The sequence below is a fragment of the Sitophilus oryzae genome, unplaced genomic scaffold (assembly GCF_002938485.1).
Source record: "Sitophilus oryzae breed Bouriz unplaced genomic scaffold, Soryzae_2.0 scaffold_1393_pilon_pilon, whole genome shotgun sequence".
NCBI classification, from domain to species: Eukaryota; Metazoa; Arthropoda; class Insecta; order Coleoptera; family Curculionidae; genus Sitophilus; species Sitophilus oryzae.
This window is the reverse complement of record NW_022146052.1, coordinates 2,442,258-2,558,768: the sequence shown is the minus strand read 5'-3', so window position 1 is coordinate 2,558,768 and position 116,511 is coordinate 2,442,258. Positions and strand designations below refer to the sequence as shown.

At 32.8% G+C, this 116,511-nt stretch overlaps 2 protein-coding genes across 2 annotated transcripts; both read right to left on the bottom strand.

Annotated features, from left to right (window-relative positions):
• Positions 1–7,701: 7,701 nt before the first annotated feature.
• Positions 7,702–76,629, bottom strand: LOC115875642 (enolase-like). Its single transcript, XM_030891154.1, has 7 exons — positions 76,373–76,629; positions 68,755–68,967; positions 58,611–58,771; positions 51,608–51,872; positions 45,598–45,801; positions 16,395–16,545; positions 7,702–7,961 (listed from the first exon to the last, which is right to left on the bottom strand). The coding sequence occupies exons 1-7, from the start codon at positions 76,602–76,604 to the stop codon at positions 7,778–7,780; spliced, it is 1,410 nt and encodes a 469-aa protein (XP_030747014.1). The 5' UTR covers positions 76,605–76,629; the 3' UTR covers positions 7,702–7,777.
• Positions 76,630–95,133: 18,504 nt separating this feature from the next.
• Positions 95,134–100,293, bottom strand: LOC115875672. Its single transcript, XM_030891203.1, has 2 exons — positions 96,667–100,293; positions 95,134–96,504 (listed from the first exon to the last, which is right to left on the bottom strand). Exons 1-2 carry the CDS (start codon positions 100,291–100,293, stop codon positions 95,134–95,136), a joined length of 4,998 nt encoding a protein of 1,665 aa, XP_030747063.1.
• Between the last annotated feature and the right edge of the window lie 16,218 nt (positions 100,294–116,511).

The window sequence follows — 116,511 nt, the reverse complement described above, 5'->3', positions numbered from 1 at the left end:
GACAATTTTTAAAATAGCCAACTTTTGTTTTTTTCGAAATATCTAGTAAGCCATGAACTTTTTCAAAAATCTGAAAGGTGCATATTTATGACCCCACAAAACTGCAATTCTTTCCCCATTTAACCGACTCCCTATCTCCAGTAGTTTACGAGATGCCCATAGAGAACATCGTAGGAAACTCACCCTGTATAATCGATAAATCGTACGAAATCTAAAAATAATCTTTGTGGACGACACCGAGGACGACACAGACGCAATGAATAAATACTCAGATAAACTTTATAGGATAATTCGCTTCAATAAAACTTTGCATCACTAAGATTTGTCTGATAGATTTGTCTTAACGGTTTATCTAACAACTAATTGGTACAATTTATTGCTCCCAATAAGTCTTTACGTGTGTATTCAGCTATTAGGACTTTTTTGGATAGATAAATCCGCCACAGAGGTATAGACATTTTTTAAGTTTTGTTAAGTTTGATCGGTCGTGTTAAGATTTGAAGCCAGCAATCTGTTTATCCTCCGGTAGTGAAATCGCAAAGATCTGCTTATGTAAAAAGTAACAATTTTGCAATTTCACTACCACTATACCTGTTTCTTCAGAATACGCATCATTCTTAACTCAAACGAGGCCAAGTATTTTCGATTTCATATTATTTATGTTAATTTTAAGAGAATAAATGAGATAATTTTAATTTGTTAGTGTTTAAGTGGTGTATGCATGTTTATACCTATAGAAGTTATAATTTTGTACAAACCTTAGTTAAACTTATCGTTGTAGTATACTACGTAACTTGTTTATAATCTAGTAACGTATTTATAATCTAGTAACAGGACTAGTAGTGGTTGTGAAATTAGTTATAAGCTATATGCGTAAAATAAGTACATAATTTTAAATATTTTTCACTGGTCCATTGTATAATTCACAATTCTGTGAAAGTATTGACATTATTTATTTGATCTCATAAGGCGGAAAGCCACTGTGAAAGTTACTTGAACCAAGTACACTTGGACGCTGCCATTTAACTGTACAGGGTGTCCCATTTTGGTTGAAATCATACGGTATCTCCGTTATTCGTGAAGATAGAAGGGTGCGGTGTGCACTAACCTGTGCCACTTTTTTGTCAAACGCAAGATGCCGTAAACAAAATTTTCATAGCCCTTTTCGTTTCTGAGCTACAGGGTCTTTTTGAAAATTTTGCAATTTGGGACACCCCCTGTATCTCTGTTATTGTTAAAGGTATTGAGACTGAGTAAAAACTGTTTATTGTAGAACTTTTTCCGTAGAATACAGTGGCGTAGTCTGTTATTCTACGTAAAGAATATTTTTAAAGATATGAACTAAAGTTATGTTTTCTTAAATGGAACACCCTGTATATTTATAAATTATATGAACTGGATTGCCATAAGTTTTTTAAAAATATATAATACTCTACATTTATTTTCAATATTTAATGCAATATTTAAAAAAATATATTAAAAGATCATATTTATTAGTAGGCCATGATTGATAATAAAAGAAACTAAATAATTCTTAAAAGTAATACTGCTATCTGTCTCTTGTTTTATTTTGAGAGCCACTAATTAATTCTTTGTATATTAGGGAAACTTAAATCTCTACCGCTATTTGTAAATCTTGGAAGCTATCGTATCGGAACTTTTAAATATTCCTTTAGCTAATTTACGTGAAATATACTTTCAACAAGATGGGGCTCCCCCTCACAGCTTAACTTACAACGAAAATATTAGAATTTTGTTAAATTATTATTTCTCAAATCAATAAATTGAAACCAATGTACCCATATGATGACCTCCCTGATTCCCGGATTTGTCCGTTCTCGATATCTGATTTTGGGGATTTTTAAAATATGAAATATATTGTGGCAACTAATACACATTGGCGTAACTACAGGGGGGCCCGAGGGTACCGGGCCCCCCATAGGTCTAGGTACAGCTGGGCACCCCCCAGAGAAATCCTGAATTGTGACTCTTGGCTATGTATTAATTTTTATTTGCTTGTGATGTAGTAAAAATGAGTTTTGTTTAGTTAATATTATTTTATTGTGTTCAAAAAATGTGTTAATTTTTATTTTTTTAGAAAATTTGTAGGTATTTAAGTAATCTACGGGAACACGGTTTGATAACCAAGTCTATGAAATTTATTGATAGAGAAATCATGTAAACGTTTTATTCAAAAAGTGTGTTTTTTAAAATTATTTTTAATTTTTAAAAAAACAAAAACCCTAGCCCCCCCCCCTGGGATCAACCGGCCCCCCCCCCAGATCCACCCCAGGATAAATTGCTAGTTACGCTAATGCTAATACAATGTCGAACACCTGGAAAATGCTTTAATAATGCAAGCTTTTAGATATTTGCAAACCCATCCGATTATAATAAATTCCGTTATAAAAAAGAGAAAAATATATTCAGAGGTTCAGTGGTAACAGTTCAAAAGTAAAATATATCAATTCCAAATAAAATTTTAATATGTGTATGTCTATTTTACTAAATACCATTTTGATTTTGTTATTTATCACGGCCTACTAATAAGAAAATGATATATTTCAAATATTGCAGTAAACAGTGAAAATAAATCTATATTTATTTTCACTAGTTATATATGTATTTCAGAAGCTCATAGCAAGGCGGATCATATGATTTATAAATATACAGGGTGTTCCATTTGAAAAAACATAACTTTAGTTCATATTTTCAAAAATATTTTTTTCGTCGAAGAACAGACTACGCCACTGTATTCTACGTAAACAGTTCTACAAGAATCAGTTTTCACCTTCTCGATATCATCCATAATAACGGAGATACGGTAAACTTGGGTAGCATATTTTGCAGAAAAAAAATAAGCAAAAAAGTTCGTATAAGCATATGTTCTAAAATGCTTAGTTTCGGAGATACAGGGTGTATACAATATTGACATCAAAATCAAATTTCTCATGTCAAAAAACTCCCAGGCACCAATTTTCATCCAAATATTGACATTACTTCATAAATTATTTCGAAAAAAGAAAAAATCGAAATAAAAATGAAATCTACACCCTGTATTTCCGAAACTAAGCATTTTAGGAAATATATTTTTACGAACATTTTTACTTATTTTGATCTGCAGAATATGCTGCCAAAGTTTCCGGAATACAGTTCGGACCACTATGTATATTATTATTATTTGCCCTTTCGAGGGCCTAATTTTTTCGGGAAACATTTTAATAAGGTACATAAGGTATAAATACATATGTAGGAACTTTTTGTTTTATTTCTATCTGTAGTCACCCACCGAAATTAGATACACAGTTTTTTGAAACCCTGTATATTTATATGTCAGCATCCGGTTGACTTGATCCAAGTACACTTCGACCGTGTCAATCAGGCTATAAAGATGAATATTTTTTAAACTTTTTTTAGTTTTAAAAATTCATTGCATTGGATTCATATGAATATATGAATCCTACTTTTGAGAGAATAGAATGATATTAGATAAAGAAATGAATAACTGATTCTTGCAATAATCTTCTGAAAATTCCATAAACAGCACAATGGCAGAAATATGTACCGTATGATCGAAAAAAAATGGCGTCCAGTTGGCTTAGAAATGACGATCGATGACATTTCCCATACAATTTTACATATAAAATGACAGCGATCTTCATTTCATAGCCATCGCTGACGCCGTTTTTATTCGATCATACGGTATTTATCGAATATTGGGTCAGGTGAATAAAGTCAAGTAAACGCTTTTACTTTAAAGTTTTTAAGTTATTACTCGTTACTCGGAAATTGAATAATAAAAGTACTTACTCATGCTCGAAAGTAAATACTCTAACTCACCTTAATACCAAGTAAATACTTAAAATTCGGTGAATAAAATAAAGTAAAGGCTCCCACTTGTAAGCAAGTTCTCGTTTTTATGTAAGGTAGGTCCGTGCCATATTTGACATATGAATTTTAAGCATAATGCCTGCTTTTATGCATGTACGTGCGATTATAGAGAACGTAAAAAAAAACCACAATGCTTGTAAAAAGTTATTACGATTCATAAGTGACAGTGTTGATTTCATAAGTGATTATTTTCTAAATAATGATGTCATAGAAAATCGAGGTGAGGCCCTAACAAATAGGATGAAAATGGAAATTTTCTTACGCTATCTCAGTGATCCGGGATTTCAGAGTGGTGTTGCTTATGATTTCGGAGTTGATCGAATGACAATTTGTAAAACAATAAGTAATGTTATGGACTCATCATCAATAGATCCCCCGACTGGATTAAATTCCCATCAAAAACTGAAGAAATAAATACTGCGACAACCAAATGGAACTCGAAATTCCAAATACCCACAGTGGTGGGTGCAATTGATTGTACCCATATTGAAATAAAAAAGCCAGTACAGTTTGGAGACGATTATGTTAATAGAAATGGCAGAACGTCAATAAACGTGCAAATGACATGTGATGCCGATGAAAAGATAACAAGGGTTTTTTTAGGGATGACTTCATGTTATTTAATAACTTTTTCAGTTGACTGACAGTTATTTCCTTTTCAGTATGTTGTATGTATTCTTTTTTTATAGCTATCCATGCTTTTTCTTTGCGTTCCACCACTTGTGGTGACATAGACTTGTCCAGGACAACTGTATTGGTTTTTATTATATTTGCTAAGACCGCTCTACTATCGCTACTCACTTTGTTTGTGCAATCATCGTCATTATCACTAGAAGCTAAAAATATTACAGGCTACGTATATATTTTGTTCTTGAGAAGAATAAAAATATCTGACAAAAGAATTTGAAGGGTTCCAAACTAATAACGATCTAACGAGTAAATACTTGCGAGTAACGTTGCGGCAACAAAAGTAAACTCTCACAAGTAAAAGCACTCTCTTATGCACATGTTGGGCGGGCAGATACTTTACTCGAGAGTAAACTCTTATAAGTATTTCCTTGTTTTTATTCACCTAACCCATTAAAACTAATTTGCGAGTTCCTCGAGTTTCGTTAGAAAAAAACACGATTAAGTCCATGTGTATCTTTATGTGTATGTTATACCGGATGGTGCATCGTCGTTGGAAACACAGGCAATCGCATGCAAATTTTTAACTGTCCAAATATTGGCTCCCCTATTCATTTTACTAAATAGAGGTTTTAAAGGTCAGCATAAGATGAATACACATGTCAAATTGAACAATTTTCGACGAGCCGATTTTAAGTAATTAAAGAGAAACTGCATCTATTTAAAAAAAATGAATACGTAATAATACAAAACCAGGCAAATGCCAACGTATCTTAAATTTTCATTCTATAATTTTGTCAAAGGTCAAATTGTATTTTCTAAATGTTAGGCTTTTGCCTCATCAGAGTTCTAATATTGATTGACAGATGAGCGACATAAAAACGCATTTTGCACTGGTTAATTTGCTGACCAAAAAAGTATAAAGTATTTTTCAAAAATTGTGTTCCGTAATAACAAAAATTCCAGATTACTGGTAGAAACAATACAACCTTTATTGAATGTGTACTTAACTAAAAAAAATATGTTATAAAAGACATAATTTTAGGAAATTTGAAGATAGTATATTCAAGATATCTTTCCCATTTTTAAAACGACCATTCTATTATCCCAAAATTACCTTCTTTATTATAAAATGTATAATATAGAATACATTTTTATATAGTAGCTAAACAAAATAATTATTATAATATACTATTACTGTTATAAATAAGCGTAATTAATTAGTTTAAGTATATGTAGATAGTTTAAGTTATTTTAAAATAATAATAAGCATTAATTCTCCACTATTGTTATACATATTTGATATGAAATTATACAGGGTGAGTCTTAAATAAGTGCAAATATTTTCAGGGCTAGTAGATCTCGATAAAAGAAACATATCGTCAGTGAAACGTGATAACCTGCTAACTGCATTTTTGATTTTAAGTAAATAATACTTTTAATACATAATTTTTAAGTAAAATTTTTAACGAAATATTGATTTTTACTGTTTCCTCCCAACAAATATTAGTGTTATCTCTTTATCATATTAACGCAGGAATATACTTGCTGCATGTGTACATATTTTTTGTGCCGTTTCTTTTCTCTCCTCTAAAATTAGGAATAATGGAGTTAGCAGTTTATCACATTTCATCGACGATATTTTCTATTTACCGTTTTTCAAGTAAGTCCAAAATAACTTAGATATTTTACTTTGAAAATTAAAAAAAAAATGATTTTTATCTATCGTGTAATGTCGATATTTTACAGCTACTCCAGTTTTTAGTATATGTTAGTATGATCCTTGTACCATATACGAGATGCACTTATCTACGACGAGATGGTATACAAAGTTTATTGATGGTAACTTTATTGGTGTATAAGACTTTCTGCCTGGGCAGCGAGTATTAACTATAAACTGTGGTCTCGGTCTACAGTTAATTTTCCCTCGATTTTTCCTCCACTTGACTTCAAAAGACACAAATCACACGTAATAACACGAATCAAAATGCATCATCTTCCAAAACCCAGGGTATTTGACATAAGTTGACACAAAATTATAACCTATAATTTGGCAAGACTCAAAAATCAACAAGCCTCAAAAATCTAAAGGCGAGTTCATACGTATCGACGTCCGTTTGTCGTTCATCGTTCCGTCAAACCAATAAAATTGAAATATGATCTGTCATTTTTGAAATATACTAATAAAACTGGTTAAAAACAACAAGAGACGACGCATGACGGATTTATATTTAAACACATCCATAATTAACTTAAAAAAATTATAAACTTTTTTTAGTCAAATAAATAGAATGGTATGGGACGCCATCTGCTTTTCTCAAAGGCTTTTCTTCTGTCATCGTCTCTCCAAATCTTACCTGAGAAAAAAAACAGCGTATACCATATTATGAAGATGTTATATATTTTACTAAAAATTAAAAAAAAAATACATTTTTTTCAAAAAAATGTTCACGAAAAAAAAATCGTGTTTCTGGGTCGAAATATACTACCCCTAAGAATATTTGCATTTATTTAAAACTCACCCTGTATTAGTTTCACAAATGATTTCCCACAAATATTAAAAATCAAAATAAATTCCAGTTCAATTATTTTTCTTGCAAATTTTAATTTAACCAAAGAACAATATAAATGTGAAAGTCTCCTTCGGTATAATAGATATGTCAATCATAATTCATAATGTCCTAAAATTGTTTTCTAATAATTCCTTCAACTAATATCTAATATGTTTAGATACATTATAGTAAATTAAAATAAATAAAAATCAAATGACAGTAATGAGCAAAAAAATATACCAGTTATTATATATATATATATATATATATATATATACCAAATAAATATAATTAATTATACCAAATAAAAAATATTATATTTATACCAAAAAATTATACCAGCATAGCTTATCAAAACAAATCAAATTTTGTAAAGTGAATTTTCTAAAATTCGTATTTTTTTTGATGTCTATGAAGTCGCGCTATTTTAATACATATGTAAGGCCTATAAATTTAATTATTAGTTCTGTATCCTTTATAGTAATTATATAAAGGGTAGCTTTATTTAGTATTAGATATACTCTACCGTGTATTTTTTAATTAAAATATTTATTAATTGAACCTATTTATATATTACTTTTTATATTTAGTTTTTGTCTACTTATAGATTGTAAAATCTGCCAATTTATTATTTTTTGTAATATGTTATTTATTTAATAAACAAATAATTTACAAACGTATTTCATTTCACTATTTCAAGATGCACGTTACAGAGGCTTCCTAAAGGCTTTACCGGCAAATCGAACATTGGGACCAAGTTCTTCTTCGATTCTTAGAATTTGATTATACTTGGCCAAACGTTCTGACCTGCAGGGTGCACCCGTTTTAATCTGACCAGTTGACAATCCGACCACCAAATCTGCTATAAAGGTATCCTCAGTTTCACCAGACCTAAAATTATTTCCAAATGAGTAAACGTATACAGTTGGTGGTGAAATATTTGTGGTTACAACAGTCAAATTAATAACTGGTCCTACACAAGACATCAAAATATTCACTTTTAAGAGCTCAAACGCACTGACGGCCAAGTCGCTGCTACCTCTATACCATTAAATCAACCTCTAATACCATTAAATCAAATGATAGAACGCGTACTATCGACCTGGCCGTTGGCTGGTCGCTGCGACCAGTAGACTGCACTAAAATATTATTTTCTGTCACTTGTTGCCGGTTTTCTTCCAAATTAATAATTTTTCAGATGAAATCCCTCAAATTTAACGCAACATTTTCTAAACGATATGGTGTTTTAGTGTAGTTTTTGCACACGTGCAGAAAAACCAAAAAAATAGTATACAGACTGGATCAAAGGGAAACTTAAATCTAGTCCCTTTTTTTCTTAAGAGTCGATTCTGGTAAAAATTCAAAACATTTTTATATGACATACTCTATTTCTGGTTGGTACGGTTAAAAAATAAAAAAATCATATTTAAAGTTTCTTTTTGATCTGCCTTGTATATCCTTTTCTTTTTTTTCCTCTACAATGTATGAAAACTATATTAATTCCCTACTGTAATTACAATTAACATTTTAAATGCATTATTTAATATCAGAACATTTAATAAACTCACGAATAGGAACTTCGCTTTTTAGTTAACTCGGATATTTTAACATTTCTGAAAACAATATTTTCTAATTGGTAGAACGTAAAAAATCGTTAGATCTGACGACCCTGCTGAAACTGGTCGTTCATCTGGACGCACTTATGTACGCAATATATCCGACCAGCCGACGGCGACGGCCAGGTCGCAACGACCAGCCAACGGCCGGGACGCTACTGCGCGTTGTATCAATTGATTTATGGTATTACGTGTGGCAACGACCAAGCTGCGACCGCTTGGACGTGGACGTTAGTGCGCGTTGTATCATTTGATTGGTGGTCGTTGGCTTGGCCGCTGGGACCTGGCCGTCAGTGTGTTCGAGCTCTAATACTACAAAACGTGCGATTTTCGAACCATGGTAGATCATAAAAAGTGTTTTTTTTTAAATAAATCTATACCGGGTGCGTCTCAACAGTGGCTCACCCCCTATAACTTTTTTATTTTTTCAGATAAAAAAACGAGAATTGGTATGTTAGTATATGACATAAATTAGGATTGACTGACGTATTCAATTGTTTTCGGTCACTTCCCGTTTCAACGGAAATGACCACAACTTTTGATTTTTATTTAGCACCCTCGGTATTTTTTTACTTTATTCGATAGAAAATAACACTCTGAATATAATGACATATCATATGTCAACTTTTTTTTTATATATGGTTTATTTGGAATTATAACTTGCGGTTCGTAACGAAAATTTGACTAGAAATACCAAGTATGTGGTATCAAATTATTCGTAAAAAAATGCTTTTTCTAAATATGCCAATGAGACACCCTTGTTCCATTTGAAAAAATCGAGATATGTTAAAAATAGGATTTGAGCATTTTCTAACTGGCCAGGACAAGACACTAAAATCATTAGATAATCAAATCTATTTTTCCAAGGCTCCTTGATTAAGAATTAGTGTTTTTAACATAGCCATGACACTCTAGATTGAATTTTAAAATACAATTTTTTATTAAGCGGGAATGTCAAAAGTTGACATAAGATATGTCATTCTATTCAGAATGTCATTTTCTATCGAATAAAGTAAAAAAATTCCGAGGGTGCCATTTAAAAATCAAAAGTTGGAGTCATTTCCGGTGAAAGAGGAAATGACCAAAAACAATTGAATACGTTAATCAATCCTAATTTATGTCATATACTAACATACCAAATCTCGGTTTTTTATCTGAAAAAATAAACAAGTTATAGGAGTGAGCCACTTTTGAGACGCACCCGGTATACAGGGTGGCTGAGCGTGCATTAGAAGTTTCTGGAGAACTACAACATCTAGCTCGGAGATTTTTTGCACATCATAATTTCACAACGGGATCTATCGATTAAAAATATTTTCAATATGGCGGCACTTCCGGAAATACCGGAAGTTGACAGCAACTTTCTTATGTTAAATGGGTGCCCCCATTTTTTATTACATACTTAAATTCTCTGTAAAATTTTATGAATTTTGATATTAAACACTCTATATCTAACATTGACCGTGTTTGAGAAAAAAATATTTATGATTTTTGAACGAAAAAAACTGCCTGTCAAAAATATGTGTATAGCCTAAACGTCAAATTTTGTGATTACCACAGCCACTGTGCCATAAAGAGAAAACATGTGGTTATCTATTTCAAAAATTGAATTGTTCGAATGTCATATAATAATGGCCGCAGCTGTCATAGAATTGAGCGATTTAAAATTTATCATAAGTCATTTTATCAAATGGAAACCCACTTTTTTTATTTCACTTGTGAAAAGGCTTTTCAATTCGTTACTTTTTGACTATACATGTTCCTATACCGAAAATAAATCGTTTTTAAGTTATTTAAGATTTAGTTTTAAAGCGTATATTTTCCTTGATTTTAACCAGTAGCCTATGACTTTAAACGTCAAGTGATTTAAAACAATAGATCTGGCCGTTTCATTTCGTATCGTATTGACGCTTTGTTCAAAAAGCAGCATCATTTCCGAGCCAACTTTGCGCTGTTTTTTTTTTCGATCATACGGAATATTATTAATAATATCAACTATTAGATATCACTAGAGATAAAGCTAAAGAGTGAAAATACGAGATATATTTTTATAAATACACTTTTTAAACTCTTAAGCAGGCAGTATTTATAATATAGGAATTTCAAATAATTCGTTTCCTGACATATGGAAATAAATTGTCTGACCGTTTGACACTTATTGTCAAATGGAAATTCCTTTGGGAAGCTAGATAAAATCAAGAAAAATATACGTTTTCAAATTAAATCGTAAATAACTTAAAAACGATTTATTTTAGGTATAGGAAAATATAGAGCTAGAAAGTAACGAATTGAAAAACCTTTTCTTTAGTAAAATAAAAAAGTGGATCTCCATTTGAAAAAAATGATTTATGATAATTTTTTAATCGCTCAATTCCATGACAGCTACCGCCATTATTATATGACATTTGAACAATTTAATTTTTGAAATAGATAGCCACATGTCTTCTCTTTATGCCATAGTGGCTGTGGTAATGACTAAGTTTGACTTTTAGGCTATACAATTTTTTTTGACAGGTAATTATTTTCATCCAAAAATTTTAAATATTTTTTTTTCTCAAAAACGGTTAATGGTAGGTATAGAGTATTTAACATCAGTATTCATAGAATTTTACAGAGAATTTAAGTATGTAATAAAAAATGGGGGCACCCATTTAAAATAAGAAGTTTGCTGTCAACTTCCGGTATTTCCGGAAGTGCCGCCATATTGAAAATATTTTTAATCGATAGATCTCGTTGTAAAACAATGATGTGCAAAAAATCTCCGATCAAGATATTGTGATTCTCTAGAAACTTCTAATGCACGCTCAGCCTGGGACACCCTGTATGCTAACGTAGTTATCGAAACACATGTCCAGTGTTAGGGTACGAACATAGTGGAGGCAGGTTTCTGCTTTCGTTGTTGCCGAACCAGCGCCGTCTCTGGGGACCTATTCTTGACCACTCGCATCTTCAAATATCGCTCGCATCTCGCATCTCCTAAAAAGCCATATAACAATACACAGATGCGTAACTTTGCGTATATGCATCACGTGTATTGTATATGGCTATTTCGGAGATGCGAGAAGGGTTCGGAAGTAGATAATTAAGAGGAAATTTACCTGATTAACTAACCTAACCTAACCTAACCTAACCATATAGACCATTCCAGAATGACGTCACTGACAGGTCGGCAAAATTTGCTGGGAGGCACACAAACCAATTAATTTTCACGTTGTCCATATGTAAACACAATAATCCAAGGTTTAAACGAACTTAAAACAGTGAAAATGCCTCATTTTTGTTGTGTTATTAAGTGTTTAATGCGTGATAATGTCTAATTTCTCCAAATCATGCTGCTTTAACCAACAGAGGAAATAATTTAAATGCATTATCTAATGTTCGAAGAGAAGTGTGGTTAAAAGCTTTGAAATGAAAGGCCCCTGTATGAAAGTGAGATTAAAAAGAAACGAATTTGTTCCAAAGACTTTATTATAACTGGTAAGTCCGTTTTGCAAAATTATCATTTATTGAGTTTAAATTAGCGAAAAATACGTTTCTGTTTTTAAGACGAATTATGTTAGGAGATAAGTCTAATTCAGTCAAAAATTGGGATATTCTTCCTGTCTTCAACTACTTCCTGTCTTCAACCCATCTTCTAGATTTGACAGAGTAAGAAAAAGATTTAAAAATGAATCAGAGGTTTGTTATTTATACTAAGATATATACAAGCGTATAAAGTATTTTTATTTTTAGCTAAAGATGTTGCTATAAAAGATGAAAATCGACCAGTGAATTTTCATAATCCTCCAATCGTTAATTAACTTTATTCAATTTAAATCGTCTGAGATAGAAGACGATAAACCCAAATACACGACAAGGATTGCACTTCTGGAAGATCAGCTGAATAAGAACGATAACCGGACTGTGTTCAGATCAAATTTCCACCAAGAATATTTTTCGTGAAGTCTCGACTGAGTATGCCTATAATACAAGAACTGTGGATTTTGAAATCCTAAGATAGCTGAGCCTCTATGAGAAGGGTCCTTGGTACATGAGTGTAAAGTTGTTTATTAGGTTGCCACTTGAAGTCAAGTTAATAGAAGTAAAGAGTAGTTTGAGACAGAAGTAAAGAGTAGTTGCACAATTGAAAAATTTGTTAATTTGATATAGAGCCATATTTCTCAGATTTCCTGTAGACAAGTCAATAAATATTGTGTGACGTCATTTCATTTTCTGTATATACTATTTTGTATTTTTACATTTGTATGTTACATTCCTTGAATTAAAGATTATTATTATTATTAACTACTAATAAATGTAATTTATTTAAATATAATACGATTTAAAAAAAATATGTGTCTATTTTTAATAGTATAAACCTTGGTTTATAAAGTTTAAATATTATAAATTATTATATATTAATTTTAAATAATATCTGAAATATCAATCCATGAGTTAAACCTGGTAGAAAAGCATAACCACTTCACATAAAATTGTTTATTATTATTTTTCTGGTGGTGACCTAGCATTATTTCAACTAGATCAATACCAGGAGACTTTGTCTTCTGTAATTCGGCCTCATAAAAATACCCCTTAATTGGTTGACCTACTGATTCTAGGATAATTAAAATTGAGGATTAAAGAAAATCAAGAATTAAAAAAATATGTCTATAACGCCACAGATTATACAGATAATCATCTTTGTATTTTCTTTATTGTTTTTCGTGGTTCCAATTTTCGGAATCGGGCACTAGTTAGGTGACTAGTTTGCGCACATGGCACGCCCACTTATGGCCTCTAAAATTGTACACAGCGCCTGACCGGCACAGTTATTAAAGAGATATCGGAAAACCGAATAGCGTCATCCAGTATTTACGCGTACCTTATCATGGTTACGATATGCGCGAGTCAATTTTTAACGCAACACCCGCTAATAACGTTACCGCCTGACGTAATATGCGGATCAATTACACCAAGCGCTCTTTCTAAATAACCTCTGATAACGTTTAAAAATTGCTTAAATGGGCATGTGCGGGTATTTGACAACCGGAGCCGGCCGGCGAGATCTTTTATTTTAGGTTACGTTTGAATTGTTTTGAATTATTGCTTTAGTTTTATTAGGTAATTTGATATTTAAGGAGCTGGGATTAGTTTTAATTAAATAAATATGGTCCAAAATATGGATTCCACCTCTTCCAATACTAAAGAACCTATAAAGAGTCTTAGGTTTACAGCAGATAACGACTTAGCCCTTCTAAGAGAATTTGTTGCTTGTTGCCCTAAACCCACTGGCAGACGTTGAACAATAAAGCACTGGAAATAAGCACTTTAGCCCTTTAGTTTTAAAATACCTAGTAAAAACAACAATTTCAAAGTTTTAAATTCAATGTTAGGTTAAGTTTAAATAGCGGACGCGACGCGATCAGAATTCTTTCCGATCCAATAACTATAAATGAAGAGAGTTAATACCACCTCACGTAAAGGAAATAACACCTGGCCTTATTAACGTCCATGCACGCTATTCGGTTTAGCGATATCTCTCTATTACGCTGTTTATTGTTATTCTACACGAGTTTATTTTTGCGCACAGGAAATTTGACTCGTTTGCACATCGTCATAAAACAATTTTCGTACCACGAATTAGGGACAAGATTTTTATCTGTATACTTATAGGATACCTAATCTGTGATAACGCTATAAAAGACTAAAATCACAAAGAAATGAATGCAAGTTAATGGTTTATATACGGTTTGTATGCCTCCCAGCGAAAATGGCGGATCTGTCAAAGTCACGTGTTCTGGAATGTTCTATTAAAACGCCGCGCCCGCCGCGCCGGCGCCGCACATAGGGGTATTTGGTCTATAAACCTGGCCAAAAGTGAAATATTTTTATTTTCATTTTTTATCTTAACTGAATACAAATCTATAAATACTAAATGTAAGCGCGTTTATTAGCTTTTTTTAAGTCGTAAGTTGACTATCAAATAAATAATATATTTCAATTATAAGTATGAATTATCTTGAGTGTATTCTGAATATTTCTAAGATTGTAAAATAGTGGAATTGTTTGTAGCGCTTTTTTTGTGCAAATTGTTTATAATAACTGTCATGATGGATACAGAGCCAGCTGGCAAGTCCTGCTTTATGCCATATTTTTATTTTGAAACGTTTCCTGCTATTCTATTTCTTTATAATGTTTTATATTTAAAAAATCAGAGGCATTTTTATAAGGTGTAAGACTATTCGGCAATATTCCGCATGGAAATTAGTATCCGTTCAATGCTTAAAGTCTCCAGCTTTGGAATATGTACAAAAATCTTGCCAATATTTGGCACTGCCAAAAAAAAACATTGATTTAAATAGATTCTTAAAGGAAATAGTATTTACCCTATAACACCCATCCTCGCTCAAATATCGTCTATAATATACAAAGTACTTTCTTGTTCTAGCATCCTCATCCAATTGCTTGGTTTTGCACAGAATGACCCTATTTGATCGGTGGAAAGGGTTTCAGAGTAAAGGAAAAAACATTGTGTAGGAAAAACAAAATAGGGTGCCATATTAGCACCCTCTCCTCTAATAATTAATATTACTAGCAAAAAAGCAAAAAAAAATCATAAAACATAATTTTGGCCAACCTTTAGTTCTTAATACCCCTGCGCGCCGTCGGCGTCGGCGCGTGCAAAAGCAGAAATAAATAAATTATCGTTCGGGTAAAAGCGAGAACGCCGATGAACGCTGGTTGACGGCGCCTACCTGCTTTCACTGCGAACTAGCCGATTTGATAACACGCTTTAATTTTTCAAGGTTATAAGCGCGAGGCGGCGCGGCGCGGCGCTACTATGTACCCATATACAGGGTGTCTCAGAAATAAGTGCAAATATTTTAACTTAACTGGTAGTATAGTTCAACCCCAGAAACACGCCTATGAGGTTTTTTTCGCGAAATTTTTTTGGAATTTTTTTTTAGTTTTTATTTAAAAAAAATAATTTCTTGTTAATATGGCAACATAGGTAGTAGATTAAATTTACAAGAAAGAAAATCCAGAAAAGATCCAGTGGTTCTCAAAATTTTAGCAAAAAATCACTTTTTTTGGAAATTTTCACAGTAAAATCACTCCGTTATTTTGGACTTATTTGAAAAAGATAAAGAGAAAATATGTTTCTATTATCGAGATCTACCACCTCTTAAAATACTTGCACTTATTTCTGGGACACCCTGTTATACGCAAAGTTGCGAACGATGTCAAGAATAGGTACCCAGATCCTCGCCGACTACCGGTAAGCGGCAAACCTGCTTGCACTGTGTTCGCACACTTACAGTCATTTCTTTTATTGTGATGAACTAGTGGTACATTTTGCTGAGTAAACTTTCTATTATACAGGATGGTCCGAACTGTATTCCGAAAACTTTGGCAGCATATTCTGCAGGTATAAATAAGTAAAAAAGTTCGTCTAAATGTTTGTCCTAAAATGCTTAGTTTCGGAGATACAGGGTGTAGAAGTTTCATTTTTATTTCGATTTTTTCTAAATAATTTCTTAAGTATCGTGAATATTTGGATGAAAATTCGTATCTGGTATTTTTTGGCATGAGAAATTTGATTTTGATGTGAATATGGCTTCTACTTATAGAGGGCGCCACCTCCATATTTTTATGAATTGATTTTTAATTTTTTATACTTGTTGAATGATTCTGCGTGTTAGCAAAGATACTTTTTTTATTTACTGACCTGTGTGAAACCATAGTACCCCAGCCATTCTGTTTCGCTAATAAATGGGCTCGTATAGCTTCGGTAACAGTCCCGATTTGATTCACTTTTAATAGCAAACAGTTGGAAGAGTTTTTGTCAATAGCCATCTGTATTCGCTTAGGATTAGTAACTAAAATAAATATATAGGTAATGTAGACATAATTATTACTTTTTAGGGTTCCGTATCCAAAGGGTAAAAACGGGAACCCTATTACTAAGCCCGCGGTTACATTGGTCCGTGCGTTTCTTATACGTGCGAGCTCTGATGGAATTTACTCGTACGACTATTTTATTTTAGTGGTTACATTAGATGCGCGTTCATGGTGTCCTTTGTGTTGAGTTTGTCAAAACAATCGCCACTATTCTGATGCTGTGTGAGGATATAATGTAAAAATAACTACTCATGAAAAGAAGAAAATGTTGGGATTTACATATATGCAAGAAGAGGAGAAGAAAATGAATATGTAAAACATTTCGTGAATTAAAACAGCAACCGGTAAAATTTTTTTAATATTTTAGGATGTCTCCATCAACATTAATATATCCCAAATAAAATTAAACCTAGTATTCAAAAATATTCAAATTTTTCGGGAATGTATTGAGATCAGAGAAGAAAAATTTGAACGCTCGGACGTGTGCGTATTAAAAAACAGATCAGTTTATTTTCATCCGACCACCGAAAATTGACGTACAGCTGGTTCCAATAAAATTGAATACGATTTAAAACATATTTTTATTATTTCGAGCAGTATATTTTATGATACCAGTCCCCCATTTCTCTACTCATGCTGACGTTCTGAAAAATTTATTTGCCACTTTGTGAAAAGCAAAGTTGTTTTTTACGTCACAATAACCTTAACATGTCAATATACTTGACACATAAATATACACTGCCCAAATATTCGAAAAAAATGTGTAAAGAGTCGTATTCATTTTTTTTGGAACCAGCTGTACGTGCACAGACGCGCAAACTCCGATGCAATGTAACCGCCTGCGTAGATAGCATTTGTTTGTTTTTTGCTGCGTGCACGTCCGTGCACGTGCGACCAAATAACGTCCGTCCGTCTGTCACAATGGTCTATCTTATCAACCGTTATAGCTAGACAGTTGAAATTTTTACAGATAATGTATCTATGTTGCCGCTATAAGAACAAATACTAAAAACAGAATTAAATAAATGTACAAATAAAAAAGTACTTTCACTAAACATTATCTTTTAAGTAAGAATTTTACGTAGAATCTTTCAAGTCCTCGATGGGCGCGTGGTTTAAAGCGTTAGGACTTTACTCTGCTATGACGTTGGAGCCGTAGTAAGGCAGGTTCGAATCCTAGTCAAGGCGACTTTTTTTTAATCGTTATTTTTTAATTTTTACATATTTTTACATATTTATTTTTACTTTTTACATATTTATTATTGATTAATACAATTTTTAGTAATGTGTTTCTTCATTTTTTGTTAAATTACTTATACGCGCATTCAAAATGTCAGCTAAATCGGAATAAAAATTAGAATAATATAGTGTCTAATGTTGTATAGATAATGAATGGTACGGAACCCTTCGTGCGCGAGTCCGACTCGCACTTGATTTTTTGATGAATTTTTCTTATATTTTTCTCGTAACAAGATATTTGAAAAACAAAATAAAAAAAACATCGAGATTTCTTTCAAATTTTAAAACCCTTCGCTTTATACATTGAATGTCTTAGGAATTAATCTGCTGTTATTTTTATTCATGTGTTAGGGACGGAAGCGTCATGTCACAGTTTTGAAAAACTTGGAAAAGCGGTGGAAGGCTAGCCAGTGCACCAAAAGCAAATTTTACAAAAATAACCATGGTTATCAAAGACACTGTTTTCAGTATGGAAGACTCGAAAATTCTGGAACGCGATCCAAGCAAAAGTTGAAGAATTAATATCTGTCACTAGCACCAATGAACTTTTATTTGCCACTCAAATAAGTTTGAGAAAACAAGGAAGACGAAATGCCGCAAAATTAATTGAAGACATTGTTTCATCACCATCACCCTCTACCTCCGCTGGAAGCAGTAAAAAATCAATAATATCAAGCCAATGATAGCATCAGAAGCATTAGCATTAATTGTCAATACAAGAAGTAGCAAGTCAACGTATTTGTCATATAGAAAAGCTGCCAAAGAGTGCTCTTCCAATATATATCCATCATGGCAATGATGATGCTCGTATTAGCAGAACACGTGTCACATAATTTAGTTTTAATATACTATAATTCTCTATGAGACCGAGATTTTGAGTCTTTTTTCCTCTTCTCTTTTAATGAACATACTGACTCGACCTAAAATAAAACCAGCCACTTCTTGCGTCTACCCAACTTTATATTTTATCCACGACACTTTATTAAATAATTAATAATATAAAATCTCGTCTTAAGTAGAATATTGATTTATTAATCAATATTCTACTTCCTAGCTAAAGGAATATGGTGCCCATATTTGTAATAGAGTGAAATATAACAGCTGATAACAGTGAATTATGATAAATCACACTTTGCATTTACTTTACATTGTTGCTATGCCAACGTGACACTCACAACATCCCGATGCGCGGCGTGGATGATTTGATGTTTTTCTTATCTTTTCTTTTTATTAATTTTGACGTTTAAAAGTGTCAAATGTTAAGTAGGTAGTGATTATTAAGTGGCATATCGTCGGTGACCTGGCAATAGCTCCTATGTCATTTAACCTAAATTTTACAGGAGACAAAAAAAATGCAATAAATCTATGAATTGCTTGATTTTTAATTATTTTTCAGTCATAGATATGTAATTAAGTGTGCTGAATTTGATTTTTTATGTAAATTTTAACAATATTTTGCTCTTATTGTTTAAAATTCGATAGGAGATATTGTTTTCGTCCAGACTTTTTTACATTTAGGAGAAGTTGGTATATCCGATATCCAGCGTGTAAACAAACATAGCGCGACATACTTGTAGTTTCTCCTTTCTATCATTTAGATAGTATGAGTAAGTGCCTAATCTTCTTGACTGCTCTTTAGTCCTTTTAAAAGTTGGGGTTTTTAATTCATGTGACGCTACAAAGGTCTTGCGCTGATCCCAGTTAAGACTCCAGAATTTTTCGAATATTTCCTGTCGGCAATTATCTGTAAAATCCTTACAATACCTCACTTTAGATTTTAGGCATTTGCTTGAGCTACACGTCTCCTTCAACAATCTTGCTTTTCTTGGTTGATTTTGCTTGATCTTTTCTCCTTTCTTTTTCTTAAATCCTAAATAAGCCTTGCCTTGCATTCTCAGCCTTTTATTTTTGTTTCTTATCCATTCGTTTTTTTCTGATTTTATCTGTCGTTTTCTTTCGCTGTTTATATTATTATTGTTCATGCTTTCTTCTGATTTTCAGTCCCTTTCTCGGCCTCTTCAGAGCTGGCGTCTGTATCATCTTCATGGTTATCTTCGGTAGTACTGGTATCTGAAAGCTCTGGACTGACACTGGCACTTAAATATTGATGAGTTTCACGGACGAATTCATCATCATCAATGGTACCTGAGGGCTTCTGACTATTACTTGCGACAGCTAAATGATTATGGGTTGCAAATACTTCTTCTTCATCACTGGTACTGGTACACTCATAAGGAACAAGACATGGTTTAATTTTTGCACTTTTTACTTCCAATGAAGTTGTTTGGTTATTTGTATCACAATTGTTGCTGTTTGTACTATTTGGTATAGTGTTTATCGAGCAGTATTCTATATTACAGCTTTCAGTCTGATTACCATTCAAATAATTTTGTAAATCAAAATTATCATTTTCAGTCAAGGAAAGAGAAGCATCTTCTGGTAAAAATATTACAGGAAGATTTTTTATATCCAATATATTATTATCTAGGGGTAAAAAAGGTAACCTAACATAACAGTTCTCGGTATCAATCTTCTCTTTTTCTGCACTGCTTGCATTTTCGTAGTTTTCGGCATCAATCTTCTGTTTTTCTGTACTTCTTGCATTTTCAATTTCATCTTCATGGTTCATAAGATTTTGTGTTCGTGTCAAAGGTAAGATGTGTAATGTTCTTTTAGACATTATGCATTCTGGATACTTCAAAGCAACACCAATCCGTTATCTAAAAAGTGAAATCACATGACAAAATACTAACCAAATAAATTTTAAGGATTACTTCTCTCGTCTTAATTCCCACCAATTTTGTTTAAAACAAACGCGCAATTTTGAATTACAAATGGTTTCTAGATGGAAAAACTGTATGACAGCACCTGTCAGCAGTTTTTTTCGAGTATACCCGCGGCAAAACTTGATAGCTGCTGTCACCAAAACTTACAATTCCTTTGATAACAAGTAATGAGACAATCAGGATCAGGTCTAATATTATGTATCACTAACGTTTCCTGTAATATTCACGTTATCAAACAGGTCACGTGTGATCGAGTACCAGTGGTCATTCGATCACAGGTGACCAGTTCGATAACGTGAACATTACAGGAAACATTAGTAATAGTATAATGGGTATAGGTAGTATGTTTTGTAATCACAGGTAAGTACAGGTTCAAAAATACTTGTCTTTGACTCGGATTTTTGTTGCCACCAGCACTCATGCATCTTGTTTAAATATTACTTAGCAACGTATTTTGTTTTTGTTTTTTTTTCGCAAAAATTAGATGCCCTTATGACTTACATAAAAAACTTATATAGAAATAACTTTGTACATATAAGCAAAAGTCTTAAAACAAGTCATATATTTTAATGATGTTTTAAGACATCCGGTATAGTATGCATACTTACAAATTTATAAAAATAGGTAATTAGTTCATGAAATAGCCAAAGACTACTATAAAACTTACTAAAACTTAGATAAAACTAGTCGCAATTTCTCCTATCTTAAATTTTAAGTGAGTACGGTTCCGATGCAAATTCTCCTATCTGAAAAAAAAAAAATTAAAATAAGTTTTTATTATTCAATAACAAAAGTAACGAGTTATATTCTATAACAATATTTCTAAAAAGTTGCTATTGTATTACTTTAAAAAACTTACCAAGTTCTACATTTTTTCACAAAAAAACACAAGCGGTTCACACACATGCGTTACTCTTATGGCGACACAATGTAAACTGACAAGAGAGGACGTGTTGCATCTACTTTTTTGAGGTGTTTCAGGTGGGACAATTTTCAACAAGAGTTTTAAGCTGTTTAGAATTTTTTTATAGTTAGGATATTTTACAGGATGACGCGCGATAAGTTACTTATCAATATTCCACATTTGTCTCATTTTGGCCAAAAATGGCAGATAGGAGATATTGCCAGGTCACTGACGATCTCAAGAACTCGTTTAAATTAAAAAAATTAATTATGAGAGTGATAATGAGCCCTGTACACCACCAGAGATAGCAGAGGCGGCCAAATTAACAAGTCTTGGATTGCTACCACAAAAGTCTAAGGATCATTACATGTTTGCCTATAAAAACTTTCTAGACTGGAGGATTGTTAAAGGCATAAATTCGTTTTCCGAATCCGTGTTATTAGTATATTTAGTTGCCATTGTAACGGAACAAAAATCAACCTCCTGATTGACTAAAGAATGTTGGTACGATATTTTATTGCAAAGAACTTGAAATAATATCAGTGAAATTCAAATACATATATAACTTTAAATAAAACACAAATTACCAACTTTAGTTACACAAAACAACAAAAAGTCAGCCACTGGTGGTGGTACGATCTATCATTTTTCAACAAATTTATTTTACTAAAGGTGGTAGAAAAAAGTACTAATATACAGGTATGTCGAAAAAACATATCTGATAATAAACTTCCCAAATATTTGAAAATAGAATGGTTCGAGATTACTGCGACTTTCGATGCATAGCAACTGATGATATTGACGTTTTTATTATCTTTTAGTTAATTTTGACGTTTGAAATTGCCAAATTTTAAGTAGGTAGTGACATCTTCCCCTAAAACATGAGTACAATAATTAATAGTAAGATTAACATTAAAAATACAAATTCAAACACTCCTCATTATTATTATAATGGCCGTAGACAAAGTATAGTATTCAACTCGCAATTTATAGCCATTATTCACTTTTATAGGGCTAGCATAAATTGCTCGTTCAATAATATACTATTTTAAAACACTTTAAAAATATATCACGTAGATATTTCTTGATTGATTTCTATTATTGATTTTGTTGATACGCTCCTTCCTTAGCTGTTTTATTCAATGATATCCTCTGAAACTAGCTTCTCAAAAATCATCAGCTGACAACAAAAAATCGTTGTAGAAACTACCTTTAGGCCAGTGAAATAAGATTTATTAGAGGGTCACTTGGAAAAAAATGTTGCAAAGCTAGTTATTAATTTGATCGGTTCATTTGACGTGAACGAGAAGTTTCCTAGGTTTGCACGGTTGCTCGACCGCCACTCAACCCAGTGTAACGACTTTTCTGTCATTACCTAAACAGAAAGAAAAAAGTATCCGTTGCTCAGTGTTAGAGGAGAGCTGGGTTCGTAGGTAAGGCTTCTGGCTTGCGGTGACTTTCTAATGTTAAATATTAAAATAAAAAATGATAATATTTAGGCTGCAAAGATTTTAATATTGATGTTAAGTATTTGTATAGATATGGTTAAAGGCAGTAAAAAGGGCGCCACTTACTTTGTTTATGAAAGAGGTAAAGTAAGAAACCAAAATGAAAAATATTTTATTACAAAATAGCTAGAATAAAGTAATCAACAGCAATAAGGGTCTATTATGTTCATCAAGAATAAAAGTCAGAGATAACTATCCTACATTAAACATTTATTTAAAAAACGAATACAAGTAGGTACCAGTTAGTTTCAATGATCCCGATAAAACTGTAAGCTATTTTAAATAAATTTGAATTTAGTAACTGTATTCTTTTTGTCAAGTGTTACCTGAACAAGCTCAATCTGTATCAAGGAAGTCTTTGCTGCAGACTCTGCGATAAAGATCCTGAAACAGCGGAGCACATAATATGTCACTGCGAGGCTCTTGATCGCAAGCGACAATTTTTATTTGGGTAAGCTAGGCTAGAACCGGAGGAACTATGCTCCCATCCTATCAAGGACCTGCATAAGTTAGTGCAGGGTACAGGGATAGGAGAATGGGTGCAGATATAGAAAGGGGATAAACACAATAGGCCTCACAGGTCGCAGTGTTTCCGGCAGAGGACGGCCCCTTATTGTGAAAAAAAACTGTATTCTTCGAACTATGCTACTTAATATAAAAATAGGTGAAATTTATGTATGTATCAATACGATGATGTTTCGAAACATGTCGTGTACAAAAACCTTCAAGAATGAATACGTGTTAATGAATTTTCTCTGAAAATAATAAGTCTTTAATAATATCATTGATTTGCTGTGTAAAGTTAATAGACATATTTTTTAATACATTAAATTATATTAAAGTAATAAAAAATATGTTTATTAACTTTAAACAGTAAGTCAGTGATACTTATAAAACTATTTTTTTAAAAATTTCCCCTTTTTTAAGGCCCGCCCCTCCAATTCCCCTCAATTTAGCTAGTAATGCCAGGCGACACCAGGTGGCTCTGTTTCCATTTTTTAACATGAAGTTAGCATTTCTTTAATGTACCTATTCTCTGGCTAAATATTTAAATTTAATTTTACTACACAAGAAATAAAAACGCTACACCAGGAGGCCCAAAAGATGGTAAAATCTTTGAACAGCCTCTACACTATCCCCGAAATGTATTACGAAATATTTCTGGAAATAGTACGATAAGCCCGTGTTATAAAAATTAATTCGTACGTTTCCTGAAATAGATCGAGACCCGCCGTGATTGGTTTGTTTTTTATTGTTAAACCAGATGAACAATAAAAAACAAACAACCAATCACGGCGCGTCTCGATCAATTTCAGAAAACGTGGGAACTAATTTTTATAACACGGGCTTATAATTTATCGTACTATTTTGTAAAATAGCACGAAACAATCAAGTGACGTGAATGTTACAGGAAACGTTAGTGATACATAATATTAGACCTGATCCTGATTGTCTCCTTACTTGTTATCAAAGGAATTGTAAGTTTTGGTGACAGCAGCTGTCAAGTTTTGCCGCGGGTATACTCGAAAAAACAAACGTTGTGGAGGCTTCAGAAAAATAAGTAAACATGGAAAAACTGATATGAAAACAGTTATTCCTCGAAGGTTACAAGAATATTTAATTTTAATCAATCAAAATAGTTTTAATCGTTGTCTAATATTATTAATTACAATATAGTAAAAAAATATAACTGACTGTGACTGACCATTTATCGGCTTATAATCCACATAGGCCAGTAGTAAGCGAGGTATAAATAGGGTATTACCTCCGAATTCTTGACACCCGCACCCATTGACGTGAAATTTTAACAGTGAATAGAGATATACCTATGTAAGAAACAAAAAATACATAGTAGCTATGTGTGCTTTCATCCTGGGGGTAAGTACCACCCCTTCTCGGGGGTGAAAAATAAATCACCCATTTAAATAGAAAAAATCAAAGGAATTAATTCTAAGCAAAAAATGTTCTATAATATTTTTCCAGAAAATTAATATTTTCCGAATTATTTAGGATTGAAAATGTTGATTTTTCATCTAAAAACTGCATATTTTTCTGCAATTTTTTTATAAGTAACTCGAAAACCTTGCGTTTTATCGCAAAACGCATATAAAGCTAAAATGAAGCTTTTGGAATCGATTCATTTTTTGTTGATTACCGTAGATGTAATAATCCTAGATCATATATACTTACGTGGATAAATCAACGCCATAAGTTTAGCATTAAAAAATATGTCTCCAACATCACGACATGCTATTTTCAAACCTTCTTTATTGCACTTATGAAACGTTCAATAGCTTTGTCTTTCTCGGGGACATTACCTTGCGCATGCGCATTAAAAGTTGCACGTATTTCCAAAATAATCACAATTTTATACGGTTTGGAAAATACAAATTATACATTGTTATGGAAACCAACTTTTCATTGTCATCATATTGTCTAAAGTGAGAGGGCTTGTGGAATAGGGCATTTCGTAGACAAGTTTAATTTGTCACCGCGCTTCCCAGACGCGCATAGCGTTTAGGCGGTCAAAAAAGGAAGTTTTCAATTTTGCAAGTTAATCATTTGACAGGATTAATTAGATTGTCAGTAGCTTTTTCTATTTCTTAGCTCTAGAAGGAGATAACTAAAATCTGTTGATAATCGGAGTAATAAATTGTTTTTAACTGAATGTGCCCGTTCTTTTAGCTTGCCAGAAGAGAAGATTATTGTCATTATTGATTATTTCAGATTCCACGATTATTCGGCATTTTTGTAATTTTTGTTTTGTGGTTGAGATCCAGACAAAACGTTTCCTTTAAAGGTTTTTTAAGGTAATTATTTTAACATACCTAATACCTAATAGTATTAGTGAGGGCATATAATAATCGTAAACTGCTAATTTACATAAGCATAATCGATAGGGATAAATCCGATTGTAAAAGTAAAACATCACATTCTTTTCTGATACCTATGGAACGACTAAGTATTATACCTGATATTATTACCAGTAATACAAATTATTTTCTTCAACTGATAGGTTCTTGTTATAAAATAAAGACTATCAAAAACATTGAGTACCTACGGGATACCTACTGATACTCTAGGCGAGCTCCAAACCGTGCAACCCTGTTCACTCCCAACCAAGTTAGATAAAAAAGATATTGAAGATTGCAGCCTTGAGTTGGAGTATGGCAAGGAGTATGGAATTAAATAAATTATTATGTTCCTACACAGTATTTTATTTATACGTTTTAATGCTTTAAAGTCTAATAATAAATTTTCGTTGTCAAGAAAATAATCTAAAAAAACTACGAAGATTTCTTATTATAAACTTGAAAAATTAAGTTTCTGTTCAAATATACAAATTTTAAATTGTTGGCGCCAGTATATAGGTATGAATGCAACCTACTATATCGATAATGCGCTCATAGTTCGGGTTAGACGCCAAAGGCCGCGCCACTAACACAATCTTCAAAAATTAACGTTGATCGGTCTCTCTCACTTTAGTTATTAGTGTTCTCTCTGGTCATAATCTTATTTCTATTGTGTAACGACGCTTGTTTTTTTGCGTTTTTTAATTTAAAAATTCTAATAATTACTCTTTTATCGACCACTTTTATTAGCCAAGGATGCAAGTGTGTTCAGTGAGAAGTTAATTTTAAGTTTGTGCAATTATATTTCTATTTTTTTTTTGGGACTTTCTAAATAATTATAAAAATGACGAGAAAGTGTTTAGTGTATGAAATTCTAATATAAAGGTCCCCGAATTATCTTTTCATAGGCAAGTAAAGTATTCAATTGTTATTTTATTTATATTAAACCACATGGGCATACTTTCTGGTTAGATTACCTAGGAATATTGATATTCGTAGGGAGTGGCTAAATGTATTTTTTATATAATTTAATGTTTGTGAGAGTAAACATTCAATTTATTGTTCAAATATAGGCATTTTACAAATTAAATTTTTTTCGTCATACTATATTGTTATATTATTATAACATAAGCAAAATCAGAATGGAAAAGATGCATATAACGTCCGCCGGACGTTATCATAACGGCCGGCGGCCGTTAAGTTTCTAAGGTAATCGTAACGTCTGTCACCTGCAACAATGACTATTTATTGTCAGTTGGACTTTTCAAATATGATCTATGGTAATAATAGCCAAGGTATCACTCTGTAAAGGTGATTTTTTATTTTTCGAAAACTTAATTGCAGCCTCTTACCGTAAAATAATGGCGACAGAACACATTTTTCAAAGAAAATGAATATAACCGTTTTTAAAGTGCATGAACAGACCTTTTAAATGCTTTTTAAAAAAGTTTGTAGCTCAAAAACTCGAGTTATGATAAAAATGCAATGGTCCCTCATTTTTTTCCCAAAAAATGAGGCACAAAACAAAATCTATGACTAAAATCATAAAAATAAAAACTATCAATTTGTAGGAAATTACACGAGCTGAAAGTTAACCTTTATAAAAAATGTCTATACCTATGTGGCGGATTCATCTCTCTAAAAAAATCCTATATGGGTATTTCGACAAAAAAAATATAGTTCTAACCGTCGCGTCGCAACCGTTGACCAACGGTTTTTGCAGACGTATCTGTTATAAAAAAAAACAGTGTTCTCGAATAGTTGCATTTAAAAATTTTAAATAGTTTTTTTTAATTCTTTGTATTTTTTGCTTCCGACGACAGAAAGAGATAAACTTTCCGAAACATTAAGCATTTTTTTGTTCGTTGGGCAAATTTGTTTATCTGTAAACCTAACTGCTGACAAATGGTTTCCGTTGGATTAACGCCCAGCAGTGTTTACAAAAAATAACTATTTTATTTTGTAGATTTTCTTGCAGTGACGAAAAACCCATAAATGATTTTTTTAGAGAGATGAATCCGCCACATAGGTACAGCGCGACAGCCATTGTTTATAACAATTGGTTTTTATATTATATAAAAACCGCTGTTATGTTTTAACAGTAGGATTACGGGACGTCGTTGCAGCCATCCTAAACCGATTTGAATAAATCTATACTCATTCAGAGACAGATAATCTAATTCTCTTTAATTTACATAATACTGAAATATTCGCAACACACACAATTATTAAAGCAAGACCTGTTGAATAGCACGAACATCCTGAAAAAATAAAAATCTCAAGATGCGTATCCTTTTTAAATTACATGTTTTCTTGTTTTTTAATTGTATTTGTTAGCTAATTGACTCAATTATATAGTATATTAGTTTAATTTGTTGTATGAATGTTTTAGTGTTTATTTTGACATTGTAATTTATAAAAAAAAATTTAGATAATAAAAACTTTTGAAGATGCCCCGAAATTAAGGGTGAAACAGGTAGGGCTGAAACAAGGGAAATCCTTCCACGTAAGCCTATCCAAGATTAAGAAACAACAATTGCATATTTGATTAGAACGAGTAAACAAGAGTTTCAAGTATGTACTGGGCACACTGCCTCATCATATATTGCTAGAGGGAGAATGGCGGCGTCGCGCGTCGTCCGAAAAATTAAGACGCCCCCCATGCATTCCATTTGTTGATAAGATTCTTAGCATACAGTAAATTATTAAAGCAAGACCTGTTGAATAGCACGAACATCCTGAAAAAATAAAAATCTCGTATCCTTTTTAAATTACATGTTTTCTTGTTTTTTAATTGTATTTGTAAGCTAATTGACTCAATTATATAGTATATTAGTTTAATTTGTTGTATGAATGTTTTTAGTGTTTATTTTGACATTGTAATTTATAAAAAAAAATTTAGATAATAAAAACGATGCCTCGAAATTAAGGGCGAAACGTCAAGAAGATGTTTTTAAAAAAAAACTAAATTTATTATTTATTAACGAACCTAAACCCAAGAAAATATGACATTTTTATATATGAAATATTTTAGATATATTTGTATAGTTGTACTGTTTTCTCCTGGAAATATTAAAATTGTAATTTTGTAGGGAAAATGGATAGTAGGAAAGAGCAGTTGGGTATATCCGCATCCCCTCCCAATATACACAATGAATGTATTCCTCTGATGTCTTGGAAAATTTAGCAGAAATGGTAAAATTGATGAGCCATAGCTTAACAGACTCAATGAAAGAAATGGGCAGGCTAAGTACCACAATTGAAACAAATTTTGTTCAGCGGCAGGAGGTAATGGAAAGTTCAGGTAATGAGAGTTGTTCGGTAGAATTTAATGTACCTACTGGTGTGCCACGGGATAATTGTAGTTATTTAGCGGTATGGAAAGATTTGGGGTGTTCGATGCTAGAGTTTAAGCCTGGGGGTAGCGTGCACCCAGCAGCGTTAATGAGAAAGAGAAAAAAATGAGAAGTTCATTCATATTTTTATTTGAAGAGGCAAGGGTACCAGAGGAACTTAGGGTAAGGTTGGCGGTAGGTGCATTGAGGGAATCAGCTGCGGATTGGGAAAGTATTAAGATGGATAATTGTAGTAATTTTAAAATGTTCAAGGACGAATTTTTAAATAGGTACTGGGGGGTTACAGAGCAACGTCAGACTTATCAGAAATTAAAATTCGATGTTTATCACAGTAGTTTTGGGTCTAAGGCTGTTCATTTTTTAAGATTAGTTAAAGAAGTACGGTATCTGGATGAAGTACCATGGGATTTAGAAATCATAGATTTAATAACCAATCATTTTAGTTCTGATATTAAGAGGGGTATAATTAGTTCGGGATTGAATATGCTAGATGAAGTAGAGAAATATTTAAGGAGAGTCGATAGTTTTGATCAAGAAAAACGGGTAGTCAGAAATGACCAGTTTAGAAATTCGAATAATAATAATAATTGGCGTAGAGATGGTGCTTAATAATAGTAATAATAACAATTCGGTACCGGTTCGAGGGCGTATTAACAATAGTAACAATCAGGGACATGAATCGGGTAATAATTCGAACAGAAATTATACTGATCGAGGAGATAGATGAGCGAATCAAAGTAGAGTTATTAACACATTGTTTAACGTAAGTTCTGAGAATTTGTTGGAGGAAAGAGAGATTTCTAATCAAGATGTCAGAAAGGATAGTCGACGTCCGGTAGTTAGTTTTGATATTATGGGTTTTCATAAGGAGGTTTTAATTGATAGTGGGTGTGAGACATATCTTCGCTCAGTGAAACGTTTTATAAACAGCTGAAATCGGGAGGTTGCAATCTTCCAATATTGCCTGTTAGTTTTATTCGTGGCTTAAATATGGTTTTAGGAGAAGAAGTAAACGAGTTTGTTATCCCGTACGTGGATGATCTTTTTGTACATTCGAGTGACTTTGAGGAACACTTGGATCATTTGAGAACTCTTTTCGTTAAATTTGGTATTGCTGGATTAACAGTGAAGTTGCGGAAATGTAATTTTGCCGAAAAGGAGGTACCTTTTCTTGGTTCCACCAGGATTTCACTGGTATATCAGTAGGTACGCAAAATATTCAGGATTTAAAACTTTATCGCCAGACGTTGACAGAATTTAATTACATTAAAAAAGGCAATTAAATTGGGGGGTGATGTACTGGGCACACTGCCTCATCATATATTATGTTCATATACTTTTATTATTTTGTATATATATGATAGTTAATAAGGTTAGTGTCACGCGCCCTAGTAAAAAGAAAAGAAGAAAGAAGAGGAGAGGGTACGAGAAGCGGGCGCTAGAGGACTAAATTAAGACGCCAAATTTGTTTTTAGAGTTCTTCTGAGAATTATTAGTAAATATTTAAACTAATAAATAAGATAAAGAAAAAAGCGGCCTTTTGTTTTTGGGCAAGCTACAAGTAATATCCTATTTATTTATTTACAAACCTGGATATACACTCACCGGCACGTAAAACGGACACCTTAAAAATTTCATGTATATTTTAGTTTTATCAAGTTTTATATATTGTTTGTGTTCTAGAGGGCCGCTTTTGATGGATTTTTAAGAAGAGAAGTCACAAAAATAAAGAAAAAAGAAAGAAATAGAAAAAAAGAAGAGAAAAAAGAGAAAAAGAATTTTTAAGCAATTTGTAGCTAAATTATTTCAATTTTTAATGTTTCTTTCTAAATTAAAAATGAAGTTGTCATCTGTCAATAATACGAAGGAGAACAAAACGTTGACACTTTGGTGAAAGTTTGAAACACCCTGTGGAGTACGATAACAAAGCAAGGTATTTTAAAATAATTTTGTCATCTAGGTTTATATTTTCTCGATAGTTTATTGTTGGATCCATCCCTTTTAATAAGAAGACTAAGGAAGGAGCATAATGCTATCCATGTATTCATGCATGGTGGGCGGAAAAAGGACTCTAGGGTGGGGATCCAGTTCTGTTTGACGATTCATTTGACACATTTGAATTTGATTTGAAATTTTGTGGATTTGTCAGTCTTTACGGAGCTTATTTTATGTTATTTATTATTTATTCTACTACTGATAGTTGTATAAAGGACTCGTGTGAAGTTGGCACCCTTTTTTCAAAAAATGAACTGGAATTTGAGAGTTCTGGATAGATTTACAATAGTTCTATAGTTCTTGATAAGTTAGAAAAATAGTTCTGGTTAATTTCGGGAGATATGACAGGGGGGTGCCAACTTCACGTAGCACCCTTTTTTTATTCTGGAACAGTTCTGATAGTGGAAATATATTCTAGAACAAGAGTTCTATAGTCCCTGACTATTGATCAAAATAGTTCTATTGTATTAGCCAAGTTATGAACAAAAATAAAATGGCAGCCTGCGCAGTTTAAATCGATTTTCTAGGTAAAAAATGATTTAAAGAATAGTTCTGAATAGAGTTCTGAATAGCACCCCAAAAGTTGTATAAGATGTACTATTTGATTTTTTAAAAATACCCATAATTAAAAATTTCATTGATGTACGACACTATAGATAGACATAAAAATCGACTCTACGAAGGAAATTAAATGTTGAAAAACAGTTCTGGTTAGAGTTCTGAATAGCACCCCAAAAGTTCTATAAGATGTACTATTTGATTTTTTAAAAATGCCAATAATTAAAAATTTTATTGGTGCCCGACTCTATAGATAGACTATAGAGACATAAAAATCGACTTTACGCGCAAAATACAATGTTGAAAAACAGTTCTGGTTAGAGTTCTGAATAGCACCCTAAAAGTTCTATAAGATGTACCATTTGATTTTTTAAATATACCAATAATTAAAAATTTCATTGATGTACGACTCTATAGATAGACAAAAAAATCGACTCTACGAAGGAAATGCAATGATGAAAAACAGTTCTGGTTAGAGTTCTGAATAGCACCCCAAAAGTTCTATAAGATGTACCATTTGATTTTTAAAAAATACCAATAATTAAAAATTTCATTGGTGCCCGACTCTATAGATAAACATAAAAAACGACTTTACACGCAAAATACAATGTTGAAAAACAGTTCTGGTTAGAGTTCTGAATAGCACCCCAAAAGTTCTATAAGATGTACCATTTGATTTTTTAAAAATACCAATATTTAAAAATTTCATTGATGTACGACTCTATAGATAGACATAAAAATCGACTCTACGAAGGAAATGCAATGTTGAAAAACAGTTCTGGTTAGAGTTCTGAATAGCACCCCAAAAGTTCTATAAGATGTACCATTTGATTTTTTAAAAATACCAACAATTAAAAATTTCATTGGTGCCCGACTCTATAGATAGACATAAAAATCGACTTTACACGCAAAATACAATGTTGAAAAACAGTTCTGGTTAGAGTTCTGAATAGCACCCTAAAAGTTCTATAAGATGTACTATTTGATTTTTTAAAAATACCCATAATTAAAAATTTCATTGGTGCCCGACTCTATAGATAGACATAAAAATCGACTTTACGAAGAAAATACAATGTTGAAAAACAGTTCTGATTAGAGTTCTGAATAGCACCCCAAAAGTTCTATAAGATGTACTATTTGATTTTTTAAAAATACCAATAATTAAAAATTTCATTGATGTACAACTCTATAGAGAGACATAAAAATCGACTTAAAGAAGGAAACGTTATGTTGAAAAACAGTTCTGGCTAGAGTTCTGAATAGCACCCAAATCTTCTATAAGATGTACTATTTGATTTTTTAAAAATACCAATAATTAAAAATTTCATTGATGCACGACTTTATAGATAGACATAAAAATCAACTTTTCGAAGGAAATGCAATGTTGAAAAACAGTTCTGATTAGAGTTCTGAATAGCACCCCAAAAGTTCTATAAGATGTACCATTTGATTTTTTAAAAATACCAATAATTAAAAATTTCATTGGTGCCCGACTTTATAGATAGACATAAAAATCGACTTTACGCGCAAAATACAATGTTGAAAAACAGTTCTGGTTAGAGTTCTGAATAGCACCCTAAAAGTTCTATAAGATGTACCATTTGATTTTTTGTAAAAATACCAATAATTAAAAATTTCATTGATGTACGACTCTATAGATAGACATAAATATCGACTCTACGAAGGAAATGCAATGTTGAAAAACAGTTCTGGTTAGAGTTCTGAATAGCACCTCAAAAGTTCAATAAGATGTACTATTTGATTTTTTAAAAATACCAATAATTAAAAATTTCATTGATGTACGACTCTATAGATAGACATAAAAATCGACTCTACGAAGGAAATGCAATGTTGAAAAACAGTTCTGGTTAGAGTTCTGAATAGCACCCCAAAAGTTCTATAAGATGTACTATTTGATTTTTTAAAAATACCATTAAAATTTTCATTGATGTACAACTCTATAGATAGACATAAAATCGACTCTACGAAGGAAATGCAATGTTGAAAAACAGTTCTGGTTAGAGTTCTGAATAGCACCCTAAAAAGTTCTATAAGATGTACCATTTGATTTTTTAAAAATACCAATAATTAAAAATTTCATTGATGCACGACTCTATAGATAGACACAAAAATAGACTTTACGAAAGAAATGCAATGTTGAAAAACAGTTCTGGTTAGAGTTCTGCGAGATTCTTTGATATTTATATGAAAAACAAGAGAATACAAATAGTACGAATGCAAAGTTACATGTATTTATTAGCTTCAAATTTATATAAAATATAATTTAATCTCAAAAGAGGCAAAATAATTAAATCACAAATTTAATCTTACAAAAATACGTACGTTCTTACCAAGAACGCTTTGTATAATACCTTTCTATACTTTATATTCTATTTATAACGACTCAATATTTTATAAACCCATGGTATTTTTTAGACGCAGCCTTTCTGTAATAAATTCTCTGGCTTTGTTTTTATTAGGACGAATCGGCCAGTTCTTGAACAACTCGCCCTTGTATTTTGTTTGGGTGTCGAGTTACACATACATCAAATAACGATATCCAGTGTGACAAGACTAATCTAACTATTACCAAAGCTATTACGGAGGAAAAAATTAATATATCATGTTACATAAATATTCATTTAATCAGTTTTATTGCCACGTAATTTAGAATCAATCAGAGCCAACCAAATTTTCGATATAGTAAGTTTTATAGGTGCAAAGTAATTCCATCTATTTATAAAATTTCTGTTATTAAAAACTCTAGTCTGACTATTATTTTGCTGTTACTCAATATTATTTTTTGCTCTTAAAGTTAACCTCTATGAGACTTATTTTGAGAAAAAAGAAAAATGCATTCTCCATAAAAATATTGCCTTGTTCTAAAATGGTTAATTCTGTTTATACTTTTGCTAATTTCCATACCGTTTTAAAGAAATTTAAAGAAAACATGAAAATATGGTTGAAAAATCCTAAAAATCAAAACGCGTTTCTGTGGTAATATAATTTCATCTTCATTCTTTGATTGTTATTGATAAAATTTTAATTGAAGCCATATTTTTTGCTGTTTTGAAATGTTAAAGAAGCACAAATCCTTTTTAGTACAATACTACGAAAAGTGTGATATTTTAAAAGAGCAAAAAATATGACGTTAATCAAAATTTATAATAACCATCCATCAAAGAATTTAGTCGAAGTTACAGTATTTATCATAGAAATGCCTTTTGATTTTTAGGACTTAGATCAAATTAAATAATACTTCCATGTTTTTTTTTTAATTTTTTCTAAAACGGTATGGAAATTTGGAAAAGTATGAACGGGATTAACCATTTAAGAACAAGTAAAACTTTTTATGAAAAATGCATTTTCCTCAAATCCGGGGACATACTGCATAACGTCGGGAGTCAATGAAATTTTTAAATATTAATATTTTTATTATAACATTGCATTTCCTCCATAAAGTCGATTTTTATGTCTATCTATAGAGTCGTACATCAATGAAATTTTTAATTATGGGTATTTTTAAAAAATCAAATAGTACATCTTATACAACTTTTGGGGTGCTATTCAGAACTCTAACCAGAACTGTTTTTCAACATTGCATTTCCTCCGTAAAGTCGATTTTTATGTCTCTCTATAGAGTCGTACATCAAAGAAATTTTTAATTATGGGTATTTTTAAAAAACCAAATAGTACATCTTATACAACTTTTGGGGTGCTATTCAGAACTCTAACCAGAACTGTTTTTCAACATTGCATTTCCTCCGTAAAGTCGATTTTTATGTCTATCTATAGAGTCGTACATCAATGAAATTTTTAATTATGGGTATTTTTAAAAAATCAAATAGTACATCTTATAGAACTTTTGGGGTGCTATTAAGAACTCTAACCAAAACTGTTTTTGAACATTGCATTTCCTTCGTAAAGTCGATTTTTATGTCTACCTATAGAGTCGTACATCAATGAAAATTTTAATTATGGGTATTTTAAAAAAATCAAATAGTATTTGAAGCTAATAAATACATGTAACTTTGCATTCGTACTATTTGTATTCTCTTGTTTTTCATATAAATATCAAAGAATCTCGCAGAACTCTAACCAGAACTGTTTTTCAACATTGCATTTCTTTCGTAAAGTCTATTTTTGTGTCTATCTATAGAGTCGTGCATCAATGAAATTTTTAATTATTGGTATTTTTAAAAAATCAAATGGTACATCTTATAGAACTTTTAGGGTGCTATTCAGAACTCTAACCAGAACTGTTTTTCAACATTGCATTTCCTTCGTAGAGTCGATTTTTATGTCTATCTATAGAGTTGTACATCAATGAAATTTTTAATGGTATTTTTAAAAAATCAAATAGTACATCTTATAGAACTTTTGGGGTGCTATTCAGAACTCTAACCAGAACTGTTTTTCAACATTGCATTTCCTTCGTAGAGTCGATTTTTATGTCTATCTATAGAGTCGTACATCAATGAAATTTTTAATTATGGGTATTTTTAAAAAATCAAATAGTACATCTTATAGAACTCTTCGGGTGCTATTCAGAACTCTAACCAGAACTGTTTTTCAACATTGCATTTCCTCCGTAATGTCGATTTTTATGTCTATCTATAGAGTCATGCATCAATGAAATTTTTAATTATTGGTATTTTTAAAAAATCAAATAGTACATCTTATAGAACTTTTGGGGTGCTATTGTAACGTGCCAAAATTTCACTAAACTATTTTATTTCTTTTCTTTAATAATTTAACGCTAATTGATATTATTATTAGTCTGAAATATCGATCAGTTCAATTCAGTAAACCAAGAATAAATAAATCGTACTTACATGTTAACAAAAGTAATTATTCCATCCTTATTTTAACTAAAACATATTTCACACTTAATAACATTTTTTTGCAGCACAAAACTAGTTTGATTTAATACAATTTAATATTTATTTTAGCCGAAATAGATAAAATAATTCTTTCCGCCGTTAATTCTGTTTATATACTAAATACGTAGGTTAGAAATTTTTGAATTGAACTGTCAAATATTTATTTATATTTTTATTAACATTAACTATTAGGCAACCCAAAATATACTTTAATAAATTGATTATATATTTTTGTATTTTATTTAATCAACAGTAATTATTGAGCCTATTGTCACTTAGTTAAACTCATTAAATTTATGTTGCTCTATTTTAATTTTTAGGTAGAATTTTCTAAGCATAATTGTCTTAAAAATATCGTATCGATCCGGCAAGTGAGTCATGCGCAATATCTCTAGATTGTTGTTATTTATTAATTTTTGAATGTTTTGATAAGCAAATTTCTATATAACTTTCATTAATCTCGTTAACTTTATTTATTCTATTAATTATATAAATTATTGATATTAACTTTATTTTCCTTTAATATATAACTTTTTCTTCATGTCTTTATTCAGCTCATGGTTGGCAATCCATATTTTATCAAGGGCTCGTGTTTTTATCTGGCTATTTCTTTGTTGCAAAAAAGGTTTTCGTTTTTCTTGGAACTACCTTGGTTTGGTCACTTTATGTTCAGCTAGTGTGAGGTACAGAGGCCTCTCGGTCATTTTTGTCAAGTTTTTGATTTTTACCCTTGTGGGGATTTTCGAGTGTGCCTCAAAAATTACTGCAGCATCCTATCTTACCTTTTGTTTTTTTGGACGGTGCTACGGTTTACCGGTGACGGGATTTTCACCTCAAAAAGCTGACGTGGGTCAACCAAGCAGCCCGCCTTTTTTTTATTGAGCACCCCATTCCATCCAGGGGAAGAAATAATATTAATCACCTGAGGATTCGTAGAAAACCCTGAGTTAGCAGGTAAAGCCTATTTTTTTAAATTAATACATTTCTTTCCACTTTTTTTTCTTCTTTAAAAAAAAACTATCTTTTTTTTATGGTATCTCGTACTATGGAGAAACTATAATATTATTTCTCCGTAGGGTTTTTTTCGTCGGAGCCGAAGAGTTTTTTGTCTGGACCGAAGAAGTTTTTTGTCTGGGCCGAAGAAGTTTTTTTCTTCTGTGTTGAGGACTTCTCTCTGAGCCAGTTTTTTTGTTGGAGCAGTTTTTTTTCGCTGTATCCATTTTACTTTTCTGGAGGAGTTGACAGTCGACGGTTGACAGTTGACAGCCGACGGTGTCTGCCCAAGATTGATTTGATTTAGAAGATTTTCAACTATTTGGTATCGTACAATTCAATTTTTATTTTTTTCCCTATCTACGATTTGAATTTCATTGAATTGCGTACGAATACTGAACGTAGATAATTTTTTTTTTAACATTATAATTTAATTAGAATAAATTTTCACATACTTAATTCTGTTGATAAAATAATATTTCATTTTTTTTTCCTTTAATTTTTTTTTGTAAATTTAATACAGCTGACACAGTTTCTTTTTGTCTCTATTTAAAATTTAAATCTATTCATTTTTTTTATCGATATCTAAATTTCTTGAACTGATGAATTCATAATTATTAGTTGATTATTTTGATTTATTTATTTAATAATTATATTATTAATTATTATTATTAGTGAATTGGTTTAGTATTATTTATTTGATTTATTAATTTGTTGATTAATTTGATATCTTAGCTGAATTTAGTTGCGCTGATATATACATATATATTTTATTTTGTAAATCTTACGTGATCACGAAAGGTACCTAGGTATTTACGTAATTTTGTTACTTGCGTATTGTGAGATATATTTTTCTTGGTGCACAATTTTTTTTATTGATTTATTTAATTTACTATTTGCTATTTGGTATTTTCTATTTACTGTTTCCTATATTTTCCTTTTATATTTCAATAGAGGGTACTGAAACTAATCAGTTTGCATTATTTTTTATATTTTTCCTTTGGCCCTATGTCTACATAATTCTCTAAGATCTTGACTTTTTTTGTTTATTTATTTACCTTTTTTTATTTATGTATTTTGTGGAACTTGTAAGGTCCCTAAATACACCTTGGGGGATTTCTGACTTTTTTCCGTCTAAAGTCAGTGGCGCTCTTAACCCGCCCCTACTCTCCGAATTTTCTGAGCTAGGGCATAAATTTGTTCGCGACTAGACCCTGCAAATTCCATAAATATTTATTTTTCTTAATCGCTAACTTAATAATATTTTTTTTTCTTCTTCGTATTTTTTTTTACTTCTTTTCTAAATTTTTTTTTCTTTTTTTTTAATTTAAAAGAGCCGAGCTAAGGCCAAAACGCGTGACACTATTCAGAACTCTAACCAGAACTGTTTTTCAACATTGCATTTCCTCCGTAAAGTCGATTTTTATGTCTATCTATAGAGTCGTACATCAAAGAAATTTTTAATTATGGGGATTTTTAAAAAATCAAATAGTACATCTTATAGAACTTTTGGGGTGCTATTCAGAACTCTAACCAGAACTGTTTTTCAACATTGCATTTCCTTCGTAAAGTCGATTTTTATGTTTATCTATAGAGTCGTGCATCAATGAAATTTTTAATTATGGGTATTTTTAAAAAATCAAATAGTACATCTTATAGAACTTTTGGGGTGCTATTCAGAACTCTAACCAGAACTGTTTTTCAACATTGCATTTCCTCCGTAATGTCGATTTTTATGTCTATCTATAGAGTCGTGCATCAATGAAATTTTTAATTATTGGTATTTTTTAAAAGTCAAATAGTACATCTTATAGAACTTTTGGAGTGCTATTCAGAACTCTATTCAGAACTATTCTTTAAATCATTTTTGACATAGAAAATCGATTTAAACTGCGCAGGGTGCCATTTTATTTTTGTTTATAACTTGGTTAATACAATAGAACTATTTTGATCAATAGTCAGGAACTATATATTTCCACTATCAGAACTGTTCCAGAATAAAAAAAGGGTGCTACGTGAAGTTGGCACCCCCCTCATATCAGTCATATCTCCCGAAATTAACCAGAACTATTTTTCTAACTTATCAAGAACTATAGAACTATTGTAAATCTATCCAGAACTCAAAAATTCCAGTTCATTTTTTGAAAAAAGCGAGTGTATAAAGGTAGTAAATCTAGATGGAAATTGTGGCAGAACTAAAATTAATAGTGACACTATCGCGATTTATCGAAAAAGACTCTAAAATAGTTGGTTGTGTAGCGTGCGGTAGATCTCGGCAAAAATCGAGTGAAATAATGGAACAACTTTTCGCTAGTAAGTGACTATATAATATACATACGTGTAGTAAACCGATCATTTATGAAATTCACTTAAATTAACTAATTATATATTTTTTCTTGCATTTTTGCTTTTATTTGCTACTTGTCAAAGATTAGATGTCAAAGAATTTAGATACGTCAGTTTGACTTACCTGCTTCAGTAGCGTATCGGATGTTTATGGTTATAAATAATTATTATAACTTATCTATTTTTATTAGAATTTTATACTTTTATAACAATCTTAATAATTACCAACATTTATTCACAACGTAAAATAAATAAAAAATTATTGAGTCTACCCCACGCATACCCTACATCATAGTTTTACATTTTTTAAATAAAATTAGAACGGCACTGATAAATCGGAATTTAAGTCGGCCATATCTGAGGCCCATCGCGGTGTACCTAAGATTTTTGATATGCTCCTTCCTTAGTCTTCTTATTCAAAGATCCATCCTAATAGCTTTATTTTTTTTGGAGATATTCGCTTTTGAAGAAGACAGAAACATATTTTCGAATTTTCTACATCAAAGCCATTATCTTTGCTTTTGGTCCTAGTCAACAGACCTATAAAATAATGTTTATGATTTATATTATGTCACTGTCTTTGAAAAATCATATTATTATTGTCTGTTTGGCAGTTACTCTAACAGATATGGTTTTAAGTCCTAAAGTTGATATCTACCAGATCAATTAAAGCAGTAATAGCCGATGCTTCAGAACCTAAAACCATCTCTACTAGAGTAAATTCCAATAAACAATAATATGACTTTTCAATTACAGTGACATTACAAAAACAATAAACACTATTTTATAAGTGTGTTGATGAGTACCCAAAATCAATGGTAAAATTGCTGTGAATCGTTACTGTCATATTCAAAAGCGAATATCTTCAATAAAAATAAAGCTATTGAGATGAATCAAAAAACAAACTCAGGAAAAGACGTCCCTAGATGACTATTTTTATATATATTTAATTTTTATAATTTAATTCCTTACTTTGTTTACATATTCCAGTGTTTCAAACTTTTACCAAAATATCAACATTTTGTGTTCCTCCATATAATTGACAGATGGAAACTTTCATTTTTAATTTAGAAAGAGCTACTAAAAAGTCAAATAATTTAGCTACAAATCGTTAAAAAAAACATCAAAATCGGTCCACTAGAACAAAATATATTAAATTTTAAAGTACAGGCATAGTAGAAGGAAAAGAGTAGTTGCACTCTCCCAAATATTTTCTGCCAGTTTTTACAATCTGTCGAATATCGGCAGATTGCAGAGCGTTTCAGTTGAGTTCCGTCCGTCGACCTGCGGGGTTCGAGCGTTGCGTCCCAGCACAGAGATGGATTGACAAAAAATGAGTGCCTTATTGTGTACTGCTATTGGTTGTAGTAATAATTCAAAAAATTGTGCTTTGAGTTTATTTTGAGAGTCATTTGTGATCATGTGTTCAAGTTAAATTTCTCATGACTGATTACTACTTAATAATTTGATATTATTTTCATTTAAACCTCAATTTTTATCGATTTTATTTTTGACAACCATCCCTTGCTTGCTGTTTAACGAACTGCACCATCATTGAACAAAAATTTGCTAGTACCGAAATAGTTCAGTCATTTGGGATTTTTGCTTGGAAAAATGTCTGGAAGTTTTGCAACTTTGCAGGTTTATAGGTTTTGGAGTCCCTAATTAAAATCCATAAAATGCACGCTTCCAGACTTGCCGCCGGCAAGAGAGCAAAAACTTGAAGAGAGCAAAATTAAACAGAATAAAATTTCCTATAAAAAGGTTTTATGAAAATTTTCGCTAAAGTCAACCGTTTAGGCACAAAATCCCTGGAAATTTTACAATTTTGCGTAAAATATGATATATTATGTATAGTCGATTTTCCGAAATCAAATGTCGATTAGGGTTCACTAAAACTAGTTTTAGTTTAGTTTCTTCAATTTTGTCATAAAACAGTGGCGAATTATGTTGTTCGACGGAAGGAAACTCTTTTTAAAAAACAATTATTTATTTAAAAGTATACAGCGTGAATGTTGTACGTACGAAATCTGACAAAAGAATGAATTTATAATGAACATTAACTTAAAAGGAAAACTTATCAATAAAAGCATGATCAGCAGGTCTCATGGGACGGAGTTTTCTTTTCGTGGTGGGTCTTCGGGCATCTCTTTTTTGGATGGGCATATCTTCTTCCTTATGTAGCTCAGCATAGGGTAGAGTAACTTCTTTCTTGTGATGAAGAGTAGGCTCAGAGTGATGAGGATCAACAAAACCATGAATATGATGTCAGTGGAATTGTCCATGAAACTTCTCGTTGATGGGGTTAAGGGATGCAGTTGGTTAACCATTTGTCTTAGCTCGAACATTTTGTCAAAATTTAATTTCGTGATGTTGAAGGCCTCGAAGGATTTACTTCTTTTTACTTGATCAAAACTAATTGGTGGTAGTATTAAAGACTTGCTGTCTTGTATTGAGACATCATTGGAATATATTTAATCATTTATGTGAACCTCACAGTCCTTGGAAATTTTGATTAGGCTGGGCTCTTGAATTTCCAAATATCGATCAGTTTTACATTTTGAAAATATTCTTTGTGGTCTTGAAGGTAGTAAAAGTATTTCTCTTGGCGTTATTTGTTCGATGATAGGCTCTTGAACGTGGATGTCGATTATTTTACAGTCATCGGTAGATTGGTTTTTGGTTTGGTTTGGTTTGGTTTTTTTGGTTTGGTTTGGTTTTGAAGATTTTCTTGGTTTTTGCTTAGAGTAGTTATTGTTTTGTTATAGTTATCAATCAACCCTTTTGAAAGAGATATTTGAAAATTGACTTCATTGATTAGTTTCTTTTGATCGTTATTTAATTGATTAATTATTGAATCGTATCTATTTCCATCGTCTGCGTCTAATGTTTATAATGGTAGTTTTCTTAAATTTCGGCAAGTCTTTAGAACGATTTTTTGTCTTTATGTAAGCAGTTTCTGTGTTAAGGAATTTTGGTGGGTCTTGTCGATTATCATTAAGTTTATTTATTATTGATTCCTTTTTATTTTTATTGACTTCGTGAATTTTGTCATATCTACAATTTATTGATTCTTGATCTACCGTTAGGATAATTTTATTTTTATAAGTATTTAAAGATTTTTCAATAACAGGTAACTTAAATATAGGGTTTTCTAGTGACGTGTGAACTATTTCAAAATCAGTAGAGTCGTCAGAGATTACGATAGGGGTTCCCATACTATCGGGGGGTCTTATTCTATCAGGGGGTCCTTTTTTAACCGGGGGTCTTATACTATCAGGGGGTTTTATTCTCTCAGGGGGTCTTATTCTATTAAGGGGTCGCATTCGTATATCCGAAATGACTTTAATTGTCGGTTCTTTCAGAACGTCTAGCCCTAAGACTACGAGTCGCATTGTCCAGTGGCGGGAGTTCGTCTATAGTTTCACGAAACTCTTCAATAGTATCGTTAGTATCTCCTGTGTTGTTAACTAAGAATGTAGTTTCTAGAGCATTTAAATTGTTAATCATTCCTGGTTTAGATAAAATTTCAACTTCATAAACATTAACAGGCATATTTTTAATTATTTTTTCATTGGGGTTAACAAAACCAGAGAAATTTACGTCTTTGGGTTGTCGATATTTAAAGGGAATTTCGATGTTATTTCCTGTCAACTTTTGTTGTACTAAATTAATATTAAAATTCATCTGAATAAGATCATTACGGCCTATGACTCCATCAAAAAAGTCATGAAAGTCAAAGAGAATAAAGTCTATATTATTTTTAATGCCAAAATCTAAAAGAATAGGTACTGTAGCTTGATATTTAGTTAGTTTACTACCTATGGCAGTTTTAATTATGTTAGATCTTTGATAGACAAAGTTTGGAAAATATTGTTCTATTATTGAAGGTTTAATAATTGATTTATTGCTGCCTGTATCGATTAGTAATTTTAAAGAAGGGTTTATTGTTTCAATATATGGTAAAGAATTATTAGTAGCTATATTATTGATTTCGATCAAGTCAATTGATCGTCGAGGCTGGTGTCTCGAAAATTTTCATCCTGTTCGATATTTTTATTATTTATTGATTCTCGATAATATTGATCATAAATTAAATTATCGCATGTATAATTTTGAGTATTTTCGTCGTAATATACATTACTATTGTAGTTATCGTATGACGTTTCCTGTTCACATTCATTGGCGTATAATTCTTGGTAGTTAGAATTGCGATTTCTGTTAAAGAGCTGTCCGTTAGAGATATTCTGTGAGAAACTTTTTCTACTATTCATACTAGGAATACGCGACATAGTCGACATCGGCTCGGGTTTCGGTAGTTGACTCGGTGGTATAGGTCGTGGTTTAAATACATCCTGTGGCGGTCCAAATACTTCGCGATTTGTAGGATATCGTCTAGGTGGTACATTTTGTGTTTGAATATTTATCGGTTGTGATGGCCACTCGAATTTTGATTGGAAGGGTTGTTGATTACCAAAATTGTTATTATGATTATTATTGTAAGGGTTACGAGTAGCAAAATTACTGGGTGGCTTAAAATTATTGAAATTATTTGAATGGTTAAAATGGTTATTTCTAGAATTAAATTGATTTTGTTGATTATTATTAAAAGAATTAGGTGGGCTATTAAAATTTGGCTTTTGTGATTTATTAAAATCACTATAACATTTTCCATATAACCTTTCAAAATTTTCAAATTCGATCACATAGGCCATCGCGTCTTCTAAACTTGTTGGTTTTTTTATATGTATATTATTCTTTAAAGTACCACTACAGCCTGCGATAAACGTATTTAAAGCAGTTTTGTCGAGATAAGAAATATGGCAAAATTTTTCTTGGCGTGATAAAGTGGTATCGTTACTGATACGTTGTACCACATTACCACACTTCGTAAAATTTGTAACCTATTGCCAAAAGCTATTATATTTTCGTGCTTATCAGGGTGAGTTCGGGTTAACTCTTGTATTAAACAGTCCAGATCTCTTCGATCTGAGAATGATTGAATCAAAGCGGTCTTAAGACTATTCCAATCGGTTAATTCGGCTCGATTACCGACCATAATCTCTACCTTGTCAATCAATTTTTCTTGAATTGATTCAAGAATATGTTGATTAAGTTCGGCATCATTTAAATTTTTGTAACTATTAAAAATACTTTCACATCTGTTGATAAATTTATTGAGAGTACTACTGTCTCCATCGTACGGTTTAATATTATCCATTTTGGATTTAAATAATTCCCAGTTAAGCTTTGATTCAGTCATTTTTTTAGATGGTATAGAAGAAGAAGCGATTTTGTTTGATTGTTGTACAGTATAAACTATCTAATTTATACAGCATAAACTATCTAATTTTCCTATAATTTCGTCTAATTCGGTCAAATATTTTTTTTAAATAAACTTAATTTTAAACTAAAGAGAAAGTAATTATTTATGTATTGATTATAAAAATTTTATTATATTGAATAATTTGATACTTTTAAAGAGTGTTTTCCCTTTAAAAGTATCCAATTTGGCCCACCCTGTACATCAATATTTTAAGATGCCCGTTTTTCGTGCCGGTGAGTGTAGTTATTATAATTTTTTTATTCAATTAGATATCACAACTTTACCTGTTAGATCATCTGCAACAATTTGTATATCGGTACAATTTGTCATTGTTGTCCATGCACCCCAGTCGTCCTGATCAAATGGGTCCTCAATAGATACCACCGGATAATTTTTTATGAAATCTTGATACATTGCCATTAACTTATCGCCTTTTATCCATTTAGTTTTGTCGCTTTTTGGATTTTTAAAATCCAAATCGTAAAGTCCTAAAAATTACTCCAAATTTAGGAAACATATTCTCTTGAAAGACAGCTTAAAAATCAATTCGTTGATGATACGAGATAATCAAATACAAGAATAAATTAAATACAAGGTGCACTAAAAAACATGGGACATCTCTCGTAGAGATATTCCTCACGTAAAAATAAAGATTATTTTTTATATCAACATAGGTCCGTTTCTGCTTTGTTTCGTAGCTTCGGGGTTTAATTTCATTTTTTTTTATTTATTATAATTTCCTTCCAAGTGTTTTTAGCGATTCGAATGAAATTTTAAAGGTAAAAGTGCTCCATATTTTAATGCTACATATTTTTTAAATAGATTATCACTGGAATATTTTTTCTAAAAAAACATGTGCGCTACTGACCTTTTTTTCTTGCTAGCAAAATTGTATTAGGCCGTTTGATGACGATTAAAAGTTGCATCTGGATATATTGTCGATTTCGATCTCCTTGATGAGATAAACGCAATTTTATTAATCAAAATTAATAAATTATTTATTTAATGTAGTTTATTATTAAATTTAATCAAAATTTATAACACTGATGTTCAATACTACCTACAGCAAATTCAAAAAAATGGTATTTAAGATAATTACAAAAGACCTATTTTTTTAAATTTTAACATCCAGTAACTTTAAAACTATTAATTTTCACACCCATGTCTATAGCAACTTTTTGCCATAATTTTTGACGAGGAAGTTATTGCTTATTTAAGTTATTGTTATCTTATTGCGTGAGTAGTTATTTAACATTTTGGACCAGTTCATGACATAATTTTTTAAAGGTTGCTATTATACTTGGATTAAAGCAAATTAATAAAACTGCGGTTATCTCAAGGCGACCGAAATCCACAAAATATCTAGAGACAACTTTTACTTATTTTTTACACATTTACTTACTTTTACACTTATAATTTTTTTTATTGTTATAGGTACATGCCCGTTGCTGTGGCTAAGGTATACGTTAACTACTGAAGTACCCAACTACCAAACTAAAGTTAGTAATTGCTCCTAGTCAGGTGCTAAAACTAAGTCCCGAAGTATTGAAGTACCGAATTACGAACTACGATGTATGTATAAGCTACTGATGAACTACTGATGTATAAGCTATATTCTTCTTCTTTCTTCTCAAACTCTCCTTTTCAGGAGAGAGTTGCGTTGCCTAGGCTGCCAGGACCATTCTGGCAAAGTACTTTTCTGCTTTTCTTTTTTCTTTTTTTTTGGGGGTGGTCATGTTTTATGAACTTTCACCGATGTATCTTTCTTAACGGCTAACAATTATTAAGGCTATTAAACAGGTTGCTTTAAGCTCTGCAACTATTCAGTTATGCATGCATTCTACGAGTACTAACCAGCTCTAAGTCCCAATGATTACTGTGCATTTCAAGAAAATGTGATTATGACATTTCAAATTTGCGGCTAGTTTTTTTTCTTGATTATAAAGTTAATGTTAGGCTTGTTATTAGTAAATATTTAGAGTTTTAAATTACTAACATTCAAAAACAAAGCGATTTATTTTATGTGTTCTGTCTTGTTGAATTTGAAAAGGATGTCATGCAGGGAAATCGGTTTTTGCTCTATCTCATTGTCGAAATAGGAATAGAAGATTTTTTGGTGATTATAATTATGTGGACAAGCAATTATCAAATGAAAGACATCAGCAACCTCTCCACACTGACACAAATTATCTCTATTAATTCTGATTTTATAGAGATGTGACGGGGATAACAATGGTTTGATCTGAATCGACACATGGTGGTTATTTGTTGCTTTGTCAAGGATTTATATTGTTTGAACTATGGAGTCCTGTATGGCTGCTGAACTGTAGTGCAATATTCTTTCCCTTTCGTTCTACCAATCGCTACAAATCTTTCTTTCCATTTATTATATATGAATTCTTTCATTTTTGGTATAAAGGTTTTATAATCTGCTTTGGGTGTTAGTGTGAGAGGTAAGAGCCGTCCAGCGTTGGCCAACTTGTCTGCTTCCTCATTTCCATGAATATTGGTATGACTTGGTATCCGTGCTAATTGTACGTCCCATTTGTTTATTAATTTCCTTCTTGTGACCAGTATTAGTTTGTCCGTTTCAGCGTCTATTCCAGTTTTGCTTATCTTCTTTAGGGCACTTGATGAATCAGAGAATATAACTGCCTTGGCGATATCATATTGTTCTATTTTAAGTAGGGCAATGTATATAGCATAAACTTCTGCAGAACAGATAGAATGAAAGTTTGGCATTCGACCTGAGTGTCTTAGTTCGCTGACTTCTGAGAATACCCCCACTCCAACCTTCCCGTCTTGATCTTTTAAGCCATCTGTATAAATAAATACACTGTTTGGCCATTTTTCCTTTGCAAGATTTATAAAACTTTGTTTATTGTTAGTCTCCTTTCTTAAATTCATATATTCGACCTTAATAGGTGTAATCTGATCTTCCAGAGTGAATAAATAACAGGGACGATTTGGAAGAACTCTTACTTGTTCCAATATTTTAGTAGCATAATCTAATGCTTCTACAAGAGGAGGAGCTGTCTTCCAACTGTTTAGAGCTTCATTATATCTTGCATACAGTTGTATGAGCATGTTTCCAATCGGATTTTCATACGATAAAACGTTCAAAGCCTGCTTGGTTCCCAGGGCCTGTCTTCTCAGATCTAACGGCAATTCTCCACTTTCAGATAAAAGGATGATAATAGGGGTTGACCTCATCATTCCCAGTGCTATTCTTAGAACCTTAGATCTTTTTTATTGGCTCTGCTCAACAGGCAACTTCCGTAATCCAAATGCGACCTTACCGTTGCCTTATAAATCATTAGCTTGGTTAATAAGCTATATTATTGTTTAGTTTAGTTTAATTTCTTAATTCCTTTTAATATAAATATATGGTACTTAGATTATAGGATCGTCGAAAAATATATACAGAAAACAACAGTTTTTGACATAAAATCATACAAATACAAATATAAAACAAATATATACCGTTTTTATACACAAACAAAAACAATTCTAAAGAAGAAATATTATTATATATTTGCTGACAAGCCTGGAATTTCCGGCTTCCGGAAGAATTCGTCTAGGGTGTAGTAGCTCCTTGATATAAACAATTTCTTTAAATTAAACTTTTTTTTGTTTAGGTTTAGAGAGTTAAACTCTACGGACACCCTTCTCATTTTATTTAAACACCTTCTCCCAAATATCGGGTTGTGTTGCCCCATAGTAAGGCGCGTATATGGGATATCAAATTCATCTTTGTAGCGGGTGTTGTGACTGTGAACTTCCCGCCGTCGGGATAATTCTTCCTCATTCTTAATTGTAAATACAATAATTGAATATAAATACAAAGAATATAAAGTCATAATAATGAGTGATTGAAAACATGGCCTGCATGAGTCTTTCTGACCCCTCCCAGTCATGATTCTTACTATTTTCTTTTGGGTCACAAAAACCGAACCCACCTCACCGGAGTGTCCCCAGTACACCAGACCATAGGCCAACACAGATTGTACCAATCCATAATAAATCAGTTTTATTGTTTCGCGAGAAACTGTATGCTTCAAGTTTTTAACAAAAAAAGAAGCAGAACTTAACTTTGCAGTTACTGAGTTGGTATGACCTCTCCATGTTAGCTTCTGGTCTAGATGTACGCCCAGGAATTTACTGCAGTGGACACTCTCAAGAGACCGATTTTCGGCCTTCACTAACAAACTATAGTCGAGTAACCTGTTGTCTTTGTAACAAACTCTACTATATTAGACTTGGAAGCATTTAGTTTAAGTCCGTCATGGTAACACCAGCTCAGCATTTGCTGGACTGTCCATTTACATTTGTCAGTTAGCTCCCTATGGGTATCTGCCTGTATTATGACGTTACAGTTATCCGCGTATAGGATTGGTATACCATACGTGGATATTTTTTGTGGTAAATCTAATGATTTACCATAAATACATTGAATAACGTTGGCGATAGATAAGAGCCTTCAGGTGTTCCTGGCTAATTTCTTACATCTCAGATCTAGTACCGTCTATCTCAACTAACTGAGTTCTGCTAGACAGATACGATTTTAGCCAGTTCAGAGAAGGACCCCGAATACCCATGCAGTTTAATTTATGAATTAAAAGTTCATGATTCACCGAGTCAAATGCACGGGTCATATCAAAAAACAAACCGCAAACAAATTTTCGTTCTTCTAAGTTTTTATAATATTTTTTGTAGCATTATTACGTGCCGTTTCTGTGGAGAAATTGGCCCTGAATCCATTTTGATGGGGAGATAAAAGATGGTATTTTTCTAAGAACTTACAAAGCCTTTGTAAGGTTTCATTAAAATTAATTCAGTAGTTTTTGCGTGAAAAAGTAACAAAAATTCATACATCCAGACATACAAAGTTGAAAGGATTGAAAGTCCGAATTGTATCATTTTTGGGTCATCATTTTCCAACTAAAATAAATTAACGGAGCACAACGGAAATTATACATGATCTCTAGCCCAAATCTTCCTCTAGGAGATACGAGATTTTGTCGTTGGGGGGAAGCTCCTAGTCAGGTGCTAGGGGAAATTCCCACTGGCACTTTGACTGGGTCTTTGACTGCACTTTAGCTGGCACTTTGAGGAGACAACCTCACCAAAAATCTAAATCCTACGGTGACGGTAGGCATTTATACATTCCGTACATGTATATGGCACCTAGCACAATCCCATTGGTCAGATTTGAATTTTAAACCCATTAACTCCGAATGCCATACGCGAGTATGGAATGTAAGACAGTGCCACGGAATGTCCCTGGTAATTATGCTTGCAGCAGAAATTTTACAAAGAGGAAAACTGCACTAAACTTTATTACAAATTAAGTGCTAGTATGGTGTCCTTTTTTACGGAATGTCAAATGTAATAATAATTATTAAACACATTAGAAACATCTGGTGTATTAACCTAAGTTACAATATAACATAATAATAATACCAAAACAAAAAAACTCTATACAAAATTAGTGGGCCGAACCATGTTTAATTGCATTGGGTTTATTTATTTTAATATTTAGTGAAAGATCATGTTTTTTTCTTTCGTCTTTTCTTGGCAGGTTCCCCAGTTGCTGGACGGCCGACAGGCCTTTTTTTACTTCCTCTTGTTATTCCCAGTTTTCTTCGATTTCAAGCTGTAGGCTGAACTTTAATGGTGGATCTTTGTCTATAGCGCTGGGCACACGAACTTCCCGCAGTGTTTATTTTAATTTATAAAATTTGGATGTGACAGTTTCACATTTCTGAGAGCAACAACGATTGAACTGTTTCCATGGCTAAGTGAAATTGTTTAAAAATTATATGAATTGGCTATAACTCAGTAATTTTTCGAAAGGAACATATCATAGCTTATATCGCTAAAAAGTTTAAAAAATGGCGCTTTTATGAAGTCATGGCCAACTATGGTTTCCATTTAAAAAAACATATGTTTGTGTCATATGTCAAAAATGACAGGCTTTAGAAAAAAAAACGGAGGACACAATCTCATTAAGGATGTGATTACCTACAACTTTTATCTGAAAACTTTTTGTCTGAAATAGATTATAATGGAATTAGGGACAATTTTTAAAATAGCCGAAATTTGTTTTTTTCAAAATATCTAGTAACCCATGAACTTTTTCAAAAATCTGAAAGACGCTTATGACCACACAAAACTGCAATTCTTTCCCCATTTAACCGACTCTCTATCTCCAGTAGGAAACTCACCCTGTATATTGAAAAGGGGGGGGGGGACAAGATGCCTCATCCCTGGCGTACACCTTTCTAAACTTACCATCTTTATAAAACTCCGAAGCCGCAATATCCATACCAATATCGATGCGTCCAGTATAACCCGCTTTGCCAATAGCGTCATTAATAATTCCCAAAGCATCTTTGTTATTAGTGATATTCGGAGCAAAGCCACCTTCATCACCAACAGCGGTAGCGTCCAAGCCATATTTATCCTTAATGATCTTTTTTAAAGTGTGATATGTCTCGCTGCCCATTTTCATAGCTTCTTTAAACGTAGTTGCTCCAGTTGGTAGAATCATAAACTCCTAAAAGTGTACAAAGAAAATTAAATTAATAAAATTTCAACTGCTTTAGCCTCCATATTATTTACTAAAAATGTTTACTTTTAAGGCTGTTTTATGTTCCGTTTCTATCGGTTTCCTGAAAGTTTTATTATTACGGAAAATGGTTCCCGAAAAATATCTATCATAATTGTCACCAAATTAACCAGCGCGGGAGGCTGTTTTCTGGTTTTGTTTGTAGCTGCCGCGGTTAATCCCAAAAAAGAGCAGTATTCGGCAAATTAGTCTAAAAGCACCAAATTTTGCAGGGACATTTTTAAGGGCATTCTAAGGGATTTGACCCGGAGGGCAAGCCAAATTTTTGATTATAAGTCAAAATGGCGGCTATTTTTCAAAATGGCGGTTTATAATCTAGTAAATGTGTTTTATACGATCTATAGGTCGTTTTTGACTAATCTGGAGCCGAAGAAAAACTATAAAAATATAATTTTTTTATGCTGATGCAAGTTTAGTGAAAAAGTCTATATACAGGATAGTCAAAAATGACTTAATAATGTCGAAACAAAAAATATTTCAACTTTTAGATTTTTTGTCATGCAGGTATTTTTTTAAAATCGCTTTATATTAACTGATATGATTAACTGGCTCCCTCTCTCTGTTTCTTTCTCTCTCTCTCTACTCGGCTTGCCTGTCAAAATGCAATATAGCTGTCGCGGTTAATCCAGTCATTCGGCAAATTGGTCCAAAAGCATGAAATTTGGTACACACGTATTTTATGTGATTCTGAGATTTTTGACCCGGAGGGCAAAGCCATTTTTTGAGTTTGACTCAAAATGGCGCCTTATTTTCAAAATGGCCGATTAACAATTTGTAATTGTTGGTTATTAACAGATTTTAGCATAATATATGTCGATTTCGACAATTTTTCTGACGTGCAATTCATTAAAACAACTCTTTTTTGAGTGCAATGTTAATTTATATGATAAATTTGTATACAAGGTGATTAAAAGCGTATACGTATAAGCTATAGAAAAAAAAAATACGCAATATAGAAATTTCGATTCCCATGAGCTTATTCCAGTAAATCTTCTTCATATGCACTAAAAAGAATAAATTAGTTAATAAGTCATTAGAATATTTATGTTAGACTATTTACCACTTATTAATACATGTATCCTTAGAATTTTTTTTTTTAGAATTCAGAATGAGTGGGAGGGGGGTTAATCACTTCGACCTTACATATCCATTGTGTCCCCCTTTCTTGAATCATAACTCATCATACAGTCCCAGGGCTTTGACAAAAGCCAGTATCTGGGACGGTTTTATAGAGGGTAGTTCTCCATCTCCAATATCAGTCGTACCAAAATTCATGGCACGAATGGTTGTCGTCTCGGCGCACTCAGTGATGAGGTGTACTGGTGTTTCCCCAATTGCCACGAATGTTGGTGACATTTTAGCCACAAATAATTGCGAGTCTGCATTAGACGGAAAATCGTGTTTAAAATGGGAAGAGGCAGATGGACACATTTTGTTGCATGTTTCGGACATGGTCAGACTTGGAGCCAAAAATATTTTGGTTCAAACTGTTGACACTGATGTTGTTGTTTTGTGCGTGTCTTTTTTTATGAGCTCCAGGCTATGGGTTTAGAAGAATTATGAATTTTATTTGGGTCGGGAAAGAATCGACGTTACATTGCAGCTTACAAAATCACTATCCAACTAAGAAGAGAAAGGTGTATGGGCCTCCGAAGCTTTCATGCCTTCGCCGGTTGTGACAGTGTCTCCTTCTTTGCCGGAAAAGGAAAAAAAGATGGAAAACATGGATGTCATGTGAGTCAGCAACAGATGCATTTACTTTTATGTCTTTTCCGAATGACCACATTCCAAGTCATATTCAAGCACTTCTTGAAGACTTTACATCAAAGATGTATGCTGCAACTACAGGAATCTCCAAAGTTGATCAGCTTCGAAAGCACCTGTTCTGCACTGAAAATAAGCCGCTAGACTTAATTCCTCGTAGCTCCGCAGCACTGTTACAACACTGCCTTCTTGCTGCATATCAAGCTGGCCAAATTTGGGGCAGATCATTGGATATGTTACAGTGTGACCCACCGACCCCAACTTCTGGGGGTTGGGGGCAGCACAATGAAGCATGGGAGCTACTTTGGTCAAGTATATGGACATATATATGGACAGTTCACCTATATGGACAACTTGCAGGGAGCTAGATAGGTGCGGATATAATTCAGGTTGTGATTCGCAACGTTGCTCATGCCAGCGAGCAGCAGGACTGACTTGCACATTACAGTGCAAGTGTAAGGATACATGTATAAATAAGTGTAATTTATTCTTTTTAGTGCATATAAAGAAGATTTACTGGAATAAGCTCATGGGAATCGAAATTTCTATATTCAACGTATACGTATACGCTTTTAACCACACTGTATACAAATTTATCATATAAATTAACATTGCACTTAAAAAAGAGTTGTTTTAATGAATTGCTCGACAGAAAAATTGTCGAAATCGACATATATTATACTAAAATCGGTTAATAACTAACAATTACAAATTGTTAATCGGCCATTTTGAAAATAAGGCGCCATTTTGAGTTAAACACAAAAAATGGCCTTGCCCTCCAGGTCAAAAATCTTAGAATCATCTAAAATACGTGTGTACCAAATTTCAAGCTTTTAGACCAATTTGCCGAATGATTGGATTAATCGCGGCAGCTATTGTCAGTGTCATTTATGTATCAGAAATAAAGCAAAAATTGGAAGTTTGAATGAAATTCTCATTTAATTTATAAAATTTGTGTTATTATTTTGTATTTATACCTAAAAGAAAATGGAGGTAGGTACTGAAGGTAAATAAATTTTATTAACCTATTTAGTGAAATTTCATTGACTTTTATGCAGCAAATTAAAAAAAATTGTATTTAAAATAATTACAATACGTCTATCCGTTCTGTAGCTACGGGGCATCCGTAAGAGGCAAAACGAAATACTCTGTTAAGTCTGATTTCCACATTGCCGTGATCGTCCTGTGCACAGTGTCAGTACCGTACGTGCAGTGTCAGTGATTTTTAATTGAACGATGTATTTTATAATGTGTGACCGCAGTGACCTGCAGTGTCAGTATCGTAGCAGGCGGAAGCGTGCCGTATTTATTTTTATCGTGGAATTTTAATTTTTTTGGATTTCACGTTGACAGTATTCGAGATGGAAGATGAAAAACTTATTGTTTTGGTGGAAGAAAACAGTGTCCTCTATGATTTAAAACATGCAAAATTCATAAATACACAGTTTAAAGAGAAAATATGGAAAAATATAGGAGAACAACTTAAACAATCAGGTAACATTTTTATTTGTTTTTTACCGTGTTACTAGTACAAACTTTACATATCCATACACGCAATTAAATTAAACTATTTCATTTTGCCAAGGAATGGAACCTGCAGGAGAATTAAAATATTCTTTAAATAATTCCCTAACCCGAAATGCTTCCTGTGGCGATTTTCCTCCCTGCATAGGTATATTGCTTAAATTGGGCCTTTTTGGTTCTTCTGATATAAATGTTTGGTCCACAGACATATTTTCATACTTTTTTATCAAGTTATGTAAAGTGCAAGCAGCAAAAATAACAAAATCAACGTTTTGTGGCTGTAACTGGATCACTCTAAGAAATATTATGAATCGTTGTACTAATATTCCAAAACCATTCTCAACCACTCTTCTTGCATGTGATAAACGGTAATTAAAAATACGACTGCTATGAGTTAGTTGTTTTGATGGGTATCGTTGCATTAAATATGGCTTTAAGGGAAAAGCATCGTCACCTACGATGACATATGGCATTTCAATGTTACTTCCTCGTATGACTGTGGGTGGTGGAATATTAAAAGTTGAATTTTTCAGTGCTTTTTCAATGTTTGAGTGAGAAAAAATTCCGCCGCAACTATTTTTGCCATAGGATCCTACATCAACAGCTATAAAATTGTAATAGGCGTCGACAAGAGCCAAAAGGACAACAGAAAATGTTTTTTTAATAGTTAAAACAAAGTGAGCCGCTTCTTCGTGCACACTGTATCGTGATGTGCTTGCCATCTATGGCGGCCAAACAGTTTGAAAAATTCCATATGTCCTTAAATTCAGATGCATATGTTATCCATTGTTCATTTGAAGGCTGTGGCATTACCTCCTGCATTAAACATTTTACAATAACCTTGCAAGTCTCTATAACACTCTTATATAATGTGGCATGTCCAAGTCGAAAACTAAAAGATATAATATATAAAAAAGAAACTAATATATAAACTAATATATAAACGAAGAAACTAATATATAAACGGCGTTATGCTAAAATTTAACTTTTTTGTTTTAGGTGCAGTTTGTAAAGCGAGATGGAGCAACATTAGGGACAATTATAGGAAATCGAAAAAAAGACGTATGACGAAAAGTTGTCAAGCAGCTGTTAAAACTAAAAAGTACAAATATGAAGATCAACTTGGGTTTTTACTTCCATATATGGAAGAGAGAGCGACTTATAGTAATGTGAGTGAAAATGATACCCAAACTATTCCAGACGAAAGCGATACCTAGACTTTTGCGAACACAGACGATTTTTTAGGAACGACCCCTTTAAAACACCTACATTCGCTGACAAAACCGCAAATTATTCTACATCAAAAAAGTAGCAGGTAGCAAAAGTTAAAAAAAAATACAAAAGTATCAAAAGTTTAAGTTATAAGTACAAATACGAAATCAGCTTTTTTTCAGCTAAACAAAAAGTTCAGTTAGATTATATAATGAGTCAATGAATGTCAAGACCCCAAGCTCTGTCTATGGAGGAAGGACTAACATCTACATTATCACCTATTTCTGGGGAAACTTCATTGGGAATAAATTATTCAACACCATCTGTTACAAGGTGGCCTGTAAATGAGGAAGTAACGAATTTATCTTCAACTGTCCATGCTTTTAGTACATTTCTTCGTGGAGATCCAGAAGAATATAGAACAGAATGATTCGACAGGGACAAGTATTATTTTGTGATTTTTTTTGTTTAATAGATTTAAAACAAAATTTAAAATTAGCGTTTATTTGTGTCCTATTGCCAAGGACAAGCCTGCTATGATACTGCGATTAGTTTCTTTTTTTACATACCTTAAAAATACGGCCAAACGAACTTGGGGTTCAATAGATTTTCTCCAAAAGTATCTTGCTTTTGAATCTCATATTGAATCGTTGCCAACAAAATATTGAAAGTGTTGTGAGTCATTCGAAAGTATTGATGGAATTTTACTTCATTGTCCAGCAGCTCCTTAAATAAAGTAGCATATTCCCCTTCAGTGTCACGTTTTCTCCACGCTTTATGAACCCAAATACGTTTTTTTTTCTTGGTTTCTTCTTCATCCAATAAAATAGCCATAATGGCCAATTCTTCTAGAGAAAAATTCATAATGAAAACACTACTAATAAAACCTGATACCACACGCGTCAAAATAAAAACTGTTTGGCGGCATAGGCACGGAAAAAACCGGCAAGTGTAAATACTCTGCACTGTCACTGTACGTACGGTCACTGTACGGCACTGTCACTGTACGGGACGGTCACGGCAATGTGGAAATCAGCTTTTAGCATACCCAGAAATTACTTACTTATACAAAAATTTAAAAAATACCCAATCAGTTTTATTTTTTCAATGTTTTTCCACGTAAATGAGACATAATCTTTATAAAAATTAAGAAGAAAAACAATAAAAAATCAATAAAATCTTGCAACTATTTTACTGACTGCACTGTTCACCCAGCTGGATCTGGTATCGTTTAATCGACGTTTCTCGTAAAAAATTAGACTACCGCGTCCCATCAATAAAAGTTCGACAAATTTGCAAGCAATCCAATGAAATGAGTGGGCGGATTGTGTTTTTCGGTGACATACTCTTACACAGGTACATGGAGATAGGTAGTGAAGGTAAAGAAATTTCATTACCCAAATAGAGTGACTTTTTAGAACCATAAACTTATCATGTGGACATTGTCTCTTAAAGTTAGGAACATTGAACGAAATCATGAGAAACGAGACAAAAAGTAATCATGAATATTTTGTAAACTATGAAAATATAAATAATATTGATTAGATTTGTGCTAGGTGCCCTGTGGCGTACAGGTACAGGCTCTCGTCTACTAATCTCAAGGTAGTGGGTTCGAATCCCACACCCGGCATTTCATCAGCCGACTATTTTTATTAAAATAAAAATAGTTTGGGTACCTAGGTCGAGTCAGCCTTAAAATGTGTACTTGGGATTCACAATCCTGAGGTAATGAAGGTGGTTGAAGCGTAATGCTAGCCACATTACCTTCCTTGTATACCCGACGGCTCTTGTATGGCAAGCTGTACCTTGCTACTCTCAAGGCGTTAAACGCTATATACGGCAGCTATTATTATTATTACTGATCAGATTTACGTATTATTAATTCATTTTAATATGAACCAGTTAATATGGTCACGGGCCTGCAAATCTTCATCACTTGAGCTGCCTGACGAGTTTAACAGTTCATTAATAAAGTACTTTTTAATATTAAAGTCCATTAAAAAGAAGAACCAAGCGTAAAATTTGATATAAAAATGTATGTCAAAATCCTGTAAATTGTAAGCTACTACTTGCTAACTATTTGGAGAGTTGGTTATATAATGCACCCATAAAAATAATATTAAATTCGAACAATTCTATCGAAATCTATCTCCTATGTAATATTACCTGCATAGCTAATTTATTTCCTGCATGCGAACCACCATTAATCACATTAAAAGCAGGTACAGGCAGTATCAAGGTCTTATTACCAGCCAAATCGGCAATGTGTCGATAAAGTGGAAGACCTCTTTTTGCAGCTCCAGCTTTACAAACGGCAAGTGAAATACCTTAATATAAAAATTATAATTGAAAAAATTATATAATAATTAACTTCCGCATAAGAATATGGATTGATTTTATATTATACAGTATGTCCCCGGATTGTCTTTACAAGAGTAAACACTTTTTTATTATTGACATTTTGAGAAAAATGCATTCTTCTCAAAAAATTTTGCTTGTTCTAAAATATATTCCCGTTTATATTTTTCAAGACAAATTTCCATACCGTTTTAGAGCAAATTGAAAAAAAGTGAAAATATGGTTGATTTTTTTCTGTCTTAAAAATTAAACGGCGTTTATATGGTAATATATTTTCGATTTCATTCATTGATATACCGGGTGGTGCATCGTTGTTGGAAACGAAAGATCGTCGTTGGAAAAAGATTGCATCTATTTTTATATTAAAACCGAACAGGTAACAATCAAACACCAGTCAAAAACCGGCATACCTTATGTTGTATCTATGGATTATTATATGTTAAGTTTAATCTGTAGCATCTTGATATGACATAACCCTGATTGACAGTTAAGTTAGACTTTACTTGACAGAATGGTGTTTTGTAATGATCTCAGATGTTTAATAATTTAATAAACTTAGTTTAATAAACATTGTATTTTATTAGTAAAAATACAGAGAAATAAAACATGGTGGCAGCGGAAAGATAAAAGCCAGCGAGAAAATAAGCCAAAAAAGTCAAGGATTGTAAGAATATTTCGGGAAGTTGGTAGTCACTGTGGTAATCACGTTGAAAAAAGAATCAAAATGGACGTGAGGCTGCCGGAGCAGATGAAGTTTACGGGAAATATAAGCGAAAATTTCAAGTTATTTAAACAAAATTTTGAAATTTTCTTACTGGCTAAAGGGAAACAAGAAGTACAAGATGAAGTAAAAGTAGCTTTGTTGTTAAATTGCATGGGTCAAGAGGCGATAAATGTCTACAATACGTTTTCACTTAATGAAGCTGAAAATAAACAATACAAGAATATCATAGACGAGTTTGGGAAATATTGTAATCCGAAAAAAAACGTTATATATGAAAGATATATGTTTTTCTCACGTAAACAAGAAGAGGGAGAAGGGTTCAACAAATTTGTGACAGATCTGAAGAAACTTGCGGAAAGCTGCGAGTTCAATGAGCAAAAAGACTCGCTAATAAGAGACAGGATTGTCTTGGGAATCACAAATTTGAGACTACAAGAAAGATTGTTGACTCGTGAAGACTTAAATTTAGAAAAAGCAATAAACGAATGTCGAGTTGCTAAAATATCAAAGCTTCAAATTGATGAAGTGCAGAAAGATCAAAAGCAAGTATATGGAGTTAGAAAAGAAGAGAGAAGAGGATTCGAAAAAGAAAATAAGCTGAAGAAAAATGAAGGTAATAAGTTTGATTGTAGGAAATATCTCTCGAAGCATGGACCAAAACAGTGCAAGGCATATCATCAATGCAAAATGCAATCATTTTGCAAAGGCATGTACCAGGAAACCTGTCAAGAAAGAGATTAAGGAGGTATCAAAAGAAAAGTGTGATGACAATGTAAATGTTGATAATTTTTTTGTAAATTATATTAACACACAAAACTGTAAAGCACTATATAAAGTGGACATTAAAGGTAACATTGTGAGATTTAAGATAGATACAGGTAGTGAAGTAGACATTTTACCATTAAAATTATATAAGAGTCATTTAAATGATAAAGTGTTCGATAAAGCTTAAAAAGTGTTACAGTTGAGGGTTGGAACCTTTGGTGTTACACAGCAAAATAAAAACACTAAATCACCACAATACACCAAAACACTTTTACTTTTACACTGGACGCGCGTTTCGCTAACCATGTTATAATAAGTTTATAATCATCTGCTGATGATGCTAACATAGTTAGCGAAACGCGCGTCCAGTGTAAAAGTAAAAGTGTTTTGGTGTATTGTGGTGATTTAATGTTTTTATTTTGTTAAAAAGTGTTGTCAACCTGTAGCACATCCAGTTATGAAAAGAAAGTGAGGTTGACAAGGGCACGGTAGAGATACCGATTATCGTCGGTACAAATTTGCGATATCTGCCATAGAACCGATCGGTAACTATGACAACAACAATTAACACATTTTTACTATATACAAATACGTATCGAGAGCTGTTGTAACTTACCGATACCGACGATTTTACAGAATAGCGCCCCAGGCAATGATCAAACCGATGTTTTTCAGGAACCGCTCTTTACCGTAGTTTACCGGTCTGGTTCGCCTGGTTTTGCAACGGAATACAGCCTAAGTTACGTTTGGAAATGACGTTGACAATTTTGTCGATTTTTGATGTTTGATTGTTACATGTTCAGTTTTAATTTAAAAATAGATGCAGTTTTTCTCAAATTACTCAAAATCGGCTTGTCCAATATTATTCAAATTTGGCATGTGTGTTTACCAAACGTAGACCTTTAAAAAATTTCTTACTTCGCTATAAAATCAATAAGGGAGCCAATATTTAAACAGTTTAAAATTTGCATAGGATTTCCTATGTTTCCAACGACAATGCGCCACCCGGTATGGTTATTATTAATTTTGATTAACGCTATATTTTCTGGTGTTCTTAAAATATCACATTTTCCGATAAATATTATCACCATTTCCGTAGCATTGAACTAAATAATGTTGTGCTTCTTTAACATTTAAAAACAGCAAAAAATATGACGTAAATTAAAATTGTATCAATAACAATCTCCCAAATAATGGAAACGAAATTATATTACCATAGAAACACGTTTTGATTTTTTGTACTTAGAAAAATTCGACAATATTTCCACGTTTTTTTCCAATTTTCTCTAAAACGGTGTGAACATTTGGAAAAGCATAAACGGGATTAACCATTTTAGAACAAGCAAAAATTTATGTGAAGAATGCATTTTTCTCAAAATGTCAATAGTAAAAAAGTTTTCTCTCTTGTTAAGACAATCCGGGGAGCATATTTGTAAACAACTTCCATGATCGCGATTCGGTTCTAGGCCGAACGATGCCGCGTAAACATCATACGATATCGCAAATCCGTCTTGCAAATAGCATCCGTTATTCCAAATTTAAAATGCCTTAACTCTTATAAACAGCAAACAATATCGCGAAATTTGTTGATTGGTTGCTCGTAATCAGCATTCAGGATCGCAAAATTCCTTAGTGCAAGATGTCTACGAAAGAATATACGTAGCAGGGGCGCATATACGGGAGGGGTTATGGGGCTAATTACCCCTCCCAGGAAGAAATTTATAATTAACAAAATCTGTTATAAATTAAAATTATCACAAAATAAATTAATAATATCAATCAAAATAGAAATACAGAACAATCTAAGTTTATTGCTTTTCATAGTCACAATACCTTTGAGCGAAAATTTAATTTAAAACTATTAATTTATTTAAATATTGCCACTACCCCTCCCAGACTCACTCTCTGGATGCGCCACTGATATGTAGTACTAAATATTATTTTGCAAAAAATTAATTTGCCAACCACGAGTATATAAGTTAGTAAATAAAGAAATTATTAGAACACCTTTCGTTAAAAAGGAAGAAATTGAGGTAATTGCAGAAACTAACCAGAGTAATTACTCAAAACAAATTTAAAAAAAAATCAGATTATCAATCGAAACCAAAAAATGAATGCTAAAATGAATAAAAAAGTTAGAGAATGACCAACTTTACTTCAAAAATTACACTTTGTGTAGTTTCTTTGCAGGTAAAATTTGACTTTTTCTAGTACAAGAAGATTGTAACTTAGTTCCTTCTTAATATTATTTCTTTATAGTTACCAGGACAAATCTTTTTTAAGAACAGTTAGGTAATAATAATAATAATAATAATAAATATCTCTTTATTGTCTTTATTGTAATCCATAAGTATTACAAAAGGCGAAGTTGAAGCATTGCTTCCTATCTTAACCTATATTAGTATTAGAAATTTATAGCATTTTTTTTAAACATTACCACTGCGAACGGCAGCTTTTCGTTGGTAGAGCAGTCGTGGATAAGGTATTTCACTGGAAAGAAACTAACTAACAATAATAAATCAAAAATACAAATATTGGGCGCCAGGCATGAACAGAAAAAGAAAACACAGTTGTTTATTACTTAAAACTAGTGACTATATTCATTCATGATGTATTCTGAAGGTAAATAGCATTGTACAATTTTAATAATTATTATAGTGGTTATATGTCGAGTAAAAGCTATGTTAGAAATAATATTAAATATCTTCAATGAAAAGACTATAAAAATACCATACATGTAAAGTTATAGAAAATGTATAAAAGGTAGCATTACTTTAATTAATTTGATATATTTTATATGATGTTAAATCGAAGATGTTGCAACCCGTAGATTCTAGAATCTATGTTTGGTTATTCATCTGTTAAAATAGCGCAATAATAATATCTATAGAAAGTAATACAAGACGTAATGTAATGAAACCTAAGATCTAAATCATATTGTAACTACTAAATCGACATAAATGTTCTTAACGATCTAACCACTAAACATAGTCTGTACGATATTATTTAAAATGTACGTTATTATGTTAAGACTGAAAATCGACTGAAAACTAAAACTTAAATCTACAATTAGCTGTTCTTTATGCAATCATGCTTCAAACAGTAACAGCGTGAGGTGGGCTCGCATCTCTGTACTGTCTCTCGGCTATCCCAAAAGGGGCCAGAATGAGGACACTATGAATCAATACAGCCGTAACTATTGACTAGGCTTAGAAATGGGAAAAAAGCAGCATGGGGCTCAAGCTACATCCACGCTTGGGCACTCTATATATAAGATAAACCATCCCTACATGGGAGACTCGTCCACAGGACATCCGTACATAGGGCATCCAACCATAGGACCCTAAAAATACGAAACTCGTGTTTAAAACCTACCAAGGTGTAATAAACACAATAAACCTACCTCGAATTACTTCCGAGGGCTCAATAATAAACAAAGAAACTGTCCTTTCTTCCATGTAACATTCTGGAGGACAAAAGAAAAGGAACGCCAACGTGCCATACAAATACAAGTTAAGTTGGGACATCCAAAACTCTACCCTAAAAATATTCAATAATAATAACGAATCTAATAAAGATAATATATCATCTTTACCTGTAGCTTCGAAATAGCAGCTGATTCAAATTATACAGCAAGATTTAAATAATTGCAATTTCTCTAAGCAGGGCTCTGAAGATGACCGCAGAGAGGCAAAAGCAAAAGTGAGTCCACAGCGCAGAGAGAGAACCTTGAAGCGGTGTTGACAGCGCGCGCCTCCACAGAAGCAGTGAAACGATAACAGAGTTGCTGACTAGAGAACGTAAAAATTACGCCATGCGCGTCAAGTAAATTATCAGGCCTGAGCGATACGGACTCCGGTGATGATACGCCAGACATCATATATTATATATGAAAGACATGTAACGAACTAAAAACGTTACAAATTTACTTTAAGTTCTATGGAAAATATATTATATCTCTATTTTGTTTTAAGTAATTTACAAACAGGGCCGCATCTGGGGGGGGGGGTTGGAGTCTAAAAAGATAGTAAAAAGAGAGTGGCAGATTAAATTAGGACGAATGGCATCGCATTTTGTTTTCCTGTCGCCCAACTCAGATTTCCTAAATTTATCCAAATTGAGCTACGACTGACGATTTTGCTTCCATCTTCCTCTGCAACTGCACAAGCTGTGTTCGGTGTGGATCTTAGAGTGTTTAAAAGAACTCAAGATAGATGGTACTTATTTGGTTGGGCAAGGTTATGATGGGGCTGCAGCCATGAGCGGTACCTTTAAAAGCATACCTGGCTCACTGCTGCAATGTCCAAAGTGTCAGAAATTGTATTGGAACCATCAAATCCGTTGCAATCTTCATAAAAATGTCAGCAAAGCGGACTGATATTCTACAAAATAAAATTAAATAACATATTCCTGATACTAAATGGAAGAAGTTGACAACCATGTGTGAAACTCGATGGGTGGAAGGAAAATCACGACGGACTAATTAGGTTCACAGAAATTTTCAAGCCTATTGTTGAAACACTGGAAGAACTACAAATAGTGAAAGATATAGAGACGTCCTCAAAAGCTACACAGTTACATCATGCCATTATGACCAGTGACTTTATTATCAGCATGTCAACCGCAACTACTTTATTCACGTATACCCTACCTTTATGCAGAATTCTTCAGACAGTTAACATCGATCTCTTTTCAGCAACGGAACATGTTGATACTGTTTTAAGTCAACTTAAAAATATGAGAGATAACATAGATCAAGTGTTCACCAACCTTTTTGAAAAAGCCGAAAAACTATTAAAATCCATAGATGCACATCAGAAAAATCGTTCTAATATCATGGTAGCGAGCACAGAGGAATATTTTCGAATTACAGTTGCAATTCCTTTTTTGGACGATTTCATACATCAGTTGACTGAACGATTTGCGAAGCACAAAAAATAATTTTCCTCTCTACATTTCTTATTATCAAATGTATGTGTTGTACACAAAGTGTGGAACTAGAAGACCTTTCCCTATACAAAGAATTCTTGGACTGACACTTTAGCGGCAGAACTAGATTTGTGGCGGCAAAAATGGAAGCAGCTACCTGCAGTCGACCGACCTAAAACGCCATCGAAACGATATCGGAGTGTAACCAGTGTATATTTCCCAATATATACATTTTATTGAAGATCCTAGCAACTCTACCAGTGTCAACAGCTACACCAGAAAAGTATTTTTCAACCCTAAGACGATTGAAGGACTTCGTACGTAACTCTACAGGTCAGGAGCGATTGACAAGACTTGCTCTATTAAGCCTACATAGAGAAATAAATATTGATATTAAAGAGGTAGTCAATCGTTTTTCCAGGGAAAAGACCAGAAACGTGCAGTTTATCCTTTAAGATTAATAATTTTTACCTGTTACTTTTTTAAAATTTTATTTTCAATTAAGATTGGAGTGTAGCCCAAAGCGATTTTTTTATTATGCTTTTTTCCTAGCAGCTTTTGAACCCCCCACCCCGAAATTTTGGTCTTGATACGGCCCTGTTTACATACGTATGTAAGTTGGTTGAAAATAAAATAGTGTCATTTGTGAATCTATGTTCTGTTGATTTCTCGGCACGATTTTAGGTTTTACTTTATAATCTTCTATAATAATCGAACTTTTTTGAATTATCAGCACGTTCACGTTTTTTTTTCGTACGATCACCAAAGTTAGCGTACCAAAGTCGTACGATCACCAAAGTAAAATGCGTGGTTGCTATTGGAAAGGTTGGCGGCTTGAAAACATCCCGTTTTTTATTTTTGCTGGTTTAGTTTGTGTTAAACAAAATTTGCGATCCTGAATGCTGATTACAAGCAACCCATTAGCAAATTTTGCGATATCGTCTGATGTTTATAAGAGGTTAAAAGCAGTTAAAATTTGGAATCACGTATGCTATTTACTAGACCGATTTGCGATATCGTATGCTATTTACGCGGTACCGTTCGGCCTGGAATCGAATCGCGATCATGGACTTCATTTACAAATATGCATCCGGAGACATACTGTAGATTTTGAAATTTTAATAATATAAAATTATAAATAATAGTATCAGTTTTGCCGCTATCGCACATGCGACGGTCGGCGATTTCCGAGCGCTCGTCATCGAACTTCGCCTTTCTGATAGAAAGGGTCCATCAACAACATAAAGACGAGCGCTCGTTCTCATCGCCGAACTCCAGCTCTCGGTACACACCGATCGGAGATCGGCGAAGCCCCATTGAAGAGCGCTCGGAAATGCATGTGCAGTCGCGGCATTTCATGAAAATATTATTATTTACAAATATTAAAACATATAAAAAAAAATTGAATGAGAAATCGTCAAACGCCGCGACCGCACGTGCGGCATTTGACGATTTCCGAGCGCTCGTAGCCGATCTCCGATCAGTATGGACTGGGAAGTTGGAATTCGGCGACTCGAGTCGCACAACAACATAGAGACGAGCGCTATTTCTCGTCTCTACAGAGTTGTTCACCACATACGTCACGGAGTATCGTAGCTAAATGATTAGATTTTTACAAATTGCAAGTTTTTGGTTCGTTGAAGAACTATTAGAGCTACAATTTAAAAATATTTTTACAAGATACAGAGTGTCCCACATAAATAAAAAATATCAAAATTGTATTTTTTTAAATGGCATGCCCTGTATATTATTAAATTTTTAGTTTCTACGATTAAAATAAAGGTAAATTTGATTAAGGTTTATTACACTTAAACCTTGACGTCTTTGGAATATTTTCAATTTTGTGAAATTGCAGTCAAAATTTTAAGGCTTCATTTCTCCAAGGGTATCAAAGTTTTTAATACTAAATATTTACTGAAGTTTATTTATTCATCAGTTATTGTGTTGCAATAATAAAAATAATACTACCTCATACAGAGTGTCTAAAAATTTATTTTAAATTATTTCTAGCTTTAAACGGCAATAACTTGTTTAATTTAAATGGAACGCCCTGTATATTTTCGGAGAATCAGATGCACAATTTAATTGTCTATCAAATTGTATTATACCACTTTTTACCTATCCCATCAAGTTTTCGTAGAAAATGCATTTTCTTATAATTTAGACCTCATTTATCAATATACCCATGGAACTTGGAATATTGACTTTTAGTTTTTAAAGCAACAAATGTACAAAATGTACAGGCTAGTGATATTATCGTTTTTTAGCAAAATGATAATATTACTAGCCCATTTGGATGCAGAAAGAAAACTATTTAAATCTTTATAAAAGAGTATACCATTAATTAAATATACCACCATTATTTCCGCCCAAATACTAATTAATTACATACTTAATTACGTTCGTTAATAAATTATTCTAAATAAATGTGGATTTGAATCAGAAATCAATATAATAATAAGATATGAAAATGAATGTCTCTGTTGCTATAAATAAGCATTTGTCAAAAAATGAAATATCATTTTTAAGGTGTTACTTTTTACCATACTGTCTAATACACATACAAAATTCAGTTTTTTAGTATTTGGAGCAATTATTATTAATCAACGCAAACAGTCAATTAATGTAGTTTGAATACTGGAATCATATTAATTGGTCCTCTTTAACAAATATTTAAACAGTTTTTTTTAATGAAATAAACAAACTATATCGACAATATTGATATCTGTACTCTTTAAAAATTTGGTACGTCTTTAAAAATAATCTAAAATGTCAGTATTCCATGGGTATATTGATAAATGAGTTTTAAATTACAAGAAAATGTATTTTCTACGGATACTTGAAGAGATAGGTAAAAAATGGTATAATACAATTTGATAGACAATTAAATTGTGCATCTGATTCTCATAAAATATACAGGGTGTTCTATTTAAATTAAACAAGTTATTGCCGTTTAAAGCTAGTAATTATTTAAGGTGGTAAAATTTTTACTATTGCAACACAATAACTGATCAATAAATAAACTTCAGTAAATATTTAGTATTAAAAACTTTGATACCCTTGGAGAAATGAAGCCTTAAAATTTTGACTGCAATTTCACAAAATTGAAAATATTTCAAAAACGGTAAGATTAAAGTGCGGTAAACCTTAATCAAATTTACCTTTTTTTTTAATCGTAGAAACTAAAAATGAAATAATATACAGGGTGTTCCATTTAAAAAAATACAACTTTGATATTTTTTTATTTATTTGGGACACTCTGTATCTTGTAAAAATATTTTTAAATTGTAGCTCTAATAGTCCTTCAACGAACCCAAAACTTACAATTTGTAAAAATCTAATCATTTCGCTACAACACTCCGTGTCGTATTTGGTGAACAACCCTGTATGTTGTTGCTATCCCTCGGCGATGCCCGCATGTGTGGACGGAAAGGCGAAGTCCGATGTCGAGTGCTCGGAAATCGCCGACTGCCGCATGTGCGGTCGCGGTATAACACTCTTAGAAATTATTTATTTTATTGTCATCAATCATACCTAAGATAGCATTTGCACCAAAATTAGATTTATTTTCAGTTCCATCCAGTTTTATCATAAATTCATCAATTTCTTCTTGCTGTGTGACGTCAAAACTTTGATTAATCAACTCCGGTCCGATAGAGTTATTAATATTATCTACAGCTTTATTCACTCCTTTTCCTACATATTGAGCCGGTATATTATCTCTAAGTTCCAGAGCTTCATGGACGCCTTATTAAATTAAAAATTATTAGTCAGAATAAAATACACCCGAAGGTCAAGGGTATAATCAAAAGAGAATTTATTTAACATCAAAAAAATACAAAGACTGGACAATTTTGTTCAAAAATATTTTAACATTGGAAATGTTTATGTTCGTATATGGGGGCCAAATTTCGAGTTTTCTTTCAAGCATTTCAGCACCGGTGTGAAAATTTCAACCGTTCTTTACTAGCCTCGTAAGAGTTCTTCTCCAGAACCATAGATTCTATGTAGAACTAAATGGCATGAAGAGTACGTGGAGGATAAAAAAAGTAGCCTACCCCAAGGTAGCGTTCTGTCACCAATCTTATTCAACATCTATAGCAACGACCTAACACAAAAAAGTTTTATTTATGCTGACGATTGAGCTAATATCTCAAGCCAAGGATTTCGAAACAGCAGAAATGTGTCTAACAAATGGACTTCACACTCTCACGGCATATTATCAAGATAACCATCTAAAACTGAATCCGGCTAAAACCCAAGTATGTGCCTTTCATTTCCGTAACAAAGCTGCCAATAGAAAATTAAAAGTTGTATGGAGCTGGAACACTGCCGTAATCCAAAATATCTGGGGGTTACTCTAGATCGTTCGCTCACATTTAGGAAGCACTGTTTAAATACTAAACAGAAAGTATCTGCCCGCAATAATGTTATTAGGAAGCTCACAAGTAACGGAGGGTGTGCTCAACCAGCAGTACTCAGAACATCGGCGCTTGCATTATGCTATTCTGCTGCAGAATATGCCTGCCCTGTTTGGTACAGATCTGCCCATGCCAGTCATGTGGATATTGCCTTGAACGAGACCTGTCGAATAACATCAGGATGTCTGAGGGCTAAGCCTGCCTTCAAACTCTACAGTTTGGCAGGGATAGCCCCGCCAGATATAAGAAGAGAAGTTGCCGCGAACACCGAGAGACATAAGATGGAAGTAAACGCTGCTCATCCGTTGCATGGACATCAACATCCCCTAAATAGATTGAAATCTAGAAAGAGCTTCCTAAAAACCACTATCGATGACGGTGCACCTCCATCGATGGCGCGACAAAACTTGTGGACACAAATGCAGATATCGCATCATGGATTCCACCTTCTGAATCCCTTCCGCCAGGTGCAGACCTGCAGTGGAAAACATGGCAATCTCTCAACAGATTAAGAAGTGGGATTGGCAGAACAAAAGATAATATGGCCAAATGGAATTTTCTAACAGATATATCAACATTATGCGAATGTGGTACAGAACAAACCACCAGACATCTATATAACTGCCCTCAGTGTCCAGTTTCTTGTACGTTTGACGACCTGTTGCAGGCCACAGGAAATGCCGTCGATGTTGCTAATTTTTGGTCTGATAATATTTAGTGTTTGTACAATGTTCATTTTTTTTCTTGTTTTTTTTTACAATTTTTATGTTTGTAACTGTCTTCAATTTTACCTTTGCAATTTTCTTCTGTTTGTCTTTATACACTTTGTATATATATTTTTTTATTAGTATTTTTGTACATATATATATTTTTTTATATGCAACGCTTTTGACACGAATAAATAAATAAAACACCGGTGTCGCACTAGTCGCACAGTCGACCAAATTAAAGCATCAAAACTTTAGGTTCGTTCCAACCAGACCGAGAACCTATCCTGTGACGGTAATTTCTAGTCGCCCACTTATTGCTTGAAAAATTTTATCGTTTGTCAAAATTAACAAATGAATTGACTGATAGGAAATTACCGTTCTAGGACGGTACTCTCGTCCGGTTGGAACAAACGTTTTGTCGCGTGATGCCTAATTTAGGTGAACTGGCCTGACAGCACGAAACCAAAACGAAACTCTCGGCGATATACGAGGTTTAATTTTGTTAGTCCCGACAATATTACTTGACCACTATGCTACGGGGGGCGATTATAAAATTGAACAGATTGATATTGATATTTATAAAGGTTACAAAACAGTACTATTTTCGTAGGTTTTGATTTGGGTTTTGAAAATGATTTATGTTGTTTGTAATAGTGGGGTGAAATGACTGAAAAAAGTTTCACATCTGGCAACCAATGCGTCCTTTTGGATTCAGATAGTACATAGGTAGACGAGTCTAAAAAGCTCGGGACACAAATTTTTCTGGCCCTCTAGCGGTCTTGATGACGTAATCAAAATGGCCGCTAAAATTTTGAGACATGCTTCTAGATTTCCCGTTATAACTCAATTTTCCTTTTCGATATTAACATAGGTTTTTAGTAATTATGAATTAGGAGAAAACATGCTTCCCAACGGTGTATTTAGTTTTATAGTTTAGGTTCACACTCGGGTTCACGAAACCAAAAATATTTGAAATTTTATTTTTTTAATTTTAATTTTTTTCATCGCATTTTGCTAAATAACTTGAAATCAGTTACATTTAGCTAAAAACGTGTCATATACTTTTTGTTCGTCAGAGATTTACCTTTCTAGCAGTATAGCGGTATACACTTTGTCGCATACGGTTTTTGACAATTTGCCAAAATATTATACACATCTAGTCGTTATGGTAAAAACACAATTTATATAGATCCTGAAAAGTAATACACCTAATGACTATTTAACTATCAAATGAAATTCCTGTAATTTTTAATGTATTTGTAAAAATATACGGAAGATGGTGTTTACCCTCCGAAGTCGTGTCCCACTGTGTTTGTAACATTAGCAATAGATAACATTGGTCACAACCAGTCTTCTTCTACTGCCGTACCTTCTTTCCATGGTTCAAGTGTTACTATTATTCAGCATCCTCACAGTGAAGCAACTATAGAGATTGACGATGACAGTATTCGTATCCAGCAGTAGAACAAACAAATTGTCAACGATCAACCTGAACATTACACTACTCTTCCTGTAACTGGTAAAGTAACAAGTGACCCACCTTTGCCAACTGTCAATCCACAGTACACTGACCACGATCCTGCATTCACGAGTGTGTATACACGATCCTGCATTCAGAGAGTGTATATTGAAGACATACAAGTATTAAAGCATTTGCCTACAATATCGTTTGCTGCTTTTCATGCACACATTAAACCTGGTATTAAAAAAATTAGGTGTAATGTGTCGTTCCTTCCACCTCATAATGACGAAATTACAACGCCATCAATGGTACGTCATATGATGGATATCATAGTAATAGCTACTGCAAAATTGAATGAAAATCAAACACCCGTGATAACAGCTGATCAACCAGTATATGCTATCGGAAAGCAACTGCAATGGAAATTCCCTGACAAGTATGGTGAGGATCGCATTGTATTTATGATGGGGGGCCTTCACATAGAAATGATGGTCATTAATTTACTTGGCAAGTGGTTAACAGGCAGTGGATGGACTGAATTAGTAACAACCGCTGGTATTGCAAGCTCTGGTGTGGCGAAATCCTACCTTACGTCGTCGCATGTAAAAAGATCTCGCTATGTACATGAAGTTACTTAGTTGCCTTCCATTGTCTACAGGTAAAAGTATTTAACAAAGCATGTGAAACGAATTTTGGTCTCAGTGAAGAAGGTATTGAACAGTGGATTTTGTCAAAAACATCTTGTAGCGTTTTTTAAAACAACTACCACTGCGAACGGCAGCTTTTCATCGGAGAGCAGTCGTGGATAAGGTATTTCACTAGAGAGAAAATTAATCAATAATAATAAACAAAAGATATCTAGATATTGGACGCCAGGCATGTACAGGGAAAGAAAACACAATTGTATAATACTTCATTCATCTATTAGTATAGCGTAATAATGATGTCTATAGAAAGTAATACCATTACAATGCGTGATATTATGAAATCTAAAATCTAAATCACACTTTTACTACTGCATTGACATAAATATTCTTAATAATGTAACCACTAAATATAGTCTGTACGCTATAGTTTAAATGTACGTTACTGTTTAAGACTGAAAACATTTTAGGTGTTAAATGCAATACTAGAACTTAAAATTACACTTAGCTGTTCTTTAATGTAACCCTGCTTCAACCAGTAGCAGCGCGAGGAGGTCTTGCATCTCTGCACTGTCTGTCGGCGATCCAGGCTTAGAAATGGGGGTGAAGCAGCACGGGGCTCAAGCCACACCCACGCTGGGGCACTCTATGTGAAGACAAATCAATCCTACAGGGGACACTTGTCCATGGGACATCCGTCCATAAGACAGTGGCACAAGGGAATACTAGGACCTTGGATAATGCCCGTACCTTGTAAATAGTCCGTCCGTAAGACCCTCGAAATACTCCCGAGGGCTCAATAAATAATAAACAATCTGTCCTTTCTTCCAAATGACATTCTGGAGGACAAAAGCAAAGGGACGCCAACGTGCCAGCCAAATACAAATACAAGTTGGGACATCCGTAACTCTACCCTGTAGCTTCGAAATGGCAGCTGATTCAGATTACACAGCAAGATTTAAATAATCACCATTTCTCAAAAACTGGGACTAATGGCGTCTGACAGGCCAAACAGTCTAACCAAAAGTGAAGTTAGATCACAGAGAATTGACAGAAGCGATGTTGACAGCGCGCGCTCCCACAGAGCGATACCATAAATCCTTACAGCCGTAGCTACTGACTAGGCTTATAGCTGGGAACGTAAAAATTGCGCGTCAAATAAACTATCCGGCTTGAACGAGAGGGAATCCGGTGATGATAGGCCAGACATCATATATCATATGTAAAAAAGACATGTAACGAACTAAAAACGTTACAATCTGAATGTCCGCAGTTCCAATATTGGAACACAGTCATCGAACTGGAATCCCTTCAACTTGTACTGAGTATTCGTACATCTAACTTTCCAATGTACGTCAACACTTTGGCTCAGTTATGTCCATGGACATTTTCGTTGGATGCAGTCCATTATTCTCGATGGCTGCCAAAATTTGAAAGCACTCTGCAAGTGGTAACTTTACGAGCAGCAAAACTGCCACAACTTTTTCTGCAATATTTGACGATCAGGCTTCATGAACACAATAATAATGTTATAAAAGGTGAAGGTGGAACATATCAAACAACATTCCAAGCCAAAATTTGGAGCAACAGTCTCGTTGCACAATAGACGATACCTTCACCAACCGAGCGGGGATGGTTACTAACTTCGGAAGGATTATACCGACCTGTGTGGATAACAATTCCAGAAGTTTCAAAACACTGTGTAGAACTTACCTCCTGTACTTGCTGCAAGCGATGTACATCTTGTAAATGTGTTAAAATGGGAATACGCTGTACAAAACTTTGTGTATGTGAAGGACAGTGCTCGGATAGTGATCGGTAATCATAAGTGAACGGGTAATGCAAATCCTCTACTCTGGATATGACTTCTGTCACTATATATAACTGCATGTTTGAAAGCTACTTTACAGTTATACCTTGAGTGTGCTTCATGTGTGCGATTTTAAAACGGAAATAAAAGTTTCGTCTTCCGAAAAAAGGTATACTTTATTCACTTATTTATCTAAAATTAGTTATTAAATTTTTTGCTTTTTAGCAGGTACAAAACCGCTGTATTACTTTTCGATATCTATAAATTACATTGCTGTCCTAACGACTAGCTGTGCAACGCTACATTGTTTTGGCCGATTTTTAGCAACTGGTTATGATAAAATAGAAGATATATATATACCGTTGTAAAGGTATTTTTTTGCGAAGAAAAAAGTATAGAACACATTTTTAGCTACATATAGCGAATTTCAAGTTATTTAGAAAAATCTGACGAAAAAATGAAATTAAAAAACATTTTTTTAAGTAACAAATATTTTTGGTATTATAAACGTAAATAATTTTGTGAAATATACCATTAAAAAGCGCGTTTGCTCCTCTTTTATAATCACTAACAATATTTGTTAATATCGAAAAGTAAAATTGACTTATAGCGGGAAATATAGAAGCGTGTCTAAAAATTTTGGCGGCCATTTTGATTACGTCATCAAGACCGCTAGAGGGCCAGAAAAATATGTGTCCCGAGCTTTTTAGACTTGTCTATCCATGTACTATCTAAATCCAAAAGGATGCGTTGGTTGCCAGATGTGAAATATTTTAGCATAATTTTAACCTAACATACCCTATAATGAAACGATATTTATATATATAATTTATTTAGGTATTGATATATTTCAGAAATGATTTAAGGATTAAAAGATATAATATATTTACTTAATTTCAAGGTATCTGTATAAAAAATCATAACGTTAATTATGTTTTATATGTGGTGTTATCATTTCCAATGTTTCTGATGGTTGCAGCAATTGCGAAATCTGTGAGCTTTTTTCATAGAAATATACGTGTTTACTCATAATAAAAGAATATACTATTTTTTTCAAACGTCAAAAAAAGTATTAATTTTTGCGACGAGATTGGCAATATAAAAAACTCATTTTAACGCCTAAGCATAAAAGTAAAGCACTTTCACGCCTAAGCAAAAGTACAAAAATAATAATAATAATAGCTAAATTTTTCAGATGGAACTCTGCTATATTCAATAAGAACTTGTTCTTCCATCCACTTCTACAAACCTACCAGAGACCATCACAGGAGAACAAGTGGAAAGTAAGTTTGAGCAGCAGAAAGTAAATTGGTCTCGGGCAGAAATTTTAAAACTCATAGGTGTATATAAATAAAATGAAGTTATGTTTAAATCGTCAATCGTAAGGAATAATCGAGTGTGGCAGAAAATTAGTAACGAAATTATAAACAGGACGGGAGAACTATGTAAAAATAAATTTAAAGATTTCAAATTAAAATATTTTGAAAAAAAAAGACAATATGGCAGTAAAGCTACAGTGTCCAAAAACATAAAATTTGAATATTTTAATGAAACGGATGATTTTTTTTACAAACAACCAAATGTTGAACCTATAGCTCATTCAATGGTAAAATACCAGAAAAAAATATTAGGTGGCTTTGATAAAAGATTACTGTTGAACATTTTTTTATGTATTATTATCTCTGAAAGTCTCTCTCTAGACCAATTAGAAAAATGCAATTTTATAAGTGCACGTTTGAGTCTTTGAGCATTTTGTATAAGAACATTTTATACACACATTACATTTTTATCTCAAAGTAAATCGATTTTTTTGGTAAGAATTTTGCATGCAGAAATATACTTTTCGTCGTAAAATACCTAAATAGTTTTTCTAGTTAGTCGTAAATAATTATTTTCCTCGTCCATTCAATATAATAGACTGCATGTATGCATAATTTATTTCAAATATTTTATTTTAAACACCAAAATAACTGTCAGTAAATACAAAACTTTGCGAACGTGAGAACGCGCCTACGCATATGAACTTCAGAGGGGCGAGTCTTCTTATTTATAGACTTAATTCAAATGCATTTATTCGCCTAGAATGACACAATCGAATGGCTTACCTGTACTAGCTCCTGATGGTACGGCAGCTCTAAATAACCCCAGATCAGTAATAAGATCGACCTCTACTGTCGGATTACCTCGTGAATCGAAAATGCTTCGAGCAAAAATGGACTTGATAGTTTTCGGTCCCCCTTGAAATTTATTCTCGCATTTTCCCGGATTCTGACATGACATTTTAGAGCGATATAATATTAAATGAAGTTTCACACAGGGAAAATTTTGTATGCGCATTCGTGACTTATGTCATTCATATGTCTTGTTAGTTAACAATGGATTAGGTAAAATTTGTATAACCTATTAATAACTATATGGGTACCTACAAATTACCGATGTAGTCCAGATACTATACCGTGGCGCACACGCGAATTAGAAGAAAGAGGTTAAATGTTCAAACTTCCTCCATAGTTAGTAAAAAAAGTTAAGAATTCTAGCTTTTATCTGTGTTTTTATATTAAGTTTCAGCTTTCGTACGAATACGACTTGTTTATAAAAGATTTAAAGTGTAGTAAAGTGTTTTTATTTGAACTAAATAAATAATGATGAGTGCAAGATGAGTGCAAGCAGTGCGGGCAAATACAAACAATTGGAACCGCATAAAGATATCACATCAATAAAAAAACAGCCATAAATTCCGAACAAATTGATAAAAATGGGTCTAATTCTCAAATGGCAAAATGATGGAATAAAAAGCAAAAATGATGTAATAAAAACAAGGTCACAACTTAGGACTGATTATATCGATATACAGGGTAGCAATGAAAAATGAAATGAACAGTTTTATGATAATGATGTCTTCAAACCCCGAAACTCTATTACACGTTCACCTCCAAGTCAGGAGAGGCAAATTGATGCAAATGAACCCTTGGTGCTAAATTCAAAGAGGACAAGATCAGATTCAAGCCCAGGGAATATAGAAAAACAAAAAATAAGAAAAAAAAATGAACCACAGGAAATTAAAAACGAAGCCTTAATTGAAAAAGTATTAAATTCTATGGAAATTCTTTACATGTATATTCTAGAAAAAAATTGCGATTGTAAAGAAGAGCCAAAGGAACAACTAAAAATGCACTTTTTGACATTCATAAATTACTTACCCAAATGGCATATATAAAGTAGGATACTTGGAGAATGAATGCATACATTTAAGGAGTTTAAAAGACGAAAATAAACATAAAGACAAAGTAACAAATATTATTTCTCAGCAAAGAGAACCAACTAAGATATTACAGAAAATATACAGTGAAATAACTCTTGCCCAGAAAAATACAGAATCAACACAAGTTAATTCAAACACAAACTGGAAAACTCCCCCTAAAAATGATAATTATTGTGACTTTGTCAGAAAATAATAAATAAATGGCCGATGGCAATTAAACATAATATACCACCATGATGAATATACCTACTACCTAACTTAAAACAGAAAATAAATAGGTTACAAGTTATAGATTAGTCTGCGCAACAAATTTTTCTGATAAAATATATAAACATTTTAATGCACAAAATTGAAGCGCTTTCTCTTTTTTATCATTTTAAATATTTTTTCTTTAAATATTCGTAAAATTTAACTATATTTTTTTTAAAACCTATTAGAAAAGGTATGAAACCTTTTCTAATAATCAAATTAATAATCGCCTTTTGCAAGAAACACTTATTAGTTAATTGGTTTTTATGTTTTTAGTTTGATTGAGAAAATTTGCATAATGGCGTCAGAAACTGAATCTTTTGATTCTGTAATGCTATTTAAGCTATACCTTAAAAGATGTTTGATGAAATTTGAATCGAAATATTGAGTTTCATTTTCAGACGTTGTCAAATTTCGACCAGAAACTTAAAAGAGTTTTTGGACGGCTTATTTCAACCACATTACCGGTAATCCGTTATACTACTTATGCGCAGTGATAAAAAAATAATCGATCCAGCCTTATTTTGATAGGTATGACACAGTTTATACCGTATACGAATCAGTTATTTAACTCTGTTGAATATGGTGAATCCAGATTTGATTTTTCATGCAAGCCTCGTATTTCGCGCATGCGCTTCATGGACTGAAAATGTTTGCGGCGATAATGTTTATCTCTCTTAGTTGTAAAGTAATAGAAATATACAAAACTACACCGAATACCGGATCGAAACTGTTAACCTCCCCACATTATTTTGAAGCCATACTATCCAACCAATAGGAACACTTTCCTCATATTTTCCTTTTAATAACAATTCCGGTCCGGTAGTTTTCTCTTTTTCTATTACGTTACAACCAAGAGAGATAAACATGATCGCGGCATACATTTTCAGCCCATGAAGCGCATGCGCGAAATACGAGGCTTGCATAAAAAATCAAATCTGGCTTTACCATATCCAATATAGTTAAATAACTGATTCCTATACGGTATAAACTGTGGGTATGATGTGCGCGAGTCGATTTTTAACACTATACGCCCGCTATTAAACATTATGCTTGCCGTAATTTGCGGACCAGCTCCGTCAAGCGGTAACGTTATTATCACTGCGCATGATCAGTATATCGGATTACGGGTAATGTCGTTGAAATAAGCTTCCCAAAAATCCATTATTATAACGTCTTAGTTGGAAACCTTCATATTTTAATATTTAGTGAATTACAAAAATTGTACGCGCCCTTTAAGTAACGAATCGATATTATTTTACCAATATACAATACTTTTATTACAATCTGGCAACAATGTACCGAAAGTTTCTTTGACCATCCTTTAACGCGGCGGTTTTCAACAGTACACAAGAAAACGGTTCTTTTTGTACACAAAGAAACAAACGGCCATAAACATATAGTATGGTCATTATGAAAAAGATTGTAAAATAATTTAGTTTGTTCTAACTGTTCAGAAAGCCATAATATTAAAATGTGTCAGTCTACGGAGTCAAAATGTATTAATTGTATAAATTATAACAAAAAATTTTTAATAAACAGATAAAAGTAGATAATACCGCTAATAGTTCAAATTGTACACTTTACATAAATTATATTTCAAAAATTCAAGGTAAAATTGATTATGGCGAATGAATTAATATTCTGTGACTGATCTATTAGTTTATTTTTTGTATTTGTAAATTATGGCGAGTAGGAATGATTTAGTTAAAATTGGTCATGCAAATATTAGATCTATTATGAAAAACCTTCTTGATGTATCTTCTCTTGTCAGTAACAATTGAGGGGCTGAGTAATATAGTGTGCAAGCCAGAAAAAATTAAAAATTATGTTACACCACTATTAGGGTTTAGAAACACAAACTCCACTTAGGAATATAGCGAAGTAAGTCATATTTCAACCATATGTTACGAGATGGCGCCATCAGTTTTGTGGTATAAACGACTAGAGCTAAACCTTTGAATAAGAAGACTAAGGAAGGAGCATAATGCTATCCATGTATTCATGCATGGTGGGCGGAAAAGGCACCATAAAAGCACTCTAGGGTGGGATCCTTGACAGTTCTGTTTGACGATTCATTTGACACATTTGAATTTGATTTGAAATTTTGTGGATTTGTCAGTCTTTACGGAGCTTATTTTATGTTATTTATTATTTATTCTACTACTGATAGTTGTATAAAGGTAGTAAATCTAGATGGAAATTGTGGCAGAACTTAAATTAACAGTGACACTATCGCGATTTATCGAAAAAGACTCTAAAATATTGGTTGTGTAGCGTGCGGTAGATCTCGGCAAAAATTGAGTGAAATAATGGAACAACTTTTCGCTAGTAAGTGACTATATAATATACATACGTGTAGTAAACCGATCATTTATGAAATTCACTTAAATTAACTAAATTATATATTTTTCTTGCATTTTAGCTTTTATTTATTACTTGTCAAAGATTAGATGCCAAAGAATTTAGATACGTTAATTTGACTTACCTGCTTCAGTAGCGTATCGGATGTTTGTGTTAATAAATACTTATTATAACTTATCTATTTTTATTAGAATTATATATTTTTATAACAATTTTAATAACTACCAACATTTATTCACAACGTAAAATAAAACAACAAATTATTGAGTCTACCCCACGTCTACCCTACATCATAGTTTTACATTTTTTAAATAAAATTAGAACGACACTGATAAACCGGAATTTAAGTCGGCCATATTTGAGGCCCATCGCTGTGTACCTAAGATTTTTGATATGCTCCTTCCTTAGTCTTCTTATTCAAAGTGCTAAACATACTGAATCATAATGGTGTAAGTCAGAGTTACACCACTATGTTTATAAAGTTTATGTCAAAGACGGTTGTAAGGTTATGTGGCGTCGTGCTCATTACGAACGTCATTAAAATAATAGACATAATTTTGGGTAAATCTGTTGTTTACTTTGTTTATGAATGCCATGGCGTCGACAAATGGATGCAGGGAATTGAGTATTACTGAGTGGAGTGAGGATAGCGATGATAGTATCAAGGATCCGACTTTCGAAACATCCGATAACAGTTTATCTGAGGCATCAGGTAAGTAAGTAATAGTATTCATTGTTGTCTTATTTTAGCTGTATTGGTTTTGAATATTGTTTTTTATGCTATAGGTAGTTAGAACTTTCACGTTTTATTGTTGCAGATGTCTTCACTGCAGATTCACCTGTTGCAGCTGTGAGAGAAAATTCGCCGCCAGTGGAAGCTCAGGGTGTAATGAAAAAATCTCGAAAACGTCAAAGAAACCCATCCAAAAGAGAAACTGCAAAACGACTACGTAACACTGGTAAGGCGTACGTAAATGTGAAGAGTGTTTTGATAGAAAACATTTTTTTTTCGAAATTCCGACTGTGGCTGTGCAAGCAAATGTAGTGACTCTGTCACAGAAGATTAAAGGAAATCGATGTTCGAAAATGTCTATGCCATGGCTGATTTCTCGAGGCAAAATGCATATCTATGTGGTTTGATTCACCAAATGGGTGTTAAAAGCAAATGGGTGTTAAGCAAAGGCGCCCTGGTGATGGTAGCAGGGGCAATAAAGGAGCTTCAAGCAAATATTATTTACAAAAAGCGAATACCACAGTTAGAATGTGCAAGAAGTTTCTTCTACAGACATTTCAAGTTTCCGATGGAAGGGTTACAAGAGCCATTAAGAAACTTAGGGAAAAAAGTCTCCGAGCCAGGACCTCCACAAGAAAGGAAAACACAAAAAAAGTACCTGATAAAGATAAAATGGACGCCACTGAAACTATTTCAAATATAATTATTTACCAAAAACTGAACGAAATGCAGAAAAGTCTAGAATTCCTCTCAGCAAAATTTGATAAAACGCAAAACGAAAATAAAGAACTGAAAAAAATCATGTTTTTTTTATTTAAATCAGATTTTTTTGATTTTAATAGAAAACATTATTTAAATCTGATTTCCAAATAATTAGGACTTAATTCCAATTAAATTCCTATCCTAAATGGCTAAATCTTCATAGGCAGAGTGCCCGCAATACTGAGAACGCATGTCATTTTCCCAGCCATCGGTCACCAATATATTCTGCAAAAAAAGTCGCTCGCTTCAGATCATAAGGATTTTTTTTGAAATGCCACAAATGTATTATTTTTGTAATGTCAACGCCTAGACATAAAAGTAAAGCACTTTTACGCCTAAGCAAAAAAGTACAAAAAATATATTATTAAACTGATATTAAGCGTCAATTTCAACGAGTGTACAAATTATTACTCGATTACTTACAAGGCATTACTTTGTATATTACTTGCAACGTTTGGAATTGATTAAAAATTATTTGTTAATGTTTAATTTGTAAAAATATAGTATATTCTACTCGGAGTAAAATGTACTTTTATGCCTCCCTGTTTACACTAGTCCGTCAAACGTACAACCTCGTCAAAAAAGTATAATTTTTATTCCTTACACAATACACTATTGTTCGAAAATAGTCTTAAGTCGAGAATGAAATTAGTATTAACTATTGTCAAAGTGTAAAATAAAAAGATATAAAACAGCATATTTTCTGACAACGCTTTGAAGATGCTGAAGAAATTACGTCAAAAATCGGTCCAACATTTTAATTGATGAATAGATATGTAGTAGGTATAATATGTGGTATACAAATCATTTTTTATATAGTTTTATAACATTTACAATTTTTTTTTCAAATTATTAAACGTATTTAAATGTTACAATAGCAAGTGTAACATTTTATTTAACGAATAGATATATAGGGTATATATGTTATAGAAATATTTTGTATAGTTTTCTAGGACACATTTTTATAACTTTTACAGTTATTTTTCGATTTATTGTAAAGTTTTAAAAAAGTTGATTTTTTTATTTAAATCACATGATTAAAATTAAAAAAAATCACTTAATTTAAATCATGCCAACCCTGCTAAAAACCCAAGATAAAGATAACAAAATGTTAAAAGAAAGACTAGAAGCCCTTGGAAAAATTGTTGAAAGTCAGGAGAGAAAAAATAGAAAACAATATAGTTATTAGTGCAGTAGATAAAATAGGTCAAAATGAAAATACAAAAGAAGTTGTAACGAAAATATTACAACAAATGAGTTGTGACACAAATACCATTGCAAATATACAAAACTGTTACCGAAAAAATTCAAATAACGAGAACAACCCAATCATAATCACACTAAACAACAAGCAATCAAAAATTAATATTTTGAAAGCACGAAAAGAAGTTGGATCATTACAAACAAGAGACTGTCACATTAAAGGAAGGAACAACGATATATTCATAAACGAACACCTAACAAATTTAACAGGGAAAATGTTTTACGCTACTAGACAGCTAAAGAAAGAGAAGAAAATCAGATATACATGGATTCGAGACGGTAACGTATATATCAGGAAAACAGAAACAAGCGACAAAATAAAAATCAAACAGTTGGCAGATATCGAAAAATTAGACCAATAAATATAAAATAATAAAAACAAAAAATAACATACCAACGACCGCCATAGATGATTAACATCATAATGTAAGAAGCATTAGTTTGAAGAAATTGAAACCTTTCCCAAAATACAAAATTATCCGGAAATCATTGCACTCACAGAAACATGGTTATCACCAGAAGAAGAACACCTATATAACATTAATGGCTATAATGCAATATTTAGATCGCGCCAAACGAGAGGAGGTGGAATACTAATATATCTTAAACATTAAATAGAATATAAAGAAAAAATAAACAGCATCATAAATAAAATAGAAATAATAACAATCGAACTAGTACAAGAAAAAATAACAATCACTTATATATAAGCCTCCTCATGTTGATTTTACGAAATTAGAAAACACTTTGATTAATAATATTGTAAATAAGAAGAAAAGTCATATCATCATGGGAGATTTCAATATAAATATAATGGAAAAAAATACTCTGATTGACAACTACTACAACATATATCGAGAACGAAACTACAAAATCCTGAATAAAAAGAAAACATGCGCATACACTCGTTATAATGAACATTCTAACAACCCCATACTTGATCATGTTATCACAAATATTAAAGATAATTCCATTAAAATGAACATTATCTCCTCTAATATATCTGATCACAATTTAATTGAAGTAACACTAGAATCAAAAATAACCAAAGGACCTACATATACACAATTTGAAATAATAAAACGAAATATTCAAAAAGTAAACAAAATGATCTCCGAACTAAAGACCGATAAAATTAAATCTTATGAAGAACTGTCAAAAACTATAGAAAAAATTATAAACCGAAATATAAACATTATTAGAATAAAAAGAAAAGACGATTGTCCATGGATAACTCAAAATATTATAAAAGAAATAAGAAAGAGGAATAAACTTTATAAGAAACACCGAAAACACCCAAATAACGAACTTCTAAAAATATGATATATCGAACAAAAACAATATACATTAGCCCTTATAAAAATGACGAAAAAACAATATTTCAGAAGAAAATTTAATGAAAATAAAAATGACAGCAGAAAAACTTGGGAATTCATTAATAAGCAAATACACCCCAATAAAAATGTCAATACTATTAAAGAAATTACCAAAAATGATGGAATAAATAGTACTGATCCAAAAATTATAGCAAATGAATTAAATAACTATTTTACTACAGTAGGGCAAATGTTAGCTAAAGAACAAATATTAAAAAGCAAAGGAATACCTAAAACAACTACTAAGAAAACTTACGACAAATGCTGCATTAAACAAATAAAAGAAGAAGAAATGGAACAAATTATTAATGAACTAAAACGAAACAAAGCACCAGGATTTGATAAAATAACAAATAATATACTGAAAGAAAACAAGAAAACTTTAATACCAATACTCCTAAAAGTAACAAATGACATATTAAATTCAGAAATATACCCACAATACCTGAAACAATCCACAATAATCCCTGTATACAAAAAAGGCAAAAAGAACGAAACACAAAATTACAGACCAATTACTTTATTATCAGCATTGAACAAAATACTAGAAAAATGTTTACATAATAGAATGTCAGAACACGCAACACAAAATAAAATAATAAATGCAGCACAATATGCTTTCCAGAAAAATTCAGGCACGAGCTCAGCTGTATATGACTTGATTGAAAACATAAAAAAATGCATAGAAAAGAAACATATGATCGTTACAGTATTTTTTGATATGAAAAAAGCATTCGATACTGTCAGTAAAGAAAAGCTCTTGGAGAAACTCATTTTATATGGATTTGGTAATTACATCAACTTAGTAAAAAGTTATTTGAATAACAGACCCCAGAAAACAAAAGTCGGAAACATAGAAAGCAATAGTAGTATAGCCCCATATGGCCTACCACAAGGCGGCAATTTGCCACTATTACTATACATTCTATATACTAACGATTTATTTGAATTGGTAGAATGTTTGCGTATGCGGACGATTTATGTATGATGTATTCTGACAAGGATTACAACAATTTAGAAGTGAACCTAAATAATGAAGAAATTTGAAATGTGGTGCTTCAACAATTCACTAACTATAAATGAATCCAAAACAGAATTTATAAGATTTAATACAAAAAAGCAAACAAAAGACTTAAATATAAGTCTAAACGATCAAAAAATAAAAGAAATATCTGAAATCAATTACCTCGGCATTAAAATCCATAACAATTTAAAATGGAACACACATATAAATAGAGTTTAAAAAAAGAAAACGCCAGAACAATTGTCACACTCCTGAAACTTAAAAACATAATACCACCAAATATGATGAAACCAATATATCATGCATTATTTTCATCAAGGAATATATATTTAATTAATATGTGGAGTAATACAACAGAAAAAAAACTTAAACATGCTACAAAGACAACAAAATAATATACTAAAAATATTATTTAACCTAGATAAACTAACACCAACAGAAGAAGTGTACCAATAAACAAAAGAATTAAACATAAGAAAATTAATAAAATATCATAATATATTACTTCTACACAAAATCAAAAATAAATTAATAAAAACATATATTTCTCTAAAAACTAACAAACAAATACACACTTACGAAACTAGAAGAAAATCAGACATCAGAACAGCCAAGAGAACTCAAAAAAAACTTTCACAAAAACTAACAACAGAAACTACCACAATATATAACATGTTACCAAAAGAATTAACACAATTAAATTATAAAAATTTAAAAAAAAAATTAAAATCATGATATTTGAGAAGAGCGTATAAATGTAGACGACATAGACCAATTTATAAAAAAAAGAACAATGCCTTCGATACCACCTGCCCAGGGAGAGTCATAAAGTCTTCAAACTGTTGCAGATGAAGAAGGACGCAACCAACAATTGCCATGAAGATAAAGATTAACAATATAATTGAATTGTATATATTTAACAGTTGTATATATTTTAATTAATAAACGGTTTATATATAAACAAAATCTCCATATATCGTCATCGATTAAAAGTTAGGTTAGTCGTTACTTGTGACTGATTTTCCAATCGACAAAAAGTTAGAAAATTTGAATTAATCGATTTAACATTATCTGATTTTATTTACATATCAAGAACTATAATAATTCTTTAATAAGATTATGAATTATCACCGGTAGTCAATTTTCATTAATATTATTTTAAAAGATATTTTACCCGGGCACAAGAATAGGAGGATGACCTAAAAAGAAATAAGATCCTATCAAATACATAAAAAAACCGTGTCTAACAGCGCAATTCTTGTTCGTTAATGTCAATATTAGACATCTTTATTTCTGTAATCATTATAATGACATGACAATTGCACGGCACTATAATTATACAAGAATAATCTACCATTTTGATTACTCTGTAAATCTAAACAGTGTAAATTAAGAGTAAAGTTTTTTTTTAATTAGTAGAATATCACACCAATTGCCAACGATATTATGCAATCGAGTAAATAATTCTTTAGTCATGTTGTAACTAGAAATTAAAAGAAAACGTTAGAAAAATATATCTGAATAGTTGCAAGTTTCTAAGCGATTAGTGTGATGTTACGCCACTGTATTTTAGATCAATAGTGCCCCTTTCTAAGCTGGCATTTTACTTGTTGCCTCACTAAAATATTTTAAGGCACTTCCAACTCATTTTCTGAGTATATTTTATGCGGTAATTTAAAAGTGGCTATAGAATTTAAAATCAGTTATATTTAACTTTATTCAGTCAACATACAACTTCCTTTTTATTTAGGAATATAGGCTTTGTTCCTAAAGCACTTACTTTTATTTAATAATAGCCTACAATAACATTACATTTTTATTTAAGACTGTGGTGATAAAATTATCCAGTAAAGATTGAAAAACCAAGTACCTGGATGAAGTTTATTTCTTCTGAAATTAATATGTTTGGTATGTCAGTGAGATACTAGATATTATAGAATAGAAATTAAACAGAAAATAATTCTAAAATAGCATATTTAAATCTAGAAAGATTGAAATATATAAAAAAATAATTGAATCGAAATGTAAACAAAAATATAAATGACAACAACGGTAAAATCGATTGGTCTCAATCATTCATCAATGAGGACAATGAGTCATCTATAATTTTATTATACTATATAACTATTATACTTATACTACTTATATATCATGCTAATATCTGCAAACGATCAATCGAAATCAAATGTCAATGAGCAAGTATGCCAATGACGTGACAATTATCTTTTGACTGTTCTATTTATTTATTTCATGGATTGTGGAGAATGGTAAATAAAAAAAAAAGTGTATATGCACTATGTGCGCATATTTGGAGTGAAACTTACTAACAGCTATAAAATTCTTACTAACAGTTATTAAATTGAAGGATTTGCAGTAGTAGTAGTTGGGGTAGATCTACCCCTTTGTAAAACAATTTTAACTAATATGGTAGCTGTGGCAACACTGCCGCTGTCACTTTTCCACTCGCTAGATCGCGCGTCACTGTCACGGTCTGCCGACGACACGGTCTCTCAAGGACGTGTGTTACGGCCTTGCAATTTTTACTCCTAACGCGCGTTTCACTTCAAAAATATTTTGTTTTTGCTCGTGCGTCGATTCACAATTAAAAATGCACACTATTAAAACTATAAATTTAGTAAAAATTGTCTATACCTATGTGGCGGATTCATCTCTCCAAAAAAATCCATTATGGGTATTTCGCCACTGCACTGCAAGAAAATCTACAAAATAAGTCCGTTTAGGTTTAACGCAGAAGTGTTAACAAAAAATAACTATTTTATATTGTAGATTTTCTTGCGGTGCAGTGGCGAAATACCCATAAAGGATTTTTTTGGAGATATAAATTTAGTATTCAAATTGCCCTGACGATTAGAAATCAGTTGGAAACTCCAAAATTTATCTCTGCGAATGCTGGATTTTTGATTAAGAATCACGAATTTTACTACAGCGGACGCTTTAAACTTCATGCGCATGCGTCAGACTGTTGTAAACTATTTTTGACTGCCCTGCAAATGAAGCTAATATTATATAATAATAATAATAGCTCCCGTATATAGCGTTTAACGCCTTGGGAGTAGCAAGGTACAGCTTGCCATACTAGAGCCGTTCGGTATACAAGGAAGGTAATGTGGCTAGCACTACGCTTCAACCGCCTATTATTACCTCAGGATTGTAAATCCCAAGTACTCATTTAAGGCTGAGTCGACCTAGGTACCCAAACTATTTTTATTTTAACAAAAATGCCGGGTATGGGATTCGAACCCACTACCTTGAGATTGGTAGACGAGAACCTGTACTTCTACGCCACCAAGCACCATATTATATAATATAATAATTTAATTACCTGTACCAATTAATCTGTAGCTGGTTACTCAAAATATATTAGCCTATCCCCTTTAGGTCTACGATATATAAACCGCCCATTATAATAGGAAACCCTTAATTTGGAAAATGTATAATATTCAGATTTCGCAAAACGTATAAAGGCAAAACCTGCAAGTCGTAGGAAATTTGCGGTTGCTCTAAATCTAATTTAATTAGATGCAAGCTAATGCGGAGTTTTAGAACTATATATCTGGCTTAATTAAATGTCTATTTAGGTTAAAGCAAATTGTAAATTACTGAATATTTAGAATCAGCCTAAATCCTATTATAGATGTGATTTTAATGTCCTCATGTCTTTAAAAAATTACCCAAAAATAGTAACAAGTTTGTAATTTTAAAAAATTGAGTTAAATCAGGTAAGAAAATATTCTAAAACTAGCTGGCATGGCTTCGAACTTCGAACGTTTTAATAGGACATTGGAGAATTTGTTTATGTCATTCTTACTAACGGAATGATCTGGATCGATCGAGATCAATTTGACAGTTGTTGTCATTTTTACCTATATTTTTGTTTACATTTTGATTCAAGTATTTTCTATATATTTTAACACGTTTCTAGATTTGAATATACAATTCTCCTATTATTTTTCTTTGATTATCAATTATCTCAAATAAGTTATAAGCATGCGTGATGTGAGCTGTCAATTAAAGAAGAGGACTCAATTCGAAACCTAATTTATCTCAAAAATAATTTGTGGCAACGGCGACCCAGCTACATCGAAACACCGCTTATCGATAGATCGCCAAGATATCGATGATAGCAAAATAAACGACTCTTGTTAAAGAAATGCAAGATTGAATTGCATTGAAAAGGAAGGAAGGATACGTAATATTTCTGTTCCATACGTAACATTCCTTATTTTGGTGGTTCGAAATTTAATACAAGACAACCAAAAACAAAAAATCTTATCTACCAAGAACTAATAGAAAACAATCAAACCATGTACAAGCAAAAAATTGTAAATGAACTTAAGGAGAAAAAGAACTTGTCTCTTGTTTGACTGAAGAGTAGGCAGAGACAAATTAAAGAGAAAATACTAGGCATTTGGAAACAAAGGAAAGAAACGACGACTTAAGTGAAACAGAGGATAACAATATTGTATTAAAAATGAAACATAGCAATGCGGTAAAATCTAGTACGTATGCAGATAAAAATAGATTAATTAAAAAAAATATTCAAATTAAACATTAATCTCACATTTGTTGACATTTTTATGTAAGTATTTAATGTATATTAAAGTGCGTAGTTACTTAATATGGATATTGTAGTAAGTAGTAACTGAGTTACCTTATTGGTGCATATAGGTACATGTAGGTACTATAAGCACACTTTATAAGAACAAAAAGAAGTTTTAGGTTTTGCGTTTTGGCTTAAATAAAACTGTGTTTAAATTTTGTGTCTAGGATGGAATAAAAGCATGAAGCAATAACATTATAAAAATATTCCTCCAGTAATCCAGATACTTCATTAATTCGGCGGTCACTGTTCCGACATGTCTCCGAAGGATCGAATAATAACAAGTTTGTACAAAAGTAATTTTAAACAATGCACTTAAAAATATAGAATATAGTTAATAGATTATCTTGCCTTGCAAGTTATTCTGATTAGGATAAAAATAAAAATAATTAATATGAACTAAAACACTAGCATTAGCACTAGTTAGACTAACTAAAAGAACTAACTTGACTTAAATGTAACTGACTAACTTGAATTTACATGACTTCTCATAATTTTTTGTACTGTAAGAACTGCATTGCATTTTTTGCAATTTTATTAGGTAATTTAGAGAGCACAGTCTATCACAACTGATAGACTCACATGAGAATCCACAAGTTTAAACGACTGACCTATCTCACACGATTTGTCTACCTGAAGCTAAGCTATTAAGAAAAAGCGGTTTTATCTTGAATATTTCAATATCGCCGAAAAATGTAATTTATTTGCTGGTATAATTATATTATCTATGGTAATACGAAACATCATGTCACAGTGAAATGTCTACGACCATCAAATCATGTAAATATATTCAATTTTAAGCGAGTGCGTCGTTATCTTCTTCGCGACGACGGTATAAAACTGCGATGTGTGTGTATGTATTCGCGTGTATGTTGTAGACAGCAGTAATTTTCGGAAAGAAAAATGCGTCGTTTAGCGAGAGAGGCGCGAATGTGCGCTGCAAAAAGCTCTTTCTTGTGTTTTAGAGTGGAATAATCCGTCATTTTCGTCGAGATTTGAGTGGGCGGGCGCTAGAAAATGCCTGCGTTTGCAATATACACAAACATCCGACGATGCGCGCACAAACTTTCTATGGAACCTTTCGTAAAACTGGGATAACGCCTGGGATTAAAAAAATATGGTTTTCATGTTGTTTGTGTCTGCGGAATTTGCAGTTGTGTTATGAATAGGCAACAAATATTCTGCATCAAAACATTTCAGAGTAAATAAAGAAGTATTTTTAAATACTAAACCTACTTCTTCTAAAAGTGCCGTGCAGATTCCTGCGTAGGCGTTCAACTTTTTCTTCCCCATCGGTTGGTATAATTAATTGCAGCCACTGGAGTGGTTAGAGGTCCTGTATACCCGTCCAATAACTATTGAATATTTCTCGGCCTATTCCCTTTTTTGAAGTCCTCTTGCTGAAAGAAATAGCTTTCTCCACGTAGTATATGTCCCAAATAGACCATTTTCCTCTTCTTGATGATTTAGAAGAGTTTACGTTCTCCTAGACCAGCTCTTCTGAGAACGTTTTTATGCTTCACACGGTCTACCTAGGACACTCTTAGCATTCGTCGTAGGGTTCACATTTCGAAGGCTTCAATTCGGTTTATTATTGTTATTTTCAGTGTCCATGCTTCCACACCATATAACAAATTGGAACAGACATAGCACTTTACCATTCCGTATCTAAGGCCGAAGTTCAAGTTCCTATCTATGAGAAACCTTCGAATTTTTAGAAAAGTTGTACTTGCTTGTGCGATCCTGCATTTGATCTCATGATTTGGATCCCACGTTTGGTTAACCATTCATTCCAAAAGTATTTAAATTGTGTGACATTTAAGTAATTTGTGGTGTTCGGAATGTTGTTTCTACTAACAGCCATAAATTTAGTTTTTCTAGTATTAATGTTTAAACCCAGTCTTTTTTATTCGTTATATTAAATCTAATTAAATATAATTTTATCTTATTTCTATTATTTTAAGGCTGTACTACTAAGTACTTTCTTGTGATGTACATCATCAGCGGCACAACAGAGTTACCGCGGGAGTCACAATTGCCCACAACCTTTTTTAGAAGTGATATTTTAACTGTCGATATATTAATATACTGTCATTAAATAAAATCATATAAATCAATACAACTAGATCCGTATTGATTTAAGTAACAATTAATAAAGTCTCAGTAAACAATTACACAAATATACGCAAAATACCATTGATAAAAAGAGTATGAGAACTATTGGCAAAACATTGTCAAGAACCAAAGTTAAGGTAGATTTAGTTTGATATCAATTTGGGAAAAAATCATGTAAAATATAATTTTAGTCAACCATGTTGATATAAAATTCAACGGACAACAGTTGCTCGCATAACGTCGATCTAGATATTTTTTTTAAATAAATATTCGTAATTAAAATCATTAAAAAAATAATAGGGTCGACGTAATGAGATGTGATCAACTGAAGGTTAATTTTATGGCGGTCATCGCCAGGTTAGTCGGATTTAAAGGAGTATACAGAAGATATCACAGTAAGTCTGACAGGTGGTTTAGTAATCAGACTTGATAGTCAGTTTGTTGGTCAGAGTTGAGAGTTAGAGTGATAGTCTTGCATTTGATTTATCAGCCCTTAATGTACTTACCATACTGCTCAAGTGTCCAACTTTCACTGAAGTGCTCAATTTGAAACATTACACTAAAACTGCCTCCCCCAGAAGTAATGCCGAAAGGTAGTTCCTCGGGGAGATATTCAAAGCAATTTATAAAGGTTTTTTTAGTCGGTAAGGTACCTCAACCACCCTGACAGTACAAAACAAAGAGTTTGTAGTGTATACTACAAACTAGGAAGTACACTTACAAAAAAAGAGTTTGTATATATAAATTTATACAAAGATATAAATGAAGTTATTGAAAATAAAAAACATGTCTAATTGCATTATTTAAGTAATCGTCACCATGTTATCAAATCGAAAGCATCACAATGAGTAATTGTGACCAAACCAAACCAAAACAAAAAATAATACCGGTAATGTTTGTTATGACATTTTAAAAACTAAATAAATATTTTAAATGTTATACTGTCAGCAAACTTGTCCCAACAGTGATAGCAGGAGATACACTTATCCAGCACACATCGTAGGAATGGCAAATAAACTGGGGTCGGAAAATGGTATAAAGATCGAATATGCTCACGCTAACACTACAGGCCAGTGCCTAAACTAGGCATGCATCAGAAAAACATGGAAAACGTTAAATCTCTTCTCATCTTCTCATCTTCTTCAATGAATTCTAAAATATCGTAAGACTTAATTTCTTACAAAATAATTCTAATTATTACAAAACCACCTTTGAATAATTACTACTACTTGAAATATTTCGAGGGTTTCTATGAATACTAAATCTGTTTGTTTTTCTGGCAACCATCTTCGAATGTACTCAGAAAAACACCGTATCCAAATATAGATATCTCAGGTAAATTTGGATTGACAAACTCTTTTCTAAAAATATACAGTGAAAAAACTGTAACTACAAGCGACAATATCACATTTTTCGTTGAAATTCTAACTTATGGCACAGATTTTCATAGGAAGAATTGAAAATATCCAAATTGTAAATCTAGGGCTTTTGTGACGGTGTCCATATCAACAATCAAATGAGGGGGCCGGTAACAATCGCTATAAACCGACAGCGCAGCTATACCAACTATCCAGTACAACCAATCCAAAACTAAAGCTACTGAACCAAAATAAGGTTGGGTCAGGCAGACAACGATTGTACCCATATATAATTAACCTCAGTTATTGAAAAAGTATGTAACAGACTTTAAAAACGTTACAATACAATATATTTTTGTACTATTCTGTATTAGTCAGAAGAGTATTTAGTAGGTATCTATAAACCTTCTACAGTTTGAGGGCGACAACACAAAGTAACAAAAATGCAATACAAGTAATTGTTGCTTGAAGTGACTATTGATAATTACAATGTTACATTAACAGTGCTCGAAAACTCAACAGCTCTCTATGCAGCGTAATTCTTGTTTTGTCCCGAACGGTTACGTATTTAGATAACGCAAATTGTTATTCGAAATAACCGGGCGGTGCGGCGAAAGACTAGAACGTGATTTGGAAATATGACGGTAAATTCCGCTTAAATATTTGCACATTGTCGTTATGACTGCGGCAATTCCGGCCCGTTTAATAGTGTTGTTAACGTAACACAAAACGCGGGAATTAACTACCCCCGCCGGTAAGAGAGACACGGAGAATTTTAACCCGCTTCACTAAAGGGTTAATAATTTAGTTTAACTCTCTATTGCGAAAATTAGGCACGAATTGTTCGGCTTATTTTAAACGGATAATCGAATTATTGTTGATTTTGTCCGATTAATTCCTGACTCGACTTTAACAATTTGTCGTTTATGTTAATAAACATTTATATAATTTAATAAAATTAAATTAAAAACTAGTATAGAGACATATACAATATATAATTATAAATAAATAATAATAAACAAAGGATATTATCGTCGGGAATGTAATACAAAAGAAAAAAAATGTGGTAAAAATATTTGGTGGTAATGCTCCCGAATTGTGAGCGATATTTTAGTCATGTTTTCATGACCAATCTTACTGTGGGCTTTGCCCTATAATTTCGTTTTTCTTTTAAATTATAATACACAGTGTTACATAACTCATAAGACTGTGAAACACACTTTGTGATTAGCCATTTCTAATGTTACAGATCTACAATGTACATCAGCTGGCTATTTGTAACAACTTATTCTATTTAACTATACTATCAAACAATATTATACAGGGTAATAATTTGTAAAGGATTAACGGGGCTAAGATAAGAAATTTATAAACTTTAATTTAATTATTGCTAATGCTAACAAACATTCATTGAACATAAATATAGGAAGCAGGAAGCTCTACCGTGGATCAAATGATTACCATAACACACGTTGTTGTAGATTGAACTATTTCTTCGTTGATAGTATTACTCAGAGATATTACTATTGCAATTAAAAACTTGTATTAAAACAGCGGACGTATTACTGACTACTTTATTGTTCCGCCATCTTCTTTCATCACTTTTGACAGACGACTCTCAATCTTAAGGTCGTCCCACACGTACAATAACTAAAGGTAACTTTACACATAAAAATAGGAAAACAGAAAACAATAAAAACACTGAATGACCACTAAACATGCCCCCGGCCTTGAAAGAGTCAGCTTTCAACCTCAATCGGCAATACACAAAACTTAGCAAAACTCCGTTTCACAGTTCCACTTGATGTCTTGATAGTAGCTACTCGAGCGATGCCGTCTGATCCTGGATGAAGTAAGACGATTCTACCGAGTTTCCATTGAAGTGGATGAGAGTGGTCATCTCTGAGAACAACAAGAGACCCAACTTGAAGTGCTGCTTGCTGAGTTTTCCATTTGGTGCGTAACTGAAGCTCGCTAAGAAACTCACGAGTCCAGCGGGACCAAAAATGTTGTTGGCACTGCTGCATCAGCTGGTATCTTGAAAGGCGTGACGTTGAAATGTCTCTAAGGTCTGGATCGGGAAGTGATGTTGCCGGTTGTCCGATAAGGAAATGAGAAGGGGTTAAAGCGGATAGGTCATTGGGGTCTGAGGACATGGGAGTGATTGGACGAGAGTTTAGGATTGCTTCAACCTCTGCCAATATAGTGCAATACTCTTCAAAAGTAAGTTTTACGCTACCGATTATTCGAGTCAAGTGTCTTTTAGCCGACTTAACACCGGCTTCCCAAATTCCTCCGAAGTGAGGTGAGAATGCGGGTATGAAGTGCCAATTTACGCCAATATTAGATATACTATCTTGTAAAGAATGTTCTTGCGATTTTAAAAATTGAGATAATTCTCGTAACTCTGAATTGGCTCCTACAAAATTTGTTCCGTTGTCGGAATAAACATTACTTGGCTTACCACGGCGTGCTACAAACCTCCGGAAGGCAGCAATGAAGGCATCCTTTGATAAGTCACTCACCAATTCTAAATGAGTGGCCTTGGTCACAAAGCACACAAATAGCGCAATATACGCTTTAGAAACCTTGGCTCCTCTTCCCTTTTTTGAACTCAAATATACTGGACCTGCGTAGTCTATGCCAGTATTATAAAAGGGTGGAGCAGGAGTAACACGCGCTTTTGGAAGATTACCCATGATTGGAGAAGGTTGCAGTGGTTTGCAGCGGTAGCATTTTATGCAGGAATGAACAATTTGTTTAGCCAAATTGCGACCAGCCAGTGGCCAATAACGTTGACGAATTGAATAAAGCAGTTGTTGTTGTCCAGCATGGAATAATCTTAGATGCTCGTGTCTAAAAAGCAATTTTGTAAGATGGTGCTTGGACGAAAGAAGTATTGGATGTTTGACATCAAAACTAAAATTTGATTGACTAAGACGTCCACCAACACGTAAAATACCCTCATCGTCTAGAAAAGGATTTAAAGAAAGAAGCTTAGATTGCCTTGGCAACGCATGACTCCTTTGCAACGTTTGAATTTCTTCTGCAAAATCATCCTTTTGAGATATCGTAATAAGGTATCTAAGAGTATCAGATAAATCCTTTGCCTTGAAAGGTTTAAATTGCTTGTCAGTGGGATTTCGACAATTGTATATGAATCTAAGACAATAAGCGACCACCCGTTGAAGTTTCATTAAGTTTGAAAATTTATTAATATTAATCCAATTTGAAGTTTGAAAAGCTGCGAGAATTATTTTTTGTTTCTTAACTTCTGGGAGTTCTCCTTCAAAAGTAGCTGCAGAATAGGGCCATTGATCTTTAGGTTGGCTAAGCCATTGTGGGCCATTCCACCACATAGTACAATCCAAAAGAGCCCTAGGCAAAATACCTCGGGAAAGAAAGTCTGCAGGATTGTCGGCGGTTCGAACATGATGCCATTGGTTAGGTTGTGTTAACCTTTGTATTTGAGCGACTCTGGTTTGAACAAAAACTTGCAAAGTACTTGGAGAAGTACGAATCCAGGCAAGAGAGACAGTGGAATCGCACCAAAGAAATATATCATCAAAAGTAAAAGTCATTGAATTTTTCACTCGATCAACTAGCTGTGCTAACAAGAGAGCACCGCACAGTTCTAATCTTGGAATTGTTAACGATTTTAGAGGACTAACCCTACTTTTAGCTGTCAAAAGCTTTACCTGAATCTCTCCGCTGGAAGATATACTACGAATGTATAGACATGCGCCATATGCTTGTAAAGAGGCATCGGCAAACCCGTGTAACTCCAACTTAACGATTGACGTATTTGAAACAAATCTGGGTATTTTTAAAATGTTAAGTACTGGTAGTTCTTGCCGTAATTGCCGCCATTGATTGTCTATAGTAGCTGGAAGAGACTCATCCCAGTCAAGCTTTAAGGACCAAAGTGATTGAAGAAGAATTTTTCCTAAAATGATACATGGGCCCAAGAGTCCCAAGGGATCAAAAATCTGAGCTATATCAGACATTATAGTACGCTTGGTAAACTTATTTAAACTGATAAAATCAGCAATAGTGTACATTAGCTGATCGTCTTCATAAGACCAATACAAACCTAGAATCTTGGTTCGTTGATCCTTGCCAATTTTAAGAATAGTAGAAGGATTTTGAATGTGCTGAAGAATTTTGGTACTATTAGTTGCCCATTTTTGAAGTTGAAAACAGCCTGAAGAAAGTATTTTTGAAATTTCGTCACATATTGTTAACGCCTCACTTTCTGAATTGCAACTTATCAACAAATCATCCATATAGAAATTGGATGCCACGAAATGAGATGATTGTGGGAATATTTTGGAATAATCTATGGTCAATTGCTTTAAACATCTTGTAGCTAACCAAGGAGCTGATGCAGTACCGTAAGTTACTGTTTGTAATTCGAAAGTTTTTAATTCCTCTGAAGAATCGAAACGCCATAGAATATTTTGGAGATGTTTTTGTGATCTATGAATCTCTATCTGCCGATACATTTTAACAATATCCGCACAGATGACAATAGGCCCCTGTCGGAATCTTAATAAAATGGAAAAAAGATTATCCTGAATGGTAGGACCAACTAGCTGCAAACTATTAAAAGAAATTCCATTATCAGTTTGTGCCGAGCCATCGAACACAACCCTAAGCTTAGTAGTTTGATTATTTTCGTTAACAACTGCATGATGTGGCAGAAAACCAGAATTAGAATGTTCGTCAATTTTAGATATTTCTCGCATATGACCAAGTTGAATATATTCGTTCATAAATGCTGCATATTCTTCCTTTAACTTTGGTTCACGATTCAATTTCTTCTCCAAAGAATAGAATCTTTTGGTAGCAATTTCACGAGAATCACCTAGAATAATAGGATCGCATTTTAAGGGAATATGAACAATAAATCTACCGTCGTCTTTTCGCTCGGTTGTTTTAGAAAATATGTCCTCGCAAAGCTGTTCATCTGAGGAGAATTTCACATTTGAACCAGGTGGAACAGTTTCTTCGACTTCCCAGAACCTTTTCAATAAAGAATAGATTTCGTCGTTTGAACTTGTACTAAAATTGCACATGGATTGCGCAGCAATAGGATCATTGTATAATTTTCCAGAGACTACCCATCCTAGAACAGTTTTTTGTAACGTAGGTAAATTAGGTCCTAAGCGGAACTGACCAATGCATAATAAATTGTAGAACCATTCAGCACCAATTAGAATATCAATCTTTGAAGAAACCGATAAACCAGGATCAGCTAACCTCAAATTGGAAGGAATATTTAAATTTGAAAGGTCGAATGACTGGAATGGTAAACCTTTATTAATTGTAGGTAGAAGTAAACATGAAATATCAGCTTTGAATGAGTTATGCATGGACACTACAGTAATATTGCATCGCTGTTTGATTTGAAAAGGAGTTTGAACGATACCCGAAACAGAAATACTTACTGGAAATGTCTTTAGACCTAATCTCTTACATGTATCTTCTGTAATAAAATTGGATTGGGACCCAGAATCTAATAAAACTCTGCATGTTTGAAAATATCCCTTTGAATTTTTAATTTGAACTAGTGCTGTAGATAATAGAATATTATCCGAAGCAATGCTTGAAGTTGCAGAAAATGCGTTATTTGATGAAGTTGTTGGACGCTCTGGTCTTGAATTTACTTGAAAGTCGTTATGAAGAATTGTATTATGCTTTTGAGTACATTTTTTGCAATGTCCTGCTAGGCAATTGTTGATCGTATGAAAACCGCGTAAACAATTTAAGCATAATTTTCGATTCTTAAGCTGATTAAGACGATCTTGAGTTGAAAGCTTTAAAAAATCATTGCAATTTTGTATATAATGATTTGAACCCTTGCAAAAAATGCATTCAGTTTTGAACTTTGTTGAAATTTGATATGAATGAGATTGTATCTTGACCTCTTTGGTCATTAAAACTGTTTCTAAGAAATCGGCTCTTGAACGTAAAAAATCTTTGAATGTTTTTAATGTCACCGTATCCGAATTGCCCTGAGTTGTCGCTGCTTTAACTTGCTCCCATGCTCGAAGTGTTGATTTGTCTAACTTATGACTTAATACAAAAACAAGAAGTGTGTCCCAGTGCTCAACCGGTTGATTTAAGTTTTTTAATGAGCACAAATGCTTAGAGAGGCTATCTAACATTTTTCTTAAGTCACTTGCTGACTCTTTAGATAATGTGGGCATTTCGAATATGGCTTTGACATGATTGTTTACCAGAACGCTATTGTTATTATACCTTTGAAGTAAAGAATTCCACGCTATCTGGTAATTGTCAGCCGAAAATTCTATAGAACGAATAACTTGCATGGCACCGCCGTCCAATGCTGCCCTCAGGTAGTGAAATTTTTGAATGTTTGTTATACTTGAATTTTCATTGATAAGTGAATCGAATGTATCTCGAAATTCTAACCAATTATCGTAACAACCTGTAAATTTCGGTAATTTTATTTCTGGTAATTTTACATTGAAATCATTTTTATTATTGTTACTTGAGCCTACATCAAAGTTACTTGAATTACTCGATTCGCTATGAGAATTTGGAATTACCTTGTCAAAGATGCTTAAGAATTCCTTGCACTCAACTAATAAACTAAAATAATTTTTCTCAAAAGTTTCTCTTTCCAACGTTTGTGTATCTAAATCATCTGAACTTATCTCTATCTCTGTTTGAACTATCTCGTATTCTTGTATTAATTTCTCATATTTTTCTAAACGTAACTTTAATTCAGCAATCTTAAACCTTTCACGATCGGTAGGCGAAGTATCTTGAAAGGATTCCTTTAGGGTTTTAAAATATTTTTCAAATAATGTATGTCGTTGTTTGAAAACTCTACGTTTCCCTAAAAGAACCCTTGTCTCCTCGTTTTGCATTTTGATATTAAAACCTATTAATAAGAACTTGGAGCAAACCTATCTTCCCGTTGAAAGAAAAGGATAATAAAGGTAAATAGGAACGGACTCACCGGCAATTTGCGTCGTCGTTTTACCAATCCCGGGCACGGCTCTCAAAACGTATTTTTTTTCTGCTTTCGTCGATGTGTCCTCCCCTTTTCCGATGCAGTTGGACCAGTCCACTCTTCGCACCGCTTTTACTACGCAACTCCCCTATTCTGGATCGTCTTGCGCAAATGGACTCGTCCGGCTTCGACCTTGAACGATAGAAATTGATCGGAAAAGTATGGATTTTCTTTGAATCTTTGAAATAATTGAAGATTTCACCCAGCTATCCGGCTCGAAGGACCAAATATGTTGTAGATTGAACTATTTCTTCGTTGATAGTATTACTCAGAGATATTACTATTGCAATTAAAAACTTGTATTAAAACAGCGGACGTATTACTGACTACTTTATTGTTCCGCCATCTTCTTTCATCACTTTTGACAGACGACTCTCAATCTTAAGGTCGTCCCACACGTACAATAACTAAAGGTAACTTTACACATAAAAATAGGAAAACAGAAAACAATAAAAACACTGAATGACCACTAAACACACGTGTTAGAGAAAGAAACCGCTAAAGATCAAGAAGTACTACATAAAGACTTTCAAATAGCTTAGAGAGCATACCGTTAAAAAATTGTCATAAATGTTGGAAATAACTAATATAAATGTCGACTTACTTAAAGCAGTTATGAACTTATACCAGCACACCACAGCTAGAATAAAAATAGGAGATTCAGAACACATAAAAATTATAAAAGGTCAAAACCAGGAACATTGCCTTCTTCTATACAATTTTAAATATACATGCAACAAGCAATAAAAAATAGATACTAAAGTGTAGAGGAGTGGGAATCCCTATAATAAATGAAGACACCTTTATTTTATTTTTTTATACACCCTTTTTTGCAGATGACTAGATATTCCTAGCCCACGACCACCAAGACCTTGAGTACACTAGCAAGTAAGCTGAGAGAAGTGTATAAGAAATGGTGATTGGTATTACTAAGACTGAATGTATTGGTGTAGGGGGGCCACAAGAGAATATAATCTTAGGAGAGGGAGGATGGAACCGTGATAAAAAAAAAAACTGTGAAAAAATATATATCTTGTAATAAAAATAACTAGCGATGGACAACTCGATGGGGTTGAGGGCAATATTAGTTGAGGGTGAGGGCAATATCGATGCTGAATGTTGTACTGTGGGGTCCGGGGATTTCTAACAGCGCTTTTAGATGGAGCGGAGCGTCCGCGACTTCGAGCAAGTACTATGAGTTTATATGAACAATTTCACATGGGTCGCGTATGCTCTGCCGTCCGGAGTTCGTCGACGGCTGTTTTGACATCCGCGCGGACGGTCCTCTCCATCTGAAAGTGCTGTAAAGCTAATAAGAAGAGCATCTATAATAACGCACCTCACTAGGTAGATATTACACTAGGTAGGACTCTTAGACAAAAATACCAACAGAGAGATGTCATACACATAAATAAAATTAGGTACACCTTGAGAGTTATACCGGTTAACCCCACCTTACCTATCAAGTTTTGAGACCTAAAAAGTGATAATTGACTTGTATCCAGTTCAAAACTGAAATATTGAAGAATAAAAGACTGTAGTGCTTAAATTTAGTTTAAAAAATGTTACAACATCCTTTCCCTTTTAATCTCTGTTACATAAAAAAACTTTACAGCATTCTTTGCTATATTGAATTATATATTCAAATCACGTTTGCGTCTTTTACCAGCTACTTTGAATAACAATTTGTGCCATCTAAATAAGTCTCATTCAGGACGAAAATAACAATTAATGTGAATAAAGTGCCGTCGCGTTGACATAAAGTCGTGTCCGTTTAACTTCGTAATTAAAAGTCACTTTATCAAACAGTTAATTACTTTGTATTCTTTTACTGGTCCGTACAACAAAGTGAACGACGTTAGCCTATTAGAAAACAGTTTGCAGCAATTAGGTAGTATCGGTTTTGTTTGCTAAATAGAGTTTATCAATCACTTTACGATAGGTGTTATTTTTTTTTTCATTGGATTTGATGTCTTAAAATGTACAAAAGACACCAGCTTAATATCTTTTGTCCTCGCTTTTGTCTGTAGTAAAATTTTTATTTTATCGACTTATAGTTCTTTTTTGTTTTAATCCATTATATTTTGATGGTTGATAAATCGACCACTTTAATTTAACCAACTAATCAGTCGCGTGGAATGCCCAGTTTGTTTGCTATGCTTATTTCTATGCGCGCTTTGGGCATTTAATCAACCATATCTATACGTTGGCCGAATTGGCGCGAAAAGATAACGTAAGAGGTTGAATATTCGACTAGTGAGCATTGGTGACCCTGAGTTCGGTATGTGTCATATATGTAATAATTTTCGTCTAAGCATTTTTTATGCAATTTTCGTGTTATAAAAATTTAATAATATAGAAACAAATGTATCTGTGACGTTTATTTCTTTTTATTTAGTGCACTAAATTTACGGCTCGGATAATATTTTCTAAAATCCTTAACATATCCTGTATATTTTCCATCATTTTTCATGGGATGCGAGTTTCTCGAAACATAATATTTGATTTACTTGATATGGGCATATTTTCGAGTAAAAAGCTAACAGAGAAAATCAAAATGAATGAATACAGTTTATACATTATAAAAATTCGATCATTACATACTATCTATTTGCTTTAACAGTCTCTTGCTGAAAAATCGAACTCCCACTTCCTTATTTGTTAACTTTTTGAAAAATGTTATTAAGAAGATATGCTTCTTTTCTGTTAGTTTATATATTTTTAAAGTAAATTTGGTCAAACTAGAAAATAATTAGTACTGCCCTATAAAGGGTTAATAATCTAACTCTAAATCAATATTTTTAAGGCAACTTTACCTAGAATGTAGAATGAGTGAGAGGGGGGGGGGTTATCACTGCGACCTTAAAGATCCATTTTGCCCCCCTTCATTGAGTTATAACTCATCACACAGTCTATAACCAATTATACCCCTGTTGTAGAGAGGGCAGGGTATTTGCCATCCTCCTCTGACAACACATGTTCTTCCTCCAAAGGTACACACCCTTCCACGGTTGGAGTTTGGCCCTCCATGCCCTTCATAGTCGAGAAGCATGCCTCCGGCTGAGGTACCCGTGAGGTGTAGGCTGGAGGATCTGTCTCCATTTTCTCCACCTCTTTAACTTGGTCTCTCTTTAGACTTGACACCGGTGTTGCCAGTATCTATAATAGAGGATTTGTCCCTCTTTCTCTATTGCTTCCTCGGATTTGAGGTCAATTCCTATTGTGAGAACCTGACCATGACCCTCTTCCCTCGAGTTGATGACTCGCCAACTCGATGTCCTTAACTAACTTTGTCCTAACCTAACTTTAACTATTATACGTCGCTATATTTGTGATTTACATTTTTTCTTTTCTTTTTTTTTATTTTTTTCTTTGTTAGGTTTTACGTTACATGTCCTTTTGCTAATGCCATTTTTTGTTTTCCTTTTCCATTGTTAGTGGTTGTGGGCAAATGAATTTGTAGATATAGTACGACCCTTTTTGAAACTTTAGTTTCGGAAATATAAATTAAATCGGACCTTTTAAAAAAAATATTTTTTTTTTCAGAGACTATTTGAGACAGAGTTTACCAAAAATATTTTTATATCTACTAGTGGGTAAATGAATTTGTAGATATAGTACGACTCTTTTTGAAACTTTAGTTTCGGAGATATAAATTAAATCGGACCTTTAAAAAAATTAATTTTATTTTTCAGAAACAATTTGAGACAGAGTTTACCAAAAATGTTTTTTATATCTTCTTCTTCTTAAGGTGCCGTGTAGATTCCTGCGTTGGCGTTCATCTTTTTCTTCCTAATCAGATGGTTCTGTTAACTGCCGCGACTTGAAGTGCTTGGAAGTCCTGTATGCCTGTCCAATGACGAATATTTCTCAGCCAGGATAGCTTCCTTCGTCCTATTCCCCTTTTGCCCCCCTCTATTTTACCCTGGAGAATTAGACGCTGAAAGTGACAGCGTTCTCCACGTAGTATGTGTCCCAAATAGGCTATTTTCCTCTTCTTAATGATTTCGAAGGGTTCACGTTGTTCCAGACCAGCTCTTCTGAGAATGTCTTCATTCCTCACACGGTCGACCCAGGGCACTCTTAGCATTCGTCGTAGGGTCCACATTTCGAAGGCTTCAATTCGGTTTATTGTTGCTACCTTCAGTGTCCATGCTTCCACACCAAATAACAAAACGGACCAGACATAGCACTTCACCATTCTGTATCTAAGGCCGAAGTTCAAATTCCTATCTGTGAGAAATCTTCGCAGTCTCAGAAAAGTAGATCTTGCTGGTTCAATCCTGCATTTGATCTCCTGATCCGGATCCCACGTTTCGTTAACCATGCATCCCAAATATTTAAATTGTGTGACCTGCTTGATGACCTCTCCATTTAAGTAAATTCTGGTGTTCGGAATATTGTTTCTGCTAACAGCCATAAATTTAGTTTTTGTAGTATTTATGTTTAAACCCAGTCTTTGACTTTCACTGTTAACCTTATCTAGAAGGATTTGGAGATCATTTGCATTCACATTTTTTATATCTACTAGTGGGTAAATGAATGACTTTTTGTTGTAGTTTTTCCCTTATCATCTAAATAAATAAAAAAATCCGGTTAGTGAAACCGTTTAAATCTCAATAACGGCTTGTAATAATTGATATTCACTGCAAATAAGTGACATACTAGACATAAAAAATAGTGGAAAAATAGCATTTTTAGATCTAGAAAAATATTGAAATATATAGAAAATACTAGGAAAGTAAACAAAAATGATGATTTGACAACTGTAAAATAAATTGACCTCAATCACTCCAGGCGATTCAGTCACTTTACTTCATTTTATTGTTAGGCAATACGCAATTAAGCTGAGTCAGCTAGTATTAAATAAAATTGAAATTTAAATAAAATATTTTTTTCATTGTCATAAACTTCAGCGAGGCAGAGTGGACTTCAAACTAAAATGTTATAACTGGGATGCAGATTATTTGATTTTATTTTAGAGCATAATATATTTGTCCATAAATTACTAAAAACGTGAGAGTGTTAAGGAGTATATCTAAGTGAGTATATACCCAGCACCTCCACCACATGTCGCAACCTAGCTTTGGGGGTCTTTGCTAGGTTCGCTTGAGTCCAGTCCTTTCTTTAGATTAAAACAACTATTACAAAATCGATCTATTTAAAACTACATAGTATGAGGAAACAATTTAGAGAATGCCAAGACCAGATGGAGTATGCTGAAATACTTACAGAAACATACTGGCTAATTGACCAATTGGCTTATTCACTGAGTAACTAGTTATCAACTGTCTGTCTATCTGACTAACTTATCAACTAACTATTCACTCTCCGCAGCAGGGGAGGCTCCTCGTAGCACTAGAAGATGGTGCAGCACATTAGAAGAGAATTTTCATAAGTTTGTATACAAGGGAGGCCGTTAGGATATGCGAGGAAGGCCAATATCGTCGCTGCTGACAAATATATGAAAAAATGTCTATATAAATGTTGCATGGTTTTGTAAAGGTGCATATCTTACAATATTTTCTTTTAAATTACAAACCAATTTTTCAGTAAACAATTGGGTTCAGCATAAAATTTAGCATACATCACACAAATGATTTATTTGAAGAACTATATGCGGGATTGCCATGATATTTCATATATACTGAAACTTTGATTAGAGATAGTAAGTATATCCGAAATGTGCTAAAAACCTTTAGTGAATTTAATTTATTAATATATTAATGCTTAAGTATATAGGATAACAGAAGAAATTCGAGAAAAAATCACATTATTTTATATAGGGTATTTTTTATGACGCGGCCAACGTAGCAATATTATAATTCTATATCTCAATTTTTTAAATGCAATACATGGTATATTATTTTTCTTTTAGATACAGACTTAAAAAGCTCACATTATCTTATTGTGGTGATCTATCTATATTATTATGATTAAGAGCTGATGATGCTAACATGGTTAGCGAAACGCGCTTCCAGTGTAAATGTAAAAGTGTTGTGGTATATTGTGGTTATTTAGTGTTTTATTTTCCTTTTTCCGTTTTTGTTGTAACTGTAACTAGGTCAATGGCGTTCAGACACGTTGCCAAGTCGTGAAACATAGATTAGAGTAAGCCTGTGATTAAATAAAATTGCAAATAAAGAAACGGTTTTGTTTAAAATTTTCTTGTTTATTTTGAGCCAAAACATATCAATGTGTAATAAAAATATAATTGTATTAGCGGAAGATATTTTTTAGAGTAAAAGTATTTAAATATGAATAAAAAGTCACAAGATTTTTGTGTCAGTTGATTCGAAACCTAGTAGCATATTAATAAAAATTATTATTTATCACTTTAAACATGTATTGTTTCAGTTACTATACATACCTAGTTTTGTACTAATGAACCTGCTACAATAGTATTAACATTATTTATATTTAATATAGTTACGTGTAACAACGACGAGTCTGTATTCTATTATAGCCATTCAGGCAATTGAGGGTATGTTAATATAAAGTACATTTTGTATTATTTATCTAATTGCAATTCCCAAACTGTTTGAACGTGACGAGCATCAGGAAGCTCATTAGCTTATTAATAGCAGGAATTAGAAATTTTCTACGCAAAACACCAATGCATACAAACAGACACACACACAATTCCACAATTAGTATTTTATGTTGATTTACCAATCACAACTTTATATTTTATTATTAAACAATTCCTATAGGATATAATTATAATTAGTAAATGTAAAATTCCATTACTATTTTAACAGAAAAAAAGAAAATTAAGTCAATTATTTAATTAATTAATTAAATCGTAATATTGACTTAATATAGTTAAGTTTTGGATAAAAAATACCAAAAAATAGGTAACTATCCCTAAGCAAATATGGTTTATTTTAATATATCTAAAAAGTTTTCCTAACGAGACATGGACAGTTTCGACAGATGACGTCCAAGAGATGACAGAAATTACTATTTACCTGTAAATTAAAATACCAGACATCTGTCACTATCATCATCATGAATGAATTCTGCAACCTAACCTAATCAAACCAAACTATACTACCAGATAAAATACTTGCACTTATTTCTGGGTCACCCTGTATAGAATTACCCTTATTTTTGACGATAAATAAACTAAAAAAAGAAAAAAATATGTTTACAAATGGGCACTAAAATACAAAATTTTCAATTCAACAGCTTGACCACTTTTAAATGACAGAATATATTTGTTAAAATAAAATAATTAAAATAAATTTACTATTGAGTTTTAATTTATTTATAGATAAAATTATAAAATAGAATTATTTGATCAATATTTATTTAAGCAGGCTAATTTTATTATTGACTTGCTCATAATTAATATAATAATTATAATGCTTTTATTATTTTAAATAAAAATACAACAAAATTCCTATTTTATATTAACATATTTTATCATTTTGCATTTACTTTATTAGTTTTCCTGGAAGTTAATTTATATACTGCTCAAATTGTTTATATAAAAATTGTTTTTATTTATTTATATATTTATTTTTGTTTATATTTTTTATATTTATTTAAGTCTAATACAAACATTAACAGATTTATTATAACAAAATAAGCGAGTATCTAATTTAAAAAATAATATAATTATAATTTAAAAAAAATACTAAAAATATTTTATGTTAAGTAGGAATTAATGTTAATATATAAAATAAAAATATCTCTATTATTATAAATTATAGGTCACAATATGAAGCTATAAATTTTAGCTCAATTAATACATAGGCGGCCATTATAAAATTGCACGCCCACCGAGCGTTCCTCTATATTATGTTGTTTATAATATAATAAATAAAACAATGGTCGAAAATGATGTTATCTCTATCTCTCTTTATGACATCCCCAAACGTTTATTGGTCCAGAATAAAGTTTATATTCGATAATAAATATAACTCGAAATTTTATTCTCAAACAAAATTGCCCGAGTTTATGAATCGTTCGATAGGGGAATATATTTTTACCATTTTTTAACCAGGTTCAATTATTCTTCGATTTTCAAAAAGCAAAAAGTAAATTATAAAGTAAAACAGTTGTAGCAATATTTATATGTATTTATATTTTATTCTTCTGAAGATATGTTTGTGATAAAAGTAAGTGTTATAATTTTAAAATTCTGCCACCTGAAAGATTCTTTTAAATGTGGTAAACGATGATACAGTATTGAAACTAAAAGAATTTCGGACTTAAATTTTCTTTTAGTTACCTTAACTTACACAACGTTTCGATCAGATGTATCACTGGCAAGTTTAAAATAATCTAAATCTTAATAGTAAAAATAAGCTACCCTGAAAAAGTTGTGTGCGTCAGGCATTACGTTGTCCACTGAGAATACCCGCATTTATGTGTTTTATAAGCGATTGCGATATCGTAGAGATTTCTATACTTGGAGATTTCTAAAGATTTTATTGCTGTTTGATAGAAAAACGGCTGTTTGATATAAAATCTTTAAATTTGTGTTTTTGCCATTGAGGTTCTATGTGGACAACCTGAATTTCCAACCATTTCTGCTGCTTAGGCGACACATTGTCCACAATAACCGACTTCATTTCTTCACATCTTTGTACATGTTTCTTATGCTCGTTAAGTCGGACATTTATAGGACCTCTTTGTATCTTCAATATATGACTCACCGCATGTACAAAATATCTGGTAAATGCACTCTTTCTCTTGTTTCGATGTTGCCGGTCTTTTTTTTGTTAAGCCGCTTCTTAGAATCTTTCCAGATTTGAAGAGAGTATTAATATTATATTGTTTGGCTATTTGTTGTCGCCTAAGCCTTTCCGGTGTTCCTCCTACATATCTGTACTCCAGAAGCAAACTATATTAAGTCACAAAACATAGTTTTGGGAAAAATTAAATTGAAGTCTTTTTTTTCAAGATATTTTCTAATTCTCGGTTATTTTTAAACCTTTACCTAATTGTAACATATGGTATACGAACAACTGGTTTTGAGCTTAAATGAAATGTGGAAGTTTTTTAAATCCCAAAACTACTGAGCTTATACCGGGTGCGTCTCAAAAGTGACTCACCCCTATAACTTTTTTATTTTCTTAGATAAAAAAACGAGATTTTGTATGTTAGTATATGACATAAATTAGAATTGATTAACGTATTCAATTGTTTTTGTCACTTCCTGTTTCGCCGAAAATGACTACAACTTTGGATTTTTAAATGGCACCCCCGGTATATTTTTACTTTATTCGATAGAAAATGACACTCTGAATAGAATGACATATCATATGCCAATTTTTGACATTTTAGCTTAAAAAATCGTATTTTAAATTTCAACCTAGAGTGCCATGGATGTGTTAAAAACACTAATTTTTAATCAAGGAGCCTTGGAAAAATAGTTTTGAGCGTCTAATGATTTTCGTGTCTTGTCTGGGCCCGTTATAAGACGCCCAAATCGTATTTCTAACCATATCTCATTTTTTTTAAATGGAACCAGGGTGGCTAATTAGCATATTTGGAAAAGGCATTTTTTACGAATAATTTGGTACCACACACTTGGTATTTCGAGTCAAACTGTCATTATGAACTGCATGTTACAATTCCAAATAAACCATACGCTAAAATGTATAATATGTCATTCATTGTATTCAAAGTGTCATTTTCTATCGTATAATGTAAGAAGAAGAAGAAGAAGAAGAAGAAGAAGATATAAGCCGCATCAGCTGCTGGGCCATTTAGCGGCATTGATCAAATTAAAGTTAAATTAAACTATATTTAGTAAGTTTATTTTATTAATGAACCCAAACCCAATGCCCTATAAAATTGGAACAAAGAATGTAGGTTATTAGCATCAAGAACAGAAGCCAGATCGCCATTCAGACCAAATGATTGTCTTAAAGTTATTGAAAGAGGGACATTCTATTAGGAGGTGGTACACTGTTAATTGGTTGCCACAATGAGAGCAGTTAGGCGGGGGGTCGCCTTTTAAAAGGAAAGAATGGGTGAAATAGCAGTGACCCAACCTGAGCCGATTCCAAATGACTCCTCACTTCTGGACAGTGACCGAGCTACAGAAACTTGAAAGAATTGAGGTTCATATAGCTTACATTCATATAGCTTATTTGAATCTCCGGTCACTTCCCACTCTGCCTGGATACCACTTTTTATTGTAAACATATGTAGAAATTTAAGTTCAGAGATAGAAAATGCAAGTGGTATAAAATCTCCATCATTTGCCGCAGTCTTAGCAATCTTATCAGCATCTTCATTACCTCTTATACCCACATGGCTAGGAATCCATACTAGAACCACGGTTGAACCTTTAGATATTGTAGAGTGATGCAAGTCGAGCGATTTAACGGCTAGAGGATGTGTTGGTGATAATTCATTTAGGCATTGTAATGCATTTAGTGAATCTGAAGATATAATCCATTGGGAAGGAGGTAGGTTGGAGATTATTCTTAGTGATTCCTTGATAGCAAAAAGTTCGGCAGAAAGGATGCTGGTGGTAAGAAGTAAGCGATGTTTATAAGACATATTGTTATGTAATACGGCGCATCCTGAGGCCTGGGAGAATTTGGAACCGTCCGTGTATATTATATTATCTGGAGATAGATCTTGAATAATACCGTAAAATGACGCTTTTATTAAAGATGGAGGGGTGCTTTTATTGTCTAGTTTGATGAGTGTATTATTTATTGATGGGGCAATTAATTCCCAGGGAGGACTGGTGACATTTCGAAGTGGCATGCATTCAGGAATAGTGATGTTGTGATCTTTGCAAAAATTGGAAAAAAATTGCCCTGGACTATCGGACCTAGAATCAAGTATAACGTTTGGAGAAACAAGTGGTCGAAAAAAGGAACTATACGTTGGGATAAACGGTTTGAATTTAAGTGACATAGCGTATTGAAATAGCAAATTGCGCCGATGGTGTTTAAGAGGGACTATACCCAATAAGCTGTGTAAACTAGTAATAGGACTAGTACGGAATGTTCCAGTAATGAGTCTAAGACAGACTATTTTGAATCACATCAAGTTTAGCAAGATATGATTTTGGATTAGATAGATAGACTATGGATCCGTAGTCCAATTTAGATCTTATCAAAGTGATGTAAAGGTGAAAAAGTACGGACTGAAAGCAGCTAAATTTTGAGTGGGATAGCCATTTAATGATGTTAATGGTTTTACTGCAATCTGTTTTTATATTGATTATGTGTTCGTTCCATGAGAGTCTGTAGTCAAAATGAAGTCCTAAAAATTTGACAGAAGATTTTGATGCAATGGGCAGGTTTGAGAGAGAGAGTTGATGTAACCTCGGGCAGTTGCGTTTTCTACAAAAGTGCACAGATGAGGATTTGGAAGGGGAGAAGGAGAAGCCGGAAGTGAGATACAATTTAGACAACTCAGAATCCTGAGGAACTCCGTTCTCTAAGATAAGTTCATCCGAGAAAGAATTATTTATTTTTACTCTAAAAGATCTATTTTGAAGAAAATTAGAGATAAAATTTAGTGTATGACCTTTAATGCCCCAGTCATGCAAAGTTTTAGTTATGTTATATTTCCATAAGGCATCGAAGGCATTTTTTAAATCCACAAAAACTACTACTAGATGGTTTCCTCTGGAAAAATAATCCCAGATATCCTCGCTGAGTCCTATAAAGTGATCGGTCGTAGATCTATGATGACGGAAGCCATACTGGTGTTTACTAATTAGAGATTTGCTTTCGATTAGCCAGGTAATTCTAGCGTGGACAATCCTTTCCATGATCTTGCAAAGACGGTTAGTGGGGGATATGGGACGGTAACTTGTGGCTTGAATATTTGGCTTATTAGGTTTCAGTAATGGAATTAATATAGAACTTTGCCATGACTGTGGAAATTTGCCGCTAGACCAAATATCATTGTATACTATGAGAAGAAAGTCAAGTAGCTGAGGGGGAAAGTTCTTAATTAGAGGTATTAGTATACCGTCAGGAACAGGTGCCGAAGAACGACATTTTTCAATTGCAGACTGAAGTTCTTTGAGAGAGAAAGGGGAATTGATGGGGGAAGGAGTTTTATCGTGGAAATTGAGAGTATGTTGATGAGATTGCTTAAATTTAATAAAATCGGGATGGAGATTAGTGTCACTAGAGATAGAGGCAAAATGATAAGCTAGAATGTTAGCAATTTCTTTGTCTGTAGATTTAAAGACTTCTTGGTCGAGTAAGCCGTGGATAGTTCTAGTTGGTTTTCCCTTGATCCTTCTAATTTTGTTCCAAAGCTAAGGGATTTTGTAAAACAAGACCAGGAGATGCCTTTGGCTTCAAGTATAACTTTTTTAGCTTTGGCTCGGTATCTTTTATAGTTAATTAAGTTTTCTAACGTTGGATTATGCTTAAATCTGTTTAAGGAAGTTTTTCTATCTCTAATGGCTTTTTTTTGCAGTTAGGATTCCACCAGGGAACTGGAGGGCGGGAAGCATTTATTAGGCTTTTTGGTATGGCTTGAGAAGCTGCCGCATGGATATTTTGTATTAAGAATTTGAGATTATTGTCTGGATCACCTGATTCAAATTCGGGTCTCTCTATGATAGAGCTATATAACATCCAATCTGCTTTTGATAGATTATAGATGGGTTTGTGAGGGGAGGAGAGGGGTCAGGAAAGGGGAAGAATTAAAAGAGGAAAGTGGTCGCTTCCATGTAAATCATCTATGACAGACCATTGAAGAAGAGGAAAGAGAGAGCTAGAAGCAATGGAAAGATCAATAGAAGACTGATTTCCTGAGGACATAGATATGTGAGATTTGGTAAAATGTATTCAAAAGAAAAATATTTTCTTCATTTAGAATCTCTTCAATAAGATGACCTCTGCTATCTGTTTTAGCAGAACCCCACATAAGGTTATGAGCGTTGAAGTCACTACAGATAAGGAAAGGAGGAGAAAGTTGTCTGATTAAGTTAGAAATATCAGCTTTGGATACGGCGGTAGAGGGAGGAAGATATATGTTACATATAGTGACTTTACAGTCCAGATAAGTTGATATTGCTACAGCCTCGAGATTGGTAAGTAGATTTAGGGGATCGGAATGAATTGCTGTATGATGAAGAATGGCAACCCCACCAGATGCTCTGTTAGCATTGATTCTGTTTTTGCAATAAATATTATAATTCCTAAGGGATATAGATGTGTTAGGTTTTAAATTGGTTTCCTGAAGGAGTGATATGATAGTAATTCTATTCAGAATATCATTTTCTATCGAATAAAGTAAAAAAATACCGGGGGTGCCATTTAAAAATCAAATGTTGTAGTCATTCCCGGTGAAACCGGAAGTGACCAAAAACAATTGAATACGTCAATCAATCCTAATTTATGGTATATACTAACATACTAAATCTCGTTTTTTTTTAACTGAAAAAATAAATAAGTTATAGGAGTGAGCCACTTTTGAGAGGCACCCGGTATACTACAGGCGAGCATTCGCCCGTGATCTTGTTGGGTGCAGTAAAGTATGAGGTTTTCCACTAAGAACACCTGCATTGGAGCGTTTTATGAGTGGTTGCCATATTGTTGAAATTTCCATACTTGGATTGCTAAAGATTTTATTATTATTAGAAATGAATACGGCCTCTTGAAATTTGCGCTTTTTCGAGTGGGGTTCTTTGTGGACAACCCGGGGCTTCCGAACATTTTATGTTATGGTGCTTGAACCACACATGATCTGCAATGTCCGACTTCATTGTTTCACCTTTTTGCGTATGTTTTTTATGTTCGTCAAGTAGTACGTGTAGGGGACGTTTAACCTCTCCAATGTACGACTCACCGCGCTCGCAAGGTACCTGGTGGATGCATTTTTTCTTTTAACATTGAAAATGTTTCTGTTATCCTATATAAGGGAGCCCAAATCGAATTAAAATGCTACATTTGCCACACCATGACGTCATATATACAAGGGTATAGGAAATCTCGGCGCAGCGGCGGCAGTCGGCCAGCGCGCGCAAAAACCATTACATCGCTAATTGTTTATTGATATATCTTTATTAGTTTCGATAATTTATTATACACCCCTTAACCCAAACACTCCAAGGAGGATATTTCGTGACCCCTTATTTAAAGTGGACAAGCTTTATTAGTCAATGTTTTAATTACCCAGCGTCTTTAATAAAAATCTAATGTAATTTTTCATAGAAATGATCTGACATAAAAAGCAAATTTTATCAAAAAACTTTTTGATTATCTACAAGGAGTAAACCGCTGACAAATGTCTGTATACTAATGCCAAAGTAATGCCAAAAATACAAATTAAATACCAAAATTTCTCATATAATGCCCCACTAATGCCAAGCTGATTCCAATATAATACCACTAATACCACGAATAATATGTAACACATTTGTTTCACGAATTAACCTGTAACAATACTGGTAGGTACGTGCACAGATTTTTTCCTAGGTAACTTAAAAGTCGTTAAAAAGTCTAATTATATTTAAAGAAGATATAATTCCAACAAATTACATTATAAGGCCAATAATGCACAAGTAATACCATTAAAATTTTAGCGTTTTTAACTTGTGTAACATATTTCTTTAACGAATTAACCTGTAACAATAGTGGTAGGTACGCGCACAGATTTTTTCGCTAGGTAACTTATTAAGTCGTTAAACAGGCCTATAAAAGCTATAACAACATAGGTAACTAATATTTATAATTTAATTCGAGTTTTAATCTCAAATAATAAATGTTTTTACTGGTGTATTTCTGAAGTGTTCATTATTAAAAGTAGATATTCTTCAAGTTATGCGAAGTAATAAGTAATGTTTCCGGTGAGACCGCGTATATGTCACCGGATTCTGGTTAGTATAAAGACTTTTTCTATAGAAAGAGTTTTTTCTATATTTTCCTTTCAAAATAAGACTAATTTCTTCTTATTCTTTTAAATATTACAGTGTTTCTTTTTCCTAAAATGTTATACTTAATTTTCGCTTAAAATTAAAAAATCACAAATGGAGGAAAATATACGTTATTGAATAAAGTTTATACAAATCACTTTACCATAACAAAAAAGTAAAAACATGTCATGGCGGAAGATATTCAGGTGGCATTTCACACATTTATCTATTAAAATCGAGATTAAAATAATAAACTTGCGTAACATGTTATACACGAGATAGAAAGTTTCAGAATCGATTAATACGCAATACGCTACGCAGTCAACTTATTCCTATGCGCGGATGAGCGTCTTCAAGACTCTTCCTTCGGCCAGGGTCACGACGCCGCCGAAGAGGAATCGGCCTACGTTTGGCTAAACAGGCTGGACACGGTGGAGTACGATATTGGCGAGTCTGAATATTATAAAAATTTGCAAAGTAAAATATGTTGGAAAAATAATTAGTCCATACATATATAAAAGCTCAAAGGGTTTTTTTGTTGCATCCATCCCGCCGAAAGCGCTTTACCAATCTTGATGATTCTTTTTTTAAATGAAAGGTATATATGTGTAGATTTGTTATGAAGTATTTTTATAGTGCTTAATGGCTATTTCTTTGTGTAAAACGACTAAATACTAAAACATACCTGAAAACACCTACACACAATACCTCCAGAAATAAATTAGTTGTCATTGTCAGTGGTGTGTCAGTTAGATTATATATTACGTTTTTAGATATTTTAGAGTGAGTTGATGCCGCCAGCTTTAGATACATAAATATTAGCACAAAGGTTCGTTTAAACGACATTAGTGAATTAGCTACACAAAGCGATTTTAGGAAATTCATCCTCTTAGAGAGTAAAATTATCTCGGAACAGTTTGTTGTATGAAAATTCCTTACTATTTCGTCTAGAAGAATGAAATCCTACAAAAAGAATTAGAAGAAATTTTTGAAATTCATCAACCAAATGGGTAAAGTTAGTAAAAATTTATATAAAACTTGGTGACGTCTGGATTATACACATAAAAATTGGCACAAAGGTAAAGCGAATTTATGAAATTTATACCCTTAGGGAGTAAAATAGGGAATGAAAGTTTGCTGTACGAAAATGCAATACTATAACATTATAAACCAGACAGTATAAAATTTTATACAAGGGTTTATTTAGTGACA

Bases quoted from the DNA above. Each gene is read 5' to 3' on its own strand.
- LOC115875672 (XM_030891203.1), bottom strand. From the start codon at position 100,293: ATGCAAAACGAGGAGACAAGGGTTCTTTTAGGGAAACGTAGAGTTTTC. The intron at 96,505-96,666 runs GTTAAGAAACAA...AAACCTTTCAAG, and splicing joins TTGAAGGAGAACTCCCAGAA to GCAAAGGATTTATCTGATAC.
- LOC115875642 (XM_030891154.1), bottom strand. From the start codon at position 76,604: ATGCGCATACAAAATTTTCCCTGTGTGAAACTTCATTTAATATTATAT. The intron at 68,968-76,372 runs GTAAGCCATTCG...TAATTTAATAAG, and splicing joins ACCATCAGGAGCTAGTACAG to GCGTCCATGAAGCTCTGGAA. The intron at 45,802-51,607 runs GTAAGTTTAGAA...AGTAATTTTTAG, and splicing joins TTCGGAGTTTTATAAAGATG to GACTTTACGATTTGGATTTT.